Source organism: Mytilus trossulus, chromosome 4, assembly GCF_036588685.1.
Source record: "Mytilus trossulus isolate FHL-02 chromosome 4, PNRI_Mtr1.1.1.hap1, whole genome shotgun sequence".
Lineage (NCBI taxonomy): Eukaryota > Metazoa > Mollusca > Bivalvia > Mytilida > Mytilidae > Mytilus > Mytilus trossulus.
In genome coordinates, this window is record NC_086376.1 from 67,582,214 (window position 1) to 67,726,392 (window position 144,179).

The 144,179-nt window shown below is 31.3% G+C and overlaps 1 protein-coding gene across 12 annotated transcripts; it reads right to left on the reverse strand.

Moving 5' to 3' along the window:
* Window positions 1-2,368: 2,368 nt before the first annotated feature.
* LOC134715810 (leucine-rich repeat-containing protein 49-like) lies at window positions 2,369-89,246 on the reverse strand. 12 transcript variants are annotated; one of them, XM_063578271.1, is made up of 22 exons: window positions 89,023-89,245; window positions 87,356-87,451; window positions 83,822-83,898; window positions 82,934-83,069; window positions 81,935-81,955; window positions 69,012-69,188; window positions 66,060-66,165; window positions 63,700-63,903; window positions 62,958-63,024; window positions 62,501-62,644; window positions 55,478-55,539; window positions 45,386-45,533; window positions 38,266-38,349; window positions 33,705-33,895; window positions 26,280-26,321; window positions 24,764-24,919; window positions 24,283-24,499; window positions 18,094-18,279; window positions 16,611-16,720; window positions 8,386-8,524; window positions 7,666-7,689; window positions 2,369-5,564 (listed from the first exon to the last, which is right to left on the reverse strand). In XM_063578271.1, exons 3-22 carry the CDS (start codon window positions 83,894-83,896, stop codon window positions 5,364-5,366), a joined length of 2,490 nt encoding a protein of 829 aa, XP_063434341.1. In that variant the 5' UTR covers window positions 83,897-83,898; window positions 87,356-87,451; window positions 89,023-89,245; the 3' UTR covers window positions 2,369-5,363. The 12 variants fall into 12 exon arrangements, with proteins under 12 accessions (XP_063434341.1, XP_063434338.1, XP_063434335.1 ...); XM_063578268.1 differs by lacking the exon at window positions 83,822-83,898 and having other exon boundaries at window positions 82,967-83,069; window positions 89,023-89,246; XM_063578265.1 differs by lacking the exon at window positions 83,822-83,898 and having other exon boundaries at window positions 89,023-89,246.
* Between the last annotated feature and the right edge of the window lie 54,933 nt (window positions 89,247-144,179).

The window sequence follows — 144,179 nt, forward strand, 5'->3', positions numbered from 1 at the left end:
AGAAGTCAAGTAGTCGTGTTTAGTCATTATCCTCCCTTATTGTGATGGTTTAATGTTATAGCATATCAGTTATCGCTTGCAGTAAGAACAAAAGAAACTGCGAGCAACTGTATACTAATGAAACCCCCGCCGCAAGTGGATAATCTTAAATACGTGTTTGGTAAACAGGAATATGCTGAGTGATAATTCTGAAAAGGCATCACACGTTAAAGGTGACTTGAAATCAGAAATCCTAATAATGCAGTTCTTGAGAAATGGGACGACAAATATTCATGGGACGAATGGACGGACGGACAGATGGACACACAGTGGAAAAACAGTATACTCACACTTTTTTAAAGCAGGGGTATAGAAAGGGGAATTACTCTATTTTTTTCTGGTGATGGGAGTATTCCCTTTTGTCATGAAGTCTCAGCTTTCGTTGGTTTGTTTTTTTGTAGAGACTTAGACTAAGACAAGTTCTAAAGATGAAAAAAGATATGACCAAAACCAATAAAATTGAGAATGGAAATGGGGAATGCGTCAAAGAGACCATAGAAAAAACAACACTAGAAGGTCACCAACAGGTCATCAATGTAGCAAGAAATTCCCACACCCGGAGGCGTCCTTCAATGTTCATTACTGAGTTACACTAAGCAGTTAAAATCATCATTGAAGATGGCATTGCATTTACCTCAGACATTTAAAAAAACATCAAATTTTGTACACACATGGCAATTTGCTTTTGTGTCCTCCTGTTCGACTTTTATTCATGAAACCTGAAAGCTGTCAAGAGTGACACCCTGTATATTGTTTAATATGCATGTCTTTTTTAGCTCACCTGGCCCAAAGGGCCAAGTGAGCTTTTCTCATCACTTGGCGTCCGTCGTTAGCTTTTACAAAAATCTTCTCCTCTGAAACTACTGGGCCAAATTAAACCAAACATGGCCACAATCATCATTGGGGTATGTAGTTTAAAAAATGTGTCCGGTGACCCAGCCAACTATCCAAGATGGCTGCCATGGCTAAAAATAGAACATAGGGGTAAAATGCAGTTTTTGGCTTATAACTCAAAAACCAAAGCATTTAGAGCAAATCTGACACGGGGTAAGATTGTTTATCAGGTCAAGATCTATCTGCCCTGAAATTTTCAGATGAATCAGACAACCCATTGTTGGGTTGCTGCCCCTGATTTGGTAATTTTAAGGAAACTTTGCTGTTTTTGGTTATTATCTTGAATATTATAATAGATAGAGATAAACTGTAAACAGCAATAATGTTCAGCTAAGTTAGATTTACAAATAAGTCAACATAACCAAAATGGTCAGTTGACCCCTTTAGGAGTTATTGCCCTTTATAGTCGATTTTTAACCATTTCTCGTAAATCTTTGTTATCTATTACAAAAATCTTCTCCTCTGAAACTACTGGGCCGAATTAAACCAAACTTGGCCACAATCATCATTGGGGTATCTAGTTTAAAAAATGTGTCCAATGACCCGGCCAACTATCCAAGATGGCCACCATGGCTAAAAATAGAACATAGGGGTAAAATGCAGTTTTTGGCTTATAACTCAAAAACCAAAGCATTTACAGCAAATCCGACACGGGGTAAGATTGTTTATCAGGTCAAGATCTATCTGCCCTGAAATTTTCAGATGAATCAGACAACCCATTGTTGGGTTGCTGCCCCTGATTTGGTAATTTCAAGGAAATTTTGCTGTTTTTGGTTATTATCTTGAATATTATAATAGATAGAGATAAACTGTACACAGCAATAATGTTCAGCAAAGTAAGATTTACAAATAAGTCAGCATGATTAAAATAGTCAATTGACCCCCTAAGGAGTTATTGTCCTTTATAGTCAACAATTTTCATAAAATTTGTAAATTTTTTCTAACATTTTCCACTGAAACTACTGGGCCAAGTTCATTATAGATAGAGATAATTGTAAGCAGCAAGAATGTACAGTTAAGTAAGATGTACAAACACATTACCATAACCAAAACACAAAGTTGTCATGAATCCATCTGCGTCCTTTGTTTAATATTCACAGAGACCAAGGTGAGCGACACAGGCTCTTTAGAGCCTCTAGTTTTATTTTTTTGTATATCTTCATTTCAATGTATTTCATTTTTGCAAAAATTGAGTCTGTTGTTCCCTCTTTATAATTCTTTTTTAATTCTTTCAATCTACAGTATCTATGCTTATACAATATGGATTTGGGGTTTTGTTCATTGCTGACCGCTGTATAATGACCTATAGGTGTTAACTATTATGTCATTTGGTCTCTAGTAGAGTGTTGTCTCATTGGCAATTATACCACATCTTCCTATGTTTTATTACCTGGATTTTATCATTAAAGGCTGTATATTTATAAACATAAATTGATAACAGAACTTCAATCACCTTTATTTTAAAGTGACATTTTCATATAAATTACATTCTCTTGTCAACGTGTGAATTAGGTGAATAAGAAATAATAAATACCTAGCCTCTTAATAAAACAGTTTGGCAATTAACCGTTTATAACATTAACAAACAAATAATAAATAAAATATTGAGCACAAAATAAGAAATAATACAATTAATTAATGGTTACACTAAACATGCAAACTGCATTTAACTTACGTTTATACATACAACTATCCTCATTTGATTGAAGAAATGCATGGATTACCTCCCTTTGTCTAATTACTTGAATTTTGTTTTCAGTTAAAATTTGAAAAGGATCGCTCAGATCTTAAGGCTGCATTCAAATTCTTGAGCAAGTATTCATAGAACCTTTTTTTACATAAAAGTAAGTTCACCAAATAAAGCATCATAACATATGCTTGCTAATTTGTCCCCTTTATCATTGTTAAAATGATTGAAAATGGAAGAAATTTATGTAAAATTTCATTTCCCTTTTTTCATAAGAAATTAGCAAAACATATGGGAAAGGATGCAAAAAAAGTGAACATGTAAGATATACTATTCTGTCTGACAAAAAATTGTCTTTTAGTTGTCTTAACTTTTCATGAAAACTTTGAATTTATTTTAAAACTAAATGGACTATGTTTTAAAGCAAAAAGCAGATTTAAATGAGGAAAATTTTAAAACAAATAATTGAAAATTGAAAAAATGGCAATTAATATAACAGTGAACATTATAAATTTTGTGAAAACATGAAAGACAAGAGTAAAAATTCCCTTTAAATACAATTTTGAGTATACTAGTAAGCCATAACACTCGAGGTTAAAGGATATACTAATACATACATACTTCCATATCATGTACCCAGTATTCCAATCATACAAAAACAACATACATTACTCTTTTAGAAGGCAAAGTAGACATATATTAATCATACATCTTTCTTCATAGCAATGATACACAAGTTAACTTTGCAATATCTTTTCTCTCTCTCATACTTAAACACACTTAATACACATTTTTTTAATATCTTTCTTCCCCTTACAGCCATTCATACTTGATTTTTATTTAAATAAATGCAACAAACTATATTGTGGATTTCACAAATGTACCTGTATCACATATTTTATCCTTTGCAGTTAAATGCTATTGCAGTTACAAACAACGTCAAGTCAAAGAAAAATGATGGTTTCTACACTAGTAAACATCTTATTCCTAAATACTAAAATCAATCCTTTTCTTTAATGAATGTAGTCTTTTCATGAATATTATAACTATAAATTGACCAATTGATAAAGTGACCCAATATATGGGAACAGCAGTCATAAGGTTAACTTATACAACTCAACACACAAAAATATCTGAAAAGGCTCATAGTTTACAAATGATAGCCTGCTTTACTAACTGTGATTGCATTTTGTATTAGCACTATTTTCTCTTTATACTTTTATAGCGAGATATAAGCCCACACAAGGTAAATGTTATTGCTGTTTGTAAATGTATAAATATTTCAAGCACTAGCATAAATTATGTGTATGAGATTTAACAAGTAAAACAAAATTAAAGACCAGAAAATAAGACAGCAACCCAGTATAAAAGACACCATAGTTATTCTGAATAAGGTTTCAATTTTCAATGTGTTTTTTTTTTTTTTCTGTTACTTCTACTTGGTTACTGTTCTTTAGAAGACACAATGAGAACTGCCATACTTTTTTCACATGTTTAATTGAAATCAGATAGGCAACAACTTAACCTGAACAGAATTTAATGAATTTACAAAAATGTAAGGCCTTTTGGAGATTAACTGAGCTGCTTTTTTCAATTTTGACTCTTCTTGAATAACCACAAGCTCTCCTGCCAAGGCCAGTGAATTTTGAAGGGTAGAAATTTTTCTCAGAAAAAGGCCCTTACATACCATAAAGATAATAATTTTGTTTATGACCAACTGATTTTTCGACATATACCAGTTGGCATATTTTTGTAAAGACTGTAATATGTTACCTAACATACCTTATACATACAACTTGCAACATATATAAATCAAAAGTGCAAGATTTATCCTTAAAAGAAAGTTTAACAAGTTCGTATTTATATCATCACATCTAAAAGGTAATTTCAAATATGAAATCACTGTTAGATTGAAACATATCTACTTAATTTAGCAACATTAAATAAATGACTTCCATTGATAAATAAATATAAATGGCAAGATACAATTACATAAAAAAAATGTGTGCATTGATCTTGAAGAAACATGTTAAATGATAACTCATCAGTATGTTAAGAAGCCCTTGATTATTACTCTGACATCTGATGGTAGGTTTTTAGGACATGTTGGACTTGGTCCCAAGACCCTAAAACAGGCCATCAAACCAATCTCTGACTACTTATCCAGGAAAACTTTAACCATTCGAAAGTTACATTGTTTTTTTTTTAAATGAATTTGACCAATCACAACAGTTTGATACCATGAACATGTTTTTCTTATTACTCTGTCCTTTATGAACATATAATAGAATCTGTGTTAAAAACATATATGTGCTGGCAGACATTTTTGAATAAAAATCTGTTTTTCCTTTTACACAACAAAATTTGATATAAAAGCACCTATGTAAACTGCATCAAAATATCAGAAATTAATTTGTCTCATCAAAAGTGAAATGTTTTTTTGTAACAAATCATTCATAATAAACATTTTTGTCAGTCAGCTCATTTGCACAGTGCATTCATCATCTTTGATCCAGAAGATGCATCTAACTTCTTTTCACATTTCTGAAGTACCCTTGCATATCATGTGATCACAACATATAAATAAACCATCTTTTGACTTCTTGCTGCCATTATACATCACAGTCACAGATGTGAAATATTTCGGTCATTGGACGGCTTTACAGAAGAACTATTGAAAGACTTTCTCATGGCACTTAGCAACGGCCCATTAAAAGGCAATAAAACTATTGTTATACCACTGCTAGCTTTTCTCTAACTCTTCTAAACATTTTTTCATATAACTTTGCATGTCTGACATGTCACTCATAGACGAATAAACCATTTCATGAAAAATCATTGGCCACTGTTTTAATAATTCGTTTTTTTTTCTGTCCGTGAATATCGCTTCTTTTGTAATTTCATTTACATAACTCCTAGCAAAATTTCTTCTTGCATTCTGTTCCTAAAAAAAAAAAGGTTAATTATAAATATCATGAAGATAAGAAATATATCAGTTTTAACGTCTTAACCTAGGAAAAAAATGCATAGATTAGTCACCAGCCAATACTCAAGTCTATATACCCATGAATGTTGACATTGACTAACAAAGATATACTGTAACAGTAAATGTAATGATAAATGAACCAGCAACCCAACAAAAGAAGTTAACAAAGGCAGACATTTAAAGGTTATTGTACCAGTTTTACAGTTAAACAGGCATTAATCCAGATTATACAAAAACTTTTTAATCAACATGTGTCTTTTTATTTTCATGGACTTAGCAAAAACTATTTTAAGGTAATTTTATCCCCAGTTTTCGGTGGGGTTTGTGATGCTCAGTCTTAAGTTTGTTTTCTATGTTGTGTTAAGTGAACTCTTGTTCTTTTTTAATTTTTTTTTAGCCATGCCATGGAATTTTCCTATTTATTTTTCTACTTAATATGAGTTTGAATATCCTTATGTTATCTTTCCCCTCTCTCTAACTGTGTTCTTTGATATGTAACATAATGTTGTCTCAGCCTTTCACCCACAAATCATAGAGAGTATCATACATGTATCTTCAATTTGTGAGAGATTGGGCAATTTTTCAAATCATTAATTTCAATTTAAAATAAAATAAGTGGTAATTATTTATACAAAAAAAAGAGTAAAATACCAAAAGACATCATGTTTGCATGATATGTCATTATAGTGTTGAAAACATATTTCCTCCACAAATTTGGACCTGGCCATGAATAAATGGAATAGGTCATAACTTTTCATTCCAACTTGGCTAGATTAATTGATTGATGGCATCATGCTTGATTATTGCTTCATAGCAATAATTTCATTCATATATATTCAGGAAGATGACTTAAAAGATTGATATGTTTGAAAACAGATTTATATTAAAAAATCTATTCAGTTTATTTATAAAATGAGTAACTTTGAATTGCAATTTAATGTAGTGTTTGAGGTGTCTTCTCCTTATCAAATAACCAACACAAACAAAACAATAAAAAACAAAATTAACACAACAAAATACATTTTAAACAAAACTTGTTAACCAAAACATAACGTACATTACAAAATGCTTCAAATGTAGCTTTTATTATAATAAGATATATTTTACCACCACCTTTACAACACAAAAATACAACAAAAATTGCTTTTATGTATTTCACCGAATGAGCATATCTGAATATATACATTTTTGTTTCATTATTCACTTTCATGCTTAGTTTATTTCAACAACATTTAAAAAAGAGATAGAATTTTGCATTTCTGCACATTTTTTTAATGTTACTGGTTGTAGATATCAAAATTGCTCCTTATGAACTAAAGTAAAACTAAGATACATTTTGCATTAGAGCAATTTTGATTTCAAAAAATAAAAAACAAGTGAAACTGCAAGCTACTGCTCACTGATGATACCCCCGCCGCAAGTGGATAATATAAATAGTGTAAAAATATGCAAGTGTTCGGTAAACAGGAAGTTGTCGAGTGATGAATCTGAAAACGCATCACATGGTATAGCTGACTTAGATAAATCCTGAAACCAGATTTCAGAAATCCTTGTATTGTAGTTCCTGAGAAAAGTGTGACAAAAATTTTCAACTTGGCTATCATGTGTAAAATCATACAAGTGTTCGGAAAACAGGAAGTTGTCAAGTGATCAATCTGAAAACGCATCACACAGTATAGCTGACTTAGATAAACCCTGAAACTAAATTTCAGAAATCCTTGTATTGTAGTTCCTGACAAAAATGCGATGAAAAAATAAATAGTGTAAAAATATGGACAGACAGAGGTAAAACAGTAAACCCCCCTTTTTTAAATCGGGGTTTAAAGCCGGGGTATAAAAACATCTAAAGATTTTCATGAACCAATTGAAATATTTTTGAAGAATTTGAAAAATAAACATGAATGATTTCCATGGCGACCAAGGAAGATGTGAACCAGTATCAGTGTGTCTGTGTCATACAGATTTATATGTTGGTGTCTGGTCCCCTGATTGTTTTCAAAGATTAATGCAGTGTACATGTATTTGTATAAAACTATAACACATTTGCCATTTTACTTACAACTGAGTATATTGTCCATTGACACTAAGAAAACAATACATGAATACAGAAATCCTTCAAAAAGAATATTTGATTTCAACATGTGCACCTTACAACAATATTCATGATATTGGAAGAGTAAATTATTGTTTAAAAATATAAAAGTTTTCTACAAAATACGGTTTATACAAGAATCTTATCAATATTTATTCTCCTTGTGGATGAAGCCAGAATTTTTTGAAAAAGAAAAAAAGGGACATAATTCCAATAAAGCAGTTTTAAATCTGATTTATTTAGAAAGAAAAAAACCAAGTGAATTCCCTTTTTCTGAATCTGAGGCATTCTTGGTAATGATTGGTTAAAGATGTCCCAAGCAAAATAATTTTCATTTAATTTTCATTACCAATAGTCCTTTATATTTTTAAATGTCAAAAACTAAGCAAATATTGTTTAAAATTTTAATAAAAGAATGAATAAAACAATCTTTTGACAAGATTTGAAACATTTTTACAAAGAAAAAGCGAAGCGGAGATGCATACACCAATGATTGCTTAAATGTTTAACTTTCAGACCTCTTGATGCTTGTCTGTTTTTTTGTGTTTCTAGGTTGCTGTCTCTTTGATAAGGTATATCTCCTTTATTTATCAAGTTTTTAATTTAACCACTGTAAGGATTTTGAATTGATTGATGTAAGAGCTTTTATATACCAGCTTATTTTTTAGCAAATATTTGTGAACTAACCTGTTGTTTCGTATTGACGGCTTCTACAGGCTGGTGTGTCAGACCAGCTCTACCCACAAAATCATTCTGTGATTTATCTAACTTTCCTTCTAATAATTTCTTCGATTTATCTTCAGTTATTGACAAAACTTGCTTCCTTCTGTAAAATATAAGATCATTACGGATTACTCTAGCCATTAAAAGTAATAATTCTTCTGAACACTTTTATAATGACAATAAATCTTACATGGGTGTAAACAATCAGCTGTATTATTCATTGTGGAAAGCATTAGTTATATGCAACGGTATTGAAAAACTTGGTTAAGTGACTAAAATTATCACACTGGAAAGTTTATTACACATTTTTTATAAATTGAAAATCAAGATTACAACATTATATATCTAAAAGCAATGACAAGGTAATCTCTGTTATTGATTTGTGATTTATTTTTAATGACATCATTGAACATTTTATATCTTTAAACATTGTAACTATACAGAAACTTCGTTATAGGAGGAATAAATAGACAAAACATAAAAAGAGAGAGAGAGAGAGAATTGTAAACTGGTGAAATTTGATAACACTTAATATGTCATTCTTAAATATAATTTTAACTAATTCGTCCTGATTTATAAGTTTTGAGAAAAATGGACAGTCCAGTGCAGATTCAAATCTCTAATATTCTTATAGCGTATCTAAATCTGTAAAAATGGTCTGGTCTATAAAACAGGATGTGGAACTATTTCATTCATAACATTGGTCACAAAACAAACTCAGAGAGGAACCAGTTTTATACATGATGTGAACCATGACTTTTGCATTTGCCCTTTTTAACCAACTCTTGGCAAGTAATAATGATTCTGATGATATATTCATATAAGACAAGCCCATCAAATTTGTCTACATATTCTTGACAATTCATGTTCACTTCTATATATTTGCAAAAATTGCACATAGTTATCACATCCCAAGCTGCCCTACGTTAAAACAGGTGTTAAATAGATCACACATTTTTACAGTAAATAATATAGTCCTTTGATGTGAAAATGAAAGGGAATATATCTTAAAGTTTTAAGTGAAGTTTGTACTCTAAAGTAACACTATATATCTATATATATATATATAATTGGTACTTTCTAAGTGGCAGTCAACTATATTATGTAATTTGGGACATATATTTATCACCCTGTCATATTCTACTACAAGGTAAAATGTATACTTGTTCAGTTATGGGCAATTATTCAAGTTTTTCATGTTTCCAAGCATACAGAGATATTTCTGATAACAGAATTGAAGGGGTTTGAGCACATGGGATTTTGGGTACAGGTGTGCAGCTGGGATTTGAAAAACACCCCCCATTCATATATTGAATAATTGTGAAATCCCTACCTATACATATATTTCACAGCAAAATCATAACCCATTCATATATTTATCAGCTCAAATAGTACCTAGTATCGGTCAATTACTACCTATTGATATATTTCCTCGGTAAAATTGCACCCCATCGATATATTTGACGGATCAAAAAAGGGACCCATTCCAGCGGCACATATGTATATACCTTTATATAGGAAGAGACCCCCCCGTGGGTTTGAGGGGTCCTGATCCCAAATTCCAGGGCTTAAAAACATAAAATCCAGAGGTCCCTAATTTAAAGAAATTTAAATCCTGACATCACCATATTTGAAAAAAAAATCCAGGATCCCGAAAGGATCAATCTCAAGCTTAAAAACACTGAATCCTGACATCCTGAAAAAGGTCCTGCTCACCCTTAGAAGTAGCTAGTGAGTCTGAAGTTTTTCAAATTTAACAGTTTTTCAGTGTAAATCAATACATTTTCACTTCATCTTTATTCTTTTATTTTTTGTATAATCTTTATTCAAAACATACAAATAAATCACAAAATCAAAGAAGAATGCGTCTGAGTTATAAAGGGACATAACTCTAGAGGTAAGTTACTTACTGTCCAAATTTGAGATCTGTCTGCTAGTTAATTGGTTCTTAACATTGTGAGTGAGTTTTACAAAATTTGGTTAATTTAAAAACTTGTTAGAGTGAGAAAACAAAAAAGGATGGACAGAAAGACAGAAGGGATGAAGGTCATGGGTTCACTTGATGTCCCAATTGCCTACAGCAGGGGAAAGTTTTTTTTAGAGAGATTCCTTAGATGACAAATGCTGATGGATATTAATTCAATACATGGACTATATCACAGTTATCATAAACAAGAATGTGTCCATAGTACATGGATGCCCATCCGCTCTATCATTTTCTATGTTCTGTGGACCATGAAAATGGGATACAAACTCTAATTTGGCATTCAAATTAGAAAGATCATATCATAGGGAACATGTGTACTAACATTTAAGTTGATTGAACTTCACCTTCATCAAAAACTACCTCTACACAAAACTTTATTCTGAAGGGGGACAGACAGACGGACGAAAGGATAGACGAACAGACCAGAAACATAATGTCCATAAATGGGGCATAAAAAATGCAACAGACATTTGAACCGAAAGCACAAATTATAGATTAACATAGTATCTGAAAATCTATCGATATACTAGCAAATTTATAGCATTATTTCCCATCAAAAGAAGGACATAAAAAATATATTAACAAAATTTGGACAGAACTGCAGAAAATTTGGGATCCCTTGGTGTATTTTAGGTGACCTTGGGTGAAGCAAGTACAGTATGGGCGAAACTATCTTTGGGCAACTTAATAGCAATCATATAAAAGAAGCCATGAACAATTCAGCTAACTATTAACCCTTTCCTCCATTGAAATATTTTTTTAGCATACTTGATTTGCATAGAATTTTTTTAATAAAATGCTGAACATAGGCTTTAAAGTATTAAGGCATTGCGAAAAACAACTATTTCATCAAATAAATTTAGGTCAGATATTCCTATGATATTTTTTTTCATAATGGATACAAACTTTATTAAGTCTACTGCAGACACTTTGTAGTCAAAGCCTTTCAACTGAGGTACTACACAGGCGTCAAAAGGCGTCATTATGGAGTAAAGGGGGTGGCGTCAAAAGGCGTCATTATGGAGGAAAGGGTTAATTAGATGTAATGACTGTATGTCAACTGAATACTAACAAAGTACCAAGACTTGACTTTGTTCTTTGCATTTCTAGTTTTCTACTAGGGATTCTTGATTAAAGCACTGCTCATTTTACATGACTTACTCATTATTTTCTGATACCTCTTCGGCTGATTGAACAGATATCAGTTTAAGTGTAACTGATTGTTTTACTTCCTGCTGAATATAAGATTTTTGCATGACAGAGTTCTGAACAGGTTGCTGTGAGGCACTATAAGCTTGTTTTTGTAATGTACTATTCATAGTCTGAGAACTGCTGTTCAGTTTAGTAGTAATAGAATTTTGAAAGTAAGCTGATTTTTGAAGCATGTTTTCCTCAGAGGCAGTCAACTTTTTGTACACATGTTCAGCATAATTTTGCTTTAGCAGTTCTGCTTGTGTATACTGAGCAGCAGCTTTTTGTTCAATATCTGGTTTAATATAATGTGTTGTTGCTAGAACCTCACTTTGGATTTTTTTTGCAGCTGCAATAACCTCATTTCTTAAACGAGGTGACGGGAGCAGGTCATTTTGAATCATTCTTCTTGAGATATAATCATTAGCGGTAAAGCGAGGAGGAGGAGTGAGGTCATTCTGTCTTCTCATAGACAAATCGTTAGTACTATGCCAGTGACTTTTGTGCAACTTGGGTCGTCCTCCATTAGGGTATGCCAAACCCTGTGATGTTCCTGTAGGTGTAACAGAATAACTTCTCTTGAGAGGAGGTTTAGTTTTGATTTCAATTTTACTGGTATTAATGGCTGCAAATGCTTTCGTTAATTCTCCCAGATGATTTCTTGCCATCGACGACTCCCTTGGTGTTAACATGGTTTGTTGTTTTTTCGGAGAGTAACCAAGGTTCATCTTTATAAAATTCTGATCATTCATCAATTTAGTATATTCTAAGTCAAAACACATTATGTCAAGGCCATGTATGCCAAGTTTTAATCAAGTCAGATGAATGAAAATTAATTCCTTTTAAAATATTATGAAAAACAACACAAAAATGTTCAATTTTTCCCAGATACAGCGAAATTCATTTAAATCAATCCAATAAAACTCGTAAAACTTCAAAATATCAAAATGAAATTAAAATGACCTTTTCCTGGTCATTTGAATCGTAACATATTTTTCCATTTTTCGGCCTGATATTATCTTTCTTTCACATCCATTAAAAGAATATTTGGTGACAAAATCCTAACATTATGATATCCATTAAATGATAAAACCTCGTAAAATCCTCAATAAAAATGGTAACTTATAGCTGATTTTAAACAGGCATTGTTTACTTCTTAGATAAAGTGTTGACAAAAAAAAACATATTTTATAAACAGCAATCAAGTTACCGATCTAATTGTGTAAAGTTTTCATGCAAATAATTCCAATTAAGAAGATCATTCTACGTGAAATGATATAATTTGTTCCTATAGAAACCAGGTATATAATTCCTCTTGTCTTATCCAGAATGATTTTTTATCTTTAAGTTCGTGACAAACACACATTTAAAACTTTCCATTTGACAAAGTTTATGGTCAGCTTATATAAAACCCAATACACTATTGAAGTTCCATCTTTATAAGAATGTTTCCATGTAGTCTAAGTCTTAAAAGCACTTTAAAAATCCCAGCGTCAATAAATCACATCCCCGTAACAGATCTAAACAACAAATTATTTCTCAAAGAACAATATAATCAATTAAGTCACACGTTTAAACAATGCCGTGGTTCGTAAATCGGTACAAAATGCTTCGTAATAGCCGATTCAAACTACTAGGAGATGATTAGATCCCCCGCTACAGTTCATAATTGATATCAATAATATCTAGAAAATAATTTGTCTGGTCCATAAAGTCAAAACCAAGCCATGATTACATTGATTAAATAATATTCAAATTGGGCTGTGTTTCAACAAAATATAATTCACTGACAATAAATTTAACTCTATGTTAAAGAAGCAAAGCGTTAGATAAATATGAATATGATTTTTCAGTATTTCACAGTTACAAACTGATTTGTGATCAATTGTTACAGGTCATTTGTCGCTATGTGTTCCCGCCTTTTAAATCCTTTGTCAAATACACATTACATCTTTATAACATTATTTGACATAGGTATTAACATCATTCATATATCTAAATAGATGTATTCATATTGACAAAAAATATTATTGAAGGAATTTGTTACAATTTTTTATAAAATATTTTTATATTATTTCGCAAGAGAGAAAGCTGAACGCTTATCAAAAGTGAAATATTTGCGTCAATAGATCTTGAAGTTTTCAAACACCATGATGAGTGGTTTGATATTGAGGAAAAGCACCTTCAAGTGGGTTTTGTATACATGGGTCTGACAATATATAAAAATCAATGACTTTCTGTGATTTAAACTATAAATTAAAATTCTAAAACTTCTTTATTTGCTAGAAACTAAGTTCATTGCAAAACAAAAATTAAAATATATACCAGTATAATATATATTTACACAAACCTTAGATATACATAAAAAAAATATGCATGAGGAAAAATACACCTTCCCAAGATTTGGATATCAAAAATACATAAGTTTATCTTGGAAATAATTATGATGACTCAGAACTAAACACAAAAGTTAAAATTTTTGTAGAAAAGCATACATTTCTTAAAGTTAATAAAGACATATTTTTTTCTCAATTAATAAATCAGGGTCCATGAAATCATTCATCCTAAGTTGCAAATTCATTGTACTTAATTATAAAGTTGATAATAAACTTGAACTCAATTAATTCAATTTAAATCTAAGTACAAAAATTAATATATAAAAGTGTTTAGCTACGTTAAAGAAGGGAAATTGTATTTATTGAACTAAAATTATTAGTTTTCACTTATATCATAATGATATTATATAAAAAGATGATGTGGTATGATTGCTAATGAGACAACTGTCCACTGGAGACCAAAATGACACAGACATCAACAACTATAGGTCACCATACGTCCTTCAACAATGAATTTCATGTAGTGAAAATTTCTGCTTTCATCAGGCAAATCGTTTTAACAATTTTTCATTGTTGGCAATTTATAATGTTTGTTCAACAGTAACACTTTCAACTGTACTATAAAATAATTTAAAATGCACATGAAATAAATCTGTGTTACAAATTCAATTTCACGTCCTTTTCCATGCAGCACTTACTTTTGAATCAACTAAGGTATAAGTACAAAAAATGTAATAGAAAATCTGTTATCTATAGTTTCAATGGAATTTTATAGCCGGTAACAAGTTTAATAATGGGATAATAGCAAAACTATTTTCAATTTAGAGTACATTTTAAAAGAGTAGCAAAACGGACTTCCAAATTATAATTTTGAAAAATACTGAGTCATTGGTAATACAAATTGTTCAAAGGAATTTCACTGAAATCATTAAACTCGTAAGCATGCAGTATTTTCCATGAACAAAAATGTATAATGGGCCTCACTTCAGAAAAACAAATATCAAATGGTACTAATTATCAATCTAGTTTAAATATCAGAAAATATATAGACTAGCTGTCAGATAACTGCGAGTACTCTCAGATCTGTTCATTGTGTCTTTTTGTGTCAGGATATATAAGTACCCGGCCACGTCCACTTGTATTTTTTGTCTATCTGATGAGTTAAGCCTTTTTCAACTGATTTTTATAGTTTGTTCTTATGTTGTACTGTTATACCACTGTCCCAGGTTAGGGTGAGGGTCGGGATCCCGCTAACATGTTTAACCCCACCACATTATTTATGTATGTGCCTGTCCCAAGTCAGGAGCCTGTAATTAAGTGGTTGTCGTTTGTTTATGTGTTACATATTTGTTTTTCGTTCATTTTTTTACATAAATAAGGTTGTTAGTTTTCTCGTTTGAATTGTTTTACATTGTCTTATCAGGGCCTTTTAAAGCTGACTATGCAATATGGGCTTTGCTCATTGTTGAAGGCTGTACGGTGACCTACAGTTGATAATGTTTGTGTCATTTTGGTCTTTTGTAGATAGTTGTCTCATTGGCAATCATCCCACATCTTCTTTATTTATATATACCAGTAATATTATTATTTATGGCTATTTTGTGCATTTTTCCTTGGTTTTTTTTTGTTAAAATTTTTCATATCATGCTACTTGCTGGAGATGGAAAATTATCGCTTGAAACTAAGGAGGTGGTGTTTATGAAATTGACACCAAATTGACAATGTCCTCATAGGTAAATAGCGATAAACAGATTATCATTGGCCACCGTATCCGCTCAATCGAGAAAATCAATCTCACTGAGATGATCAACGATAATCTATAAATAGTACTAAAATTTAACACCATTTATGTATACCTCTTTTTTTTTTTAGAGTGCTTATACTGTGAACAGATACGGTACAAGCAAAGACAGTCTACTAGGATTTAAACCTTTTTTTTAAACAACCACCCTTCTGAATTTCAACAAGTCCTTAGGAGATAGTTGTATCAATAGGTAAGGAGTCGTTAAACATTTCTTCAATTGCTGTGCAGAGGTAAATATCAAAGAGTTAATCAAAAGTGATAAATATGAGAAGAAATCTAAATGCAAATGTTTAATGTTCAAAAGGTCTTATCTATTTAAAATTGTTAACAGTCAGTAAAAGAAGGTACAGTATGTAAGAAATGCTTGAGATCAGCACCTAAAAGTTATGGAGAAAGTAAAGAACCGAAATATTCTTTTAAGAAACAAAAGTGTTTGTCCTTAAAATAGTAGATACTTCTATTTGTTATTCTCCCGGAGTTTCTAAAAAGAATATGATGATATGTGCCATACCTTTTGTGAATTTATGTCTCAGTATAAAGGGAGATAACTCAAACTAATTTTTCAGACAATTTATAATATCTGCTTAGTCTATGTCATAATGCATTACAAAAAGTACATTAAATTCTTATGTTTGCATTGAGGAAAAAAAGGGGGGGGGGGGGGGGGGGTAATGTTAGTGTGTTTACCAGGTAAACATATGCTATAAGGATTTAAGGCATGGAGTCTTCATAAATGATTTTGCCTACCTTCCCTCTTCTTATAGAGACAAAAATCAGAGCTCACAATAGGCTGATATATTGATGAATATACAGTATCTCTGTGAAGTTGATATCTCTGGTAACTGTAATGTTATTCTAAGCTATTACATACCTTGCCTCTCCTACCAAGGACAGAAGTCTCGACTGAGGAAGTTGTGATGTTGTTATATGTGAAACAGGACCATACAGCTTCTCAGCATTTACTATATCTCCTGCCGTTACCTGTATAAATCAAAAAGGTTGTAAAATGTAGAAACGTACACATGATGGTAAATAATCTTATCAAGAATGAAAGCTTTTTGTAATATGAACTCAGAGAAGTTGCATACACTCTGTCATGTTACCGATATTTAAAGAAAGGTCAAATTCCAATAACTTCAGTAATTAAAGAACACTTGTGAGCATGCTCACCTACCCACATTGCCACTGAGCAAACAAATTCTAAACAAATTCCTAAGTTCAAAGACTTATAAATTCTAAAAATGTAGACTAATTCAAATTCTTGTAGATATGCTATCTACATTTTATGTTCACATTAACTACCAAGTTTCATGAACTTCTGTATTGAAGTTTTAGAGGAGTGGTGTTGGCAAACCATTGCAGTAGCATATGCCAACATTCTAGGCTTAAAGGAGCTTAACACCAATATAAATTTTGATATGCACGTCTACATAGTAATAGTATGTCCTTATTATCTACAAAGTTTCATGAAATTCTGTTGTGTGGTTTCAGAGGAGTTGCGATGACAAGAACAGAACTGATGGACAGAGCGACAGGTCAAAAACATTCTAACCTCCGCAACTGTGTTGTGTGGGGTATAAACAGCATCATGTCAAATTGATTATATTGCAGGGTTAAGAAAATATCCCAAATAATCCTACCAAGTATGAAAGCTTTCTTTCAAAAAGTGTCCAAGTATTGAAGTGTTTTTGACAGATGACTATTATCATATTCCTTGCAGAGCATGTCATGGGGATAAATGACAAATGACAACGTTTACTCTAATGTTTAAGAGTGTATTCAGATCTTATTTGAATACTCCATTAAGCAATGACTACAGAAACATCTTAAAAAGTGAAATCATATAGCCAAAACGGAGGGGTTGAGGTAAAAACATTTTTTTGTTTCTGCTACAGCATTATTGAATAGAAGGTACATATTTGTGGACTTTAACGAATAGGTAAACAAATGTTGTATGATTTATATGCTTAACAAAAGATCTATTATAATTTATAGCGTATAAGATTTATCAATTTTTATTTTACAATAATCTAATTTTGGATGCAACACGTCTTCTGATTGGCTGATGTTATTTTGTTTTCAGCCCATAGACATAATTTAGTTAGATAACCATGACAACATCAACGTTTTTTCATGGTTTTCCACGGTTTAAAATAGAATTTCGAATTAAATTATAAGAAATGACTGAAATATTTTTTCTGTCTATTCGAAATAACATAATAAATGTGGTGCACACTGTTAAATAACCTGCTATGCACCACATTTTTTATGTTATTTCTTCAAAGACAGAAAAATATTACAGTCATTCCTTAATAAAATTTTATCAAAATTTGAAGAAAAGGGAGCTAACTTACCTCCATATCATTGATTTTCTTCAAGGCAAAGTGAGCAAGTCTGAAGACAACATAACTCCTCCACAATGTGAATTTGGTGATAGGATTTCCCTCATTTTCTACTATTAAATTATCAAATCTCCTCACACTAGATAATGCATTTATCTGCTGATAACTTCGAATATTTGTAGCACTGAATGTTAACGTCTGAAAAATAAAAGAAACTATTGTTAAAAGAGGTTTGACTACACAATAGTTGACAAAAATAAAAATTAAATACAAATTGGTCTGTATTAGGTGTTGGAAATTTAAAACTGTAATTAGTGACCTGGTATGATGTCAAAATCTAGCAGTCAGTTGTATACTGGTACATTATACTTCAAATACTCTCCATGAACATGAAATTTTGATTTTTCATGTATTTTTTGCGATTACTTAGTAGTATCAATCTGATGAGACAAGCCCCTTTTCAATCAATTTTTACAGTACATTCAATTGTTGAACCACCATCCAAGGTTTGGGGAGAGAGGGTTGAATACTCAAAATCATGTTTAACTCCCTTACATTCTTTTTGTGCTTGTTCAAAGCCAGGAGCCTTTAATACAATACAGACTACAGGTTTTGTTTATCATTGAAAGTAGTACTGTGACTTTTAAAAGTGGTTAAAGTCTTTGCTAACAAGTGAACGGTTGTCTCTATTTTTGGCTACTCTCAATTGGCATATTTGATACTAAGGAAGGCCAATGAAAAACTATGATAATGCACAGTGATACTGTCTAGAATTTCATTTGGAATTACAAAGATCCACATGAGATAATTACTTTTTTCCAGGAGGATCCTAACTGGAATTACAAAGATCCACATGAGATAATTACTTTTTTCCATGAGGATCTTACATAGAATTACAAAGACCCACATGTGATAAATACTTTCAGTGGCGATTCCAGAACTTTTCATAAGGGGGGGGGGGGGACACTGACTGACCTAAAGGGGGTCCGCTGCAGTCATGCATCAGTGATTCTCTATATAATCAACCAAATTTTACCCACAAAAGGGGTCCCTGGATCCATCTATGATTTGAAAAAAATTATCCAAAACTTCAACTGATTAACTGATCTGTTGTTGGACACCAACCATTTTATCATAATTGTTCATTAATAATCAATTGCAGTTTATAATACTTACATTCCCCTTCTATATCAATCACACATTTCAAATAACTTTGAGATTCAAATAGCCACTAGATTAATTATAGAATTATACTTGAAAATGATTATCCATTTTGAAAAAGTAGAATTCTATGTTTCAACATCCCAATGAATATACAATCCAGAGCACAATTTAGTAAGTATTTTATTCAGTAAATATACACTTCACTGTATGTATGAGAACTCCCTATCAATACACCGATTTTAAATCTTTTATCCGCCGTATTATCTCCAGATTAATTTTACAGATTAACTGTGATGTCTTCCATACGACCCATAATATCTCATTTACATGGAATTATTTACTAAGGCCGAACATTAACTTATTTATTTAAACCCGTCAAAAATATTTTTTTAAATATATATACACTCATTATACCTATAATGAAGCATAAGTATATATTTAAAGAACTTTGTGGACGTAAAAACACTGCTGTGATTTTTTTTTTAAATTGTTGTACGTATTTAAGAAAGAATGCTTATGCTGAACGTCTACAATTTCAGTAATTGAAGGTTTTTGAAGTTAAATAAACGTTTATATAATTATCTTCCTATTCAAATTATAAAAAATAAATTTAGAAAGCTTTGAAATTTATGAATTAAACGAAGGAACATAACCATGAAATACACACTTCTATTAAAATTACAATGTAAAGATTAAACCTGGAATTATAGTTAAATATACATAACATTGAAAATATAACTGTGCATCAAAAGGGTATTGCTATAACTTCATTAGTTTACTTTTAAAATTTACTCAAAATCAGAGACTACTAAATATGAATATTGTTCCTTTATATAATTTGATAAAAATTCTGTATCAGTTAAAAAGGCATAAGGTCTGTTATAATGACAATTAATTTCAATTTTTTAAATAAAGAAAAGAAAAATTAACTGAAAAATTGAACTGGATTTAAAAAAAAGTTTGTCTTACCAAGTACAATCAAATTCAGCTCATAGAAAAATATTCACCTAAATTATATTTCACAAATCAAGAAATTCCATAAACCATAATCTAAATCATAGAAGAATAGGCATCTAAGGTGGACACATCATTTAATCTTGGACTATTAAATCTATAAAAATCAATAAAAATATCCAAATATTTTCTTATTAGTAAACAGATATTTACGAACTTATTTCTATCAAATTTGAATAATCAATGGAAAAGTTCTTAATAAATTTATGGATTAATACAGAAAAATGCAAACACTTATGTAATTCACAATAATATTTTTCAAACTATGAAACTTACAATCGATGTTAAAAATCCTTTTACAAAAGATTTATCTATGTCAATCAATATTGGACAGTCTTGATGATATAATTATCAATCAGTCGTGAGAGAGGTCACAAAATTCCCAAACTTCATTTTACTGTACATGTGTTTCATTTCAATTGTACAGTAAAATCTATATATTTAAATTCTTTATGGCTTAAAATTGTCAAATCCTTCACTTCAATACAAGAAACTACCATTTAGTCCAAACTTTTAAATATTTGTTCTAAGTTTTGTTACTCTATGCATTAAATTTGTTACATAGGTAAACTGTTTGTTTTTGGATTAACAAAATATATTTTATGTCAAACTAGAGATTTCAAATTTGAATTTAAATCTTTGAACTACTTGAGACTATTCAAAATAGAGGCCCTGTTGAATAATCTAAGTAAATCATGCGTTGTGTTTTCTATACGTTTAATCGTTGTGATAGCTAAAATGCATATAATATAACGTCACACAGTATAGCGTTATGGTAACAACGTTACCATAACGTAATGTTAGTACTTCGCGTATTTTCCGACATTCTGGGGGCCGACAAAAGTGAAATATGTAACGACAATTAAACAAATGTAAAATTCACAATACAGATAAATAATTTAAAATTATTGTCCATCTCAAATAAAATAATCTAGTTCCTTAACCTTGACTGAACACAATTACAGTTTATCTTTTAGTCCATTCATGGATGTTCCTTCTAGCACACACGGTAATTTCAGGCTCAGCTGTAAATTTCTTTCATTATAAGTTTCTGTCCTGTATCTATGTGGCTTCTTGACTCCACCAGTTGAGGGTGTGTTCGTTCGGGCGGTCTTGGTAGATAGTCACTTCCTTGGATGTTTTCCTCAAAGGGTCTTCTTTTGGTAACGATCATACCTGAAGGTACATCATCTTGATGGTTATGTTTCTGAGACAACCCTTCTTTGGAATTGCCTTTCTCGTTATCAATAGTTGTGTTCTTGTGTGCGATGACGTTTACAAGAACTGTTGATGGCTGGTTGATGTTTCTATTGATCGGTCCCGATAATAGATATCCGATCTTTGACTGAACAGCGGTGGGTCCGTTTCCTCTAATTACTTTGTCCTCGAGAATGTCCCAATAGTGGTCGGCGCCTATGAGAAAGTCAATTACGAAACGTTCTGTACTTTGCATAGAATGTGCAAGTTTAAGTTCTCTTAAGTGTGGCAAGCTCCTTGTAGTCAGGGAAATATTGTTCTTAATTGGGACGGCAATCTCTGGAACAATGAGTGTATTAATATGCACCTTTTCTCCTGTGTCGGTCTGTAGTTGTATTGTTGCAGTGTCTAAGTTACGAACTTTCTGAGATAAATCTCCGAACGCAGACAGTTGAATGCTTACTTTTTCTGTGGGTTTTATTTCTAATTGATCAGCTAGTTTCTGAGTTATAAAAGAACACTGTGCTCCCTCGTCAAATAAGATGTTACATTCTACTTCTTGGTCGTTATATACAACTGGTGTAATTGCTGTTTTCAGGAGAATGTTGTGATTCTGTTGTGATGAATACATTACTCTAGTCTCGTTTGGTGTTTCAACTTTGTTTACTGATGACTGTTGTGTTGTATGCTCCGGTGTCGTACCTGGAATTACCTCTTTGCCTCTACATATACTAGTATGATGCATTCCGTTACACTTTTTACATCGTTTAGTAGACTTGCATGTGGCCACTCGGTGTGACCCTAAACAGTTAAAGCATAACTGTTTCTGTTTTACGATTTGATTTCTAGCGTTTGCGTCTGTTACTTCAGAGCACTCCGTCGGATAGTGCTCACCTGAACAGAAAATACATGTACGTGTATTTGTCTTCTGATGTGTGTCTGTGAATTTGCTCTTGTATGAATGTGATTGCGTACCCATGAAAAATGCAGTAGCGTACAATCTGTCTGAATCTGTGACTCCTTCTCCAGCTTCGAGTATGTCAATCTCTTTAGTTATAGATTTGCGTAAATTATCTAATATCAAATTATCTCTTCCGTGTTCTCTTGCAATATTCTTTCTTATGTCAATCGGTAACTTGTCCAAAACTACAGGTACCAAAAGCGAACCATACATCTCTGGTGTTTGACCAAGTGACTTTAATCCTCGTACGTATGATTCTAATCTGTCTCCGTAAGATCTCAAACTAAAAGCATCATTTGTCGGTGCGGGTAAATTCATGAGTGCTTTCATGTAAGCATGTATCAGTTTGCTAGGCTGTCCGAACCGATCTCTGAGAAGGTTGACTGCGGTTTCGTAGTTACCATTTGTCAAAGCGAATCCCTCTACTGTTTGCGCCGCGCTTCCCTCCAGCTGGGCTTTCAGATAATTAAACTTTTGGATTGGCGTTAATGTGTCGTTGTCGTGTATCGATGACTCGAAACAATCCCAAAATGTCTGCCACTTGATAATATCTCCATTAAAATAGGGTAAGTCTAACTTTGGAAGCCTATGGTAATTAGATTTTGAAGATCTCGGTTCTGACGGGACTTGAAACATGACATTCTCTGACGGACGGGTATGCACTGCAGGGGCGTGAATTGAATACTGCTGGTTCATAGAATCTATAGCACATGTGTTCATATTAACTCTAGCTTCGGGTGTGAAATTATATGCGTCAGGGTTAAGTATGCTCGTTGAAGGACCAACAGTATCATGCGAAATTATATTTGTTTCAAAGGACTTAATTAATTTCCGAATTTGTCTAATTTTGCAATCAAGTTCGTACATATACTCATCTGAGTCGGTGATTTCCTGCTCCAGATTTTCCTCCGACGTCTGTTCCAAAAGTCTGTTATTCAGGTCAATCAATGTTTTCTGTTTCTGCGTGACAGCATCATCAAGGGCTTTCACTTCGTCAACTTCTGTGTCTGTTTTTGACTTTAACTCGTCGAATTTCACCAGTAGCTTCGTGACGGCTCCTTTGTGTCCAGCACGAACTGACTTCAGCTTTGAATCCATATATATCCAAAGGTCACGGCACCATTAAATGTTGAATAATCTAAGTAAATCATGCGTTGTGTTTTCTATACGTTTAATCGTTGTGATAGCTAAAATGCATATAATATAACGTCACACAGTATAGCGTTATGGTAACAACGTTACCATAACGTAATGTTAGTACTTCGCGTATTTTCCGACATTCTGGGGGCCGACAAAAGTGAAAATTTTATATGAAAATCCTGGTCACGGCACCATTAAATGTTAGTTATTGATTTTCGTAAATTTTGCAATCAAGTTCGTACATATACTCATCTGAGTCGGTGATTTCCTGCTCCAGATTTTCCTCCGACGTCTGTGTTAAGGAGCCTGTGTTACTCATATATGTTATGTATCATAGCTGAATGTATAATAATGACATCATATTTCACATACGAAAACGTTTTTAGGGAATATCATTCAATGATACATGTATCTACTATGCAAATGCTAGATGCTGCCATTTTGATTAAAAAAAAAAAGATAATTGATTTATTTTTTAGTGGTTAATATGTAGTAGAACAATTAATGATGGTGAAAATCTAAAATGGAAACCAATGCACATGTAGGGGAGAGAAGAGCATGTCAATTTTTAAACAATACCTGAGAGGTTAATGTCAATCTTAAATCAACATGGCTGCTTAAGTCTATATAAAATAGCCCCTTTTTTAAGAGTGGGAGTATAATTAAAATGTGCTGTTCATTGGGGGAACATACATATGACAGAGTTACTGCCCCTGGATACTAACCTGAACACCAGGAAACTTTGTTCTCACTTTATACAGCTGTTTAGCAATATCTTCAAAGTCAATGAATTTGAATATAATATGAGTAACTGCCCCTGCTGCCTGAATTCCCCAATTCCTGTCCAAAGCTTCAAGAGATTGGGTACCATACAAGGTCAAAGTGTCACCTTCAAGGTCAGCCAAGTTACTGAGATCAGTTGCTGTTCTATTGTCTCCTTGACTACAAAATAAAAGAGGTAAATTGATGTTATTAAACTGTTTTTTCCCCCCTCACAAATTAAAAAAGAAATATTAGACATCTTCAGAGTTCAGACGATAGAAAACTATCTTCATAGCCTTACAAAATAAACATGTATAAGATATTGAAAATTAAGACTTAATCTTTACAATTTGACATTTTTTTTCATCATTTAATTTTTGTATATCACTTCTTGTTACAACTATGCATCTATATAAAATGATTAAATTAGGTTTATTAACGTACCCAAATATAATAGTTTCTTTAAGGTTTTTAGTCCCATCGACTTTGCGTGAATTACTACTAGTCCTTGGTCGCTCTTTAGGGATATCAGGTAAATCAAAATTGTTACTACTGTGTGAGCTGCTTGGTCTACTGTTGCCTCTACTACTTTGTTTCTCACTGAAATGGACAATTAATTTATATATATATATAAGTATTAAAATATGTAAAATGTATGGTTGGTAAGTTAAACTATTCTGTTTATATACTTTTCTGGCAAAACTCTATATCAAATGGCAACTAAAAACTATTTGTTGATACTTTTGATTAATAAATTTAAAATGGTAGTGTTACTGGAGTTAGTTCCCTTTTACTGTGATTATTTTCTCTTCAAAATATATTTTTTACCTTGAACTGCATAAAAAAATTGTGCGAAAATACATGAAAACAAATCTCTGAAATGTATAAGTACTAAGGAGTGGTCAAGATTAATCAAGTAACCTTTTATGCATTTTCTGAAACACTGTTGGTTTAATTTTTTTATTTTTTAAGTTTGTTTTATATCGACAATTTTATCCTGTACTACAGTTGTCTAACCAAAACTCTACTAAAAAGTGAAAAGTGTGTAAACCCATTTCCACTAAATCACATAAAAATAAAATCTGAAAGGATAAAATTCTAATGAACCTTTAATAATCTACAGGTTCGAAATAATAGGGGCTGACGTATTGACAAAATATTTCATTAATAACATCTGATCTATTAGTTCTATATATTTTTTATTAAGATCATTTATATATTCAGTAACATGCTATAACCTCCATAACAAATGTGATTTGGTTTGCGAAATTAGGCACTCAGCTGAAACATATATTCAGTTTGAAATTATCTTGGCATATTTAGTTGCAAGGAGGTAAATCAGCATAATAATTCTTTGTAAAATATTGAGCAAAAAACAAAATTTATTATTTTCTAGAGGTGATAATTCTATCACAATATCTTACCATAAAATTTATCAGATTTTGAACCCCCTATTTTTAAGATTACACTCTAGAAAATGTTTGGATCAATAACATGAATAATATCAAGCTGCTCCGCCTCATCAAGTCTTTTTAATATACACCATCATAAAATTATAATTTAAATGACCAATTGAAAGAAAATCAGTTAACACATGCATGGTTTCTAAAATATGCATATTTCTATGATACTTTCATTAAAAAATACTGTCACAAGTTTAAAAAGGATCTAAGACCTATAAAAGAACTTGACTGAGCACACAATGACAAAAATAGACCACTGTTGTCTTGCTGTAAAATATAATGGAGGGAAAAGGGGACTAATCATAACTGGCCATAAGCTATAGTCATGCAGTAAGGATCAAAGCAGGGACAAACAGACAGAGGGTAAACTAGAGCATGCAGTGGTTTGGTTTTTTATAAAGTATATTTGAACTATGTGGTTATTTTTTCTAATATTAACATTTCCAATGTAATATACTATATTATTTGTTAGTCGTTTAACATGCTAACAAATTTACCTCAGGTCTTCGTCAGACTGAGATTGTCTCAGTCGGGACTTTCTAGAAAATTATATTAAAGTAAAATGTAAATTCTTAAATTACAAATCAATTTTTCAATATTATACAATTCTACAATATCATTTTATATAAAAAAAATATAAATAATGTGGTGAAAGAAGATTTGCTGTTAAATATAATGTGATGATGATTGCTTATATCAATATTGTTTGGTCTCTGGTGAATAGTTGTCTCATTGGCAATCATACCACAGCTTTTAATTTGATACAGTGGATAATTCTTTCAATGACCTATCCTGTAGTGGTTCTCTTTAATTCATCACTACTTTTGAAGACTATGCACAATTTAGACCTCGATATATTGTAAAGACAAACGACTGTAGTTGATAACTGTATGTTGGGCTCTAGATTTCATTTTTGTCATGCATGGTTTCTTCTTAAAATACATTTTATATAATTTTGTAACAGTAGTTATAGTGAAATGACAGTACATCTACTATGAATATAATATTGTAAAAGTTGATTGATGAAATCTATTGTGTATATAATTTAGTGAAAGAACAAAATATGGTGACTTTTTTGGACAGAAAGTGCTATATATATTGTATAACCAAGACAACTGAAAGTATGTGGCAACTTTGTTGACTTTATCAAATAAATTCCAGTTGAAAATATATTCCTGTTATACAGTCACAAAGGTTTTTCACAAACTTCTGTAAATATCAATATCTCCACTTGTACCTGATGGCAACCAATAACCATAAGTAAAATAACAAATATACCCAACTCCAAAAAATAAATAAATCATAAAGTCCCTCATCAAATGGAAAAATCAAAAGCTCAAACACCTACCCTTCTTTGGAGCACAAAAACAAGAAACAACAAATAAAACAACTAAAACCATCTTTGGCAATTTTTCTTAAAGCTGTTGCAACTGTCTAGTAGCAGTAAAACTTCACAATTTGCAATAACTTACAATTGCAGTTAACCAATAAGATAATAACTTTAATACTGATGACACATGTTTCAGAAAAAAATCTTTATCTGATAGCCAAGCTTCAGAGCAAACTTTTGGAAGCAAAATACCTCAACACCTTAAAATAAAAAAAGCTGACTAAATTCATATGTATAAAAAAAAAAGAAAGCTTTCCACCTCTTTGGCATTTCTCTGGATTTTCCACTGGACACTGAACAAGCAAACAACTGAACAGCGGAGAAAACAAATAATAAAATATACAACAATGCTATTATTAAAAAAATGTTTACATCTATAAAATATATGGCAGAAAATAATGGAGTAAAAAGGATACGGTAAAAAAATTAGGGAAAATATTTATTACTACATTTTTTAATTATACAAAAAGATATTACTAAATGACTGCTTCATACACATACATCCATAATACTTCATTCCCAAAAAATACAAAATGCTCTACACGTGTATATTTGAAATATTCTAATTTGTACAATGTATACCATGTCCAATTTGTAAAAAAAATCTATTCAACTAAAAATCCAAAAACAAAATTATAATTACCTTTCAAGTTCCCCAAAAATTGACGTTAAAGGACCTGGTATTCTTCTACAATGTAATCATAGAATACAAAAAAATCCAAGCAGATACTTTTACAATTTTATTATAGTGGATATATTTTATTTCATTATTCATCAATTATCATTACATTATTATTCATTAAAGAATCTGAGGCATTTTCCAAACAAACAAAATCAGGTATTATATAACTTTTATCCTTCATTTTTTTTTTTTTTTTTTTTAACATTTAATAAGAACTTTTCACTGATTGTAATTTTCTATAAGACAATTCATAATTTAAGCATGTCTTTAGTCAGTCCTGAACATATATTAAGTTTTATTTGTTTCAAACTTATATATTATTTAATTCTCAGAGAAACTCAAGATTTGAATTTTTTTTTATGATACAATAATATCATGCAGTCTGAATATAATTCTATTACATCTATAATAAAATGACTATCTTTCAATTACACACAATGCCCAGTGGCAGATCAAGAAAATTTCATAAGTGTGTGTGGTGGGGGATGGGGGCACTGACTAACTAAAAGGGGGCTTGCTACAGTCAAGCTTCAGTGATTCCCTATAAAATCAATTAAAATTCCAACAAAAGAGGGGCCCTTGTCCCCTGTCCCCCCTAAATCCGCCTTAGACCAACTTTCAAATAAGTTCATATCATAATGTACATTTATACAAGTTTCAATTTAATACTGACATTGGGACGGATGATTGTACATAAGACAGAGTGCACTGACTGGAATAAGTAATGCCTACTACTTTTGTAGACAAGAGTATAAAAAGGGCCTAACCAGATGCAACATTGAATGGCTTATTCTCATTTCGCCTTAGCTGTCAAAATTTATATATAAAATTAATCCCAGTTTGCCTTAGTACAAATTTTCAGGTACACAATAATTTTCTTAGGCGAAATGGGAGCTTCGTAAACAATAAAATTAAGTTATGTTTTGTTTGTATTGCAATTAGTTGATATTTGTTATTTTGATGTCAAATTCTACCATTGAATACTTTTTTTAAAAAGGAACGATATATTTTTTCATTTTTTGTGTCCCACTTTTTATAGTTGCCTTTTTTTTTTTATCCTGAAAGTGTTTTTTTTTTTACTCATGTGTTATATTTTGTAAATAAAGTCTTATTAGAGAAGACAAATTGGATATGAACATTTCATATTTTAATGAATAAATAATGACAAATATCATACAAGTGCAAGGCACTGATATACATATTTGAAAATTATAGCACACTCAAAAGAAAATTTAAGAACATTAGTTCTGAAGAAAATCGTCAAATTATGAAATCTTCGGAGAAACAATACATTTTTTTTATTAGATAAAGCAATTATTGATCATAGAAAGAAAATTGCAAAAAAAAATAAACACACTGAGATCCAATAACTCAAAAGAGTATTGGAAATTACTTAACAGTAGAAAAAGAGGGACCAACCTGACATCCCTATAAAAAATTATTCGATTTTTTCAAAAATCTGAACACCGCCCAAGAAATTGAAGAAAATACAAAAATTCCAACTTTAAACCCGAATTATGTTGATAGACTTAATGAAGATCTAAACAGAAGAATTTATCGTATAATAAATGAATATATCAAGTCTACAGCTAGTTTATTCATTGAATTTTACGAAAAATTATCTACCGTTATATTTCACACTGGTATTATACCTGACAGTTGGCTAGTTGGCTAGTTGGTAACCAACTAGTTACATTAAGCCTGTAACATTGCATAATGTAAAGGACAGTTAAATTATTTTGATTTTTCTAACTGCATGAATTGAAATAAAATGCAACTTCTATTAAATATCAACAAACAATATTTCAAGAGAAGCAACTTTCCAACTACATTTATTTTATTGTAGATTTTTCCTGATTTCACAACTTTTGAAATCACTTAATTTATTAAAAAAAATAATTAAAGAGAAACAAATCCCTAATTTCATGTAGTTTAAATTGCTATAAAAACACAAAGGTTTAATTTGTTTATTTAATATTTTTATCTAAATTCACATTCCGCCTTAGTTCAATTCCCATCTGGCCTTAGTATATTTTATACCTTTTTTACCTGGAATTCACAGCTTAGGCGAAATGGGAACACACCCATTGAATGACTGAATATAGCCATATAATGATAAAAATAAATTGACCAGGAGTATACCTGAAATAAGTGTGGACACAGAAATATGCCACAAAGAGATTTTTACAGAACATGTTATATTTTTAGTAACCATATTTAAGAAAAACCAAAGCAAAAAAAAAAAATTATCCAAAAAGCAATAAAAACTCTACTCTTTGGAAGTACTGATTAACAAAGTATCTTAGAAAACCCAAATATTCAATATAATCCCTTTTCAAAGCCTACAATTTGTTGGCAAAGTTTGTGGGAGCCTGATCAACAAGATAAAAGGTCACAACAATGTAAAATAAGTGTATACATAAACAATAACATTTTCTACTACAATGACTATAGCAATTTAAAACTTTACAACCACTCTTGCAGAAATATGGAATTCCAAAAAATTAATTTGTATCTTTTTCAATAAATAAATAAATGTTTTTAATGTGTTATATTGAAGCCCTGAAACCTATGTAACAGCTATTATAAATTCTATACCAAACCTTTCATACATAAGCAGCATAGGCAAGTAAATGTTTTGACTTTATCATTATATACTTATACAGTAACTTTCTTCATCCCATAAGTATTTTATATTCAAGATAGACCAATGGATCTGACTCATTAGACAAAAACATTTATTGGGTTGACTTTACAGCTCTGAAAAACTTCTGTATCATTTAGGATAGAATAAAGAATCATATATCTTTTGCTAAATAGTAAAGTTTCGATATTAAATTCATCATAACAGCTACAAAATCCCCCCAAAATGCTAGACAGTTTAGAGAAACTTAATACCACTCTGTTTTCATATATTCATGTCATAGTTGTAACCCTACTCTTCATTATACATGTATTACCAGTCTTTAAATGGCAAACAGGCATGTAGATATGTGTACAAATCTGACAGCCCTGGCCATAATATAATAACCTGTAACAGTCTTTTACAAGCAGACGGGTAGATATCCAATATAATCTAGTTTCGTAGATATTTAAACCTGTGTATCCAGTCAGACAGGATTAAATAATTGGATCACTTTGACCCATTTAAAACCTATCCAGTAGACTTAATTTCAAACTGCATCAAACAAATTCAACAAGGGACTAGGAATAGCAGTGAAGCTGGTCTAGAAGCAGAAATTTCACAAATTCTTTAACTGTCATTTAAAAAAATCTAATCAGAACTTCAAAATCAAAGAACTTTCATTTCAATAAATATTTTTCTATAATATAGGTAGCAATGACCTATTTTTATGTACATTAAATGTTACAAGCAGTTCTGCCATCAAAACAATACATAAAAGTACCAGAAGATTACACCAAATATTATTTGGAAAAGTATTTCTTCACCTCAACTATGGTGTTAGCTCAAATGTCTTATAGTTTGCTTGTAACTTTCATTCTGATGGATAATTTTCTATTTAAAACCGTTTCCTTAATACTAATTATTTTTGTAAAGAAAAAAAAAAGAAAATTGTTATTTAAATTCAGTAGTCATATATGTTCAGTACAATATTTCTGCACTACAAACTAACAGGGAGAGGTTTTACTAGACTTGTGTAAGATAGCAGCTACAACTGCATACCAAAAAGGGAGAAGGCTAAACACAAACAAACTAATCAGACATGCAATCACCGTGACCTACTTCTTGTACATATCTGTGAAACTCTCACATTGGACCCAGTGTTTACACCTGACCAATGAAAAATAGATTACTAAAAGAAGTAACATTGAATGCTCTAGTCTATCTATTTCTAAATAATAGATTTTGTGCAAATATTATAAAATAAAGCTTAGATTAGTGCTAGTATATCCTGACTATATGTAATTAATACAAGCACCATGTATAGTAAAATTTCCACTTTAAAATATAACATTTGAATTAGAAGCCTTGAGATATAATTACTAATTGAAATAAATAAAACCGTTTTATGTAATAACATAAGCTAATATTAATTAGAACTATAACCAATCCCCTGTACCTGGCTGAGTCAACACAGGGGGTTGGGAAAACATTGTCTACAGCATATACAGAGGTTACCAAGGCAACCTTTTTGCAAAATTGTGCAGGTCCATGCATTATGGTTCTAAAAGAAAACATCAATTAAAAGCTTGAAAGGGTATTTTTTAAGAAAATAATAACAATCAGAGCTTGACTGCTACATTTAGTTTTGAATAATTATTTGGCAGTGTTTTAAATAGAAATAAAATAGTTTTGGAAATGTGTACCTCTTAAATGTGTATCAAAAATGGGGACTACTTCTTATGATTGAAATTGAAACTAAGGTTTTTTTTTAGAAGTAGTAACAACTATTACTTGTAGGAAGATCTGAACCCATATTGATGACATGTATACAATGTCCTCAAAATGTTATGAAAACCAGTGGGCTTTGTGAACATATTCAAATTAATAAATAATTTGGGAACAAAACACAAAATATTAACCATTTTTGAGGACACTCTTGGTTTAAAATGATCATGGAGTTTGTCAACATAACCCAAATGAACTTCATGACACAAATTATAAATCTTTAAACATTTAAACCTTGATCTCTTTAGTCTTTACAGTGGACAAACATATAATACCATGTTAAAATATTGTTCAGTTTAAACATATTCTTTACATATTAAATTTTGCTTAGTTTCATTATATCAAATGGTCTTGTTTGAAGATTAATGTAGATTTAAGAGTTTGTATAAACAAAGGATTTTATGTCACTTATATTTATAGAGATTTTATGAGTAGGGTTATCATGATAAGAGAAGTACAAGAACGGCCTTAGTAATGAAATTAACAATAAGTTGTTTGTTTGTTTTATACGAGGTGTTGCATTATCAAACTGGATAAAACAATTACAATGTATTACATTCGAGGTAAAGGGAAAATGTAAGTGGGTTTGATTTTTAGATTGGTTGCTTTTGTTAACACCACTTCCATTATACTTGCCTTTATGAGGGCACCAAGTTGTTATTGATGCAGGAAGCTAGAAAGCTTGGAGAGAACAACTGACCTTCAGTTAGTAAACGTGAAATCAAAGTGTCAATCTAATTTGGAGATGAACCCTAAAGCCATAGCAGGGGGTTCAAAACTTAAAAAAACCAGTTGTTGGATTTGTGCCTGACCCAGACAGAAAATTCCCTCTTATAGTATTCAGAACTTGTCTAGACTTTGAACAAGATCGGTGTTGGTTAACGTCCAGTGGCAAATGAGTAGGCTTGACACAACAAACAGATATTTGTTCATTTTTGAAGACCGTGCAGACTACCGGTACTAAGTCTTTTTTGTGAATTTTGGATTATGATCTCTTTGATATGTTTTATTAACTTTAGTTGTTCTTTAATTAGTAATGTTCAAATGATAGATAATAAATGAAAATACATCAATAATTGGGAGAGAAAAAGAAGAATAAACTAAAAATAATTCTTTTTTTTTTTAACAAAACATATATGATTTCTGACCAATAAATATGCAATAATCAAGGATACATCATCAATTCATTTCATATCACTAGTTTAAATTATTGTGGGGATGTCTTTGTTTTCATGGATTGAGTAAAAACTTCATACAGCTTGAAAAGAAAGGTCAGATATTGAACACTTAAATTTGTGGCAAACCTTAACCCACCAAATCAGCAAAAATAAGCACCCCGCAAATAATCATTCAACATAAAAGTATATAAAAAGATATGTGTGGTGCAAATATTATCAAATAAAATACAGCAAGAGTGAGCTTTCGTTCCATGTACCCACCTATTTATAGACTCCACCTCCATATTTTCATCAGCGCCATCTGGTGACACAAGTTCTGCATTAGGTATGCTGCCAACATGATTTGCATACAAGTCTGGTGTCCGTGACAATTTACCAGATTTGTTAATCATATTACCCTGCATAACCTCCCACTGTCGTCTGGCATTGTTGATTGCTAATCTCTTCTTTTCCTAAAATAAAAAGAGTAAAACTTTTCAGTAAAAGAGAAGTTACAGCACACTTGGGAATTAATTCATTTCACACTTTATTTAGTCATCCATTATTGCTATTCAAATGAAAACAAACTAACCCTTATATATATAAACTCATCTGGGTCCTATAAAAGATGTGCAGTAACATATTAGCCAGGTAAATGCAACACTTTCCATAAAAATTGTTATATAAACTTTAATTCAAAATTTGATCTGAATATATATTAGATAAGGATGGATATGGTGTATTGGCTCACTGCAAGTTGAAGATTGATTGATTGACCTTTCTGCACTATTTGCTATTTCACAGTAGCCAGCTATTATTGGTCGCAAAATCTCCATACAGAACCACCAAATTGGCATGAAAACTAGAAATCAAAATCAATAAGGAGTAGAATTGAACACATCAGCCACTTGTGGAGTTTGAACGAAAAGTGTTGACAGACTAGGGGTACACTAGGTAAACTATTTGGACCACTGGCCCACTTATTGACTTCAGCAAGATGACATATACTGATGAAACTTCAAACTATGACCGTCTCAGTCTGGCTAAAATTCTCTTTTTGCTAGTTTTTTCATAAACTTTTACATCTATATTGATTTCAAACAGCTTTAGACAAATTATTCCAAGATGGTAGGTTTATGTAACCTGTCTTGATTTCACCAGATAAATTTCTTCTGAAAGTTACTAGCAGTATATCAATCTATTTCACTTACTAAAATTAAAGTTGACAGCACTTTAATTTATATATACAATTCAGAAAGTCTACCTACATACATGAACCCTTACTGTCTCACTTATTTGGAGGATTTCAAGTAGAACTCTATACAGACAGCTTTGCCATTGTTTTAATTTGTGTGGCAAATTTGTAGGCTTACATTAACAAAATCAAAATTAATTTCTTTTGTATGAATAAAATGAGTGCAGAGTTCATGTAAATTAAACCAACCATGTGACATCTAAATGTCTGACTACAGAAGTTCACCAGCACTCACTGATTGTAACAAAACATATTTTACCACAAAATTTCTAATTTTAAGTTAAAGTATTGTATTTTAAGTGTGAACACCCCATAATACTATTAATGGCCTTAAAGAGGAATAGTAAGTTGCTAAAATACCAATTTAGCTTACCTTTAGTTTATACAGCCAAAAAAAATGACCATTGCTTATCATCATACCAACTAAGTCAATATTTAAATCACATTCTAAATAGCACTTGTGTATTATCTGTTTATTTATTCAAATGAAAACTTATCAACAAAATGAAATATTACATTTCTTTTAAAGTATTTTAAAACAATTGAATTAACACTACAATGACTTAAGTTACATGTACAAGTTGTAATTCAATAGGTATCAAAAACTAAAAAGTCTAAATTTACACAACTTACTGCAATTCTATTTAGTACTAGGACTTCCGACGACATTTTCATTGCAGAAAATTCATAAGATTTTGTCATATCTCCAATTAACAACGCTTGCAACAAATTTCCAATTGAAGACAAAATGCAACTTAAAATCTAAGTCTAAACTTTCACTATCCCATTTCTGATAAAGGATAATTTGAACACGGTTTAAAACATAATATATTCCACACACATTAAACACAATTCAATATCTTTATTGTTTTGTTTATAGCGCTCATCATTACGATGTTTATTTCATGTCAACAGAAGATATGAAACGTCAGACCACATTTTTTCCTTTACTGTTACCGCTAGCTGATATTTTACAGTATAAATTATTCAAACAGTTTCCTTTTGTTATTAATCATACTTACTGTAATTGGAGAAAAAATTCACTCTGCATGAAACTAAATTATGGTTCATTGGACCTTTTATTTTGAATCAGGAGTAATTCATACAGAAATAATATAATGGAACGTTTGAGACTTATATAAAACGGGGGGACATGGATAAAAGTATTCTAATCTCTTACTAAATGCTAGCTCATTAAATGTAAGGATATCATTTGCAATAGTTTGTATTCTATGTAAATATACTCAGGGAACTTAAACTTTTATAGGTTTGTCTTGTATACAATATATGCAAACAAACTGAAGTTTGTTACTTGTATTTAGCAATCTTTTATGTGTTTATTCTTGTTGTCTAAATTTTTATGACAAATTATGATAGTTCAAAAGAGGTAGATGTATATATAATACAAATTAGACAACTTTAACATTTGTGCATTTTCCTATACAGTTCTGATGTCACAATGCTTTTGTTACTTTTTAAATATCTCACTTATGATAAGAGTTGGTCACTATTTACAGCAATACACTAATTGACCTGAGGTCACGGAGCCTTATAACATTTTAAAAAGAAACAATTTTTATGCACCAGATTCACATTTTGACAATATATGTCTCTTCAGTAATGCTCAAACCAAAACATTTGAAACTCCAAAACCTATTTAAAAGATGATGAGCTTTAGGTATAAACAAGAATGTGTCCATAGTACAAAGATGGCTAACAGCCTTAAAACACACACAATCATTTTCTTTGTTCAGTGGACTGTGAAAACTCTAAAATTGGCATTAAAATTAGAAAGATCATATCATAGGAAACATGTGTACTAATTTTCAAGTTGATTGGACTTCAACTTCATCAAAAATCTTGGTAACCTTGACCAAAAAATGTACCCTGACTTGAACATAAACTTTAATCTAAAGTGGGACAGTCAGACAAAAACAGGAATGGACACACAGGCCAAAAAACATAATGCCACTAGGTGGTGGATAAAAAGAACTTGATATTTTACTAAAACACCTTCCATCTAATTTTCTGGTTTTATACAAATTCCAGTCTTATGTATAGTGTCAACAATAATGAAAATTATAAAGGTTTTCTAATCCATGCAGTATTTTCTTTAACTTAGGTCCTAAGATGAGTTTAAGTCATTTTGACTTCTTTTATATGACCCATCCTTCAACTTAATTTCAAATAAAGACTCCATATTCAAATACACAAGACAATTAAAAATCAGGACCATGTTTCCATTCAGACAGGAAACAATTTGTTATTCGCCCATTATAACAAATAGTAGATTAATTATCAATTGATCCCAATAAAATCCATTCACTGTAGACCCAGACATGTATCACAGAATTAGTCAATAACAAAGACTTTTATATGAGGATTTATAATGGTAACAGTTAAAGCAATTGTTATTTAATTTTGTCTAACAAAAATGTTTTCATGTACTGAAGCAGTCTGTTTCTAATGGATTTATGTCTGTTTTTCATAAATCATTTGAATGTGTGAACATGGAAAGGAAAGAAAATCTTACTTCAGAGGGGACATCTCAGAATGTTTGAAATATACACTTTCTCTCATTATACTCAACAATATTCTGTGAGAGTATCTATATTGCTAAAACATATTAAATTTAATTTGGAATTCAAATAGGTTGATTGTTTTAATATTTTTTCCCCATTAAATAGTTCACAAGTGGAACACATATTTCAAAGTATGGATAATCTCCCCTAAACCTAGATCGAAAATTTTGACATCTGAATGGTTTGAACTTGTTTATGCTCATTGTTTATGTAAAGGTTTTTTCATACTGCAATGGACCATGAACTACAATTACTGTGCAAATAATTCATGGGCCATAACTTTGTCAAAAGTATGAACAGAAGCACTTATACTACCACTGTGACCCACAAAATATCAGACATATAATCAAGATAATGTATACATGTAATTTGAATCTTTTTTATCTGTCATAAAAAAAATACTTAACTCTGAGAAAAATTCAAAATTGAAGTCAAAAGGCAAAATAAAGGGCTAAAAAATATCAAACTAATGGATAACAACCGTCATATTCCTGACTTGACACAGACATTTCCGTATGCTGAAGATGGTGGATTATACCATGTTTTATAGCTAGCAAAACATCTCACTTGAATGACAGTGGCATAAAATTTCATTATATTGACAACAATGAGTGAACGAAAGAAACAGACATAACAGGTAAAAATGTAATAAATTTCTTTCAAAAATAAATAATTATATAAACTAATGTGCATGATTTTAACTAGCTTTCAAGAACATAATCAAAATCGAAGACTATGGATGCCTTTATAAACTAACAAAAATGTTCAATATAGGCTTCAATGTACATTACATCCTGTCTACTTTAAACAAACTCATCGTAGGTACATTGTAATTTGACAATGACTGAAAAAACCTGAAAACAACCTTTTAAAAATTTTATGCAAACCATATTTTTTTCCTTTAACCTTGATCAGGAACGCTTGAAGCTTAATATTTGAATACCAATGATGTATAAGAACAGAAAAGTTACAGAACAAATTAGAAAAAATTCATTAACACTGTTACCTTTAAAACCTGTGTTTTGTTTATATCCTTTTTCTTTTCATCATCTTTTCTTGCCATCACTAATGCTATCCTTCTTTCTTCCTCCTGAGACAGAAATAAAATGGTATATAAGAATAAAATATGATCAATATTGTACCAGCAAGGGAATAGCTAATCGCACAACTTTTGGAGATTTTTTAATATTATATTTGCTTTTCATTGAATATGCCTGTATTTGTAGGTCATGAAATAAGAATACATTCTTTCTATAGACCTAACATTACAATTCAATGCAATCTTACTCTTCTAGGGTCAATATTTAAAAATATATTTGTTTTATAGGTGTATGTCTATATTTAAATTGTAGTTTTTCAAACAATATGAAAATTTTCATTTCAGTTTTCACAAGGTTTCTTCCATAAGAAAAATAGAATGAGTTAAAGTTGAATTATTTGAAAAGACAACATTGTTTTTGACTTGTCTTTAACTCTGGTATATGAGAAAACATGCAATTTCTGCATATATTACCACCAAAAGTGCAAATAAAAACATTTGGGAAGGTGTTGTTTTGAGTGTATTGATAAAAAAAAAACTAACAAGTATTTTTCATATTGGCCTACTCAATAGTTTCTGTTTCCTGGTTGACAGGTTTAAGAATGCTTTCTTTATAGGGTATGAAATTGATGCAAAAGGAACAAAGTTACCCTTTTCAAGTAGAATGGATCTTATGGAAACACACTCTAGTATAAAACTATATTTCCCCTGCTTTGTTATCTGGGAGTATAGTCAAATCTACATTGCTTTTAAAATTACACTGAAAACGAAGGATAATCTTTTTCTTTAAAAAAGGAAGGGACATAACTCCGACAAAACAATTTACTTGAATGTTCAACCCCCAAACAATATGAAGCAAATAACTAATGTTATAAACTTTATAACTATGAAAAACACTATAAGTAGTCATTTATTGATCACAACAATTATCTATGAGAAAATTGCATGCAGTTATAATATGTAAAAACTTATTAAAGCAACACCATTATTGAACAAAAACTATTTCAAATATGAATATATGGATTTCAAAATCCATTCATAAAGTTAAATATCTTTCTTCAGAATGACATCAAACATCCTTAGTTTGGAACCTTGTACATCATACAATAACCTTTTTCACAGTGTTTAAATATATCAATATTAAATTATAAGTTTGTATTTCTTCAAGGACTAGTTATTATTCACACTTTCATTTACATAATAGCATCTAGTACAATGTATTTTTGAACTCTTTTTGAATGTTATCAAAAGACATAAAATATTTACATATATATAAAGATACATATGGGTTAACCATCAATTAGACGGCAACCAGAAGATTTAACCAGTTTACCAAAGTAAACATTTTCAGTTACCATTGATAGCCGTTTATTGAAAAGAACTGACTTAATAAGAATCATCTCATTGCATGTCTGCAGCAATACAACTTTAAATGGTCTATTTTTTAAGACTGAATGTGAGCTTTGACTTGTTTTTCACTAGTTATTTTGGAGCCCTTTATAGCTTGTTGTTAGGTGTGAGGCAAGGATCTGTGTTGAAGACGGTTCTTTGATCTATAATGGTTTATTTTTACGAAATTGTGACTTAGAAGGACAGTTGTCTCATTGGCACTCATACCACATCTTCTTATCTCTGATTAAGGAAGAAATACTATGAAGATGTAATAACTACTAGTATTTGTTTTACAACAGAATTTCCAAGACTAAAAACAGATGTAATTTAATTGAGACAGCAACAGATCCCCCATTAATTGAAAGAAGTTGTACATAGATTTCAGAGAGTCAAAGATCTTTTATCAAAACTGGTCTTTTACTATAAATATAGAGGCTAAAAATATGGCGATAAACAATAAACAATCATAAGACAAACAGTATACAAACACATCATAGAAATCAAACCCTACCCAAAAACTGCTACAAACAAAGCTAACCTCTTATAAGGTTCATACCAATAAGCATCACAGTTTCTAGGCAAAACATTTGTCCTGAACAAGCATGAAATATTTGACACTGTTTGTTAAATAAACACAACAATCAATCAATATATGTGACACACAATGACATACCAAAGTAAATGACACAATTACCCTTTGAAAAAATCCTTCAAAATATGTACTTTGTCCTAAATTAACCCATAAAATCTTTATAAAGAGACAACATGCAGTTTACAAATGAGTTTTGGAAGGACCATACATATGAAACTTGACACAAGGGAATTAAACATTTAAACAGCTTATCTCCCTTGAAAAAATTCTCTTGTGTCTGAAGTCCATTTTTAATAACATTACCCATGCAAAGAAAAACATGAAAATTGTAACAAATATCTAAAAGAGTTAGAAATGCTTTCAGTGCCCATCAAATAACACTGATGAATATTTGATTATAAAGCCAATGAAGCATGGTGTCATAAAATGTAAGAATGATATACATGCATGCATGTTAACTACAGATAATCAATAAGCTTTTTACACATTAATCAAATCATCATATTATACTTAATCAAAATGTCAAGCCTTTTATTAATTAAGTATATTTTATAATTCCAAATCGGTTTATTAGACTTAGAATCAGTGCAAAATTCCAGATCCATTGGAGGCTACAGAATATAAATATATTCTTGAATATTAGTTGCAGAACTTCCCTGTTTCTAGTGCTATAAAATTATCCAAACCAAATAAAAATATGCAATTATTTAACTTTTATTTTCCTGGTATTCAACTTTGTGGTCCAATTAAAAAGTAGAATTTTGCAAGAACAAATAATCATGGTTATAAATAAAGTATTATAATTAAGTGGCAACTGTTTTTATTTTAGACCATTGTAATAACCACAAAACTAAGACTTTGGAATACTCTATGAAACCACAAACTTCTTCATTAAATGTTGGGTTTTTTTTTTTTAAAAGAAAGATTATTTCAAACAGGTATCGTTCTTTTCAAATTACATGTAAAAGAATTCCAAATTTTTAATTATACTGTTAGTTTAAAATTTTGTCCATGCAGCACACGCATGCATATATATTACCCTCACAGGAGATACAACTACTGGAAACACAGCTGAACATGTCAACATTAATGGTGTAGCTTTGAAAGATTGTTTGACTACTGATAGGCCCATTGTTGTACCAGAATTTATACGAGTTGGTTGTGAAGGTGTTGAGGGAATAGATTCTGTACTCCCGAGTGTTATTGGTGATCCCAATGAAGACATACCTAAACTTAGGTCCAAAGATGTTGAAGAAGTACTGGTGCTCTCAGCGGTATTATATGACAAAGCTACAGCAGATAAAGATGGAGCAGAAACTGATTTCGACAATCCAGTTTTTTGCTGAATGCCTTGTACAGACATTGTTTGAGAAGTTGCATTCTCAGTTTCATGTATAGTAGCCATGGTTGTTTTACTCTGGATTTGTAATGGTGGTTCTTTGAAGATAGTCAGCTTGTCTGGCTTTTTGGCCTGGTTATCTGCAATTAGTGGTTCCTTAACTAATAAATGTTTGCTTTGGTCCTCCAATTTTCTTACAGATTTTGTCCTGAGTTCTGGCAAGGTTTTTTCATTCATATTCATATCTGCTGTCCTTAAATTTGGCAGTGATTCTGAAGTCTTTAAAAGCTTCAATGGTGTTGCCTTTTGAGACTGCTTGCTGTCTGCTGAGCTCTGTAAATTATTTATTTTGACAGGATGTAGTTCACAACTAGCTAGGTTTTCTTCTTGATTACCGGTAGTGTCATTTCTCTGACCTTTATTTTTGTGAGTGCCTAAGGACTGATGCATGGTACCAAACTCTTTGCTTTTCTTTGTTTCATCAGCTGCAGACTTGTGGATTTTAACAATGTCATTAGATTTAGGATTTTCAACTGCTTCGACTGATTTTGGGATGATCATGGTAACCTGGTCAATTCCATAACTTTTCTGATAGAAATTTCTTGTTATAGAAATGTCATATTTGTCTGTTGACAGAGAAGTTGTTTCTTTCACAAGGACAACATCTTTTTCAGATTTTTCAACTTTTTGGTTTAAGTGTACGTCCTTATCGAAAGATTTCGGCTCACTATCATTCAAAAGATTGGCCATTTCATTGGAAACTTCTTCTTTCGCATCTAACGACGTTTTGAGAATGTTTTCTAATTTGGTATCTCCATTTGTCCCATTAAAATTAAACTCGGGTTTCACAGTTGACCTATTTACTTCCATGTTCCTTGCAGTTGACCTGTCTAATTTCATTTTTTCAAATTCTTCTTCATTACAAGTAACTCTTACAATTTTATTATCAATTACTTTCCAAAATGGCATAAATTTTTCTTGTTTTTCTCTATCATAAGTTTTTTCAATAAGATTTTTCGAATCGCTTATCAGAGAACTGATATTTTGTTCTTGTGCCGTCTTAAATTCAGTTGTCCTTGACAAATCAGAATCAGAATAATATCTGAAAACATTTTTGCCTTGCAGAACATCATTCTCAGACAATTTGTTCTCACTATTTTCAGAATATTCTGAAAGTGGTCTGGAAAGAGTACCTGTGGCCTCTGGACGATCTCCATCTTTTAGTTGTAAAGTTTTATCACTTGTTACAGAATATTCAGAGATAGGTCTTGAAGCGTTATTTATCAAATCTGTTTCTGTCAAAGTTTTAGTGCTTTGGGTAGATTCAGAACATTCAGAATATTCAGAGTTAGGTCTCGTTACTTTTCTTGGCATTTTTTCAACATTTTGAATACTATTCAGAGAATTATTTACAGAGTTTTGATCAACTGAAGTTTCAGACCCATTTCTTGAGTTCTTTTCCAAAAAAGGTCTAGATGCACTGACAGAAGTTTGATGAAAAGAGGGTTCAGATACAAATTTCCTGTCATCGTTACTTTCAACAGGAGACAAAGTAAACATTGGAGAGGTACTCAAGGGGTCCATTAAGCTCAAAGTGTGTCTCTTCATGGATGTTTTAGGGCTGTAATCATTTAATTGCTCCACTGAAGTATAAGACCTGTATAGTGTATAAGGTGTTTGAGGTTTAGTAGCCATGCCAGTTTTATTTGGTAAGAAGTTTTGTCTCTGTGGTGTGGTCTGGATCACTGTGTTTGACACAGAACTAGCTTTAGATGACACTGTGGTGTTGACTGCCCAATTTGTTGCTTTCACTGTCATAAATCTTGGCTTTCCAAGAGGATTCCTTCCTTTGTTGTCACTGTCATCAACTAGACCAATTTTACTCATATCACCTGCCGAAGACGATACATGTGTTCTTTGAAAAGCTGGAGTGAAATGGCTGCTGGAAGATTTTTGTGTTATCAAATTACCAGCAACATTCTTGTTATCAGTACTAGGACCATCTAAGATGTTCTCAGCAGGAATTACGGTGCCAGTACCAGCCAAATTTGATCTGAATCCAGGCAATGACATTAAATGGTACAGTGGGTTATATAGTCCAGGCCTACGACTAGACACAGAGGTACCAGGATCCTACAGACAAAACATGTCAATATGTTCTAAATAAAAATGCAAGGGAAAAAACATGCAAATATTTTATAAATAAAAGTGCAAGGTATAAACATGCCAATATTTTCTAAACAAAAGTGAAAGGTATATACATGCAAATATTTTCTGAAAAAAATAGCCCAAGGACAAAACATGTAATACGGTTTTATTGAACCAGTACCAATCTGAATAAAACATATAAATGTGTGTTTCATCTGACACACCACATATAGCAAGACAAAACATCTTTTAAAATGACAAGAACTCAATAATGCTATATTATCTGTTGTCACTATTTAATGCAATGCTAAGGGGAAATTGCACAATTACTTTCCTTCAGGAAATATAATTTGTATTGCTGTACAAATTTTTCTTTTAGTATCATACAACTATAACCATTAATTTAATTCATTAGTTGATCTGATCTAAATTCTGAAAATCACTAAATTCCAGTCAGTATACTTTAATTTATATATGTTCCGGACCATATGAGGATTTGGACCATACGCGTATGGTCATGACCATATGGGTATATACTCATATGGTCCGACCATACGCGTATGGTCGGACCGTACGTGTATGGTCGGGGTAATTTACAGGTTTACTTCTAGTTGTCACGTCATTAAAAAGACACTACCAAAGGTAATTTTATTATAGATCTATAAAAAATTTAATAATAACAAGATTAACAAAATGAAATAAGCAGTTTCACACAGTAAATTTTTTCACTAGTCATAACTACAGTAAAAAACTTTTTTTTTCATTTTTCGATGTGTTATTACGAGTGAATGGCAAAATGTCGACATGGGAAGATAACCTCCAAATATATCTTATTATTGAACTGTTACACATTCAATCAATTGTTTTACTATAAACTGACGTAAACGTCGACAGGATAAAGAGTCTAATAATGTGCTTACTTTTGAAACTTTATATAATTAGCATTTATTTAGCAGTGCAATATTCAGAATGTTTATACTAATACGTGTTTTTGTTGTTAACAAATGAATGACGTAATCGGCAAGGACCCTAGTTTAATTTTCTAAGTTGTCTGGTGATATGATGCACTTCAGTCTTGTTACGATATTGGAAATCTAGAGCTTTTTAAAAACATCGTAGACACATCGGAATGACCCAGGACCCCAAAAAATCTATGGTACCGTACCGTATGGAAGTAAACGTCATCCTAAACATACAAGCAAGAATACCATTAGCGATGAAAAGTAGCTTTGGCATAATTATTTAATGCTATTTGAATAGTAAATAATACAATTGCATGTAGAAACATTGTTTTTTATAAAGTTTTCTAATGCATATTATTGAAAATCTAATACCGATTTGGTCCAAATACTCATATGGTCCGGCCCGTTAATAACCAAACGAGTATCATACTCATATGGTCCGACCATACGCGTACGGTCGGACCATACGGGTATGGTCGGACCATATGAGTATACGCATATGGTCATGACCATACGCGTATGGTCCAAATACTCATATGGTCCGGAACATATACACAAATATTGACCCATAAAATTATAAATTATCCACACTCTTTGGTGTTAATATTGAACTATATTGACCATAGCCCCTACAAATATTCACTGATTACTTACTGTAACTCGTTTCATGTCCAACTGTTTAAGCTGTTGCATATGTCTGAGTACAATCTGTTTATAGTACTGTTCCTGAGCGATAGGGTTCCCATCGAGAGATATTTCTGACAGACTAGTAGATTCTCCAAGGCAAGCAATGTCTTCAAAACTGAAATAAAGAAAGATGATTTAGGAAATGATATTTTGAGTTTAATTTCGTAACATAAAACCCAAAAGCTGTTTGTATTTCAACTTGTTAAAAATAGACTACAAACTTTTTCCTAAAACTAATTATTCTATCTCAACATGCTAAATGCTATAAACCTAGAGTTTTACAGTCTTTTCAAAGCTATATTTTAAGTCACGTAACCTGAAGTTGTGGGTTTTATTGTCCTAAAAACAATAAACTGTGTCTTGTTTTCAAATCAAGGAAATCCAAAGTAAAATTAATGTTGAACTGACAAAAATCAAACCCAATACATATTGATTGTCCATATCAATGTCGTATGATTGAAGCTTTATAATGATATATATCATTCAGAAACAAGTATATTACATGTTTTTTGTAAGTCAAGGGCTATTACTCTAGTAAACTAAAAACCAAATAGGCAAATACGTTTTTTTCATTTCATATAAATTCATATAACATTTTTCCATTTGGCTAAGCAGTTCTTCATTTGTATGTACATTTTACTATGTAAGGTGGATAGAGTTATCAGTAGTTCACTGGACTGATATGCAAAAGATGATTTACACCTAACCCTCAATTGAGTCAAATTTATCAAAGACAAAAATGCTGAAATTGCTCTAAAATTTTCAGAGTTCAAATAAAGATCATACTAGAACATTTATAAAATATAAAGTAAATATGTATTTTCTTTCTTAAAATTTGACACTTTTGAAATACAAGTACTACTGAAATCTTCTGTCTGTCATTTTGGAGCCAATCTCTTTATTTACCAAAGAAAAAATATCTTTATTGTTATTTATTGAGCTTAGTTTCTGATGTGAAGACTATCACTGATAACACTTGGCACCAGTAAAGATGGACATGATGGATGTCAAATGCTATGAAATTTTTGCTAAAATCTCTTTATTGTATCTTATTCTCAAAATCTGTTCATAGCAATCATCCTCTGAAAAAACTTATGAAAAAAAACTAAAAAGGAATCTTAACATGCAAAGCAAGATTACATTTGTCACATGAATAACAACATAAAATCCTAAGTTTAAGGTTCATATTCCTTTTGGCCTTCTTTAACTGTCTCTAAAATCTCTGACAGAATCAATAGAGAATAATCAACAGAAACTTGAGATTTTGACAACTAAAATATGATGACTGTTTAAAACTTTGAAAACCATACTTTTTCCCGACTTTATATCCTATTTAAATCTTACTCAATACGGTGTATCACGTTTAAATCTATTTCAAAACGTTTTAAATGACTTTATAACTGATATGGATCTGAAGCACCAATTTTAAACTGTTACTTGAATTCTTCTGATATACACTTAATTTATTTCTATATTGAATATGATAGGTTATCAACCTATTCCTAACCATTTTTATACTTTTTACATAGTTGATGTTTATATAATTTGGGTAGTTGGCCTCTGTAAAACTCTTTACGATTGTCTGGTTTGTATATTTGCAATTATTCATGAAAATTTGGCCTTCTAAATCTTTTAGGGTGTATAGATCTAATCAAATGCAAACAATATGAATTCCATTCTAGAAATATGTGCATCTATTAAAAATCCCATGCTGGGTTAACCAAGAAACTAATCGGTATGTGTGGCTTCCCTGACAAGACTGTGTGCCGCATGTGGAGCAGGATCTGCTTACCCTTCCCTAGCACCTGAGATCACCCCTAGTTTTTGGTGGGGTTCGTGTTGTTTATTCTTTAGTTTTCTATGTTGTGTCATGTGTACTACTGTTTTTCTGTTTGTCTTTTTCATTTTTAGCCATGGGGTTGTCAGTTTGTTTTAGATTTATGAGTTTGACTGTCCCTTTGGTATCTTTCATCCCTCTTTTCTGAATAATGTGTTAAATTACAGAGACATTTTTCCTAATAACATTTTGAATAAGGAGCTAGCATGGTGAAAACTCAATTTAAGGTATTGGTTTTGTACAAAGCACAGTAAAAGTTTGAGATCATTATTATGTACACTGTATGTTTAAAAAATTAATAGACACAACATATAGTCATAATATTGATCCTTGTTTGCTTCAAGTTTAAAGTCAAGTGGAGTGACAACATTATGATGGAGGTTCCATAATTATAGAGTTGTCTTTAAATATACACTTTCTGGTATTGTAAAACTGACTATCAGGTTTAAAAGTACAAAACCTATGTACAACACATCTACTTTTAGACCACAAAAGTATACTTAATTCACTTTTAGTCAGTTTTAGACAACCAAAAGAATATTAAATTCACTGAGACAACCAAAAAAGCTCTTAAACTTGCCAATTAGTCTAGGAAAAAAGTACTCATTTACTCAATCAGTCACCTTATATGTTGCCATTAGGTGTCTTTTACATTTTTTGTACATGTATATGCACCAAACAAAACTCATCAATATTCTATTAAAGTAGCATGTGCAAGATTTCTCTGATTTGAAGTTCTTACTTATGCTATATGAAATACCATTCATAAGATGCATTTATGAAAAGGAAATTATTGCATTGAAAAAAGCTATATTTCAACATGTGCTTACAAATGATAAGAAATTTATCAATAATGGATTATAATACTTTCATTATTACAAAATTAAACACCAGAAAAACAAAAAAATACTAATTTCTTTTTCACAATAGAAAACACTTACTTTCTGCCATTACGACAATTTTTGACTTTTTCTCTATAGTTTCTGTAATGCCACATGATAAACTATGTTTCCTCTCAGTTCTTGATGCAATCAATTGTCTTTACAACGTATATAATTCCATTTCAAAAGCAACTATTTGCTCAATATATATCCATGTATACTTGTTGCTTATCGAATTTCCAATCTCAAATTATTTCGGTTTCCATCAAATTTACCAAATTAATAAGAAATCTCAGTTGTACATTTCCATTAAATACAAATCTAAATTGAAATCACATATCAAGAATTCCAATAAAGTTGCAAAATTAAAATAAATGATCCCAGTTTCCATTGTTCTTTACTTGTACATTTTTATCAGCTAGATCTTTTTATGATATTACTGGTACATGAATTTCATAAATACCAAAACAAGAAAACTGTGAAAAACAAGTGTAAATAAACTCCTTCCATATATAGATTTAATAATTTGGGTGAAATAAACAAAGGTATGTTTCACTGATCATATTACATGTATATCTAATCTCCAAGATTACTTTCAAATCTTCTTAAAAAGACAAACTGTCAATTAAGTAAAAAACAAATTCCAGCATGTATATTATCCAAAAGACTTATTTTTTAAATAACCACAAGACAGGTCTATTAAACTGGAAACTGAATGGGTTAACCTACACATTATATTTTAGATATATACAAACATCAACAATAGGTCAATTCTTATTGAAAGTATAAAAAGAGGTATCGTTTGAAGGTTGCATGCATAATATTTACAGTATATATAAAAGACAGCTTTTAATGGGTAGGTAGGACAGCTCTAATATCGATTTAAACCTGTTCTAATATTGATTCCTTTTAGTATGTTTCATGTTTAACTAAACTATCCTCGTCTCTTTCAACAAATTTACTCTCTTGTCTGATTAAATAGTTTATAACAAAGATAATTAGTTTTGTTTGAATACTGAAAATGTTTCTTTCGTTGACACAACAATTTACATTTTAATTTCAGCGAAATTTCTAAAATGGCACCATAATTTCCGTTCGGATATAAAGGAACTTAATTTGTTAAACAAGGTCTTCACCTATAAAAATGTCATTAACTCCATAACTGATTTGTTTAGTACATATCAAAATAACGAAATAAGAAAAAGCAGTTTAATAACAAAAAGATCACTTTCATCATAGAGCATTTTTTTTTTAAATGATGGAACATTAACAAGTCATCATACATGGTCTACAACAACTGGGAATGATCTATGTATATTTTCAAAAGGTTAACATATTAATACAGTGTGCTCCATGAGCAAGCTCAGACCTAGCATATGTGATGGAGGGGAACATTCTAACAAAACCTTATTGAATAGATTTTCATTTTTTAGATATTGGAACTGCAGTTCAATTTAAAACATTTTGATATCCTTGATATCAATTCTCAGAAAAATACAAGAAATTATAGACTTAAGCGCTTATGTCCCTGTTCCTTTTGAACAGACTTATTCTAACCTCTAGTATTAATAGTAAATTGAAACTGAAGTGTGCAAACTCATTGAAGTTCTATCCTTATTTTCTAATTAAAAAATATTAGCAATATTGGCTATTGTTGTTGGTCATATATATCAGATATTATTTCTTAAACTTGACACCCTGTCCAAACTATGAATGCCAGATTTTTAATCCTTTTTAAAAAAAAAATCTTTCTAAAGAAAATTAAAATTTGTAAGGGTTCCGCGGAACCCAGTGTCTCGCCTATTTTTGCTGTAAATCGCAGGCTCAACAACAATGAGGAAAAAAATCAAAATATTCCTCTTGTTACTATTTTATGATTGTAAGAAAATCTAAGTCCATTTAAAAGAAAATTACAGAAAAAACGGAGTAATCTTTTTACAAAATTTACTTCTGGATACAATCTTATGATCATAAATAAGCTTCTGTCCAAGTTTGGTACAAACCCAGGATAGTTTAAGAAAGTTATTAAAATTTTAAAAACTTTAACCACAGAGTGAATGTAATGGTTCTCGGCAGAAAAACTAAGTCCATTTAAAAGTAAAATATGGAAAAAATGGATTTATTTATTTACAAAATTTACTTCTGGATACTATCTTATGACCATAAACAAGCTTCTGTCCAAGTTTGGTACAAACCCAGGATAGTTTAAGAAAGTTATTAAAATTCTAAAAACTTTAACCACAGTGTGAATGTTTTGTTTCCCCGCAGAAAAAACTAAGTCCATTTATAGTAAAATACGGAAAAAATGGAATTTTATTTTTACAAAATTTACTTCTGGATACTATCTTATGATCATAAACAAGCTTCTGTCAAAGTTTGGTAGAAATACAGTATAGTTTAAGAAAGTTATTAAAATTTCAAAAACTTTAACCACAGAGTGAATATTTGTTGACGCCGCCGACGACGCTGACGCCGACGGAATGTAGGATGGCTTAGTCTCGCTTTTTCAACTAAAGTCGAAGGCTCGACAATAAAAAGGATCATTGATGCCTAAGCAGAGTTGATATCTTTATGGATCTGTAGCAAAAGAAACAAATAAATATTTGTGTCAAGTACACAGAAGACCTTACAGTTTAATGACAATTTATTCCAAATGTGGGAAAAAATGCCTACATCTCAGTCTTTTAAGTGAGGCTTTAACTTTAAACCTTTGACCAAAATTTAAAAGAGTTCTTTTTCACTTAAGGTTAGTATAATCCAGGAAAGGTTGGAAAAGATAAGAGTTATATCACACACTCTTACTATAACTGCTATGGACAATGAGTGTTACAATTCTTCACGACACAGTAGCTGACCATTTATAAACACACTTTTACTATAACTGTAGAGGTACTGCTGTTGTGGACTATAAGTGTTACAATTCTTCTCTGTCAAGCTGCTGATCATATAAAAAAGTTCTGTTAAATAGTTTCTGAGTTTGACCTTGCGAGACCCTCATGGGAAGTCAAGGTTGTTAAGCACCCCATAGTAGTACATGTAGTAGTTTCTGATAAAAATGTGTCAGAAATTATTTGCTGGAAGGTCTGACAGAAGCACAAGGTGAATCCAACATAACCCCCTACTTTAAGAGTGGGGTTATAATACAGATGACAAACAAAAATCATGATCAATTAGATTTGAAAAAAAACAAGATTTAATAGTCCCAATCTTAAAAAGCTTTTGCTATTAAGAAAAAAACGTTACCTATTTCTCTTCCAAGTAAGCCGCGGAGTCACATCCTGGTCCAGAGATTGATTGTCTACCTTTTTGGCATTTTTGATTGAAAATGAAATTCCCTTAACACCTAACTTGTCCATTTTCCTATGTCTTTCACACAGACAGTGAAGTAACTGCTGTTTAAATCTCTCAAAATCCATCATCTCTCTACGAGACATTATTAATAGTCCACTCCAAAATTTTAATCCCTCAATAAGTTATTTACTGACCATTCGAGTCAGAGTCAACAAACTTTTAAGACCTTTGTTTTTGCTCATAATATTTAACTTTTAAAAATATGAAGATTTGAAATTTAGTCAAGAATTCATTGCACTTCTAAATTATTCTTTTATTTCTTCAAATCCATGTTAGTATATTACAGTAAATGTTACGTAATAGCTGCAGTGAATCAGAACACATGCTGGTGCATTTACTGCAAATTCTGCGTAAAATTGTATCCAACGGTAAAATGCACCTCTATACCACAATTATCAACTTTTTTTCAACAAATTTTGACCATTTTAAATTGATACAGTATGTCAAATAGCTCATTAAACTTTCAATAGAGAACAAACTATAATACCACTTCACATAGCTATAATATATCTTAGTCAAACATGTCAAATATTATACTGAAACCATATAAATCATATTTGGCAGAATAAAGACACATTCAAATAAACCAAATTACCAAACTGGTGTTTCTGATCAATATTGCCTTGTAACACACACACGCAAGTAAACAAAACAAATTTTTAAAATTCTCACTCCAAATGCATTTACAAGTTAAAAAACTATTCAATTTTTCAATTTTACTTTCTGATTTTCTTTGTTGAAAGTGGGACACACAATAAGATTGTAGAAAGCAAAAGATTGAAAACTTTGTATAGAGATGAATGAGTTAATTAAAAACTTCAGTAATTATCAACAAGACGACTTGCTTTTTATAAACCTAGGTATTCATTACAACTTTCCTATACATGGTAATGAACTAGTGCTCCCCATAAATTTAATTTCTAAACTTATTTCTGTTATAAATAACACATACAAATCATTAAAAGTAACTTGATATCGGATTTTTTTTTTTATTAGAACCTGTTTAATAAAATTAATATATTGCATGATTGCACATATTAAACTGATCAGAAATTTCAACTGAAGCATTTAAATAAACAGGTTATTTTATATGCTATTCCCTTTAAAATGGCTGTCGCTCACCTGGCAATAAGGGAAAGGGTGCCATCCGTTATTGCTAGCAATTACAAATCTAGTTTTATATGCTATTCCCTTAATGTGTAGTCATCATGATACAATATAGTAGAAGCAACAGGGCAGAAATATTATCAACCATATTACATCAACTTAACAAAACAACCCAAATATAAAAAAGAACATATGGTATGATTGTCAATGAGACAACTCTCCACAAGAGATCAAAATGACACAGAAATTACCAAAAAATACCTCAGTCCACTATTTTAATTTTATCCCAATCCTAGCCAATGTTTTATAAAAAAAACTTCAAAGTGCTTGTTGGTTAAGAAATAATTCTTTCATGCCATGCTCTATGCTCATTTTAATATGGGTATAGGCATTATATTTGTTGATATCTTTATACCAAGTGTTAGCCAGGTATATATTGACAAATATAATGCCTACCAATGTTAAAATGAGCATAGAGCATGGCATGATAGAATTATTTCGATTCTAATAGAAAAATTATGAACTTTTGTACTTTAAAGCTGACTTTAAACACATGTTCAAAAGGCATTCATTTTGGATTGATGAAGTCAAAACGCTAAAGAAAATCAACCGTTTCACAATAAACAAATGAACAGATACATGTAAACTTACTTTTAAAATGATTTTTTTTAATTTTCAAGTAACACCAAAACAAATGTCCAATTTGATATCCCCCCCATTGTTCAAAACACAGCTGAGGTTGCAATTTCGATTGTGTTACTTCACTGCTAAGCTGCTGACCAGCTATAAAGTATTTCTGTTAAATAGTTTCTGAGTTTGACCTTGTGGGACCCTCATGGGTGGTCAACATCGTTTAACACCTCTTGGTAGTAGGAGTTTCTGATAAAAATGTGACAGAAATACTTGTTTGAAGAACTGACAGAATATCAAGGTTGATCCAACATAACCTCCTACTTTATGAGAGGAGGTATATTATATATGGCAAACAAAAATCATGATCAACTAGATTTGAAAAAAAAAACAATTACAAAATTAAGAATGGAGATGGGGAATGTGTCAAAGAGACAACATCCCGACCATAGAACAGACAACAGCAGAAGGTCACCAATAGATCTTCAATGCAGCAAGAAATTCCAGCACCTGGAGCTTCAGCTGGCCCCTAAAATGGCCAAATCCAAATCAATAAATCCTAAAAAAAGTACTTTCTATAAAGAAAACATTTACCTATTTCTTTTCCAAGTAAGCCGCGGAGTCACGTCCTGGTCCAGAGATTGATTGTCTACCTTTTTGGCATTTTTGATTGAAAATGAAATTCCCTTAACACGTCAAAAAATTCCCTTAACTACGTCAAAAAAGGACCCAGCAAATTGAAAGAAAAACATCATATCAGAATTTTCATTATTAACCTGATTCCTATTTGTATATACTTCACCCTTTATACATTATTTTAATGTCACTTCTAATGTTTTGTAATGATTAACATTATTATGAAGCTGTAAAAAACCTTTAAAAAACTAATATTAAAAATTTGTAAGGGTTCCGCCAAACCCAGTGTCTTGCCTTCTTTTTGAATCTTAATGTTTTTAGAACTCTAACTACAGACTATATAATAGTAACTGGAACAAAAACTTAGTCCATATATAAGTTACATCTGGAAAAACTGGAAATAATTTTTCACAAAATTTCCCTCTAGATACATTATACTAGCTTTTGATCATAAACAAGCTTCTGTACATGTTTGGTAGAAATCCAGGATAGTTTATGAAAGTTATTCAAATTTCCCAAAATATTCACCAGAGTGAATGTAACTGGCAGAAAAACTCAGTCCATTTCTAAGTAAAATATGGAAATAAAAAAAATAGAATTTTATTTTACAAAATTTACATCTTCTGATTATAAACAAGCTTTTGTCCAAGTTTGATAGAAATCCAGGATAATTATCAAAATTTAAAACTTTTAACCAGAGTGAATGTAATGTTACCTGGCAGAAAATCCAATTCCATTATAAAATAAAATATAGATAAACAAGATTTTATTTTAAAAAAATTTACTTCCTGATACTTTTTTTATGATGATAAACAAGATTAAATCCAAGTTTGGTAGAAATCCAGGATAGTTTAAGAAAGTTATTAAAAATTTTAAAACTTAAATTACAGAGTGAATGTAATGTTACCTGGCAGAACATTTAAGTCCATTTATAAGTGAAATACGGAAAAACAGGAATTATTTTTTTTACTAAATTTATATCTGGATACTATTTTATGATCATAAACAAGGTTCTGTCCAAGTTTGGTAGAAATCAAGGATAGTTTAAGAAAGTTATTAAAAATTTTAAAAAATTTAACCACAAAGTGAATACTTGTGGACACAGCCGCTAAAATATGTGATCGCTACAAAAGTCGGAGGCTCAACAAAAATGAGCATTCTAAATTAAATTAATATGCACTTCAATTTCAGATTTAATAATGTCAAATCTCAACAGTAAACAAGGTGTCACTTAAGATAGTTGGACAATTGAATAAAGGAAAAATGTAAGAAGAATACGGTTTTACTCCAAATTTATTCTGAGTCTGCAGCTTCTGAAGAACATCTTCATAAAAATAAACAAAAGTAAATCAGAAACTGTATACATATAAATTCTTCTTTTGTGTCAGTCACTATTAAATAATTAAATATGCTGCAGAATTATGTGAGGTGAATCCAGCCATGAAATGTAACCTATCTATCAATAATTTTTCCGCAACATTTTCACTGAGGTGAAACTCTGCACATCATGAGCAACTTACTATCAGGCTTGGAGAAATATGCATATTAATGATACATAATCACCACATGCTGCTAAATCAATTTATACCCTTTAATAATACATTCTGTATAACTTACCTCGAAATTTCATTAAAACTAAGAAACAGCCTCTGTAAGCTTGGTAAATTGTCCACATCAACCTGCAAAATCATATATTTGATTAAACATTCAATAATAGAACAAAGAAAGACAACTCTATCATGACTTTTTGACAAAAAAATGTTCTGGATACTAACAATCATGGAATATCATCTTCCCTGGAATTTGAGGGAAGAGGAAAATACAAATTTGAAAAAATGAAAAACTGGACAAAATACAAAATCTTAGAAACTTTGACTGGAATATAGTAAATGATGCAATCAATTTAGAATCTCTCAAAGTAGCAATTTCTTCCAGAAACTGAAACATAAATTTCTTCCAGAAACTGAAACATGAAATTGATACCAACAAAAACTAGAAGAAACCACGCTATTGAAATAAATAAGTGTCTAAACAACACAAATTAATATATGAATGCATCTAAGATTTGGAAATTGGCCTGAAATGTGCATATGTACTAACAAAAGGTCAAAAACAAGGAAAGACAACTAAATAAAGAAAGCCTATTTCACATCTATGATTCAACATTAAATAGGGTAAAAAGATATGAATCAATTATAAATTAATTAGATGATTGTGATTTTTTTTTTGCACAGTTAACAGAATGTGAAGATAGTTAATTTAAAATGAAGTTTAAATTATAAACATAAAATGAAAATAAATTTCCAAGTGAAAGCATGAAAACATAGATAATACCATAAATTGAAATAAAAAAAAAGAAACGTTTAAAGCCATAGTTTAAAAAAAAAGTTTAAATCAAACTTGGTTTATATACAATCCATTTTATTTACAGTATACTTTTAGTTAACAGGTTAACAAAACAATACATGACTATAATCTACTCAAATCACTACATTGTATTAGTTTATGTAAGGCTGTTGATTCTTTCAAACCATCCAATATTCCAACAAATTTTTGAATATAAATCAATAGAAAAAATAGTAAAACTGTCTCATATATAATAAAACCTGTCTAAACTGACCCCTCATAGGTGTTTTGTTTGGATTATACAGGTATTAGGATTAAATAAAAAATATTCAAGAATATTCATTGTTTCAATGTACCAAGTGAAATCCATAATAAATATTAAGCTAAAAAAATTGCTCAGACGTGACAAAATGCAACATATTTTTAAACAAGAAATCAAACGACCAGATTTATGACAAAACTGAATGAAAAACAAATATATGAGAGACAGCAATCAATGACAACCATTGAAGAACAGGCTCCTGACTGGGAACTAAAACACAGAAATTATAAAGGTTAAAACATGTCTTTTGAGCACTCATTCCTTTCCCTTTTTTGGAAAAGTATAAAAATCAAATTTTAGAAAAGTCAGATGGAAACGGATTATCTCAACAGATTGGTACAAAGTTAAATGAGAGTTGATGTATATGTGGTCAATTTATACTTAAAAAACTTAAGGTATATGACCACAGGACATAGATGGAATAATACAGTTGTTATCCATTCGTTTTATGAGTCTTAGCTTTTGATTTTGCCATTTGATTTGTTTAGAATTTTCCTAAAAGTTTGGTATCTTTGTTATTTTACATTTTTCCTGGATTGACTTTCATCAAAAATGGTCAAACCTCGACCTTTGAAAGCCAAAAATGTTGAAGCCTTAGTTTCTAAAAAACAATTCAAAAAATAAATTTAGAAAGATATGTACTAAATCAATGTCATTACTGGTGAACTGACTACTGAGCTGATGATACTCTCTTGTACTTAATTGACGCTTAAATCTATAGTATCAAGACATTTGATTGAGGCATACACATGACAAAATGACCTGATACTTGCTACACATATACTGATACATACTAAAGGTTAAATAAATGATCAATTTCTTGTCTCCTACGACAGGCACAAACATTGGACATTAAAAGCACATTATCATATTATTTATTTTCCTCATCTACCCAGTTTTTCTAAATTTTGGAATTAATTGTTTCATTACATTTGCTCCAATTTTTGTACATAAATAGTTTTAAATTGATGTGGCCTAATCTAACATCCCCTGGGTTTAATTCCTTAGTATCTGCTGGCCCGAGAACACAGTTATTTCGTAGTGCATTTCTTTTAGACAATAAATTCAAATTAAAAAAATCGCACCTGCTCTTTCTTAAAAATAGTTTTACAGTGTAGTGTACTACCAGTGAGACAAATAATATCAAAATTATAGAAACTTCTACCAGCTCTAACTCAAAATATTGGCAATTCTGTGTTAAGGGGGTGTAAAATTCAGTTTGACAGCTTCAGACGTGATAAAATTTGACCTTTCAGAACTGGACCAATTCACTCCTTAACATAAAGTTTCAGCACCCAAATTTTTTTGACATGTAATTACATCCCCCTACTTAATATTTCATGCATTTAATATAAATAAATAAATAGGGAAAGTGTATTAAATAAAACATGCAAGTTATACACTGTTTACACTAGGGACTATATTCGTAGACAACGAAAACCAAAGGACGATAACTGTGTCATTGGACCTAATAGGACAGAAAGACTTGACCAATCTTTATAAAACTTTGCATAACCTAAGCTTGGGCAATAATGAGATGGTTTGCCAAGTTTCATGGCCATATGTCATATATAACAGAAACTGGGGTCATTTTAGTATTGACATTTGGATGTTTATTTTTGACGTATAAATTAAATATCTTCAACTGTCAAGATTTTGGCCTAAAAACTTGAAATTTTGCAAAAATTTACTTTTTAAATGCTCTTGAATATTATATATTAAGTATCAAAAGCATCTGCACACTCATTTTATTTATCAGATGTATTGTATTTATTCCAAAGTCAAATTTATATGCGCCTATGCATGAAAATAGAGATTTTCCAATTCAGGGAAGCCTTATATAAATATGCATTTTTGTTAGCCAATTTGAAGTTTTTGAAGTTTTTTAAGCCTAAATTATTCTTTCATATATATTAAATGTACTTTAAATGTATAGAAAAGTTACAAAAAGTATACCACATGAGTATAAAATGGTCTTGGAACATGCAGTACTGAGAATTATTTAGAGTCAATTTAGGCGGTAGTCCAAATTGACATATAAAAATGCACACAGAAGCTATCAGAAGTGAAAATGTGTTACTTTTTGTTCATTTCTATGCTAAGGTGTTATCATACAAGAAGTCTAAATGCAAAAGGACTCTTGCATTTAAATTTTTTGAAAGACAATATGGTCTGGCGGCCAGTTTTTTCACATTTCGATGGAAAACTTGCATTTAGTTTAACCCTTTCCTCCATTGAATTTTTTTTTTGGCATACTTGATTCGCATAGGATTTTTTTGATAAAATGCTAAACTTATGCTTTAAAGTATTAAGGCATTGCGAAAAACAACTATTTCATCAAATAAATTTAAGTTGGATATTCCTATGATATTCCTTTTCATATTGGATACAAACTTTATTAAGTCAACTGCAGACACTTTGTAGTCAAAGTGTTTCAACTGAGGTACTACACAGGCGTCAAAAGGCGTCATTATGGAGTAAGGGGGGTGGCGTCAAAAGGCGTCATTATGGAGGAAAGGGTTAAGTCTCAAAAGGTATAAATTTGGACCACTTACTATCATACAGGAAAAAAATATGGTAACCTTTAAAGGAGTAAGGTGTACTGAATATAGTAAAAAGCTTTCTTTTCAGATTTAGTGAAATATTTGTGATGGACTAGAGATTTGATGTACAAAGCGCTTCACATTTTACATACATCAGTTAGGCCGTTTAACCAGGGCCATGAATACAAAATATTCTGCACTTTTTTTCTGTGATAGTCTACTTTTCTCTTTATTCAGAGTTCACAAATGGTTAATTAAATTTGATTTAAGCACAGAAACACAAATATCAGGAACAAAAAAGCTGTCAGATAGAAAGTCAGCATGCCTCTTAGGCATAAAATGTAAACTTCTTTAAAATCCTTATTATAGCCGTAGAATGCCAAAATGTCAATTTTTAACAGAATTTCTGTAAACCAAAGATGTAAATCCTTTACTTTTATTGAGTTTGACAAATTGAAACCAGCAAATCATTCAGGAAAGTTCCCAAAGTACAGAATCTAGATTTCAGTAATCCATCTCTTAGGCCCGAGAACACAGTTATTTCGTAGTGCATTTCTTTTAGACAATAAATTCAAATTAAAAAAATCGCACCTGCTCTTTCTTAAAAATAGTTTTACAGTGTAGTGTACTACCAGTGAGACAAATAATATCAAAATTATAGAAACCTCTACCAGCTCTAACTCAAAATATTGGCAATTCTGTGTTAAGGGGGTGTAAAATTCAGTTTGACAGCTTCAGACGTGATAAAATTTGACCTTTCAGAACTGGACCAATTCACTCCTTAACATAAAGTTTCAGCACCCAAATTTTTTTGACATGTAATTACATCCCCCTACTTAATATTTCATGCATTTAATATAAATAAATAAATAGGGAAAGTGTATTAAATAAAACATGCAAGTTATACACTGTTTACACTAGGGACTATATTCGTAGACAACGAAAACCAAAGGACGATAACTGTGTCATTGGACCTGCTATAATATATAATAATAGAGCATATAAAATCTACTCTGTTTCCAAAACTGAGCAATCTATTGTAAAATCTGTTTTACATCATACCATTCTCCACTATATTTTAACATTCTGACATTTTGTTAACACATGTTGCTGCAATAATAACTCAATGTTTGTGAAATTTTTGTGAAATTGTTCATGATTTTGATTTTATGATAATTTGGAAAATATAGCTGCATCATTTAAGTGTGCACTAAGTTCAAGTTTGCTTGGTTGCTAGGTGAACTAGATATTCACTAAGTAAAGAAACAAAATGGTCAAATAGGTTTACCGCCCATAGTTTTGTTACATGGCTCCATTATTTGATTGGCAAAAATTAAAAAAAATACACTCTTTTAAAATGAAGAGTACAATTGAATTATTGACTAGTAAACAAGAAACTTAAACTTATTCATCTATGTACACACTTAAAATGATACAAGTATTTTTTTCTCTCAGACCAAGAATAAATGGAATGTATATTAATAAACTGCTGCACCATAAACACTCCATTCCCCAACAATTCTTAGAAAAAGTTTTGACTTTATTTTTCAGTCTTATGCTTCTTTCCAATAACTAAACATGTGTATTAAACTGATTCAATCTGGAATTCCTTAATACTAAGGTTAATACAAAGATTAAACTTCCTTAACTGTTGAAAGACAATGGGAAAATTGTCAAAAGTGTCTAGATCCTCAAACCATCAGTTCACTTTGGGAAATTTATTAAACTTTGAAATAGTGTAGTATGTTAGATCTTGCTTACTTTTTTAAAATCAAATTCCCATACTCTGAAAACTGAAAAGGCTATGGTGAATATTGTTTAAAAGTCAACAGAAGGAAAAAAATTTGATGATGTTTAAAGTAAACCACTTATGGCAAACTTGAGTTAGAGTGCTTCATGTGAAAAATTGCTTACCCGGTATTTTTCACGCTTCACAGTCCTATAACTCTAGGTTACAAAAAATGAAAATTGTCAAAAATTAACAAACAGACCATGTTTTGAAATATTTTGGTCAATGTAATTTCAGACTGAGAGGTAGACCTTATCCCTAATCCCGGCTGACCCGGCCGCTTGAACTTTTGACGTTTACAACAATCACTAATCCATTGTGGCGTCAGATATTTTGTTTTATGACGTCAAAATTTTTTCGGGAACCTGTGTGATTTCAAGCAATGGCGGACAAATAGCGATAAAGTGTATGCTGTTCCACATGTACAATTAAATTGCTTTAGTCCTTATACATATTAACTGTTTCTCTAATAAAACTACACAACATTTCATATACTATATGTATAAACTGATATAATAAACATTTAATTTACTCAAAACCACAGTAAGATATAGTGACACTGTTAAACAAATGTATTTCTAACATTTTCCTTTGTTACAGCCAAATGACTTGATTGTGTAGGTAGAGGTAATATCTTTGGTAAGCTTGCTTTCTACTTGAACTGTAAAGTTATTATTAGGTTAGGTATACTACCCTCTTTTAAGAGAAGACTAGTCCTATAGATAACCAATATATATGTGTATAAACTACTCTGAAGGTACTATGTAGTATATCTAATCTTATAATGATTTCACAATTCAGCTAACAAGCAATTGATGATAGTATCTTTACCTTCAGACTCAAGTCTGTAAACCTAAACAATTCTTTCACTCAAACTCCCAATAACATTTTGTACATCAAAAAAATGATTTCCATAAGAATATATCCATTCAAAGAAAGATAACTCCTGCTGATTAATAGTTCTTAAAATTCCATATAAGCTTAAATAACTGGACTAAGAGAGCAGACAGATTTTTAGCAGACACAACAATTAATGCACTATATAGAGTTTTAGTTCAATAATATTTACCTTTCTACTCTGTTAAAAAAGTCATTTATGAATCAACTAATTATTGTACAAAAGTGTTACTCTCTAATAGCCTATGGTCAAGTTGATGTAATTGAATGATGACAGTGAATTACTTCCACTTGACCCTGAGATAAATTTGTCATGATGTAGAATGGAATATGAGAATGTTGTAAACTCTTGCAAGTAAATAGAATATAAAGGCGATAATTTGAAACACCATATAAATGTATAAAGTCCATAAAATAGTGTATATACTGTTTTTGCATAACTTCTAAAAAACTGAAGTAAACAACTTTAGTTGTCTGATTTTGATAAAAGGCCATTAAAATTAAACTCAAAGCATAATTTCAACTTGCAATAGGATTTTGTAATTAACAAAAAAATGTTGGTTATTTTTTTAAGTTTAAAGCACAATCTAAATTGAAAATAAACAAAATTAATTAAAATAGAGATACATTGTAAATTTCCTACCCTTGAAGATCAGAAGATTATAAATAACTACATAATTTGAAGTAATGTTGTATATAAACCAAATTTAAGATCCTACATTACATTCTAAGATTATACATACCACAGTTTTGATTTTGTTCCGTCGAAGGTTTAGTTCAGCTAATGAATCCATACCCGATAAGTTATCTACATGCACTATATGATTTCCTGCTAAATTAAGCACTCGTAACTCGGACAGATGATTTAAATTTTCTATATTGGATATCTGAAATAATATAAAAAACATATTTTGGGATAAATTCCTTTATACAGTAAATTGGGCAAATGAAATTCAAACAGAAAGGATTATACATATCAATATGATCATACTCTAAAACCATAGCAATTTCTGAAAAGCCAAGAGCCTCTCATTCATAAAGTAATAGGTTCTTGTTGCTTAAAGTCATATGAAACCTCAATTTAAAAATTTTTTTTGAGTGACTATCCTCTTTTGAATGACTGTCTCATTTCTTAATAAATCTACTAGTCTGGTAGACATATTAAGTGGTGACCTATCAGGTGTACTTGAAAATAATTACCTGATTTCCATGTAAATCTAAAACATCTAACTTGAACAAAGTATCTAAGTTTTCTATCCTCCTTATCCTGAAAAAAAACCCCAAACATGTTAACTAGATTAAAGAAGACACTCACAATACAAACAAAAAATGTTGTGTCTTTTTATATTGTTTTCTCATTTGATATATGTATCAATAAAACTTTTTTCAAAAACAAAAGCATAGCTACTAGGTATATAAAATATAATAACTTTTATAAAAGGAAAACTTTAAATGTAGTACTGCACATGGCGTTCATTATCACTGAACTAGTATATATTTGTTTAGGAGCCAGCTGGAGGACGCCTCCGGGTGCGAGAATTTCTCATTACATTGAAGACCTGTTGGTGGTGACCTTCTTCTGTTGTTTTTTCTATGGTAGGGTTGTTGTCTCTTTGATACATTCCCCATTTCCTTTCTCATTTTTATCTGTCAATTTGTTCATAAAAAACATTTACCAGTAGGAATTTCCAGTCTATGAAATGGTAAAAGGACACCCTTTAAAAACATATACTGTAGTGGTCATTGTTCAAATGATTAGATTTTTTCGTTAGAAAAAAGTGTATCAAAAGACAATTTCAATGGTAGCTGCACAAATCTGGACAAAGTTTTATTGGTCAATAATCAATCAAATTCATTTTTACTTAGTTTAATTTTGTCAATAAATTGATCAACTTTTTTCAAAAGTAAGATTTAGTCCTACTATATATCCTATCATACTAACCTGTTTTTACCTAACATAAGAACCCGTAATGATTTCAGTGCATTCAATCCTGCTATTTCTTCTATTTGATTGTCATACAAATCTAAGAATATCAAACGTTTTAATGAACTCAGATGCTGGATTTTGCATATCATATTGTGTTGATAATTGAGCAGACGCAGCTGTTCTTCTCCCTCCAAAATTGGACATACTGTTAGTTTCCGTCTGAAAATATTTAAATTAGATAATGTAAATATTTTGAAGGCAAAGTTTACATTTAATAATTCATTATTCAATAATCAATAATATAAACACATAGTATATTAAAGTAACATATACTTTCTAAACATAGTAGTAAATATAGGAGTAATTGTCATGCTGTGTTATTTCTCCCGTATTTATTATCCATAAAAATTAATGACTGCCAATTTTTTAAAAATACACAAAAACCTCAAAATATCATACCAAATGCCACTAATCTGAAACAAAAACCATAATTCAAGAAAACAAGAATGTGTCCACAGTACACGGATGCCCCACTTGCACTATCATTTTCTATTCTTAGTGGACCATTAAATTGGAATAAATTCTCTAATTTGGCATTTAAATTAGAATGATGTTATCAAAGGGAACATGTAAACTAAGTTTCAAGTTGATTGGACTTCTACTTTATCAAAAGCTACCTTGACCATAAACTTTAACCTGAAATTTGCACTATCATTTTCTATGTTCAGTGAACCATAAAATTGGGGTCAAAACTCTAATTTGGCATTAAAATTAGAAAGATCATATCACAGGGCACATGAATACTAAGTTTCAAGTTGATTGGACTTCAACTTCATCAAAAACTACCTTGACCAAAAACTTTAACCTGAAGCGGGACGGACGGATGGACGAACAGAGGCATGGACGGACGCACAGACAGACAGACAAACGAACGGAGGCACAGACCAGAAAACATAATGCCCCTCTACTATCGTAGGTAGTGCATTAAAATGTCAGTCCACTATTGGGTCTTCAATGCAGCTAGAAACTAATTTTATGTATCATTGTCATTTTGTTTAGTTTCATTTGTTACCTATTCTGACATCAGACTTGGACTTCTTTTAAACTGAGTTTTACTGTGTGTTTGGTTTTTTTCTACATTGGCTAGAGGTATAGGAAGAGGGTTATGAACTCAAAAACATCTTTAACCCAGCTGTATTTTTGCGCCTGTCCCAAGTCAGGAGTCTCTGGCCTTTGTTAGTCTTGTATGAGTTTAGTATAACATTGTCACTGAACTGGTATATATTTGTTAAGGGGCCAGCTGAAGGACGCCTCGAGGTGTGGGAATTTCTCATTGCATTGAAGACCTGTTGATGACCTTTCGCTGTTGTCTGCTCCATGGTCGGGTTGTTGTCTCTTTGACACATTCCCCATTCCCATTCTCTATTTTATTATGTCAATATATATAAACAATTCACCAAAGTTTCATGGAAACGACTCAAAGTTTTTTTGGAGGGCATTGTCTGAAAAATGGACAATCCCCCCTTTTTAGGGAACATAAAAAAATAAAAATTCAAAAACAAAAAATCTAAAATTATATAAAAATTGAAAGGGAGCTCTCATCAATATTTATAAAGAATTCACCAAAGTTTCATTCAAATTTGTTTAATAGATATATGACATGTGGTAAAAGTGCCAATGAGACAACTCTCCATCCAAGTCACAATTTGTAAAAGTTAACCATTTAAGCCTTTTTGTGTTATTGTCCGACATGTTGACAACAGACAGACTAACTGAAGGACGGACAAGGGTATACCATAATATGCCCCATAAGATGGTGTATAAAAGAATAAAGGCAATGGTCATTAAAGTGTTACTGAACTATATTGTACTGTCTAAGGGATTGTTAGCCAATGGATATCAAGCAACAAACCACTCAATCAATCTAATGTGGCTGTATTTATATGTATCATTGATGCATAATAAATCATAAGGAATCAATATTGGCATTGATTCCCGGTAGATTTGAAAGGCAAATATCATAAAAAAAATTGTAGTCTTTTTTTATACTATTCATGCCTGATTACTATGACTCAACTATCTAAGGAGTGGCATATTGTTTTTGAAGTGAATATATGTGATAAGTAAATCAGTGTAAGATATACAATGACACACAGTTCCCTATATATACTGGTTAAACTTCAGATAGATTAGATCATCCCTTAGATTTTTCTCTAGGGCTGCACTCGAAAAAATTAAGGAGGTGTACAGCAGCTTTATTATTTAATGCATATTGTGCTATATTCTTTACCTAAGCACTTAATAATTATGTTTACTCCAGTTTCCTTATATTATGTAATGTAAAAGTTCATAATATGTCGATTTAAATGAAATACCTGTCTAGATTAAGTCTGTCTGGATTTGAAGATCTCTCTTCAGGTGTTCTATAAACTACAGGTATTCCTGGAGCTGAAGGACTCTCTGCAAATATTACTCTATCACCTGTTAATTTAAAAATTTAAAAATATATAAAAAGGCATAAAAACATGTCAATCTTAATAAATTACTGCAGCAATCCTTAAAGTGTAGTTTTTATGACTGCTTTCAGGTTTTGTGTTATTTTTAATCAAAACAACCCTTTAACCTGAGGTGTCCAGTTTTGGGATTTTATCCTCCTAAAGATTTACCAGGTGTTGGTTCACTGTTGTTTGTAAAATATAAGGAATGTTTCCCCACTTTCTGATGCTGAGAAAAACAATTGTAAATTAACAAATATAAAAAAAAGAAATTTTGTGCATATTCTTGAAAATGAACAAACCTTGCTCCTATTACTATATCAAAGGTTACCTTAAAAAAAAAGTATAAAATTCCTGACAATGGTTTGTCAATGACTGACAGCATTTTCTGATCAACTTTTTAGTGAATCAATACCAGTATTTGAGACCTAAGCATTATAGCCAAAAAGTTCTCTGGACCTATTTCTCATTATTTGAATTCAAACTATGCATGAGTTAACATTGACATCATAAAATCAAGTTTTTCAACACATTTTTTTCTAAAATTCTCCAAGTTTTCCTTACAGAAAACAGTGCCCTTGTTAATAGGCAAGTGCAAATTTCAAACAAATTAAGCATGTCATTGACCCTCCTCCTTATTCCCCACCTACGATAGTAGAGGGGCATTATGTTATCTGGTCTGTACATCCGTTTTTCCATTCGTCCCACTTCAGGTTAAAGTTTTTGGTCAAGGTAGTTTTTGATGAAGTTGATGTCCAATCAACTTGAAACTTAGAACACATGTTCTCTATGATATGATGTTTCTAATTTTAATGCCAAATTAAAGTTTTGACCCCAATTTCACAGTCAATTAAACATAGAAAATGATAGTGCAAGTGGGGCATCCGTGTACTATGGACACATTCTTGTTTTTCTAGTGTTCATTTTGTAATTAGTTCAGTGCTTAAGCACTGACCAATTGCTCTAAGGCTAAGGAACTTCTTTTTAGACATCTGATTACTTATATAGGATAAAGATAGCCAATCAACCTTTTAAAATTATTTGCAGCCCAGATGACTTGTTACAGACATAGAATTCATTGAATCATCCACTGTTATGGCATGCTATGCTTTTTGTCATTAGATTGTATTCTCAGGATCTTACTATATTAAATACTAGTGCACTGACATTGCCCTTGATCAATAGTTATAATATATTGGGTGTTATTCTAACTTTAAAAATGAAATCAATTGTTCAGAAAATAAAACAAATGAAAAGCAAACAAATAGAAAAGTCTATATGAAGTAAACAGCTCCATACGTGTCTTTACTGTCTTAATGTGAAAGTATTCTAAATAGATAAAATCAAATAGTATTCCACAATTTAAATGAACAAGATTAATCTTATCCCTTGACAAAATTCATACAAAGGCAATATCTAAATCATATATCAAAAGATATGAAGTTGAAAAGAGAAATTTGTCAATTGGGTATGAAAAACTGAAATACTTTAAAAAATCTACCATATTATTTGCATTCAATCTGAGGTGTTTCAATTCTTCCTTACATAATGTGCATAAAATGTAAATTTATTTTCATCCTTTTTGTAAGTCTTTGTAAACATTGTAAATTTAGAAATTTAAATCTATTAAAAAGAAGGTCTCAAGTATTCCAGAAGGCATGTTTTCATTTTAACAATGATGAGCCAATCTTTTTTCACAAGAAGAGGGCGGATATTCATTTGAATTAACAGCACAAAAGATGCATGGTGTAAAACAGTAATTCTCATTATTTGGGGTGTATGATGACTAACCAAAACAAAATAGCGTCCTCTAATTTTGACCATATCATTAAGGTCTCAAAGGTTTAGAATAATCAATCTCAAAAATATTGAAAGATCAAAAAGATCTAGAATTTACAGTTTGTTTATCTAAAAATAATGTTGCCCAGAGAATAAGAGAGAGAAAAACTATGCAAAAGTCACATAAAAATTTCAATATACTGAAGAAGGCAGATACAAATCCCCAAACTATGGAATGACAAATCTAAACATCATTTAATTAAATTGGACCATAAATTAAGTAAAAATTTAATTAAACAATCTGATCACATTTCTGAAGTTTCAAATAAATCAAAATGGACTTATCAGGAAACATGCTTTAAAGTTTTAAAATTTTAGTGATTTAAGTCCAATAACTCTTGGAAAATAAATTTTAAGAATCTGTTAAATCTAAAAGAGCTAGCTAGTCTTTATACATAGATTTGACACAAAGAATATTTTGTGAAGATCAGCCCAAACTTCAGTTACCACAAATAAAAGGTAAAATAAAAAGACAGACAACAGTTTACCATAATACATCAGTTGTGCATAGGTTTGAAAGAATCACCCCTGCTTGAAGTAAAGTATGTAAAGTGCACCCTTTCACATTGTACTGACCAGCTGGTGAATTTGGCAATGTGCAATGAAAACAATCAACAAACTGATTTAACCAGTAATAAACTATTCAGTGCAAATTAACTAAAAATATTTATGAAAAGAAATGCAAAGCTTTGTAATAAATTAACTATCCGCAAAAAATTACTCAAGAATATACATTTGTTTTTTTATTATATTTTGGAAATATATATTTTTACCCAAATCAGAAAAGTTTATATTTTGAGCTAATTTTAAATAAGTGATATTTTTGAGTGGTAAATGTTTTTATTGCTATTTTTTTTAAATTTTGCTTTGATCTTAATTTTTGATTTCAAAACCAAAGATAATCTGTAAGTAACTGTCACTGGTTAAAAATTTAGATAAAATTACCTTTAAAATAAGATTTAAACCTGGTTATCTATGCATCAACTAACAAACCTGGTAAAAAGGCAGGTGCTTTTTGTGTATTGGGTGACAAATGTGAACTAGAGCGTGATGTTCTCCCACTGTCCTCCACATCCTGAACTATATCTGGGGGTGCATTTAGATCATGTGCTAAGGCTGCTGCTGGAACTATTTGTTTCTTGTTACTTCTGTAGTGAATAGGAACTTTTTCTGAAATAAAGCAACCATCACCATCAAAATCACACTAGTGCATAAAATGTTACCAGAACCATGAAATCTAAATTTAAAACACTCCCTTAGCATAAAAATATAAGAGAAGTTAAATATTTTTCATTCAAACCAAAATTCTTTACCAGATTATTCAGTACTTTAGAGAAGGAAGATATTTGTGTAATGGTTAACAAATGATAAACAAATGCTATGTGATGAGAATAGATGACTTGATCCTTTGGTCAGGTCAGATAAGAATGCAATAATATGCAAAATATAATTCTAAGGAACTACATTTTAACAAAATACCATAATCTTTCTATGAAACACAAGTAATTGACACCATGCCATTCCATACTTCTGTGGATTAATTTTTTAAGGGTACCAATAGTTCATGGATTTCCTAGATTTAAAATTCTATAGAAAATTCTCTTTTTGTTGAACCCCTTAAAAATGAAGTTTAACTATAACATGAATATTGGTACCCAGCAAAATAAAAAAGGAATCCATGTTATTTTAAAAATAGATTTCAGTGTTATTATTATTACTGCATAGTGCAATAAGTGATAGGTTTCAATTCATACTAAAGTGAAGTGGTCAGTTTAAATGTTAATAATCCTTCAAAGAGACTTTAGATTATATATTCTAATTGTTCAACCTTTTCTGAACTTTTATAGACAAAATAATGCGCCATAATCCTAAAGGATAAGCAAACATTATTTAATCTGCATATAAAATAACTTTTGTTTACAGCACTACAAACACATAAAAACAGAAGAATTTGTTATAAATATTTTTTTTTGTTCCTTGAACAGTCTTCAAATTTTTTCATATCTATTTTTCCAATGTGGACTGATATATTTTTATTATGCATAATTCAGTGCATGATTTCAAAATAAACAGACTTTTGGGAGGGTTTCCTATGCTGTCCCATAGAAAATTACTGCAAACCCTTTACAAGTTATGAAAATGTAGAACAACTATGGAAGTATTACATTGTGGCAAAATTATTTGCTGTCATTTAAGCCTTATGCATGTTGTATTATATAGAAACTTCCCTAGTCAGAAAATATCTAACTAAAGTTTCATTTATAATGAAAGTTTCACTTATAGATGCACCTGAGTCAAAGTAAACATTACCTCCACTCAGACTGGCGGGATGTTTCATCCAGACCACAAAATAGGACATAGGAACCACAGAATCACGTCTCTCCCGACGTAAATTCATTTTAATTAACAAGATAAACTTTTATTTACATTCCATTGCTGTTGGTCTTGAAAAAATCTCCTCATGTTTTGTTTTTAAATCCAATATGTTAACATTGTATATTATGAACAAAAAACTTCAATTCACAATTCAAATTTCATCAATACATCTATAGAATATGGACTCAATAACTGATGTATATTTCACATGTTCTTATACAAGAAGACAAAGCACACTTCCTTGGTCTACTTTGAACGATGCTGAGATGATGACCTAAGATCTTATATAACTTCCGTCATTGTTGCATATATTATGCTGACACCGTTCTATGTAAAATTATTATACCCCACAGTAATAGTATTATTATTTATACAAAGTATCAAATTTACTTCCAAATTTAATCAAATCACTCTTAGGCTTTCATTTGACACAGTTTACAATATGCCAAGTACAAGTTACTAGTATTCCTCTAATTTCAACTGAAACTCTTGAATCAACACTGCAAAATGCAACTTCCAATTTTTTCTCACTTCCATTACTTAAGGTTTGACAACAATAAACTGATCCATATTTCTCATTTCCCCCAAATCTTTACACGATCTATTGATCTATGCAATCAAACCTTTATGAATTCCAATAGATAGCTTTTATCACTTGAATAACATGTACTGTCTCTTTAAATTATTAACCGTACAACAATCTCTCCTTAAAACTTGTAAAAGTTTGATTTTCAATACGTATTTCATAGGAACAATATCGGCACTTAGTATCTGAAATTATTCTGCTACTTGATGGTGCTTATAAAACTTCAAATCAATAATATAATTCACAATTAACACTACGTCCAGAGTTAATATTCATTAACCATTAAATTGAAACGAAATATTTGATACCAAGGTCTTCAAATTTACATATATTATAAGAATTATTCCATATCGATATGAATCAACAAATTAAGTAGCTACTACATTGGTTTCATGCGATCATTGAAGCATAACTTTTCTTTTAAACTGACTGAACCTATTGAGTATTTCTCAATGCAAATTCAATTTTTTTTTAATATAAAAGTTAATCAATGTGTAATTTTGCACTTCCTTTCATTGAAAACTGCATCCACCTGTAACTTCATTTTCAACAAAAAAACTTGTCAGTTCAAATTTGATCAAACTACAATTTTTTTTTATTTGAATGGCTCCTTTAACTGTAACATCAGTACTTTAACTTCGATCAAAATCATGCTGTGATGCAACTTTATCTATTTGAAATATTCCAAGCATCCATTCCTACATCTTAAGCAATTAAGTATCAAAAGAAGGACTTGATACAACGTAATCCTGATCTTCATCCAATTTCAAATGAAATCAATCATAATCCTGATCTTCATTCAATTTCAAATCAAATCAATCAACTTCAAATATGTTGACTTTTTGTATGTTAAAAACTTAATTCCACAAGATAATATTTGTGTTCAATTTGTTTTTAAGTCACTAGAATTTCCATTTGATACATCAATGATTCATTAATCCATAGTATCAACTATGCATGTGTGATTTTATGCAGATCAGGTCACCATAAGTGTGCATTATTACTTAAAAACTTTTTTATAGACTAGCCAAATACAGACACTCTCCAAGTTAATCCGTCGGAACTGCAAGATTAAATATTCATAATTGACTTCAAAAAGAATTTAAATGTTAAAATGCATTATACTTACAATTTAAATTTAAAATTTTGAGTCAAGGATTGAAAAAAATCTTTAAAAGTTAAAAGTTTACTTACCTTAATGGGTTTGTTTAAATTTAATGTTTAAAATTGTGCTACTTTGATAATTTTTCCAAAAATAAATTGTTAATCATAACACATTAATTGTGTTTGAAAGTCCTTCAAACTTCTTTGTCTTATGGGTCACTTAATAAATTTCTATTGCTTCAATTTATCATAACATATTCTTTTAATGTCTTCAAGACTTGTTTTTCATATATGCCCTTTAAGTTATAATTCTTGATTTTTTAAAATCATTTGTTTTATGTCAAATAATAAAGAAACTTCAAAGTGAGACAGATTTGATTGGTTTTCAAGACATCTGACTGACAAATTGAAGTAACTGAGTAGGTCATATTTGAATGTGAATCAGTAGGTATTGGGAAGTAGGTCATATTTGAATGTGAATCAGTAGGTATTGGGAAGTTGGTCATATTTGAATGTGAATCAGTGGGTATTGAGAAGTAGGTCATGTTTGAATGTGAATCAGTGGGTATTGAGAAGTTGGTCATGTTTGAATGTGAATCAGTGGGTATATTGAGAAGTTGGTCATGTTTGAACGTGAATCAGTGGGTATTGAGAAGTTGGTCATGTTTGAATGTGAATCAGTTGGTATTGAGAAGCAGGTCATATTTGAATGTGAATCAGTAGGTATTGAGAAGTAGGTCATATTTAAATGTGAATCAGTGGGTATTGAGAAGTTGGTCATGTTTGAATGTGAATCAGTGGGTATTGAGAAGTTGGTCATATTTGAATGTGAATCAGTGGGTATTGAGAAGTAGGTCATATTTGAATGTGAATCAGTGGGTATTGGGAAGTTGGTCATGTTTGAATGTGAATCAGCAGGTATTGAGAAGTAGGTCATATTTGAATGTGAATCAGCGGGTATAGAGAAGTAGGTCATATTTGAATGTGAATCGGTGGGTATTGAGAAGTTGGTCATATTCTAACGTGAGTCAGTCGGTATTAAGAAGCAAGTCATATTCGAATGTGAATCAGTGGGTATTGAGAAGTAGGTCATATTTGAATGTGAATCAGTGGGTATTGGGAAGTTGGTCATGTTTGAATGTGAATCATTGGGTATTGAGAAGTTGGTCATGTTTGAATGTGAATCAGTGGGTATTGAGAAGTTGGTCATGTTTGAAATTGAATCAGTGGGTCTTGAGAAGTTGGTCATGTTTGAATGTGAATCAGTTGGTATTAAGAAGTAGGTCATATTTGAATGTTAATCAGTGGGTATTGAGAAGTAGGTCATATTTGAATGTAAATCAGTGGGTATTGAGAAGTAGGTCATATTTGAATGTGAATCAGTCAGTGGGTATTGAGCAGTAGGTCATATTTGAATGTGAATCAGTGGTTATTGAGTAGGTCATATTTGAATGTGAATCAGCAGGTATTAAGAAGTAGGTCATATTTGAATGTGAATCAGTGGGTATTGAGAAGTAGGTCATATTTGAATGTTTATCAGTGGGTATTGAGAAGTAGGTCATATTTGAATGTGAATCAGTGGGTATTGAGAAGTAGGTCATATTTGAATGTGAATCAGCAGGTATTGAGAAGTAGGTCATATTTGAATGTGAATCAGTGGGTATAGAAAAATAGGTCATATTTGAATGTGAATCGGTGGGTATTGAGAAGTTGGTCATATTCTAACGTGAGTCAGTCGGTATTAAGAAGCAAGTCATATTCGAATGTGAATCAGTGGGTATTGAGACGTAGGTCATATTTGAATGTGAATCAGTGGGTATTGGGAAGTTGGTCATGTTTGAATGTGAATCATTGGGTATTGAGAAGTTGGTCATGTTTGAACGTGAATCAGTGGGTATTGAGAAGTTGGTCATGTTTGAACGTGAATCAGTGGGTATTAAGAAGTAGGTCATATTTGAATGTGAATCAGTGGGTATTGAGAAGTTGGTCATGTTTGAATGTGAATCAGTGGGTATTAAGAAGTAGGTCATATTTGAATGTTAATCAGTGGGTATTGAGAAGTAGGTCATATTTGAATGTTAATCAGTGGGTATTGAGAAGTAGGTCATATTTGAATGTGAATCAGTGGGTATTGAGAAGTAGGTCATGTTTGAATGTGAATCAGTGGGTATTGAGAAGTTGGTCATGTTTGAATGTGAATCAGTTGGTATTAAGAAGTAGGTCATATTTGAATGTTAATCAGTGGGTATTGAGAAGTAGGTCATATTTGAATGTTAATCAGTGGGTATTGAGAAGTAGGTCATATTTGAATGTGAATCAGTGGGTATTGAGAAGTAGGTCATGTTTGAATGTGAATCAGTGGGTATTGAGAAGTTGGTCATGTTTGAATGTGAATCAGTTGGTATAAATAAGTAGGTCATATTTGAATGTTAATCAGTGGGTATTGAGAAGTAGGTCATATTTGAATGTTAATCAGTGGGTATTGAGAAGTAGGTCATATTTGAATGTGAATCAGTGGGTATTGAGAAGTAGGTCATATTTGAATGTGAATCAGTGGGTATTGAGAAGTAGGTCATATTTTAATGAGAATCAGTGGGTATTGGGAAGTTGGTCATGTTTGAATGTGAATCAGTGGGTATTGAGAAGTTGGTCATGTATAAACGTGAATCAGTGGGTATTGAGAAGTTGGTCATGTTTGAATGTGAATCAGTTGGTATTAAGAAGTAGGTCATATTTGAATGTTAATCAGTGGGTATTGAGAAGTAGGTCATATTTGAATGTTAATCAGTGGGTATTGAGAAGTAGGTCATATTTGAATGTGAATCAGTGGGTATTGAGAAGTTGGTCATGTTTGAATGTGAATCAGTGGGTATTGAGAAGTAGGTCATGTTTGAATGTGAATCAGTGGGTATTGAAAAGTTGGTCATGTTTGAACGTGAATCAGTGGGTATTGAGAAGTTGGTCATGTTTGAATGTGAATCAGTTGGTATTAAGAAGTAGGTCATATTTGAATGTTAATCAGTGGGTATTGAGAAGTAGGTCATATTTGAATGTTAATCAGTGGGTATTGAGAAGTAGGTCATATTTGAATGTGAATCAGTGGGTATTGAGAAGTTGGTCATGTTTGAATGTGAATCAGTGGGTATTGAGAAGTAGGTCATATTTGAATGTTAATCAGTGGGTATTGAGAAGTAGGTCATATTTGAATGTGAATCAGTGGGTATTGAGAAGTTGGTCATGTTTGAATGTGAATCAGTGGGTATTGAGAAGTAGGTCATGTTTGAATGTGAATCAGTGGGTATTGAAAAGTTGGTCATGTTTGAACGTGAATCAGTGGGTATTGAGAAGTTGGTCATGTTTGAATGTGAATCAGTTGGTATTAAGAAGTAGGTCATATTTGAATGTTAATCAGTGGGTATTGAGAAGTAGGTCATATTTGAATGTGAATCAGTTGATATTAAGAAGTAGGTCATATTTGAATGTTAATCAGTGGGTATTGAGAAGTAGGTCATATTTGAATGTTAATCAGTGGGTATTGAGAAGTAGGTCATATTTGAATGTGAATCAGTTGGTATTGAGAAGTAGGTCATATTTGAATGTGAATCAGTGGGTATTGTGAAGTTAGTCATATTCAGATGTGAATCAGTTGGTATTGAGAAGTAGGTCATATTTGAATGTGAATCAGTGGGTATTGAGAAGTTAGTCATATTCAAATGTGAATCAGTGGGTATTGAGAAGTAGGTCATATTTTAATGTGAATCAGTGGGTATTGAGAAGTAGGTCATATTTAGTATATATTGGTGCCTTCAAACATGTTTAACACTGCCACATTTTGTATGTGTCTGTCCTAAGTTAAGAGCCAGTAGGTCAGTGTTAGTCATTGTCATATTTGTTTTTCTAATTTAGTGACATAGTCAGTCTGTTAGTTTTCTCAATAGAATTATTTCATATTTTCATGTCAGGGCCTTTGTAGCCAACTATAAGGACTAAAGTGTATTTTTCTCATTGTTGAAGGCAGTATGGTTGTGTATACTAGTTGCTAATACATTCACTTCATTTGAACTTCTGTGGATACTGGATAATTGCCTAACTGGCAATCATACAACATCTCTTTCTTTTTATAGACTTGGAGAAATTATATTCTGGCCTTCTCCAAATGAAAAGCTGGACTGGTTCTTTTTTTCATCACTCATCCCTCCCTTTTGACCCACCATAATTTTGTGATGGCTTAATTTTACTAGAAATGCTGAAATAAATTTGGTCACAAAATTTATTACTTTCAATCAATGTAACATTACTATGATTGACATTTCGATCAGCATGTGTTGTTTTATCACCAATTCTTAACATAGTTTGTTTTCTCTAAAGATCAAGTATATCTTTTTGAATAAAAGATATTGAATATTCTGTCAAAATTGGTTTAGGATGGTATTATTTACAAAATAAATGCATGTATAGATAAATATTATCTACATGTATAACTTTTTTCAATAAATATTGTAATCTTTTAAATCTTAAGACATGAGCAAATGCTTGACTAGCCAATAATCCTATTATACAGAATTATGTATTGTATATATTTTTTTTACAAAACCAATGTTATATAGTTGGTGAATATACATGTATGATAAAAAGAGATTTGTTCTAATTGTCAATGAGACAACTTACTAATCATAAAAGACCAGAAAAGACAATAATGTAAATATCACAATTGGAAAATTATGTCTTTTTTGTTATAATTTCATATGATTGAGCATACAGTAACAAATCTATAGTTTACTAAGTTTATTATGTTTATAATCATGCAATTAAGTGCATGAGATGAATACATGTATGTCAAATTTGAGTACTAACTTATTACAAATAATACATGTTTCAAAAATGTCATAATACAGCATTCAATTCTTATAATTCTGGATTAGGGATTAAGGTATTTTCTTCACCTATAAAAGATTATCAATGTTTAATTGTCAGTCAAATAACTGAGAAATAGCACTTGTAGACTTATAAACTCTTTCCTTTTGTATATCCTAAATGTATAAGATATGGGTGTCTAATTTTTCTTAATAATTAATTCTTTACCTTAAAAGAGTAACATGTATAACAAATGTAAATTCCTGCTAAAAAAAATAGGCAGGTAGCACGATTTGGACATTTTTTACAGCTATTAAAGAAATCTTGATGATGATAGGACTAGTGCTACTAGGATTGGATATGTCCTGCAAAGACACAGATTTATGATATTATAGAAAATCATGCATGCATCCTCCTTATAGAACACCAGGAGTTATATATCAAAAAGACATTATATTATTAGAATATTGCAAACAATAATAATTTAATTGCATAAATAGCGCGTTCCTGGATTTATTTTCATTAGGTAAGTTAGAAGTGAAATGTTTTACATGATTTTGTTATTGTACCAATGGGCAAGAACAGTAATATTCAATTTAAGAGTTTGTCCCTTTGGATTTGGGCAAGTTAGTTCAGAAAAGAAAAGTTAATTTTTTAGCATCTTAACCAATATATAACTATTAAAAAATGATAATATGGATATTATGGATGGATACCATTCCCTTATCTAAATCTGGGACCTAGTATATTGCATTATAAGAAGATCCAATTTTTATTTCATTTCTACCTTATTTTGTTTAGACCTTTTTTAACTGTTAACCAATTCTACTATACCATACTCCAATAAACTGATAATAATATCAATATTTTCACAACAAACTTTTCTTTTAGATACAATCAAATCAATATATAGCCCATTTAATTTAAATGGGTCATTCAATCTAGAATAAACATTTTAAAAACTTTTAGTCACAGAATCAAGATATTGGTCTAAATGAATTATTTTCATTTACATATAAAAAGAAAGCAGACAAGATAATATGTTTTTAGAACATTTTGTAATTTCGAACACCTGATCGTCAGGATTCAATTATACTCAAAATTTTTGAAAACAAGCAAATTACATTCCACAAAATCATTTAAATAACAAACTTCAAAAAGAAGTCACCGCTTCAGCTTATAGTAATGACTCAAAATCATAAATGCTGAAAATATAATCTACTCGTGATTATAATGTGTTTATGGATCATTATCCCACAAAATTATACTTTGAATTTAATTCTCAACAAATTTAAGTTTAAATAGCACGTCTAAAAAGCTAAAACCATTTACCTGGCATCAGACAATATTTTCTGAATCCATAAACACGCCCTGGGCTACTCTCCTCCATCCTGAAGACCCAACAGTATCACAAATGTGTTACGCCATTATAAAATTGTATGGTCTCTTTGTTTTGTTTATAATACATATTTTAAAAGTTTTAAATATTATCATCCATGGCCTAGTTTAAAACACTTTAATAGTTTACTATTTTTATTATGTCTGAGACTTTTCTATAGAAAATAATCACAGTCTTTTGACTAATAAATTGACGTGAATAACTTAATAGGATTATACTCGTTTTTAGATTTGTTTTTATTATTAGATGTAATATTTCATACAATATTACAAGAGATTTACAATTAAAAGGTATCTTAAAATTGAATAGATCCATTATACATTTTAAAGGTTTGGAAATATAGTTTCTAAATAATACACTTGACAGTTGACACATAGGTTTTCTTCTGACTAATTAACAAAGGATAATATTTTCTGAAAGGTAGGGGTGGAATTTTGTATAAAACTAAATTAAAATTTTTAATAATTATTTTGGTTTTTTTTAAAAAACATGCCAATTTTAGATGAACATGACAAATCTAATTTCCTAATCTCAACCCCCTTAATTCAGAACCAACAGATAAAACACATTGTTTATTATTGGACTAAAATAAAGACTCACAACTAACTATTTAAGGCAGGAACAAAAATATAGTTTTACACTAGTAATTTTGGGGCCCTTTTTAGCTTGTTGTTCGGTGTGAGCCAAGGCTCCGTGTTGAAGGCCATACATTGACCTATAATGGTTAACATTTTTTTTTTTAAATTGTTATTTGGATGGAGAGTTGTCTCATTGGCACTCACACCACATCTTCCTATATCTATGTGTTTCCACTAACCATATCTACCCTAATTTTTAGGGCATACCTTAAGACATTTAATGCCATTTTTGAACAAACAGTGTTAAAGTCAGACAGATTCCTTAATAGTAAACAGCTAAAAAAAAGTTTGTAAAATAAAATGATATTGCCTACCTACCTACCCTATTTTTTCCCCGCATGTTTGCAGAAACTACTGTTCAACATCTGCAACTTTTGAGAGATTATTTGGCATCCTCACTGGTCACTGTTAGTAATTGGACAATAGATCAATATTCAAAGATAATAAATCCAATAAGAAGCACCAGTGGACTGACAGTATTGATGTAAATTGCCAGCAGGAAAATTTCAACATTTTGAACATTTCTGCCCCAGTAAGATTTTCTCTGTTTATAATTTCAGGTATAATACATAACTTGCATTTTACCCCTGTTAGTCAGGGTCATCTTACAAATTTTTAAAACAATCTTCCCCAATGATGAATGCAGGGAAGTTTGGTTGAATTTGGCCCAGGAGTTTCAGAGGAGAAGATTTTTATACAAGTAAATGACAACAATGACTCACACCAAGTTTAAGAAAAGCTTGTGATCCCTTTTGGGCCAGTTGAGACAAAAATGAAAGTTTTTTGGAAAAGATTTATAATACAATACCAAATTACTATGCAAAATATTCAGTTGGTTAAATTATCAATGAGATAGAAGTCAGCTTTTGAAGTGGCCAGTTGTTCTGAATTTACAAGAAATATTTGCCACTGGACAAAAAGCATACAAAAATCAGTAAATGAAAGTTTGAAGTTAAATACATGTATGTACAATAGCAAGTTTAATCCAGTTTTGATCAGATTAAAAGATGTCAAAGTGATGGGTGTCCTACAAACAATCTGAATAGGAAACTTTCATATAAAATTTCTTTACTACATGTACCAGCAAATACACAATCAATTAAACTGTGACTGAATTTTATGAAGTTGAAAATATTTATCAAAATTGATAGAATTCAATTTTTTCAAGAGATTCAACCACCGTTTTTAATTCTAAACATGAAGCATATATTTTGCCCTTTTAAATGCTTCTTTGAGTTTAAATTTTTCAAATTTTAAAGTACTAAAATGTTAAATACAAAAAATATAATATAAAATCTTCAGTTTCCTATAACACATTCAGCAGTGCAGAATTTAAGCAGTTCCAAAAATACTTTAAAAACACCCTGTAAGATATATGTAACATTGATATTATGCTTCAAACATCAGCATCCTCATATGAAGACAATATTTTAAAAATGTGATTAATCTATCCCTTTTCTTTAAGAAATACCAAACATAAACTTATCTTAATTCAAACCTAGAAGGGTAATCTAACCTATAGAAATTAACCATTACTTGAAAAATCCATCTACCTCCATTTTTAAGATCATTTCTTTTTCAATGATCTTAACTATCATACTGTTAATTCTGAAGTTATTGTGATGTATCTATTAAAGCAAAAAAGTGAGAGTATCATAATATCAGTAGTGATTTTCCTTTAAATAATTTTGTGATCAAATTATTTCGATCTTGTGCATTTTAACTAGTAATCAGTGTTTCACAATAATAAATGAATTCTGTACTTTCAGAATTAACAGTTTATCAGAAAGTTCTCACAGTAGATATGTAAAAGTAATGACCAAAGGCCTTAAATTAACATATGAAACCAAAATATGTCAAATGTAATCATTTTAATACACATATATCATAATTCATTTTTTCCCCATTTATGTTTATAAAAACTCAATCTCATCAAAATTAGTTGTCTGATATGTTATGGGGTAAAAGTATAACCAATGCATAAAAAATTAAGACTTTAAAGGCACAAAAAATGGTGAACACTGCAAGATAAGAAAGTTTGAAAAATATGCAAGTATACCAAGTGTAGATAGCAACATGCTGTTACAGAAAGTTAATACATGTAAAATAAATCTACTTTATTAATTGTATTAGAGGATTTACATGTCAAGGGAGATAAACCCAAGTTTATTGTCATGCAAACTTTTTCATCCTTCAGAAAATTTGTGTGATGTCAATGGAGATAACCCAAGTTTATTGTCATGTCCAGGGAGATAACCTAAGTTCAATGTCATGCAAACTTTGCATCCTTCAGAAAATTTGTGCGATGTCAATGGAGATAACCCAAGTTTATTGTCATATCCAGGGAGATAACCCAAGTTTATTGTCATGTCCAGGGAGATAACCAAAGTTCAATGTCATGCACACTTTTCATCCTTCAGAAAATTTGTGTGATGTCAATGGAGATAACCCAAGTCTATAGTCATGTGACACTTGATCACCATTCAGAAAATTTGTGCATTGTCAAGGAAGATAACCCAAGTTCATTGTCATGCAAAACTTGATCAATAACTGACAAATAAGGGCAATGACAAGGGAGATACCCCAAGTTCCTTGTCATGTTACACTTGATCAATAACCAGCAAATTTGCTCAATAGCAAGGAAATAACCCAAGTTTATTGTCATGCGAAACCTGATCAGTAACCAAAAAATTAGTGCAATGGCATGGGAGATATCCCAAGTTTAGTCATGCTAAACTTTACCATCCAGAAAATTAGTACAATGTCACAGGAAATAACCCATATTTGTTACCATGCTACACTTCATCTAGAAAATTAGTGCAATGTAAAGGGAGATAACTCAATTTTATAGTTAGAGAATTCATGCCATCTCAAGGGAGATAACCCAAGTTTATTGTCATGCTACACATCACCATCTAGAAAATTAGTGCAAACTACAACAAAAGAAATCAAATCTTACCAGTGGATTTTTGATCTGAACCTGTAGTTTAAATAAATATCATTATAGCCCTCCTCAATGATATTAGTTTCATTTTCAGTTTAAAACCTGGATATTAGGGACATGAGAAATTACATCCATAAAAAGTTATTCACAGTTATTTTAAACATTTGAGTCTTGTTTGATTCAAGTCCAGGACTCTTTTTTGAAAAATTTCCTCATTTGAAAACCTTGCTCTGAATTTCCACAAAAATTTTGTCTTTTTGTATTTTCTAATGGTTCTTATTTTGTAGTCCTGGGCTATATATCTAGTAATGTGTCGTTTTAGAGATAAGAATGCACAATTCAATTTTACCTTAAAACCTATCTTCATTAGCAGGTGTACACTGAGCTTTAAGAGGTCACTAAACAAAATATTAAAATCAAAAACAATCAAAAACAATGAACCCTCAACTGATGTCAAGGTCAAACTATATAATAACAGATCCCTAAATATCTGTTCATTTCATACCCAATATTTTCAAACTTTTGTAGATGACAAACACATTCCTCAAAACAAAACAACATTATAGGGATATTTGTCTTATATACAAATGTAAAGTCAGTAATGACAGCATTAACCCAATGATGAACTGAACATTTTCACACTGAAATACTATAGAGGTCAAGGTCATAAAATATCCCAGACAGACATGAAGCCCCATAAAAATACAACCCCTTAACCAAATATTGTTTACTCAGTGATCTTATAATTTATATAAAATCCTGGTGAATATGTATTCTATATATTACAATAATTTGCCTCTGCATAATATGATATGGTTTATACTGACTGAGGAATGCTAATGACTTATACCTAAATGAGAAGTGCAGTAAAATGAAATGTGTCTTCCACCACAAATAAACATAAAATTCTAGAAAATGTTTCATTAATAAACTGTTCTACTACATATGGAACAATCAATACTAGTAACTACTTGTTTCTTCTTTTTATCAATTCTGCTGATCATTTCTTTTTACCTGCAAATTGATTCAACGCAAAATCCGGTGTACCTTGGTGAGTGTAGCGCTTCATGTTTACATCACTGGGTAGAATCTGAGTTGGACGAAATATCACTTGGTCTTGAGGCTGAACAGTGCTCTTATCAAACTGTTGCTAAAAAATAAAGTTTAAAGGTCAAATGTAAAAGAATAGCATGTAATACAAACTTATATTCTAAGTTTCCATTTTTTTTATTTGATATGCATATATTTTATACTGTCTGAAAATTTAAAAAAAATTTTTTTTAGTTCTTCTTAAGGAGTCACTTGTATTTTTAGGTACATGTAACTTATCATTTCATTTTCTTGTATTTCAATGAATTTTCAGTTTATGACATGTTTTTTCCTCTTAAATATCTTTATTTTAAGCATTTCTTATACAGAATTGCAGATAAAAAGTCGGTAGCCTGTCAGAAATATAAAAATGTCAATAAAAGATAATCAAATTACTGCTATTTCCCTAAAACAGCTGAACAAAGTATTGATATGACTGCATTGGCCATGCATAAATGAATGTATATTTTAAACATTGTGCTGCTATAAATTGAGTCAACAGTGATATAGGGGAAGTAACTCAGATAAAAACTATGAATCCACTACCAATTAATTATAACTTCTAATGTAAAAACATGTAAAAAATTATAATAGATATTTCACTGCAAGGGAACAAAAAGGTATATTTAGTCAATTGGTATAAATTATTTTAAAGTTAATGACCTGAATTAATACAAGATTAAAAAATTTAGTATCTATATATAAAAAGAAAGGAAAAAAAGGTAGGAAATGGCTCTGGAAAAATCCACTATAAAATTTAAATGTGTAAATGGATATTTGATGGGGAGACAGGATCAACCAGGAGCTTTATACCTCAGTCCTCACGTCTTTCTGATTAACAGAAATTCGGTTTATTTTCACCCTCATATTTGAATAATTACTCTCCATTCCTAAAACATATACATTTGTACATGTATATACATATATAAAGGGAGATAGGAAAAAAACTTATAATTGAATTTCATGTTGCTGTTAGTAGTACACTTTATAACATAACAACTGCATATTCAAATTTTATCTTCAAAAAGATTTAAACTAGTCTTTTACAGTACCTACGGATCTACATATATGCATTCTTTTTATTTCTTTTAATTTGAAATGATTGCAAAAAGCAATCATTATCAAATTAAAAGTAAATCATATAAGTTTCATCAAGTGCCTTTACAGTGAAATGTTAAAATTCCATTCAGCTACCAAACCTTGTGATTTAAAGAATAAAATAAATGTAAATAGTTTAAAATGAGTAAAAGGACATTTGAGATAAACAATAATAAGACAAACTAAACAAGATGAACAAACTAGATTTAGAATAGACAATTTTATATAAATAACACTGTTAGTTTTCTTGTTTGAATTGTTTTACAATGTTTAAAAAGACTAGGAGAGGTCACATTCAGGCTTTCTCCAATAATCAAGCTTGTCATTTCAGGGCCTTTTATAGCTGACTTTGTGATATGTATGGACTTTGCTCATTGTTAAAGGCTGTATGGTGACCTAAAGTTGTTTATTTCTGTGTCATTTTGGTCTCTTGTGGAGAGTTGGCAATCATACCACATCTTCTTTTTAAAATTTACACTTCAGGTCTTCAACATACATGTATATGAAAAATTTAAATTCTGAATATATATTGATCAAAATTGAGCAGATGAAAGAATATCTGACACAAAATTCTCACTAAAGTAATCAAACTGAATATTTCGTATATCATTTCAATTGTAATGAGATATGGTTTATCTTAAACAATAGTTAGGACTTCACACATCACGGGAATAAACCATTCTATAAAAATATGATTTTGTGACACAACAAACATTACAAGATGGGTTTGGTTAATACAGCAAACAGTTTTGTATATAGGTAAAAATAAATGTACAACATCTAGTATACTAAAGCTCATATGTTTTTTTAGTGTGTTAGCATGTCAAACTAAATGATTATTTTAAAAGTTGATATTGAAAAAAATTCTGAAGTACACTTGATTGAAACAGAGGAACATTTCTGTGAGTCTGTTCTTACCTTAGTTTTCATTGTCTTATTTTACAATTCAATTCACAAACAGATTCACCTCTAACAAAATGTCTTTAAACTTCAAAGTTACAGCATAATTTTGTCCAATTTTTCATTTGTAATGAATTTCTTACATGAACTAATAATCTTAATTGTTTTTAGCTGAATAATTAAATCAAACTTTGCAGCTGTAAGAAAAAAATCTAATTTAAAACTCCCATTGTATATTTGTTCTTCTCATGTTAACTTTAAATACTTTATGTCATTCAAACAAACCTACATGTATTTTATTACCATCGACCAAAGTATTACAAAGTTCTATGTTGGAAGCTCAAAATGACAATGCATAAATAAAATATTAATAAACTAACTTTATGTTTTACTTGTATGATTTGATAGTTTATCAGACCCAAAAAATAAAAGAGTTTGAATCAATATTAAAAATACATTAATAATTTAAATGGAAATCCTCTTTAGTTTACTTTACTCATATAGAATGATTTATTATAAAGCATTCATTTAATCTATTTTGAATACAACCATTTCTATACTTACTTCATGTATAAAGTCATTTAAGTTTTTGAGATTTTAAAATCACCTTTATTTCGCATCTGTTTGTTTACTTTGCATTACTACATTTATATAAATATATTTAATTTTAAATAAAACAGAAATATCAGCAAATAGCAATAGGATTCATACTTGAATTAACTACATTTATATAAATATATGCAGTGATATTGTTTGCCTTAAATTAGTGGAGAATAAAGGCTTTTTCCCCTGGAGAAGAATCCCAATTTGAAAAAAAATGGCTTAAAATTATTCCCAAAAAGACAATTTTCTTCCCAAAGAGTGCTGTCTTAGAAGAAATTGTGCATGAATATAAACTGTAAAACACTCATTTAAAAATTGTTCACGCCTAAAATGACTATATTTGCAGATTTAAGGGTCTATTTATGTATCATCACTGACAAATTGAGGTTTTATTTTAAAGCAGGGTTTGACTCTTGAAAATGGCTCTGTAAATTGAAGTTTCAGTCAAATTCATGGTTAATTTTAAATTTCCCAATTTGATGAAAATGACGCATATTTTCCCAATAAAAAAGGGTAGAGGTAGTTTTGAAAAAAGCCAACAATATCACTGATATTTACTTTTAAATAAAACAGAAATATCAGCAAATAGCAATAGGATTCATACTTGGATTAAGCATAACTGTCATTGGATCACACTTGATAATCAGGATAGGTCTTTTTAGTTACTACTAGCTTTTTTTGAAGCAGTACTAGTAACTATTGTTTAACATGTGTGTTGGATTCCTAAATGATATATATCAAATTAAACTGGTGTTGGTGAAAGTTCCAGCATTTATCAGGATAAAATTTTGAAAATTTCATCTTTATCTGATAGAAGTTGGGCATAAACTTTTAACACCTCCATCTGAATCATCTGTAATTTATTGTTCAGGAGAAAAATATTAGTCAAGTGTTGTTGTTTACTACAATCTCAAAATCCAAAGGGCCATAACTCAAAACAACAAGCTTTTTATAATTAGTCAACCTAATTCTGTATTCAAACGTGTCATTTTTTAGAATAAAACTAAATATTATTTTAAGTTGATAAATTCAAATAAAACAGGAAGATTATACATTTCTAAATCATAGATAGATTAAATTAACAATTTACACCTCCTCCATCTTATGGAGAGGCTTAACATTTTTCTTAAAAGTTATATTTGGTAACAATTGAGATGTAAATATCAAAAACTGCAGTTTGGAAAGAAGCTTTGTTTTAACTTTGGGTATTTTCATGGTATAACAGCTAAAGGAATATTGTAATGTTAAAGAAATATTGAAATTTTGTATTGTCATTATACTTTTCTTAGATTATCTGCATATTTATTAATATTTAACATATGGTATCAATTTGGTTTGAACCCAAATTTGTAGGTGAGTTTTAAAAACAATAATGATCAATAGTGACATTTCTGTGTTATTCATGTAAATAATATTACTTGGGTGATTATCTCAATGCAGATATAACCCTCAGTCACAATAATAAATCTCATATTTTTCTTAAATCTTCAAAAATCACAATAATAAATGCATGCAAATATTTGAATTTACAGTTCTACTTTTTAAACTTATTACATGTACTATCCAGTGTTGACATCAAACTTACATGTACCTGTCTCTATATAGAGATCAAAGATAAACAAGATCTGCTGCATACACATACAAACTAGTACATCATCATCATCATCATCATATACAATGTACATACAGTGTTTAAGACAGTTAAGTCCTTCAAAAAAATCTTTTTTATTACAATATATAACTTACTGTGTGTCTTGAGAAAAGGGAACTTTGTAAGTTACCACTACTAACTGTAGGAACTATTTGTAAGGAGGCTAAAGAGTTAGTTGTATGTATGTTAGTCTGCAATAAAATAAAACTTTTTGTTAATCATTAAAACACTTCAAACAGCAACAAAACTAACAAAAAAGTGTGCGAGTATTTTTTAAAAGAATATACATGTATGCATTGTAGTCTCAATCAAACCTTAACATGTATATCCTCTGTCTTAACCATGTTCATGATGTTAATGGCTTTTTTGTTTTCATGTTTTAGAAATGTGATACAATGTTATTTGTCTTGAGCCAATGACCAACATGATTGATAAAAACACAAGTTGACAGCAGATGTGAGCAGGTCTTTACATTTGAGTAAATTTTAAACTGTTCACAATCTACATGTACATAAAGTATGATAAGATGAATGCATTAAGCTTAAAACAACACTTTTTCTTATACCAAAACATCTTTTCTTAGAAATGTTTTATTCTTTCTTTAAACAAGAGTCCAGCTTGCCATTGAAGGACCACTATTTGCATAATATAGGCTTTAAGAATTGTTAAGTTTAATGAAAAATTACCAATACTCATGAAAAATCTTATAATGTTCTACATTTGTTCTTGTATCTTATACCTCATATAACTAATAATTGTAATTTGCTTCATGTGTCTTATTTATATACATACTGTATTCATTGCTTTAATTTGGCAAAGAAGATATATGCTTTAAACATTGTTAAATAAACTAGACTTAACATTTGAAAGCCTGATTATAAACATTTTAAGAAAAGAAAAAAATCTTCATTGGCACTATCAGAAAATCAAATCAAAATCTTATAGCTATAGATTAAGGAACATTTACTTATCATTGATACAAAAAATGTACTACATGTATGCATAGGTTTCCCCTGACATCATGGACATAAAATGAGTAGGAGGTTGTTTCTTTTGGCTGCCATGACAGAGCAAATGGGTTGTTTTCCTTAATTGAAATATGTTGCAGAATTAACTTTCATCATAACAAATGGACAAAAATGGCTGTATTTACTCTTCTTCTTCTTCTAAGTAAGGAACCAAATTCAAAGTGAATGTGTATGCAATGGTCCTGCAAAAACTTTGCGGAGTGCTGGAATTTATTACTCCTCAAAAACTACTCAGGAGTACTGACAATAACCAGTATGACCAATTAGGTTGGAACAATATTCTAAGCCAATAATTTCAGGACTGGCATTCACTAGCTATATAAAATTTTAATGCATTTAGCCTTCAGAAATATAAAATATTTTGGGTATTTTGATGGGCATTTAACAAGTGCATATGTCATGATATTCCTAGATAGCACTATAAGCACAATGTTTGATAATAAGTCTGCTCATATGCTGTTGTTAATGAGATGAAAGGACTTAATGGTTAATTGAAAATACCAGAATTGAGGGTACATTCAATCCATTCAGGATTCAATCGCAACAAAACTATAGCACCTTTCAAAGAATTTCTATAATGATGCCACAATTGGAGAGCTAAGAAAATCACCAAACTTTTAAAGGGTGGTGTTATTTCAAATTAAAGTCCACAGTTGACACTTGTTGTAAAATGTGTGTTATTACATATTTTATTGCTTGTGAAGTTGTGTGAAATTATGTTTCGACTGTCGTACCTCTCTTGTTAGAGTCAATCGACTTCTAGGTTTGTTGTACATTACTGTCAACAAATAAAATGAGAGTCGGTAGTGTGGTCACTTTCTCAAATAAGCCATCATACATTTTGACTTTACACTGGATTGAAAAAGTTTATAATGAGTTAAGTTTAAATGTTTGTGTCCTTAGCCACCAATTTAATGCCGCCATCTTGAATCATAGGAAGCCATCAACGTACGCATGCGTAAAAGGGAACAGGTACTTGTTTTAATTTCTCCTAATGAAAGAGCACCGCACAAAAGGGTCTCAATATTAGAGCAAGGATTTGTATAGTCCAAGGATTAGTATAGTATAACCTGGTATAACTATACAAATCCTTGACAAGAAGAATAATTTAGCGACAAGAAATTTAAATTTCTATAAAAAAAATAAAGTCCACTTATTTATAGGAAGGATTTGTATATGGTCTTTATAGCAAATAATAAAATTGAGAATGACAATGGGAAATAGTGTCAAAGAGACAACAATTTTACCCGACCATATTACACATCAAGTTTTGAAACATAGATCTAGTGCTACATGAATTTGTGATTATATGTATTACAGCAAATCATTATATTACATTTTTGCCTGTCATATTATGATATCAATTCTTTACTTGTGTTTTAAAATTATTTTCTCTCTCTCATTTTTTAACACTCTCTTTGTCTAATATATATGTTCCGGACCATATGAGTATCTGGACCATACGCGTATGGTCATGACCATATTGGTATATACTCATATGGTCCGACCATACGCGTACGGTTCGACCATACGCGTATGTTTGGTGCGACCCTTCTGGTTGTTACGTCACTAAAATGTAATTTTATTATATATTAAAACAACTTATTAAAAAAAAAAACAGTTTCACACAGTTAATAATACTGATTACTATTTGTAAGTACAATTATAAGAAGATGTCAAAATCAAATGAACATATTGTTAAAGGAATTTTATGGTTTAAAGTAGGTTACATCACCGGCAAGGATCATGATATTTATTTAAAGATCATGATATTTTTTAAGACATTTTTGATAAGTAAAATATTAAAAGTGTATGTTTCTTTATTTTTTTCTATTCTTTATTTCTATATTTTGTATTCTAATCTTAATTATAAGACCGGTAAAATAGCATTTAAGAGCTATGAAATAGCCACTGCTATTATTTGATTTGATCTTTAATATTCATTTTACGATATAGGAGATCTAGAGTTGGACATTTCCGATCTAAAACAAGCAATCGCAGAAAAGCTACATGTATGGTACCGTGTGAAGGTCATCCGAAATATACAAAAGTATACACGAATAAAATTAGCGATGAAAACTAAGATCAACTGACTGTGGCATCAATCAATATTTAATGTTTATGTAGCTTTTGAAATGTAAAACTAATACTTTTTTTTTTTGTAAACACATTTGTTTTTAAGATAAAGTTTATTGTTTTATTTCTATTGTATTTTTGAAAAAATTACCTATATGGTCCAAATACTCATAAGGTCCGGCCCGCATATGGTTAATAACCAAACGAGTATAATACTCATATGGTCCGACCATACGCGTACGGTCGAACCATACGCGTATGGTCGGACCATATGAGTATACGCATATGGTCATGACCATACGCGTATGGTCCAAATACTCATATGGTCCGGAACATGTACAAAGTTAAAGGTGTTATATTGGGCGCATTGCATTTGCGCCAATTTTTGAAAATTACAATCTTAAATTTGCGCCACACGGTTATATTTCATTTGCGCCAAAAAATAAAAACTTTACACTGAGGTAATTCAGGTAAGCAATAACGGAAGCGTTAAATATGCATTGCTCTCAAAGGTTTGTCTCGACAGTATTTCTCTGAATAATGGGTTGAGTTCAATGCCACACTTATTTCTGAAGCTGCGAGTCACGGTTTATAAATATATATATAAGTGTTCACATGTTTGAGGTGTCTATTAAGATTGACATTTTCATGCAATTTAAACATAAAACAGAAGAATTAAGTGTGTAGTATTTGATGATCACACTTTTAGTTTATTATCAGATCATACGTTCTGAAAAATGGAGACCAAGTCGTTTATTGGTACCCCAAATAAATAAAACCTGGCAAAGCCAGTATAACAACTGAAATGGACAGCAGTTCATGATAAAACGGACTATTTTTTTTTTTGTATCAATATGGTATGCACTTGAGAGGAGGAATTTTACAGACACGAATACATCAGAGTCTTCGCTTACAAGTTTGGTGCCAGGGTAGACGTATAACTTTACAATACTAGTAGTGTATCTTGCTTAGAATAACTCCAGTGTAAACTGTTTTCTTTCATGTTTCATATTAGGTGTTATGATCACGCTTATCTTTAACAGAACTGTGTTTCATAAGGGTTTTAACATTACTTGTGTGGTTTAATGTCGACTGATATCTGAAGAATATATTCAATTTTGCAAACAAAAACTTTTATTATCAAAAGTCTTTTTTTAAATATATGTTTTATACTTTTTACCTGTATTTACCCGTTATATTGGCACAATTGAAAGGTTTTTTATTTTGGCGCAAATGAAATATTGTTTGTGGCGTAAATGAAAGATTTTTTTGGCGCAAATGAAATGCCAATTGGCGCAAAAGCAAAGCACCGGTTATAATGTAGAAGCAATTAAAAATAAGTGACACGCGTATCGCTTTTCTTAATTATTTGATTTCAGTTATTCAAAACATAGTCTATTGTTCCTGGGAACAATATATATGTATAATATATATGTTCCTGATTGTTCATAAGGACAAATGAATTAGACACATACATTTTTTTTAACTTAGTAACGTCACTTCAGTTTGATGTTTCATATACGATGACACGTCCGTTTTATATACGTAAGAGCAATATATTTGCTCATGGTGAGAATATTGAAATTCTGATTTGTACTGGATATTAATAAGACGTGCTTATCTGAATTCCAATCTATAATAACAGAAGTCCATTACTAGACTAGTAGTCTCCTATGGACAGTTGGGTCATTAGCAATCATACCACATCGCCTTTTATATAGTAATGGACTTCAGATACCAGTTAATTAAAAACAAGTCAGAACTCTGTTCTGAACCCAGAAAAAAAATCAAATAAAAAAAGTCGAAATCTTTTTTTTTCCATCCTGGATTTGCCATATATATTTTTTTCCAAAGAGCAACACCATGGATTACTTGCTATTTTCTGCATTGTTCTATGTGCTTTTCGTATGACATTCATGCAATCATGCATGGTATTATGTACATGTCCATCCTGCCTTTCAGCACCAGACCAGACCGGAATCTTCAATCAATTCTATTTTATTTACACAAAGTCATGTTCATTTATGTTTGGTAACTACCGATGATTGCAAATTGTTTCTAAAGTTAATAATTCTATTACATAGAAAAAGAAAAATGAAGTTATCCAATTACAATCCTCTTCATGTCTCGTGTGCATTTTCTCAAGCGGTGCTAAAGGATTTTGACTTTTGAAAATCAAAAGAACTGTCTATGGATTTTTATATTATTTCAACTTTTTCGTACCTCGATGGATGACGAATTTTGATATGTTGTGAGAAGATGTGATATGATTGCCAATTAAACAGCGTTTCAAAAAGGGACGGCAAACGACGTAGAACTAAAGTTAGTACGTATAGACCACCACACACACATTCTTTATCTATTGGTTTATATAGTGATTACTCAGCTATTTTAAAATTAAATTTGATCGGCTGATCTTTCCTACTTAGCTTTTAATTTGCATGTTCATTTTTTTTTTAATGTTTTTTTCTTCTGTCTTTGCCTAATTATTTTTTCTTCATTACATCCTTGTTTTAGAAATTTCTTTGTGTGTGTATGTATATGTAGGCTTGAAATTCATAATCCCTTTATCCTTTGTTAGTTCAGTATAACTTGTATTAATGTAAACAAATCTGCAACAATGCAGCGAATATAACATGTATAATGCATCAAGATGTCTGTATAAAAAACCCTCGTATCGCATCTATTTAATCCGCATTATTGCTTTATTAATTACTGACTTATATACTTAAGATTACACAAGGAAAATAATTATTATACTTATTCATTTCCCTTATCAATGTAGCAAAAGATTTCTCCTGTTTTGATTCTTATTATTCATTGCAGATATAATCTGCTTATAACCTTAAGTGTATTCTTCCGCGTTACATATTAAAAACGTAAAATTTATCGTAAGCCTAAAATATTGGTTTACTTTTCTACATTGGCTAGAGGTATAGGGGGAGGGTTGAGATCTCATAAACATGTTTAACTCCGCCGCATTTTTGCGCCTGTCCCAAGTCAGGAGCCTCTGGTCTTTGTTAGTCTTGTATTATTTTAATTTTAGTTTCTCGTGTACAATTTGGAAATTAGTATGGCGTTCATTATCACTGAACTTGTATATATAGCTGAAGGATGCCTCGATCCGGGTGCGGGAATTTTTCGTTACATTGACGAACTGTTGGTGACCTTCTGCTGTTGTTTTTTCTATGTTCGGGTTGTTGTCTCTTTGATACATTCCCCATTTCCATTCTCAATTTTATTTAACAATTCAACTAAATATTTTTATCATAAGATTAATTTTACACTTCAGATTTTTTGTGAAAAGGGCTACTACAGATATTTTTAAATAAACTTCCAACACTGTTTTCCCATTTTTCAGAATAATTTAAAGGGCTAATTTTTGGTTGAATGTTTTTCACACTGCGGAAAAAAACACCTTCGCCTAAAATTGACAATATTTTTATAGCTTCATACGTTTGTACGCCGAGAACAACATTATGGCGTGCTTCTTAAAACATTTAACACATTTGTATAAGCATAAGCAGAAAGGTAGTTTAGTTTAAAGTAGCATCATTTGCTGTAAATAACTTGAATATGAAATTATTTGTGTAAATGATGTTCTGGAATCGTTTTTGATGACCCTTGTATGTGAGGTATGTAAGCTTTGACATAATGGGGTTATCCTCTTGAGAAAAAAAAATATTTATCTATTTAATACATATTCAATTCCAGTTGATTGTAACAACTTTTTGATTTTGGCCCTTTGAAGAAATAAATTTAGAGGAAATAGCAAAGACATCTTAAAAGATCATAAGACGATACCTCTACTTTTGAATTGTCAATTTAGTAACATAGTGAAAATTCTCAATCATTTTTTTTTTATTAAACTTATTTTTTATGGTGATGTTGTTTAAATAGTCGGGCAAATTCAGATACGATTAATATAAGCTCATTTATTTCTTTGAATAAATTCATTTTTAAAGGATACTAATCTAATTAAACGTAATTTTGTTCATCAAATTTCTGTGTTGGTTAACGTAGAAGCTTCTTAATGAGTGAATAAGTTTACTGGATATACATGAATTGAGAACCCTGATTTTTCAAAGACGTTTGCGATAAGATCATTCCGTATATCGCAAATATATATTGAATTAAAAATTTGAGTAGCTTACAATTTGGAGAGTTTTCAATTTCCAATAAAAGAGGGACGAAAGATACCAGCGAAAGATACCAGAGGGGTAGTCAAACTCATAAATCGAAAATAAACTGACAACGCCATGGCTAAAAATGAAAAAGAAAGACAATCAATAGTACACATGACACAACATATAAAACTCAGGTGCTCCGGAAGGGTAGGTAGATCAGTTCTGCTCCAGATTGCACCAACCGTGTTGCTAATGTTATAACAAATCCGGTGAATAGTTTAATTCGGTAGGTCACATTCATGAAAGGGTAGGGGATTTTAGTTACGATGTAAGGAACATATCGATATCATCTGTGAAAAGGTTATTCCATAACGGCCAACCAACTCGTGATGGCGTCCGTAAAATTTACGTAGGGCTATTTATTTCACCATTTAGACTATTTTCACAGTGACATAAACACGAGTAGAAGATTGGTATCGGAGTTTGTGGATATAATTTGGCTTAAGTTCAAAAATAATCATATTACTTATTTCATGACATTTTGTTTCTACAGAAATATATATTTATTAACAAGTAAGATAACAAACAAACAAAAAACTCCGAGAATTTTTTTAAACGGAAAGTCCCTAAGAAAATGACACACACCAAACGAATGAATAACAACTGCCATATTTCTGTCTTGGTACAGACATTGTTGTTAGGTCAAAAATAGTGGATTAAACCTGGTTTTATAGTTAGCGAAACCTATCACTTGTATGACAGTCGTATTCTGGAACACCTAAGATCACCCCAGTTGTTGGTGGGGTTAGTGTTGCTTAGACTTTAGTTTTCTTGGTTGTGTCTTGTACTATTATATGTCTGTGTGTCTTTGTCTTTTTTTTGCCATGGCGTTGTAATTTGATTTTCGATCTATGAGTTTGAATGTCCCTCTGGTATCTTTTGCCCCTCTTTTGTAACGTCTATAATTTCTGAAGTTAACGTAAAATTTCATCTGAAGATCACTACTTACGTGTCTGCAGAGGTTATTATGCAGATTTTGTTATGTCTGACACGCCAAACTTCTTCTAAAGAGCACTTCTTACGTCTGACACGCCAAACTTCTTCTAAAGAGCACTTCTTACGTCTGACACGCCAAACTTCTTCTAAAGAGCACTTCTTACGTCTGACACGCCAAACTTCTTCTAAAGAGCACTTCTTGCGTGTCTGCAGAGATTATTATTCGTAGATTTTGTTACGTCTGACACGCTTAATTTGTCATGAAACCAATTGTATGTTGAAATTTTGAAAATAGTTATGTCGGTATTATGAACCATTCATAAAAATGATAACCAGTTTTGTAGACTTCCAACAAGGGTAATACCTTTTCTACCAGAGTTGCTCATCATAGTGTTGTGTATGATTTTGTTGCATTGATGCATTAATTAAGCCAACCTTTGTAGTGTCTATGCGTGTATATGACACCTTTACTCTTAGGATGTGCATTGCTTACTTCGTTAATCTTAGAAAACGTGACTTTGTTTAGTTGTAATTGGTTTGAGCTATCTTTCAGTAACTATGAGTCCACTTAAATCGCTGCTCTGTTTCATTTATTTTGTTTTTAACTTATTATGTTAGTTGTTTTGTCCATCGTACAAATCTTTTGAGCTAAGCCAATCGCAACATATTTTTACAGTGTGTTCTAATGTTGTGCTGTTATACCCTGTCCGAGGTTAGAGGAGGGTTGAGAGCTCCCAAACAGCCTTTACTCCAACCATATTATCTATGTGCCTGTCCCAAGTTAGGAGCCTGTACTTCAAGGATTGTCGTTCATGGGTGTCATATTTGTTTTTTTCTCTATTTGTTTTGTTATAAATTGAGCCGTTCGTTTTTTTGTTTTGACTTGTTTCACATTTTTCACGTGATGGCCTTTTATTGCTACCTTTAATGTACGGATTTTTTTTCATGAATGATTTTATACAATATTGCCCACTATAATGAACTCTCATTTTTTATATTTTACTGCACCATTGTCCGATTTTTCTATTGAATACGATGCATCTCCTTTTCCCGGTAATAGACATAGATACATTTTTTTAGTATTGTCCTTCTTTATTATATATCACCTCAGACATGTTTTCCTGAATGCAGGTATTGATTTCTGCTAAGTACTTTTTATAACTTTAAAAATTCGCATTCTATTTTTTCTCTCTAATTATAATATTTTTTAAGAAATCTTAATTTCGATCTCCATTACTAAATTTACACAAAGAACAAGAAAACTCAGTATATGAAAAGAATTATACTTTTTAATGACATTATGATGTGTAACAGAAATGCAAGTACAAGCTTAACAATAATAATCTATTACGCAGCTACTGGAAGTGTACTAATGATTGTTCCCTTCTAATTAAAATATTTTTTAGAAATATCAACCTCCCACCTTTTTAAATTAATCTCGATCAGAAAAGCTACAAAAAATACCAGAAAAATCAGTAAATGAAAAGCAGTTTACACTTTAATAGAATAGCAATATCTAACAGAACTAAACAATAATTAACTTCCAATAAATGTTCGCAACTATTGAAAGCAAGCTTAACATAACCTACACCATTTTTTTATTCATTATATATGTCTCATAACTAGTGCATCTTTAAGGTTTGAACAGTTAATAATAGATATTTATTTATCATATACTTAGAGCAAATAACATATACATTTTACAGCATGATAAAAGCATTAATTACACATGAATTCCATATTTTCCGAAATGATGCTTAGAGACCGATATGAAAAATTTATGAACTCTTCGGCTGATATTGAACATTGGGCTTCTGATAAATCTGATTAGATAAATGCCATGTAATAATCTGATAGTATACAAATATATCCTCTCTGTAAAAGTTTGATTACAGTATTTACAACGTAAAATGGGGATACGGTAGATGTAAGCAGAGTATGGGAACCAAAAATGTTTTAATGTGTGCTGGTTAGCAACAACACTGGTGTCCGAATGAATAATTCACACCGGTCTATTCGGTAAAGGGTTTGTGATGTCGACAAGGAATCTTCCTTTATAAGACAAATGTCTATCCATAAAATAATCACGATATCATTATAACATATACACACAAAGAAAAGATATGAAAATCCTTGACATTGAAAGGAAAGTACAATGCAAGTATTAAACAGATAACTGAGTTTTATTCATGCTACTGTTAAAAAAAAGTACAATCACAAAAGAGGGGTTCATGTCACAAGCACCTGTGATAAAACGCACTAAAGTATCTACGAATATAATAACATTAAGTTCGACAAATATATCACTCAGTTAATTTGGTAAGTTACTTTCCTCATTGGTATTTTGCCTGTTTTTGTTCCTTGTTTTCACTTGACCAAAATTGATTGCACATGCAGTGAATTTTTCTTTCAATTGATTTCGAAACTGTTTAGACATCGCAATATAAACCCATATATTTATCATGTATGAAATGTTCAGATTGATGTTACAAAACCATACACCCATTGATGTCTTGATCCATGCTGGCTGTTTGGGAAGGAAACTGTAGTAATACATCAACGCTGTCATGGGAAGCTCACCCAGTACAAATATAAACATAACCAGAACCAGCATAATGGTTGTTCCGGCTTTGATTTGTCGGTTAGACGGCTGACTTGCCAACATTTGTCTTCTATGGATAGTCAACAAGCAGATAATCATGCATATAGTTATTAAAACTGCTGGTGTAAGATGCAAAGTAAAAAAATCGTATAGTTGAGTACATCTTCCACATATCTTTGAACCAAATTATGTTATCAAAGCTACAATACAAAGCTGATACGTTGTTGGTCGATAGCTTAATAATACCCTGAACGTCTCGGAATAAAATCAAAGGTATACAGAAAGTCATCATTGCTGCAAAGGAAACAACAACAAATAATGTTGTCGTCTTAATCCCACATAACCGTGGGCCTTTGAATGGGAACGCACAAACAACAGCTCTCTGAATAGCAAGGAAAGTTGTCGAAAGGATGGATAAGGAATGAAAGAGTATGGCTATTATAAGTGTTAGTGTGTCTATGTAGCATCCAGCAGTGGGCCAATTTCCGACGATGTTTGATGAAATACTTTTTACAAGCCCTGACATCATAGCAAGTGTGTCATATATAGCTATAATGGAAAGGAGGACGGATATTGGTGTTCTGATGTTTCGAGTTAGCCAAATAGTAACAACAAATGTGTTGGTAATGAGAATAATCCCGAACAGTCCTGCTTTGACAACAATACTTTCTAGATTTTGAACATCTAATTTGAAATACATGCTACCAGCTTTCTGTAAGTTGGCTGAAAGAAATTAAAAAGGATGGGTATAGATTTAAAAATACATACAAGAATCGAAATTTTGCAAGTTGTTTTATTATAGACAATGATAATATATTTGTAATTAAGGGCATTTTGAAATAGGTTTTTGATGAATAAATACACAACACAATCATCTGAAATACTAGAACACTATGGTAAAAAAAATCAAAAAGTTAAATGGTTTCTCTGAATTTGTTTTTAATATTTTTCTCCTTGTTTAAACGAGAGAAAAAAGTTGCTATTGGTCTTTAATGTAAATATGTATTTGATTACAACAGGCATTGTATTGCAATTTGCAGTATAGCGTTTACTATAATACAAAAAAGAGTTCAAGATGATTTTTATTCAAAAACGAAATATTTGCACAGAATTATGCCCTTATATACCTTTACACATTTTTAAACATTAGACCAAAATTAGCAACTTTTTAATTACCTCAAAATAAATTGTTACATTATTTGACAGTGTTCGTTTACCATATAAATAAATATATAAAAAAGAAGATGTGGTATGATTGCCAATGACACAGGAAAATACGCGGCAAAATAACAAAAATAAGATTTATTATCTGTTTACTTATAATTCTTTGTATCTTTTTTTCTTATGTTTTGAAAGATTTGTAGAACTTAAAAGGACTAGTCTCAATTGAATTGTTTCATATCAAGTCAAAGACTTTTCTAACCGGCTATACGGTAAAGGTTTTCTATATATATATATATATATTTGTTAGTATGTTATAGGAAGTTACAATTTACCGGATATCTACAAAAGGCAATACATAAAGGAAACAGCAGTATACCGGTGTTGAAAAGTCATAAATTGGTTGACAGAAAACAAATCCGGGTTACAAACTAAAACCGAAGGAAACACACCAACTGTAAGAGAAAAACATAGGAAAAACGGGATGATTGAAATGCAACAAAAAACCAACACCAACATACATAGACATTTGCCATATTCCAGGTTTTGTACAGGACATTTTAGGCCCAAAAAAAAGGTGGATTGAACCTTGTTTTATGGCTAGCCAAACCTTGTGCTTATATGACAATTTTAAGATGCTAAAATGACAACACTACGTGACAGAAATACAGCACAAACCTACGCAAAAACATTCATCACAGAGAAACGCACAACAAAATAATATAATAAAATTAACGGTACCAATTTTCTTGCACCAGATGCGCATTTCGCCAATACATGTCTCTTCAGTGATGCTCGTAGCCAAACTATATGAAATCCAAAGCTTTTATAAAAGATGAAGAGCTATAATCCAAAAGGTCCAAAAAGTATAGCCAAATCCGTGGAAGGAATTAGAGCTTTGCATTAGGGAGATACATTCCTTAAAAATATAATGATTTCTAATTTTTTGTAACAGCAAATTTTAATAACACAAAAAACCCGTATTTTCATGCCAGTACCGACGCACTGGCTACTGGGCTGGTGATACCTTCGGGGACCAGTGTATAATTGTCGACATAACAAGCACCAACAACGAACATCTTTCATCAATGACATACACCACATGATATCACAAACAGTGACGCACTTAATCACGTAACGAACATGCAATTTCGAGCTTTATACAATTATTTTCATAGTTCCAGTTCAAACAGTTGTACTGAAAATTATGGTATTGAAAGATAATTTTATTATTATTTGGACTACAAACGATCAGGCATCATTCATAATCCGACCGAAACCATAACAGAAACATAAAAAATAAATAATAAATACATATTTACATAAAGGAGAGGCGAAAGATGCCAAAGGGACAGTCAAACTTAAAAATAAAAAATAAACTGACATTGCTAAAAAATGAATGACAAACAGACAAACATTAGCACACAAGACACAACATAAAAAAAATAAAGACTTAGCAACACGAACCCTACGAAAAACTGGGGTTGATTTCTGGTGCTCCGGAAGGGTAAGCAGATCCTGCTCCAAATGTGGAACCCGCCGTGTCTCTTATATTTATCAATGTAAATTATATAAAAAAGACATCGAGACACGTCGTATATCAATGCAAATTCATACTCAGTTAATTCGGAAAGGGTAATTGGCTGACAAACGCCATAGATAATCAGGAACACATATATTAACTATTAGATATACTGTTCCCAGAGATAATATACCACAATATAAGACGTGGTAAAAAAAGTTATCAGTTTGTTTCGACACAAACACATTGTATAGATCAACATATTGGTGATGATATCCATAAAAATTACGGAGTCTAATTTTTAATCTGTCCTCCTCATAAATTTGTTGGTGCAGTTTTTTGCGTATCGAGCACGCTCCTGTATATGACAACAGTATAATGTGGACATGCACAAGCAGTTGAGATATGTAAAAACTATACGACGGATCAGATGTATAAAGGCAACAGTAGTATACCGCTGTTCAAAACTCATAAATCCATGGACAAAAAACAAAATCGGGGTAACAAACTAAAACCGAAGGAAACGCATTAAATATAAGAGGAGAACAACGACACAATACCGAAACGCAACACACACAGAAACGCAACACACACAAAAACGGACCAAGCATCAGACAAAATCACACGAGAATAACACATATAACATCAAAACCAAATACATGAATTTGAGATAGACGAGTACCGTGCCACGTCTTATCTTAATATCTCAAAAATAAGAGAAAACAAACGACACAACATTAAAATGCAACACACACAGAAACGAACAATGATATAATTAGTTATCAAAAGTACCAGGATTATAATTTTATACGCCAGACGCAACAATAACAATGGCCAACTTCCTGACTTGGTACAGGACATTTTTAAAGGGGAATAAAAATGGTGGATTGAACCTGGTTTTGTGGCATTCCAAACCTCGCACTTTAACGACAAAGTTAAGTATAACATTGAAATGACAACATAATATTACAGGACTACAATACAAATAAATAGAAGAACATATTAGACAAAGAAACACATGATTAATAGGGTGTCTTCTGGCTATTCCTACATTTTGTATTTTACCATTCTGGCTATTCCTACATGGGGGATTAGTGGAAGAACAATACATGTTGTTATTGCAAGATATGTTGTTGTAGTCATTAGTCTCTAATAACAAATGAATAAGGTACCAGGTAAATTACCGGTGGAAATTAAATAAAAATAATTATTTAGTTGAAAAATATGTATCAAGTATTATAATTGAAATGGTTTCTTATATAGAATTTCTTGAAAATAAAATCATCTTATGAAAAGGTTGTAAAAGCAACCAGTATTCTGGAATATTCTGTTTTAAAGTAAAATTATAAAGACATTTAAAAGTCTAGAAAATACTGTTTAAAAGAAAAAGTAGTTAAAGCATTTAATATTACTCAACAGTTTCAACTTTTAAAAGCTTCAAAGATTTAATTGATTTCATTATTTGATAAATAATGATTTTTAAACAACAACAGAAGGTCCACAACAAATCTTTTAGAAGGTTGGCATTGTAAACTAATGAATTTAATCAATGCAACACACCCAAACATCTTCAGCATGATCATGTTGTTGAGAGCCTTCCGTTTAGAAGGAGGATTGGCGCCTTCAAACGAGTTTCACACCGTAATATCCTGAATTGGCTTGTCTCAATTCAGTGATAGCCGTTTGTTGCTGTGTAACGTTTTGTTTTTTGTTCATTATTTTGTACATAAACTAGGTGATTAATTTTCTCATTAGATTTATTTTACATTTGTCATTTCGTGGACCTGTTATGATGGTTATATGGTATGGGCTTTGTTTATTGTCGAAGGCCATTTGGTGATCTACAGTTGTTATTTTTTTGTCTCATTTTAGTCTCTTGGGGAGAGCAGTCGTATATGGAATCATGCCACATTTTCTTATTTTTGTATTCAAACATTGAAAACAAGGTTACAGAATGAAAAAAAACTTGCGCTAATCTCATAAGTAGATGCTGCTTCTCATCTTCTTTAACATTGATTCAGACTTTGTATTCTCTTGTGTGTTTTATTAAGTGAAATTTATCACTGAAGAAGTGCTCTGCTTTCATGTCAATCTGATTTACTTTTGGTGCTTTATTTCAATGAATATGTAGTGTAACTAAAAAAATTTAATGCTTTGTTTAAAAAAAAAATACTATAATTTTGATATATTTATAATACATGTATTGTAATTGATATCATTTATGATTTACTTGTATATATTTATTTTGTTTACCTAAATAATTTTAAATACTTCTGAATTACATTTGAGCCTATCAATTCATTTTGTATTTTTAATATTTTTTACCCAAAATTTGCCTTTTAATTATCTAATAATGTATTGTAATACATATTATTCTTTTTCTTTATTTTCCACAAGATTTACCTGGATTTACCTTGGTTCATTAGTTACGTGTTGTTACAACATAATCCCACATAATCCCCTTGTTTACATAAAAATTCTGGGAACTCCTACATAAAATTTTACTATTTTACCTATACAATTCAAAATGTAGGAATAGCCAGAATGAACCGATTAATAGATGACAAAAAGAATCAGGTTTAAAATTCAATACGTCAAAAACGCGCCTCGTCAACACAAGACTCACCAGTGACGCCCAGAAATAAAAGATCGAAAGTGAAAAAAAGTACAAAGTTGTATAGCACTGAAGATCAAAAGTTGAAAAAGGTTGTGCCAAATACGGCGTAGTTTTTATGCTTGGGATAAGAACTACCTTATTATTTAGAACAATTAATGCTATTGTAAACAGTAAATTTCATCAAATGAATATGAAAGAGATATACATAATGAAACTGAAGTATTAACTAATTACTGAAAACTTAAACCGAATACATAATGCTAAGACCAACACAGAATAGACACACCCGAATCAGTTCAGGCCTAAACGCAGTAAATCATAAATTTTAAAATGACGCCACATACGATGGCGAAAAGGCACAAATATTACGCCACATTTGAATTTATGAAATTTAGAAACAGCATGACGTCAAATATGAAAAACTGTAATTCAAAAGTAAGATAGAATAAGGATTGATTTAAGATTATATCAGAACTATATACTGATACTACATTTAAACAATGCATATTAATAGCAATTAACCATAATATATATATATATATATATATGTCCAGTTTGTTATGAATCCAACTTCAAACGTAAATTATAGTACAAAATTAAATATAACAAGTAATCCTGTGTTAGGATGCTAACACAAAAGTCACCAAAACGGACCCCACATCATTGTTCTGCGGTATCATTGATGCCAAATAATGTGTGTGTAAAGTTTAATTCAATATGAAGAATTACATTTTTTTGGACATTTTTGCTGTTTCCATGGCAACGGCGGCCATTTTGAAAATTTCAAACTCAAAATTAAAGTCTACACAAGTTAGGCAACATTTGTTATAAGTTTCATTAAATTTGAAGCATTTTGATTTTTTTAATATTTTTGCTGTTTCCATGGTAACGGCGGCCATTTTGTAAATTCCAAACTCAAAAGTCAATTCTACACAAGTTAGTCAACATTAGTTATAAGTTTCATTAAATTTGAAGCATTTTGAAGTTTTTCATATTTTTGCTGTTTCCATGGTAACGGCGGCCATTTTGAATATTCCAAAGAGAAAGTGCTGCTGCAAATTGTTCTCTCCATAATTATATACCATCATATACCATTAAATGTGTCTAGAATAAATTAAACTTTGATGTTCTGGAATGTTCCATGAAAATTCACCCCCCTAAAATTATGCCAGGAGACCCCCTACTGAAATAAAAAAAGTTCCATGTTGAAGCAGACATGTGTCTCTTAATATTCATAGAAGTAATCATTATTCCATCTACTCTACATACAGTAGGAAATTTAAGAAATGTAAAAAAAAATTGACCCCACCCATCTTTGAGCCCCCCTAATTATGCCAAGATGACACCCTGGTATCACCGACATTGGGTTCTGCAACCCCCATGATGCAGACCCATACCCAGAAAAAATATAAAGTTTCCATCCTCTACTGCTTCCCAGAAAATGGTACGACAGTTTAAGGGGTCAGAAAGAGAAGAATAAGAATAATAATAATAAGAAACGATACAAAAACAATAAGTCCCCAAAACTCCGTTTTGGTGACTTAATTAATAAAGGCGGTGATTAATTTTTTCTCTCCGTAACTCCTAAATATAATTAAAAAAAAAGACGTTAACACATTTGACATTTACTGCTGAAAAATGGGAAATTGATCATTGGGAAGTTGAAATTATCCCGTTTGTCATAGATTTAAGTCTGAAGTCGACAGTCTGTGACAGTCTTGTGGGAAAGATCAAGATATGCGCAGATAAGGAAACACAATTAAAGTTTACAGTTTTGCGAAACGTTGCTAGTATGTCGCCTTTCATGCTCTAATCTTTAGACTTTAATATATATATATATATTTACATATTCTTTCCCTTTTTTCAATTAATACCATGACATTTGTTTTTCTTTTTGGAAAATTTAAATAAAGAAAAGAGTGGTGTACCGCTGTTCAAAATCACAGATCGTTTCAGTGAAAACAAATCCGGGTTACAAAACGAGAAAACAATTACTTATCATGAGAAAAAAAATGTAATAATTTACTTTGAATTTGATCTTAAAATAATTCAAACTTACCAAAGGAAATTCCTATTGAAATGTCTTATGTTATTTGCATGTGATGGCTCATGGTTCCCGTTATATAATATGCGTTTATATTCAGGAAACAAACTATTGGTTAAGGAAATAAAACCTATTAATATTGCTTCAATGCTTTCTTTCACTGAAATGTATATTTTATTCAGAAAATCTCATTCGATGTTTTTGTGCGCTTAATTATATTCTTAAAAAGGAATGGAAAACTTTCATATTTTTCTTTTTTCTATAATCAACAGAACCATTAAAATTGCAACAAACGAGTAAAGTGTTGATAGTCATTTTTTAAATCGACATTTAACAGGGATATGCTACAATACAAACCAATCATACTGTAGGTATAATACTGTTGCCTATTTTACCATTGAAATGTCACGGAATCATAGATAAATTTGCTTTTGATGCTCCCTTTCAACAAGTTGACCATGAACGGTTGAAGGTTTTGTGTTTAATTTTGAAATTTGAGGCTTTTTGTGTTCTTAAATGGTTTATATCGATGGTTATTCAATTTTTTTATCAAGTTTCCCGGATGAAGATTATTCTGAGTACAGGTGCTTAGAACAAGAAAATCGGTCTAAGACATACAAATGTGTTGGTCTTTCACGGTTCTCTAACATTTGAAAAATGTAATTCACGTGTATTCATCACGGGTCAGAGGAGCTTAGTATATTTTGTAGCAACTAACATTGTTGTGATTGGGGAAAGAACAGTACGACCTATATATGAAATGTTATATAAATATCAGAATACTTCTTATAGCATAGTCAAAAAGATTATTTTATCCAATATCATATGTTCATTTAAAGCTGGTATTGTTTTCCAAATTATTAAATGATTAAAAATACAATATCTCAAATTTTGAGTATAATAAAATAAATCTATTTGGGTTATACAACTATATATAAATGAGACATCAATATAACGTAACAGCTATACATTTATTAAACACAGATTATCAAGCATCTGCTTTAACACAGACTACCAGGCATTTGTCACCAACACCGAATTCCCAAAACAACAGAAACATTGACATAATATGTATTGCGAGGTCAACTTCTGTACTTCTGTCCGAACCTTCTCCCTTTTCAATCTCGATCAGGGAACCAAACAGACAGAACATAGAAAGTAAGTAAGAAGACGAAAAACACCTATCATGAAATAACTGTAATATAGCCAGTTGGTATCAAAAAGTCCGTTTTTATGTATGTTGGCATACAATTTGGAATGGGTATGGGGAATATGTCAAAGAAACAACAACCCGACCAAAGAGCGAAAACATCAGAAAGGGTCTTCAACGCAGCGAAAAAATCATTCACGCGGCAGTGGACACTAAATACAATTGTGTACTAGTTCGGTGAAAATGGACGTCCTACTTAACTCCAAAACATATAAATTAACTATTTTAAAACACATACAAGACTAACAAAGGCCAGAAGCGGCGGGGATAAACGTGTTTTGTTAGATTTGAATCGCACCTATACCTCTAGCCAATATTGAATGAAGAAACACATAACAGTACTCACAGTAAAACTAAGTTTAAAAGAAGTCTGACATTAGAAAAGGTAACTACTAGGAAGCAAAATTACAATGACATATACATTAACAAAGGGCTACTAGCAGTTAATGACATGGAGTCTCCAGATCTCAATTAAATTGTTTAAAGATAATGTCTTCACTCCATGAACATCGAGTACAATCCTTCCCGTTAGGGGTTTAGTATTATACTATCATAAAATGTATGCGAATACTATAACCCGTATCATGCCAACAACTGGTTTTAGAATACATGTGTTTATGTTTGATGCAAAGACCCTATAAGTGAATCAATATTAAAAACCAAAATATGAATTCTTTAATGACCTGACAACAGTATCGTAACTATATCCTTCATGAATAAGTCTGGTTAAAGGTTTAGTTAACTTTTGAAGTGAATGCTGACACTTGTGTGCTTTGTAAAGAATATTACCATACACTATTGGATGTAAAATACCTGAACGTATTGATTTATATTTACAAACGATGTCCTTGTACCGATGATAAAATTAAGTAGTTTGTGATATCGAAACCCAGCTGGTGTAATATTATTTTAGTAATACAGTGATTTCTTTCGTTGAAATCAAATGACGTTTGTTTTTGCTGCAGTTCAGTGTTTCTGTTTTCCTCTAAAAATTTATGTGTACATACGGTTATAGCTGTAACCCGGATTTGTCTTCTCTTCATCGATTTGTGATTTATGAACAGCGATATACTACTATGCCTTGATTTATGCGACGAAAATTTAAAAATAAAACCTGTCAACTATTCGTTAGAAAAATGATAGATTTGCTATGAACGGTTTATTGTCATACTTGATTATTCTTATAGCTGTGTGATACATAACTATAGTCGGTACTAAGAAATAGAACATATTACAAAAAATAGACGAATATGTACGTAAACGATGCATCTTTAAACGACTCTTTCAATCGATGAGACAAAAAACTATATCAGAAAATTGTTAACCATTGAAATATCAAATCAGTACAATGCTTTTATAGGGTTTTTTCAGCTAGTGCTCTGAATCACAACAGTCGTAATGAAAGTAGAAATGGGTGAAAATCTTAAACTTGTAAACATTAAATCTTTATGGAAATGACGTATTTACCTATATGTGACCTACCAAAGCATGTCTATGTAGCTATAGACATGATACATTGTACAATGACTGATATGATAGTTGTTTAAATAATGTCTTAGTCCATTGGTTTCTGAATAATAGTCTCATATGTAATCCTACTTAATCTCCATATTACAATATAATCCTTATAATGGTAAAGCTTTAGAATAATGTATTACTATTACACGTCCAGATATACCACATCCAATTCTGGTGGTAATATTCTATTACAAAACACAAAAATGTCTACATTCACATAAAAAAAAAAAACTTATCAAAAAGGAACATTAACAATAAAAAGAGAGATTAAAATTAAAATTTGACATTGTATTATAATCTCGCTAATAAAACACATTTCTTTGACATTTGTTATAAAAGGTATGAAAAATGAAAATTTTATCATACTTCATATACAGGTCTTATATCTTATTAAAAAAAAGAAGATGTGGTATAATTGCATGCCAATGAGAAAACTCTCCACAAGTGACCAATTGCAAATGAAACGTTAATAAACCGCACAGTCACATATAAAAGGCCAAGATATGACAATGTAAAACAATTCAAACGAGAAAACTAATGGTCTAATTAATGTACAAAAAAAAATGAAAAAAAAACAAATATGTAACACATAAACAAACGACAACCACCGAATTATAGACTCCTGACTTGGGATAGGCAGATACATGTATATATCAGTGTACTTTCCTAAAAATAGTACTTTTAGTTGCTGAAAAATACCAAGCCCATCGGGCACGTGTTTGATCACCAGCCCAGTAGTCAGCACTTCGGTGTTGACATGAATATCAATTATGTGGTCATTTTTATAAATTTCCTGAATATAAAACTTTCCGAAAAACTAAGGATTTTCTAATCCCAGGAATAGATTACCTTAGCCGTATTTGGCACAATGTTTTGGAATTTTGGATCCCCAATGCTTTTCAACTTCGTACTTGTTTGGCTTTATAAATATTTTGATATGAGCGTCACTGATGAGTCTTATGTAGACGAAACGCGCGTCTGGCGTACTAAATTATAATCCTGGTACCTTTGATAACTAATTTGATAAACGCAGAGAAGATTTTTAAAAGTTATATATTTGTTAAAGCTGTAAAATATTTAATACATTTTTCCTTGCTCTAAGCACCTTGCTTTTGGAATCACCTTCATCTGACAAACTTGATGACAAAAATTTGAAAAACAAAAAATATATGACGTTTAAAAACACATTCATAAATTCTTTATTGCACTCTTTGCTGTTTTAACAAATTACTTAATGCACAACTTTCCATCAAATATCCCTGTTACATACAATTACTACTGATATCCAGGGAGAATATAGAGTAAAACGTATCTTATTTTATACATAGCCATTTAATACATTTCTATTTTCTATAATTACTTCATAGTTAATCATAATATCATATAAGATCTTATCGAAGTACTTAAAGATGTTACAGACACTGTGTCGTGAAATTTACGGAGAAAAATCCGTTATCGATTCTTTTAATAGAATTTTGAAACATGTGAAAATATGAATGAGATACAGCGTGGTTACTGTTAATTTTTGTTAATTCATACCTTTGGATTTATACAATTCTTTGAAAGTGTTTGTAGTTACTCTATTTATTTCACTTGAATATGCGGTTTGCTCATAATAAACCAGTCCATATGTAGATTTGTGTTTTAGGATAAACTCTTCAATGAAGTGTCCAGTCATTCTTTTGTAAATCCATTTGATGGCACTGATAGGTGATTAAAAATCAGTAATACTTATAACAGCATTCATCCTTATCACACGCATCTTCAAATAGACTGTCCTTATGCAAATTAAAACTTAAGCTCCGCCCGATCAGTTGAAATAACATTGGTAATAATACTAAAGAATGGTAAGTAACGATACACCAACTTGTGTTTAAATAATTGATCAAGGTTATTCCAAAATTAAAAAGGTGACAGTACCCTTCCTTCTGGATGAGTTTTTGTATTAGTAGCACATACCCATTAACACGACTCAACAAATGCAATAAATGAGTTCTGGATAGGAAAAAAGAATAAAAATAAACAAAGTTAAACATTCAACACTTTACTCGTGTTGCTACATTTTTAAATGTCCAAAACTATAGAAAAGATTATTTTGTTAAAAAGTTTTCCATTCCTTTATAAAAACTAAAAATTGAAAAAGATTTGCTAATTATAACCGGCTTTTGAGTTACAGAAAGCGTGGACGGATTATTCGTGGGCTTTAATCCTCAACAATAGTGTTGTTTCCTGACTATAGAACCATGTAACTAGTATATAACGGAACCTATGAGCCATCACAGCAGGATAATACTTTACCATTCCAGAGGAAACCCAAGACATTGTACACTTTCATTGGTAAGGTTTTTTATAGAGCTTTTGCAAAGTTAATTACTTCATTTTTGGTTTGTGCCATTATTAATAATTGTTTCCTCGTTTTGAAAATTTTAATTTATAATGTAAATCTTACCGATTTCCGTTTCGATTACAATAAATTATCGACTGTAATCGATACTTCAAAAATTCGTGTTATCAATTCTCAAAATTCACCAAGTTATTAATCAATAATCGATGGTTTTTGTCAATAATTCTCTTAACATTTGTCTATGTTGTAGTTGTAAATTGTAATTACCGTGTGTCCTCCTATAGCATGTATCGTTCACATGTGGTCATTATATAATTGTAAAACGTTATTTCAAAATTCTAAATACGGAAGTTTATAAAGTAAACTCTAAAAAAAGTAGATGATTTTTTTTTTATAAAGAATATAAATATTTGGTGAAATTTTAGCATAGTCGCGTAATATGTATGCAAAACGCATTTACATGTAATATCAGTTTGGTTCTATCATTTACAAAAAGGTTATTAAAAATCATATAAAATATTTAGCTCAGTGTATATTTATTTATGTAGTATACTAACTTTAACTCTTAAGTTATTAAAAAGTTGAGTTTTTTTTTCGAATTGAATGATAAAATTTGAAAAAGTCAAGTATTCTCTTCATAATTCTATTTAAAAAAGATTTGAATATAGATAGAGATCATCTTGGACTTTCAATTTAACGTATATTAAAGTAAATGGTACTCCACATATCAATAGCTTGGTTGGTGTAGTCAAATATGTATTCACTTTAGAGAACCACAGAGAAAGGCCTATGAAGCATATTATTACTAACTGACCAAAATCTCGTACAAAAATTGTCATAGACCGTTTGAAGGCGACAATTATTTGATGAAATTCAGTTACAAGAAGAAGAATTATTAATTATAGTGCAACCTGAATATACAAATAAATACATGTTTTAAAATACAAAATAATCAGCCAGCCAAATAGTCTTATGATGCACATTCTGATGATAATAGTCTTTTTTGAATAATGAAAATTATTTTTTAATTAAACAAAATTTAAGTTTGTTTCTAACATGCCAGAAAGAAAAGTTTAACGCATTTACGACTTGAACAGATGTTATAAATAGGTTTGGTAATTTATATATACACTATGTAGATTGATTTTTCAGAATTGAACAGTCAATGATAAATTTTGCCACTGTTTTACTCTTACTATTGAGCAATTCTTTTAGTTTATCAATTGATGAAAGGTCTGGGAAGTCATTGTGATGTAAAGTTTGTAGCTCTTGAAGAAGTTCATGACGGACATTGCTATATAATTTACAGTTAATCATGAAGTGGAGCTCGTGTTCTACTTCGTCACTGTCACACATTTTGCACATTCTTTGTTCAACGGGAATATTTCTGATACGCCCCTTTTTAAGTTCTAGGGGAAACATCATTTGTAATTCTGATATTTAATTATTCAATTCTGAATATTTTTTAAACTACAACTCACTATAAATAGAAATATTCCCCGTTTTAACGATAAATTTATTTTAATTTAGGGGTGTTTCTTTGGGGTATTTATGCATCGTTTACCTTATTGTTAAAATCGCTAAATAACATTTGCATTATCATGGTCTAGAATAAAACAACTTCCATATTGTTTGTGATGGTTTGTAAGTTCGAATTTATAGCCGAACTTTATTTTATTTCTTTCAGCCAACGTACATAAGACTAGTAGCATGTATTACGAATTAGATGTTCATAATCTGGAAAGCATCGCTGCCACGACAGGATTGTTCGGGATAATTCTAATCACAAACATATTTGTTGTCACTATTTGGCTTTCCCGAAACATCAGAACACCAATATCCGTTCTACTCTCCAATATAGCTATTTATGACACACTTGCTATGATGTCAGGGCTTGTACAAATGAGTTCGTCTTACATTTTCGGAAATTGGCCCCATGTTGCTGGTTGCTATATAGATGTTATATCATTTGTAATAGCCTTACTCTGTCATGCTTTATCCATTGTTTCGACAACTTTCCTTGCTATTCAGAGAGCTGTTGTTTGTGCATTCCCATTTACAGGCCCACGGTTATGTGGGACTAAGGCGACAGTCATTTTTGTTAGTGTTTCAATAGCAGCAATGCTGACTTTCTGTATACCTTTGGTTTTAATCCGAGACGTTCAGGGCATTGTTAAGCTGTCAACCAACAACGAATCAGCGTTGTACTGTAGCTCTGAAAACATAGTTTGGTTCAAAGATTATTTTAAGATGTTTTTTATTGTACGATTGGTTACTTTAGGTCTCATACCAGCATGTTTAATAACTATATCAATGGCTATCTGCTTGTTGACTATTAACAGAAAACAGATTGTGTCAAGTCAATCGTCTAACCGACAAATCAAAGCCAGAACAACCGTTATGCTGGTTCTGGTTATGCTTATATTTGTACTGGGTGAGCTACCTTCGAAAGTGTTGTTGTTTTACAACGGTTTCCTGCCAAAACAGCCAACATGGATCAAGACATCAATGGGTGTATGGTTTTGTAACATCACTCTAAACGTTTCATACATGATGAATATTTGGGTTTATATTGTGATGTCTAAAACGTTTCGAGATCAATTGAAAGATAAATTCACAGTATGTGCAACCAAAGCTGATCAAGGGGAAACAGGCAACGCAAACACGCAAATTATCGATGAGGGAAGTTACTAACCACATGAGTAATATATTTTTCGACCGTAATATCATTTCTATTTATATGTTATGTGATATATATTTCCGAACTCATTCAAGAGCATACTAAGCCTTTGTAAAACGGTGTAAAACCAGTGTCTTAGCAGAAAGTTGACGAACAAGGGATATGTTAAAGAACGTCTCGTCTTTTATCTTAAAAAAATCGTCAGAAGGTACCAAGACATTGTTGATAGGTATTCCGTATCAATTTCACAAATAATACACGATGATCTTGAAGTAAAGTTCTGGGTACTGACGTTGTTTGTCATCTTCATAACGTGTTAAATTGTTCTTGTATTTGTCTTTAAACTATTACTCTTTCTGTTTAAAAGTCTGTTTTGGTGGTATCTATTTGACGTGGCTCTAAATTTCTACATCCCGTCATTGTGTTATTGTGCTGTGTTAATGTGTGTATTCTTGTCTTTCATTTTTGCTAATATGCTATTATGTGTTTCTTTTTTTTTTTACAAATGACTTGGCTCTGTACTCATACATCACGTCATTGTGTTATTGTGCCATGGTAAATTTTGTTTCTTTACATATTTTTATGTTGTTCTTTTATAGCGAATAAGATAATAACACAAAGATGACTTCTGTATCCCTATTTTTGACACTTTTACCTATAATGTTTTTTTTCACACAACTTGTCAATACAAAAGAATTTTGCGACTGTCATGCAAGTAAGAGGTTTAGCTGAGGTTAATCCACTATTTTCTACATTTGAATATGCTTGTATCAAGTCAGGAACATGGCAGTTGCTGTCCATTTGTTTTATGTGTTTGAGTTTATGATTTTGCCATTTGATTAGGAACTTTCCGTTTTGAATTTTACTCGGATCTCAATATTTTAGTGATTTTACTTTTTACATATCATACGAACGGATAAAAACTGTCCTATATGCTAACTTGGTACAGACTTTTTCTAAGAAGTTTAACATTTCGACCTTCAAATTCATCAAATATGAAACATAAGAAACTCAAGCATACTTGAGTGAAAATATTTCGACCTTCAAATTCAACAAATATGAAACATAAGAAACTCAAGTATACTTGTGTGAATACGTTTCGGCCATTAAATTCAACAAATATGAAACATTAGAAACTCAAGCATGCTTGTGTGAATACTTGTTCTTTTGTTCACTATTAACAAAATATGCCGTTTGGTATCCCAAAATATTGGATTCTAGACGATTTCACATGGTGAATGGTGATATACAGGGTTGAAAAATCAAAATTATATGCAGATTAGCCGGCAATGTAACGCTTTTTGTTCGGAATTTTATGAAGTATAGGTATACAGTACAACAACATAAGTCCTGCGATGTGCTGTTCAGTGTAATGCTCATTGAAACCATGAACGACTTTTGATTTGCCAAAATCTTATCCTTGATATGACTTTATATGTTAGAATACCTGAATGCTCATTAGTTCTTCAGTCTTTGCAGGTTGCATTTCTGTAAATGCAGACAAAGCGATTTCCCATATGAACACCCTTTGCGGTCTAAACTGTGACACTTTTTCTATGAATTTTCGTGAAAAATCATATCCTAGAATAAAAGTTGATATGCACCACTTTGTTATTCAAAGGTCAAAATTTAGGGCTGTGCGGCATGATTTCAACATTTATATGCCCTGAACTTATTAGAGTTTAAACTTGTACTAGAATATTGTAATACCCTCTCTTTTCCTTATTCCTACTTGAGAATTATTTTTTAACAACAATAGTATCAAAAAGTGAAATTATATTCATGTACAAGATTTTTTATTTTTCTTTATGTAACTTCACTGATCGAGATTATAATCAAGATTTCTAAACAATTATTGTAATAAGTGGGGAATTAAAAAAAAAGAATATCATAAGAAATAAGCAGAAATCAAAAACTACCTTCTGGAAAACATGTCAAAACACTGAAGTGATTTATTATGCATTAATAGATGTGGTATGATTGCCAATGAATACCCCATCACTATCGATTCAACTAGTCTGACAATATAGCTGTCAGATCGAAGGTGTTAAATATTTAAATGTCAACTTGAAAGTTCTCCTGAATCCACAAAAAACTGGTAGCCATGAAAATATAAATGAATCCACAGTATTACAAACACAGATCAAGTTGGAATATTGGTGGCGTCACTTCTACTATCTTAGAGTTTTGCCCCTTTACAATTGAAAAGAAATGCTGGATTGTTCGTTCCTGTTCTCTCACTTAGATGCTCCCTTTTAACAAGTTGACCTTGAACGGTTTAAGGTTTTGTGTTTAATTTATTCTGTTATTCTCATAATAGGTACTTAGAATAAGAAAATCGGTTTAATACTTTTTGAAACTGCAAGTGTGTTGGTTTGGTTTTTTACGGTTCTCTATCATTTGAAAAATCTAATTCACATGTATTTAGCACGGGTCAGATGGGCTTAGCATATTTTGTGGCAAATAACATTGTTGTTATTGGCAATAATACACCAGAGGTGGTATGCAAATTATTGGAAGAAGAAGAAGATGAAGAAAGAACAGTACGACCTATATATGAAGTATTATATAAATATCAGATTACTTCTTACAGCAGCGTCAAAAAGTTTGTTTTATCCAATATCATATCATTTCATTAAAAGCTGGCATATTTTTTTCCAAATGAATAAATGATTAACAATATCTCAAATATAGAGTATTATACCTTTTCAACATCTCTCGCCACCTACAGTTGAGAACGACCTCGACAGGTAAAATGTGAAGGGTCGTCTCAAAAATAAAAAAATAAAATGCTTAATTGTGGTTTAAATTTAATTAAACAATGTATTATGTCTGTTGACAAAGGCGGCACATGTTTTCAAAGTGTCTGAAAAATGTACAAAACTTTGTTCCGCAAATTGGATATAGAGAAACACATTTTGACCCGGTGAAAAAAATATAAATACAACAATGACAGTGTATCAACTTTTTGTAAGAAACCGAAAGGTCATTTTCAGGAACAGGAGAAGTAAAATATGACGAGGAGACAAGGTATGTTGTTTTCGGGACATCAGCCGTTTATCTCCAAGACCCTGCTTAGCACTGACCATATTTATTTTGCAATGTCAACGAGCTCTATAGTGTTAACTAACAACTTGAAATATAATTCCATACGCATGTTTTTTTTTTAAAAGAATATGTACTGCTTAGATGTTGTAACATTAAAAGGAGAAGTCAATTATATTTTTTTTTTCTTCAAACTTCATCGTGAAAACATCAACTCTAATAAATAAAATATCTTGAAGCGGAGAAGCCCGCCGTTGATATAAAAAAAAAATAAAAAAATAGATGTGATATTTTCCTTAGACCTTCAAAATATATATGTGATTATCCATCCAGAAATTAAATATGTACATCAACTAAGGTGAAGAATTTAGACCGGTTGAAAAAAAAACTACCAATTTGGTCATGCTCGCAAGTGTGATACGCACATATGGACAGTCCAGTATTTACTTCTTTTTTTCATAAATTTGGGAAAATTTTATCAAAGCTTTTACACCAACAAATTAATCGTTATTAAGTTGCGGCAAATATTTGGTAAAAGACTCACATAATCATAAAATTGAAGAGAAGCGAACAGGATGCAGAATAGTTCCTGTATTTGTTTAAATCAATTCAACATGAAATGTCGTGTAAATACATACAAAATAAGAAAACTATATGACAGATACATATATTTATTCATCTATTTGGTTGATATTTATTCTGAAGCTATATAGTCAAGACAGTATATAACATCGGCGCACACCAATCCAATATGTTACGTATTGATAATCATGAAGGTTTTTGTCTTTGAGACGACCCATCCATTTTACCTGTAAACTATAGGTGTCATTAGTCGGTGTCGAGAGATGTTGAAAAGGTCTATTATAAAATAAACCTATTTGAGTTCAACAACTATATATAAATGAGACGGTTATATAACGAAAAAGCTATAAATTGATTAAACACAGAGTATCAAGGATCTGCTTCAATTTTTGTGCTGACATGAATTGTCATTGATATGGTTATATTACAAATTTACTGTTGACAAATTTTTGAATTTTTTGAAATACTAAGGCTTTTCTACATCAGGCAGAGATTACCTTAGCTGTATTTGGTAAAACTTTTAGGAATTTTGGTTTTCAATGCTCTTCAACTTCGTAATTTATTTGGCTTTTTAACTTTTTTGGATTCGAGTGTCACTGATGAGTCTTATGTAGACGAAACGCGCGTCTGGCGTATTTACTAAATTTAGTCCTGGTATCTATGATGAGTTTATCTTCAACACAGACAACCAGGCATCTGCCAACAACACCAAATTCTCAAAACAGCAGAAACATATACATAATATGTATTGCGAGGTCAACTTCTGTACATACCCCAACCTTCTCCCTTTGCAATCTCGATCAGTGAACTTACCAAACAGACAGAACATAGAAAGTAAGTAAGTAGACGAAAAACACTTAACTATCATACAATAACTGTAATATAGGCAGTTGTTATCAAAAAGTCCGTTTTTATGCATATTGGCATACAATTGGGAATGGACATGGGTAATATGTTAAAGAGACAACCCGACCAAATAGAAGACAACATCCGAAGGCCACCAAAAGGCCAACGCAGCGAAAATATCACGCACGCTGCAGTGGACACTAAATACAATTGTGTACTACGAGTTCGATGAAAATGGGCGTCCTACTTAACTCCAAAATATATGAACTAATATTAAAACAAATACAATACAAACAAAGGACAGAAGCGGCAGGGGTTAACATGTTTTGTGAGATTTCAATTGCCCCTATACCTCTAGTCAATATAGAGTAAAGAAACACAAATACTCACAGTAAAACTCAGTTTAAAGGAAGTCCGATATCAGAAAAGGAAACATAAGAAACAACTAGGAAGCAAAATTACAATGATTTATACATTAACAAAGGACTACTAGCAGTTAATGACATGGCGTCTCCAGATCTCAATTAAATTGTTGAAAGATTATGTCTTCACTGTATGACAATCAAGTACAATACTTCCCGTTAGGGGTTTAGTATTATACTATCATAAAATGTAAGAAAAGAATATAACCCGTATCATGCCAACAACTGGTTTTAGAATAAATGTGTTTATGATCGAAGCAAAGACTCTATCAGTGAATCAATATTAAAGGCAAAATATGAATTCTTTAATGACCTGACAACAGTATCGTAATTACATCCTACCTAAATAAGTCTGTTTAGTTAGCTTTTGAAGTGAATGCCAACATTTTTGTGCCTGAAATACCTGAACGTATAAGATGTCTGCATGGGTTTTTTAAGTAATGCAGTTAATTTTTTCGTTGAAATCAAATGACGTTTGTTTTTTGTTGCAGTTCAGTGTTTCTGTTCTTCCGTTGTTTATCTCTAAAAATTTATGTGTACATACGATAATAGTTGTAACCCAGATTTGTTTTCTCTTCGTCGATTTGTCATTTTTATGAACAGCGATATACTGCTATGCCTTGATTTATGCGTCGAAAATTAAAAAAAATAAAACCTTTCAACCATTTGTTAGAAAAATGATAGATTTGCTATGAACGGTTTATTGTCACACTTGATTAACCTGATCTCTGTATGATACACAATTAAAGTCGGTACTAAGACATAGAACATATTACAAAAATTATATGAATATGTATTGGAACGATGCATCTTTAAACGACTCTTTCAATCGATGAGACAAAAAACTATATCATAAAGTTGTTAACCATTGAAATATCAAATAAGTACAATGCTTTTATAGTTTTTTTTCAGCTAGTGCTCTGAATCACAAAAGTCGTAATGAAAGTAGAAATGGGTGAAAATCTGAAACTTCTAAACATTAAAACTTTATGGAAATGACGTATTTACCTATATGTGACCTACCAAAGCAGGTCTATGTAGCTATAGACATGATACAGTGTACAATGACTGATATGATAGTTGTTTAAATAATGTCTTAGTCCATTGGTCTCTGAATGATAGTATTCTCATATGTAATCCTACTAAATCTCATATTACAATATAATCCTTGTTTACATTAATAGTAAAGCTTTAGAATGATGGATTACTATTACACGTCTAGATATTTCACATCCAATCCGTTATGGTAATATTCTATACAAAACACATAAATGTCTACATTCACATAAAACAATAAAAATACTTATAAAAAGTGAACATAAACAAAAAAAAAGAGAGATAAGATTTATAATATGACATTGTCTTCTAATCTCGCTAATACCACACACTTCTTGGAAATTTGTTATAATAGGTATGAAAAATGAAAATTTTATCATACTTCATATACAGGTCTTATATCTTATAAAAAAGAAGATGTGGTAAAATTGCCAATGAGAAAACTCTTCATAAGTGACCAAATGACACGTAAATTAACAGCTATAGATCACCATGCGGCCTTCAACAATGGACAAAGCCTATACCGCACAGTCACATATAAATGACCAAGATATGACAATGTAAAACAATTCAACGAGAAAACTAATGGTCTAATTAATGTACAAAAAAAACGAAAGAGAAAAATTATGTAACACATAAACAAACGACAACCACCGAATTACAGACTCCTGACTTGGGATAGGCAGATACATGTATATATCTGTGTACTTTCCTAAAAATAGTACTTTTAGTTGCTGAAAAATACCAAGCCCATTGGGCACGTGTTTGATAAACGCAGAGTAAATTTTTAAAAGTTATAGTTTTGTTAAAGCTGTAAAATATTTAATACCTATTTCCTTGCTCTAAGCACCTTGCTTTTGGAATCACCTTCATCCGACAAACTTGATTACAAAAATTTATAAAACAAAACATATATGACCTTTAAAAACACATAAAAAAAGTGTAATAATAAAGAAAACCTTAAACCTTTTAAGGTAAACTTGCTAAAAGGAAGATACACCAACTATTTTTTTTTTAACATTCATAAATTCTTTATTGCACTCTCTGCTGTTTTAACAAATTACTTAATGACAACATTCCATCAAGTATATATGTTCCATACAATTACTACTGATATCAAGGGAAAATATAGAGTAAAACTTATCTTATTTTATACATAGCCATTTAATACATTTCTATTTTCTATAATTACTTCATAAATAAACATAATATCATATAAGATCTTATCGAAGTACTTAAAGATGTTACAGACACTGTGTCGTGAAATTTACGGAGAAAATCCGTTATCGATTCTTTTAATAGAATTTTGAAACATGTGAAAATATTAATGAGATACAGCGTGGTTACTGTTAACTTTTGTTAATTCATACCTTTGGATTTATACAATTCTTTGAAAGTGTTTGTTGTTACTCGATTTATTTCACTTGCATAGGCGGTTCGCTCATAATAAACCAGTCAATCTGTAGATTTGTGTTTTAGGAAAAACTCATCAATGTGTCCAGTCATTCTTTTGTAAATCCATTTGATGGCACTGATAGGTGATTAAAAATCAGTATTAATTATAACGACAATCATCCTTATCACACGCATCTTCAAATAGACTGTCCTTGTGCAATTAAAACATAAGCTCCGCCCGATCAGTTGAAATAACATTGGTTATAATACTAAACAATGGTAAGTAATGATACACCAACTTGTGTTTAAATAATTGATCAAGGATATTCCAAGATTAAAAAGGTGACAGTACCCTTCCTCCTGGATGAGTTTTTGTATTAGGAGCACATACTCATTAACATGACTCAACAAATGCAATAAATGAGTTCTGGATAGGAAAAAGGATAATAAATAAACAAAAAAAAAACATTCAACACTTTACTCGTGTTGCTACAATTTTAAATGTCCAAAACTATAGAAAAGATTATTTTTCCATTTTTTTATAGAAACTAAAAATTGAAAAAAGATTTGCTAATTATGACCGGCTTTTGAGTTACAGAAAGCGTGGACGGATTATTCGTGGGCTGTAATCCTCAACCAATAGTGTTGTTTCCTGACTATAGAACCATGTGACTAGTATATAACGGAACCTATGAGCCATCGCAGCAGGATAATACATTACTATTCCAGAGGAAACCCAAGACATTGTACACTTTCATTGGTAAGGCTTTTTTTATAGAGCTATTGCAAAGTTAATTACTACATTTTTGGTTTGTGCCATTATTAATAATTGTTTCCTCGTTTTGAAAACTTTAATTTATAATTTAACTCTTACCGATTTCCGTTTCGATAACAATAAATTATCGACTGTAATTGATACTTCAAACATTTGTGTTTTCGATTCTCAAAATCCACCAAGTTATTAATCAATAATCGATTGTTTTTGTCAGTAATTCTCTTAACATTTGTCTATGTTGTAGTCTTAAATTGTAATTACCGTGTGTCCTGTTATAGCATGTATCGTTCACATGTGGTCATTTTATAATTGTAAAACGTTATTTCAAAATTCGAAATACAGAAATTTATGGTGTAAATTTTAAAAAAGGTAGATTTTTTTTTATAAAGAATTTAAATTTTTTGTGAAAACTTAAGCATAGTCGCATAATATGTATGCAAAACACATTTTACAAGTTGTATGATTTTGGTTCTATTAATTACAAAAAAGTTATTAAACATCATGTAAAATATTTAGCTCAATGTATATTCATTTATGTAGTATACTAACTCTAACTCTTAAAGTCATATGAAACGAGTGAGTGGTAAAAATAATGTTTATCCAATTCTTGAACCAATGCATGTATATATCATAAACTTAATTCTCTGTGTACGATTTTATCATTCTTTTCGCAAATATATCATATAATCGTCAATTTTTTTTCTCTCTGTTTGTTATGATTTAACAAATATGGCTGCTCATTAAATGCCGTGTTTTTAAGCCGAGTTTTACCGATTGTCCCCTTACATACAGTAAACAAATCACAAAAAGCATGGGTATTGAACACGTGTTTAACATGTATAATCAGATATATTTATTTCAATCACAGATCAATGTTTACGAGGAGGGTTAAGCTCGGGTCACTATAGTCCAGTGGATATCAGAATAATTGATCACTTTATGGTAAAAGCATGAAACTTGGCAAAGTGAAAGATTAAAAGGTATAGACAAAATTCAGATATGGAGCCACGAAAAAAAATCCAATATGGCCGCCATAAGAATAACATCATTCACTTGATGAAGTCTTTCAATTCTAATGAGTTCCAAAGATGTCAGAAACTTTAGGAAATACAATTCAGATATGTCATTTATTATGTTGCTAAACCTTATGGTACAGAAATCATAGAAAATGGCGTCCAAATTCAAAATGGCGCGTCAAAATGTCTAAGTATTCGAATGTATACACCAATATTGTGTGATAGAAAGTTATCAAAGCAGTAAAACTGATCATTTGATATCGACAAAGGTTACAATGTATCACTTTTACCTGGGTACAAAGATAATATTTTCAAAATGGCGGCAATATTCAAAATGTCGACAATATTCAAAATGGCGCCGTTTAACATGTAAAAAAATGACGTTTGTTTTTGAATATGGTATAAAATGATTAAAACATAATGGATCCAAATAAATTAGCTGTACCTGGTGATGTAAACTGTGCATTTACTAAAACACTAGTCCATCCACTATCTTCAATCCAACTACCAAGTGCTTTAAACACAGCCATTTCTATGTGCAGGCCACCGAACATCATAACAAAGTGATCCTCATCATATCTATGAGGCCAGTTCCATTGTATTAGTTTTGCTACGGTGAAAAGGGGTTGGTAAAAAGTAATAACTGGAGTTTAACCAGGATTTAGCTTTCTAACAGCGCTACGAATAATGTTCAATGAGTGTCGCATCATTGCAACATATTTTGCTTGCTCATGAAACAGAGGTAAAAGGGCAGACACTGCTGGTAATTTATTCCCATCTGGCAGGACTGCAGCATGATAGGCGGACCATAAAATATTTGTACCAACTGTAGCCCTAACACTTGAATTTTCTGCAACATGGTTCAGCCATTTGAATTCCCCTTCTAATGCAGCTGGGAACGAGAACATATCCATTGAAAGTTCTCCTTCAACTAATGGAATGTCTGGTTCGTTGAATCTTAGTACAGCTGGTGGAAGGTTTGAATAACTCTCTGGTAAATGGGAAACTCTCTTTGACTGACATTTCAACATAGTTGCAGATTGGTCCAATGCTTGAACAACGCCTTGAGCATCCGCTGAAATATGTTGGAATAAAGATATACCTGTACCATGGAATGAATCTTTTGACGATATACTGCTTGGATTGTGATCAATGTTGTCTTCAGCAGATGAAGTGAATACATTTTGCAATAGATTGGTAGGGCAAACAATACATTCTTGAACATAACGACGACAAGCATCATTGGCCATTGAAGTAGAAATTTCTAACACTCGATCGTAGGAGACAGACTGTCCAAGTTTGAAGAAAGTATCTACTAGATCACGTTCTGACCAGTTGATCTTGACTCCCAAATAAGCACAAACTGGAGGTTCCTGATCTTTCATGTGACGGTTCGATTATTTCTTTGTACAACTATACATTAGAAGCTGAGCTATTGTTAATGTTGACTGAGAATAGGAACGGTCCTGAATGTTGGGTCCAAACTGAATCATACTGATTATAAAGAAAGCAATGACTGGGGTACAGAAGCTTCCTGACATCCCTTTGGGAAGGTTCCTTTTGATTCTGAATTTGATGCGAAAATAACTTTACGAACAAACGTAGCTGCTTATGATATGTTGACAAACTAATTATCAAAGTCTTCTGAGCAGACTCTCTTCAGTGCAGGACCAATGTCATCTTTGAAAGCAAGAATGCTTTCACGGCCTTGTTTGTAAGCATGTAAGTAAGGGGAAATTAGATACGATTCTGTCTTTTAGTCGTGAACTATTAACTCTAGATGAAATATCTGCACCCAGACATGTTATTCTTTCCGTATACAGCTTACATAGATCAGACAATTTGTAAACACTTATGGTCTCATCGCATGACCTTGTCTCATTTATATAAGAGACAAGTTCTGAAAATGCTATGCCATGGATTTGCCTTTCTTTCTTAGATTCGACATTATCATTTTTCATTTCAATTCGAGAAGCACGATTACTTTGCCTCCTGTGCAATTAGATCACCAGCACTTAATTTTGCAAGCAACAATGTGTCGTTTAACTTCACTGCACATTCTCTCACACGTGTATCTTGTCCAAATGTTGAGGGCTCGTGAAGGGCTTCTTGGCCATTTTCATTACAGAAAAATCACACAGACGGGTTACTGATAGACTGAACGGAAAAGCTATGTCTAGTTTCTTTCTAAGATGTGGTGGCTTCATCTATACTCTCACGTGATGTTCGTTTTTCTGCTATATTTAACTTTGTCCTGTTCAGTTTTAAGTTGCGAGATTTATGCCAACATGCCTTGTGGTCAATGAAAGACTGTGCTATTCCAGATCCCTCATCTAAGTTTTCAACGCACACATTAATGCCTTCAGGCATTAATCGCAATGCATGAATTTTTTTAATATTGTCAGCTAAAGATTGATAACCAGTCCCAACATTGAGACGTTTAGACTCAAATGGGCATATCAGTTTTTCATCTATAATTTCTTGGCATAGGATGCAATTTGCCCAATTAATATTATTTGATTAAGTTGGTTTGTCATATTCTACACTTGATACCCTGAATGTCTTTTCAGTAGCGATGTTGTAAGAACTATGATCGCAAATTTGTTTATATATTCCTTGTGGATAACTTCTGTATGCCAGACACTTGTTTCGTCTACAAATGACGCATCAGTGACGCTTGAATCACAAAAGTCAAAAAGACAAACAAAATGTATGTAATTCAAGATGATGACCTGAAATCTGGAAATTTTCGCAAAACTCAACTATTTGTTGATTGTTAATGGCTTTCTAGATATACACGATATAATGTTTGAAAATAAGACTTCTGGTGGCCATTTTGAATTTGTCGGCCATTATCGAATTGTTTTCAATATTCAGCAATATACAAAGTTTTGTGATTTTATTTTCACATGTTCAATTTAACCATTTTTTTTTTATTCTGCCTAATGACTGTTGGCCGCCATTTTGAGTTTGTTGGCCAATTTGTGATTATTTTTTATTGTTCAATATTCGTTAAAGATTAATCAACATCATTACTAGCAATATGCATTGTGGTGTGCTTTTATTTTCAATTGATAAATTATACCTTATTTTTGGTACTGTGGGCGGCCATTTTGAATTGGCGGCCATTATAGAATTTTATTTTTTTATTTTTCCTTATTCAGAAAGTATTAAGTACCATGATAACCAACAATATGTGAAGTTTTGTGCTTTTATTTCCAAATGTTTAATTATACTATATTTTTGGACTCTGCTTCGTGACTGTTGGCGGCCATTTTGAAACTGGCGGCCATTGTGGACTTTTTTTTTATGGCTCCATATCCAAAAATGTTTATAAGCATCATAACTAACACTGTGCAAAGTTTCATGCTTTTACCATAAAGTGATCAATTTTCCCAAAAAATGGACTTAGCTGCTAGACTACTATGCATACGGAAAATATGTCGGCGAATTGCTTCCTGTAAGCAAGCAATTAAGAATAAGTGAACTTCTTCTAAATGTGGAGAAATTTTCCTCAGAAAAAAGTATATGTACATAAGTTGTATTATGAAAAATTTCGAAAATGTCAAGTATTCTCTTCATAATTCTATTTAAAAATAATTTGAATTTAAATAGAGATCATCTTGGACTTTCAATTTAACGTGTCTTAAAGTAAATGGTACTGCACATATCAATAGAATGGTTGGTGAAGTCGAATATGTCTTCACTTTAGAGAACAATAGAGAAAGGCCTATAAAGCATATTTTTACTTACCGACCAAAATTTCGTACAAAAATTGTCATAGACCGTTTGAAGGCGACAATTATTTGATGAAATTCAGCTACAAGAAGAAGAATTATTTGTTATAGTGCAACCTGAATATACAAATAAATACTAGTACATGTTTTAAAATATAAAATAATCAGCCAGCCAAATAAGCTAATGATGCACTTTCTGATGATAATAGTCTTTTTTGAATCATGAAAATGTTTTTTAATTAAATCAAAATTTAAGTATGTTTCTAACATGTCAGAAAGAAAAAATTGACGCATTAACAACTTGAATAGATGTTATAAAATAGTTTTGGTAATTTATTTTACACTATGTAGATTGATTTTTCAGAATTGAACAGTCAGTGATAAATTTTGCTACTGTTTTACTCTTATTACTATTGAGTAGTTCTTTTAGTGTATCAATTGATGAAAGGTCCTGGGAGTGATGTAAAGTTTGTAACTCTTGAAGAAGTGCATTACGGACATTGCTATATAATTTACAGTTAATCATAAAGTGTAGCTCGTCTTCTACTTCGCCACTGTCACACATTTTGCATATTCTTTATTCAACGGGAATATTTCTGATACGCCCCTTTTAAGGTTGTAGGGGAAACATCATTTGCAGTTCTGATATTTAATTATTCAATTCTGAAGATTTTTGAAACTACAACTCACTATAAATAGTAATATTCACTGTTTTAACTATACATTTATTTTATTTTAGGGGTGTTTCTTGGGGGTAATTATGCATCGTTCACCTTAAAAATTATTGTTAAATTAGCTAAATAACATTTGCATTATCATGGTCTAGAGTAAAACAACTTGAATATTGTGTGTGATGGTTTGTAAGTTCGAATTTATAGCCGAAATTTTTTTTTTTTTTTTTCAGCCAACGTACATCAAGCTTGTAGCATGTATTACAAATTAGATGTTCAGAATCTAGAAAGCATCGCTGCTACGACAGGATTGTTCGGGATAATTCTAATCACAAACATATTTGTTGTCACTATTTGGCTATCCCGAAACATCAGAACACCAATATCAGTTTTACTCTCCAATATAGCTATTTATGACACACTTGCTATGATGTCAGGGCTTGTACAAATGAGTTCGTCTTACATTTTCGGAAATTGGCCCCATGTTGCTGCTTGCTATATAGATGTAATATCATTTGTAATAGCCTTACTCTGTCATGCTTTATCCATTATTTCGACAACTTTCATTGCTATTCAGAGAGCTGTTGTTTGTGCATTCCCATTTACAGGCCCACGGTTATGTGGCACTAAGGCGACAGTTATTTTCGTTGGTGTTTCCGTTGCAGCAATGCTGACTTTCTGTATACCTTTGGTTTCAATCCGAAACGTTCAGGGTATTGTTAAGCTGTCGACCAACAACGAATCAGCGTTGTACTGTAGCTTTGAAAACATCATTTGGTTCAAAGATTATTTGAAGATGTTTTTTATTGTACGATTGGTTACTTTAGGTCTCATACCAGCATGTTTAATAACTATATCAATGGCTATCTGCTTGTTGACTATTAACAGAAGACAGATGGTGTCAAGTCAATCGTCTAACCGACAAATCAAAGCCAGAACAACCGTTATGCTGGTTCTGGTTATGCTTATATTTGTACTGGGTGAGCTACCTTCGAATGTGTTGTTGTTTTACATCAGTTTCCTGCCAAAACAGCCAACATGGATCAAGACATCAATGGGTGTATGGTTTTGTAACATCACTTTAAACGTTTCATACATGATGAATATTTGGGTTTATATTGCGATGTCTAAACAGTTTCGAGATCAATTGAAAGATAAATTCACAGTATGTGCAACCAAAGCTGATCAAGGGAAAACAAGCAACGCAAGCACGCAAATCACCGATGAGGAACGTTACTAACCAGATGAGTAATATATTTTTCGACGGTAATATCATTTCTATTGATATGTTATGTGATATAATTATAATATAGCCAACTCATTCAAGAGCATACTCAGACTTTCTAAAACGGTGTAAAACCAGTGTCTGAGTAGAAAGTTGACGAACAATGTATATGTTAAAGAACGTCTCGTCTTTTTCATCTTGAAGTATAGTTCTGGGTACTGATGTTGTTTGTCATCTTCATAACGTGTTAAAGTGTTCTTGTATTTGTCTTTAAACTATTACTTTTACTGTTTAAAAGTCTGTTTTGGTGGTATCTATTTGACGTGACTCTAAATTTCTACATCCCGTCATTGTGTTTTTGTGCTGTGATAATGTGTGTATTCTTGTCTTACATTTTTGCTCATATGATATTTTGTGGGTTTTTTTTTACAAATGACTTGGTTCTGTACTCATGCATCACGTCACTGTGTTATTGTGTCATGGTAAATTTTTTTCTTTACGTATTTTTATGTTGTTCTTTTATAGTGAATAAGATAATAACACAAAGATGACTGCTGTATCCCTATTTTTGAATTTTTACCTATAATGTTGGGTTTTTTTTACACATCGTTGTCAATATAAAAGAATTTTGCGACTGTCATGCAAGTAAGAGGTTAAGCTGAGGTTAATCCACCATTTTCTACATTTGAATATGCCTGTATCAAGTCAGGAATATGACAGTTGCTGTCCATTTGTTTTATGTGTTTGAGCTTTATAATTTTGCATTTTGATTAGAAACTTTCCGTTTTGAATTTTACTCGGATCTCAATATTTTAGTGATTTTACTTTTTACATATCAAACGAACGGACAAAAACTGTCCTATATGCTAACTTGGTACAGACATTCTAAGTAGTTTAACATTTCGACCTTCAAATTCAACAAATATGAAACATAAGAAACTCAAGCATACTTGTGTGAATACGTTTCGACCTTCAAATTCAACAAATATGAAACATTAGAAACTCAAGCATGCTTGTGTGAATACTTGTTCTTTTGTATAACATGTTTTACTTTTGTTCACTATTAACAAAATATGCCGTTTGGTATCCAAAAATATTGGATTTAAGACGATTTTTTAGTTTCACATGAGGAATGGTGATATACAGGGTTGAAAAATCAAAAGTATATGCAGACTAGCCGGCAATATAACGTTTTTTGTTCGGAATTTTGTGAAGCTTAGGTATACAATACAAGCAAAATAAGTCATGCGATGTGCTGTTCAGTGTAATGCTCATTGAAGCCATGAAGGACATATGATTTGCCAAAATCTTATCCTTGATATGACTTTGTATGTTGTATTACCTGAATGCTCATTAGTTCCTCATTCTTTGCAGGTTGCATTTCTGTAAATACAGACAATGCGATTTCCCATATGAACACCCTTTGCGGTCTAAACTGTGACACTTTTTCTATGAAGTTTCGTGAAAAATCATATCCTATAATAAAAGTTGATATGCACTACTTTGTTATTCAAAGGTCAAAACTTAGAGCTGTGCGGCATAATTTCAACATTTATATGCCCTGAACTTGTTAGAGTTTAAACTTGTACTAGAATATTATAATACCCTCTCTTTTCCTTATTCCTACTTGAGAATTAATTTTTCACAACAATAGTATGTTTTTAAGCCATGAAGAACATATGATTTGCCAAAATCTCATGCTTGATATGACTTTGTATAATGGATAACCTGAATGCTCATTCAGTTCCTAATTATTTGCAGGTTGCATTTCTGTAAATACAGACAGTCCCAAGTTATGTCTCTATGAGATGAAACATAGATATCATATTTGGGAACCAGTATGTCAACAAATCAAATTATCTATGAATTTCACATATATCTCCATCATGGATAAGAGGCGCGGTTTGAGAAACAGCTGTATTTACAAAGTGCCGCGTTTACCAGCCACTCGTATTAATACGATATACATACAAAGACAATATTTAGTATTTGAATTGTAATTTATAAAGTTCTTCTTTGCCTAATATAGTTTCCTCTACTGTGTGTGACCGTTCTCTAAAGTGCAACCACTGATATTAAAGGATATGACGACACGAGTTCATATTACTTTGTACTAGGTTGTATACATTGAGCTTGCTTTCAGCATTTCTTGACAGTTTATAGCTGTTAGCCTGTACTTGAGTTTCTGATATATATATATATATATTTATTACCATGTTTTAAGGTGCAAACAGCTTATTATGTACTGATTTCATTAGTTCTTCACGCAACTTCCCTGACCAAGATTAAAAGGTAGGAGGTTGAGATTTCTAAATAAAACTATAATTAGATAGAAGAATGATATTTTTTAAAATTATTATCAAGAAACTTTCAGTAGCTGCGTACATTCTTTATACGAAATAGTTTATTATTAATTAGCTTGTAATTGCATTTCTTTTACACATTACCATGTTATAAGAAAGTAAAATCCTTTTCGTGTACAAGAGTTTTATTTTTCTTTATGTAACTTCACTGATCGAGATTAAAATTAAGATTTATAAACAATTATTGTAATAAGTGGGGAATTAAAAAAAAAAGAAGATTATCATAAGAAATAAGCAGAAATCAAAAACTACCTTCTGGAAAACATGTCAAAATACTGAAGTGATTTATTATGCATTAATAGAAGTGGTATGATTGCCGATGAGTCAACTATTCGCACGAATTTAAATAATTTGATATTATCATGTCTAAGTCACCATATGGTCCTCACCACTGAAAAAGTGCGTAAAGTATAGTCAGTTTTAAAAGGCCCTGACAAGAACAAATACGAAACAAGAAACAGCCTAATTTACAACATTATAAACAAAAGAAATATTCATTTGACCAAATAGGTCAAACTTTCGAAATTTCCATCCAAGCAAATACCCTATCACTATCGATTCGACTAGTCTGACAATATAACTGTCCGATCGAAGGTGTTAAATATTTAATTGTCAACTTGAAAGTTCTCCTAAATCCACAAAAAAACTGGTAGCCACGAAAATATAAATGAATCCACAGTATTACAAACACAGATCAAGTTGGAAAATTGGTGGCGTCACTTCTACTGTTGTAGAGTTTTGCCCCTTTACAATTGACAAAAAATGCTGGATTGTTCGTTTCTGTTCCCTCACTTAGATGCTCCCTGTTAACAAGTTGACCTTGAACGGTTTAATGTTTTGTGTTTATTTATTCTGTTATTCTAATTGCAGGTGCTTAGAATAAGAAAATCGGTCTCATACTTTTTGAAACTACAAGTGTGTTGGTTTGTTTTTTTACGGTTCTCTATCATTTGAAAAATCTAATTCACGTGTATTCAGCACGGGTCAGATGGGCTTAGCATAGTTTGTGGCAAATAACATTGTTGTTATTGGCGATAATACACGATTCATACACAAGAGGTGGTCCTCGCCAGGATTCGAACCCATGCTACTGATATATCGTTACACCTTATCGCCTGCATTGTAACCGGCGCGCTAGACCACACGACCACCTGAGCTTCATATATGTATGCCTTTTTGTGTTTCTTTGTAACAAATGACGTGGCTTAGTACTTATCTGTCCCGTCATTGAGTTTTTGTGCCACGGTAAATGTTAGTATTTAAATTTGTTTATTTGTATAGTGACTAAGATAATAACACAATGATGACTGCTGTAAGCCGTTTTGACATTTTAACCTATTATGTTTGATTGTTTTGTTCACACATCGTTGTCAACATAATACAAATTATTGCAAATGTCATACAATTGAGAGGTTGGGGTAGCTATTAAACCAGGGGTAATCCGGGCCACCATTTGCTACATAAGAAAGGGCCTGTACCAAGTCAGGAATATGACAGTTGTTGTCCATTCGTTTGATGTGTTTGAGCTTTTGATTTTGCCATTTGATTAGGGACTTTCCGTTTTTAATTTTTCTAGGAGTTCAGTATTTTTGTGATTTTACTTTTTACACATCTAACGAATGGATAACAACTGTTTTATTCCTGACTTGGTACAGGCATTTTCTATGAGAATAATAAGAAACTCCAGAATACTGATCACTTGTATTTTGTATAGCATTGTTTAGCTTTTTGTTCACTTTTAACAAAATCCGAAAGTGATATATGTTGAAAAGCAGTGTGGATTGACGTTTAAACGATTTTTCAATTTCACAGTGGGAACGGAGGTATACAGGGTTGAAAAGTCAAAAGTTTTGATAGAGGTAATTGCATGCAGATGAGCCGGCAATACATCGTTGTTTGCAAGTAATTTTGTGAGGCTTAGGTATCCAATATAAACAAACAAAATCCTCCGATTTGCTGTTCAATGTAATGTTCATTGAAGCTATGAAGGACTTATGATTTGCCAAAAACTCATCTTTGTCAAATGATATGTCTTTGTATGTGGGATTACCTAAGTGCTCATTAACTCCTACTTCTTTTACATGTTGCATTTCTGTAAATACAGACAATGCAATTTCTCGTAGGAACGTCCATTGTGGTTAAAACTGTGACACTTTTACTATGAAGTTTCGTGAAAAATCATATCCTAAAATTGTATTCAAAGGTAAAAACTTAAGGCTGTGCGACATATTTTCAACATGCATATGCCCCGAACTTGTTAGAGTTTAAACTCGAAATTTTGTACTACCCTCTCTTTTCCTTGTTCCTAGTCCAGAATTAATTTTCCACCGCAATATAATGTTTTTATAATTGTAACAGTACCAAGTTATATCTCTATGAGATGAAACATAGAGATCATAGCTGGTAACCAGTATGTCAACAAATCAAATAATATATGAATATTATATATCTCCCCAGAAGGGGCGTGGTTTGAGAAACAGCTGTATTTAAAAAGTGCTACCTGTACAAGACACTCGTAGTAGTATGATATACATCTAAAGACAATATTTAATATTTGAATTATTATCATTTAAAGAGTTCTTCTTTGCTTAATATAGTTTCCTCTTCTGTGTATGACCGTTCTCTGAAGTGCTGCCACTGACATTAAAGGGTTTGAAGACACGATTTCATATTACATAATTTGTAGTAGGTTGCATACATAAAGCTTGCTTTCAGTAGTTGCATACATTTCTTGGAAGTGTATACCTGTTTAGTTTGTACTTTCATTTCTGATATATATTACCATGTTCTTAATGTGAAAATGGCTTATCATGTACTGATTAATCATTTCAATAGGTCTTTACGCAATTTTTCTGATCAAGATTAAAAAGGTAGGAGGTTGAAATATCTAAAAAACTATAATTAAATAATAAAATTATAAAAAGATATTTTTAAAAGTTACAAGTGACTTTTCAATAGTAGTACTTATGTATCTTTAAGATCATTATGATACTCAAATGACAGCTTATTATGTCAGGAATGCATGTGAATCTTTGCAAATACTTGATATCAAGTGTATACAGTTTATTTAAATTTCGTTTCGTAAACAAATTTTATTTATTATATGACTCGTGAAAACATGAAAGAAAGTGCATGGTTTGCATATTCTCAGGTTTACAGAGAGATTCATAAAGTATTATTTTAAAGAGACGACTTCTTGTACTCCCTTTTCCCGTCATACTTTAGTATGTAAATTCTCACGCCCATCATTGAGAAATTATGTTCTGCTCTATTTATGAATCAGTTTATTTCATAACATAACAAGTGTGGACACAGATGAGTGTGGATAGTATGTATGGATGTTTGACAGTGTCTTATGACAAAATGAGTTCTATGTTTTTTCTATATGGTGTTATTAACTATGTTGCACGATGACAACCAATCTGAGCATTATGAGTGTTATTTATTAAATTTTGTATGCCCCCACCTACAATAGTAGATGGGCATTATGTTTTCTGGTCTGTGGGTACGTTCGTTCGTTTGTCCCGCTTTTAATAGGTTAAAGTTTTTGGTCAAGGTAGTTTTTGATGAAGCTGAAGTCCAATCAACTCGAAACTTAGTACACATGTTCATTATGATATGATCTTTCTAATTTTAAAGCCAAATTAGACTTTTGACCCCAATTTCATGGTCCATTGAACATAGAAAATGAAAGTGGGAGTTTCAGGTTAAAGTTTTTGGTCAAAGTATTTTTTGATGAAGCTGAAGTCCAATCAACTTGAAACTTAGTACACTTGTTGCATATGATATGATCTTTCTAATTTCAAAACTCATAACTGCTCCAAAAGTAATCTGAGAGAATTTCAAGCATTTTAAGCCAATATTATCAACATCTACTAATAAGTCTTAATATGTCTACATATCTAAAAAGTCATAGTATTCAAAAGGTAATGCAAAATTATTCCTTTCCATTATTTTTGTTATATGGATACACATTTGAGTGATACATGTACCAATACAATATTTGTTGTGGTATGAAAGTGCAGTAATTAGCATTTACTGTAACTATGTTAATTCACACAAATTGAAAAATAAACAAATGAATGGACCAGATGCTCCGCAGAGCCCAGCTTTATACGACTGCAGAGGTCGAAGCCTGAACAGTTGGGGCTAGTATTGACACAACATTCAAGCTGGAAACAGCTCTTAGTTTGGATTGTGATTAAATAGATGACACAGCTTAGGTTTCTGACACAGAATGAATGTGGTCTAATGAACTTAAAATATTTGTTTTGCTTTTGGGTTAGGAGCAATTCACTATGCTGTTGAATATTAATCCTTTCAAACAAAAATATCTGAAGAAATTTTCTTTTTAATTTCTGAAATGAGAAACATTTAGAGGAGACAAACTTCAGTTAAGAGATCAGAAACTAAAAAAATGTATAATTTTTCCATTTGTAAAAGGGCATACCCTAGAAAGTGCGTTCAATCACTGAATGGTTATTAATGACTGCTTTAATTTATCAGTTGGTAATAAAGTGAATATTGCATTTTATATTGTATTATTGATTTAAGTTGTCTGAACAAAGAAAGATAACTCCAATTTTCAAAGAAGATTTCATAAAGCATTGGTATTAGGTAATTTAACAACCATTCTGGACAAACTCCAATTAAGGGTCTTGAATTTACAAAAATGTTTGTTTTTGGTCCGTAATTATAAGACTGTTTGTCCCATAACCCACACAATATATCCGAACCTTCTACTTATGGTATTAAACATTGTGGTACAATTTCAGAACAATTGAAATACTTATACACAACTTTTTAAACCGACACTAGATTAAGGCTTGTTTTGGGCACCTTTGTACCCCTTATTCCTAAACCTTAGGGACCATAACCCCCAAAATCAATCCCAAGCTTCCTTTTGTGGTTATAAACGTTGTGTTATAATTTTGTTGATTTCTATTTACTTATAATAAAGTTATTATCCAGAAACCATCCATCTTTCGGACAGGATACCAATTTACGACCCCAAATTTTTTGTGGTTGTATAAAAATGTTGAACATGTGCAATGAAGTAGAGTTTTTGAAATCGATTAGACTGGATAGGCCTTATAATTTTTTTCCCTCCTAATTGAAGGACCATTTACACTCAGGGCCGAGTCATCAGCAGGCAATACAGATGTATTAAAACAACCTAGCATCATATTGCTAGTAGTGGGAGTAGCATTGTCCGGTAAATTTGTTCCCACTTTTTTTTTTATAAAATGTATGGTTCAAATCAAAATAGAATGCTTTTATCTCCTGAATACTTACATTGTACATAGAGATGATACTACTTTGACAAATCCTTGTCCATTAGACTTGTCTGTCAAATCTTAATTTCACAAAGAATGAATTGCATAACAATGAACTGAGCTCAAAGCAAAGTACTTTAATAATACACTTAGACAAAGAGCTAAATCCAGTGATATACTTTGTACTACAGGTCCTTCATGACCATCCATCCACCCAAACCATATCTCAATAACATTCCATACTACATGATTGGATTCAGAAGTCCTGAAAAAGACATGACTTTTTTTATCTTGTTTTAAGTATATATGCACAGGTTAAACCTTTATTGTGGATATAATCATTCAGTATCTAGCAACTATCAATTTGCTTCATGCACATATTGATATAGGTTGATTGCTCCTCTGTTAGAAATTAGAACACACCTCCATCTAATTTTAGTCAACTGACGAAGAAAAATTCAAAACTATATAAAATGTTATCTAAGACTTGTCAGTGTCTATTTCCTTTGCCACTGAATAAGATTCCATATTTACAACCAATAAAAATCAAATATCCCTCTAATAGACTTGGCATTGAAATCGTTTTCTAAAATGGTAGTTATGTGGAACCTAGAACTAAAAAAATTGAAACAATATATCTTAAATATTTCAAATGCATGTACATTTAATAATTCTCCAAAATTCACTTTATTTTTCCTTTTTTGGTTTTCTGTTGGAGACTGTATATTGACCTCTATGTAGCCTTTTCAACTTATAAAAGGGGGGATACATTTCCATAGAATTAAACTTTTCTGAAAGAATTGATTCCATTTATTTTCAATAAACAATAAATATTGAAGTCTATAACAGGCATCTAGGAACAGGCTCACCATTATTTCTAAACATGTATTAATATATACCAAAATGTGGACAAACCTACATTAAAAATTCTACTTCAACGACTTTAATTAGTGGAGTAGATCAAATTAAAAAGTCAAAATGGTTAAAAACTCCAATGGCAGTCTTTCCTGCTAAAATCTTGATGTGTAGAATGTGATATACCATTTTTGGGTCTATATACTGTCCTTTAAATTTAGGTCATTTTGACACGGCAAAATATGAAAAAAAAATGTAAACTATGGTCTGGAAAGCACACAGTTTGTGATATTTTAAGGTATCTTTACTAAGAAAACCTGCAAATCTCAGTGGCAGATCCAGAACGTCTCAAAAAGGTGTGGGGGTTCTGATGGACCAGAGGGTTGCCCACTCCCATCAAGCTTCAATGATTTCTTACATATATGTCATCAGCTAAATTTCCCCCACCCCCTTGGTCTGTCTATGCATCTGTTTATCGTTCTGCGAAATAGTACTAATACTGTTTTTTCCCCTCCCTTACTTGGCCCTAGACAGTTGCTTACCTTTGTAAACATTTTATAATTATAGTCAGGTATATATTGATTGAGAGTAACTTACATAGTAGTTAATGGGACTCTATTTCACACGGTTCTGTGAAATATAATACGGCAAATATATACCCGTACATACTATCCGCATAACACAGAAATCTGATAGATTTTCACTCCTCTGGGAAAAATCAACCTGTGAAATGAAATACCATGCCTGGAAAAAAATTACCGGGACAAATTATCCTCAGGATAAAATATCACAGAGGAAGAAATAAACCGTTACATTACATGAGAAGCCGGTTTGGTTACAAATAATTATGTCACATGAAGGCGCACTGACGTCACAATTTGCATTAATTTTGCAATACACTACAGTTCACTCATACAGAACCCATTATCATGCAAACATGCAACGTGAATGTGATTGGTTATCAAATAATACAGAATTTATGCACGTACAGTTAATATAGAAGAAATTAGTTCATTAAATGTGAGTTCGTGATCTTGTGGTTAAGACCGATGGCTACAGTGCTGAAAGTCCTGAGTTAGATTCTCACTTGGGGTGCTAAAAATATCAGTACATCAGAAGGGTAATTATCACCCTCTCACACACATCTTTGTTAATGTTCCGGGATTGTTGAAAACTTGCATATTCATCAATATTTGATTTTGTGGTTTTAACAATCCAGACAGACAAATAGCAATAAGGTGTTTAGGAAAACATGACCTAAAACCTCCTTCATATATGACAAAAATACATGGGAACTCATATTGAATGGTCAAATGTGTTCAATATGAAAATTGAAATTAAGATGGTAAAATCAAATATTAGCCGTTACTGTAAATGGACTTAAAGTATGACTTTTCAGCAAATTTAAAGGGAAATGACACGGAAGGGGCCAAATAGTGTTCAAGGGGAGCAAATGCTGTTTAAATTAGTATGCAGGTTTTTAATATAGAGGGAAGTTGAGTCATCTTTTTGGGTGAAGTTAAATACTGACTAGTGTGTGGGTCTCATTGAGTCTAAGCGTGACCAATATTGACAATTTTTCGTAAGCGTGAAACGTGAAAGTCAAATTATTGTGTCATGAAAACGGGAAATGAGGTCTGTCGTGAAAACGGGAAATGGGGTTCTGCAGGACCCCGGAAATGACAAAAAAATGAAAATTGCTCATGTACATAGTGTAAGCGGGATATGGGAATCTGACAAAACAGTAAGTGGGATCTGGGATCGGACCCCCCCCCCCCCCCCCCCCCCCCCCCAATGAGACCCCCTTATGTAGATTTACCATCTAATTCTATATAAAAAAAAAAACACAACTAAGAACTACGTTTAATTCACTTTGACTACTGATATGCAAACCTAGAAAAATATCATAAAATAGTGATTGAAAGATTCATAACACTTTGAAAGGATAATTCAGACACGTGTTACGCGGGGAGCATGTTTTAAATTTGTTTACAAATAATAATGTCACGTGAAGGCGCACTGACCTCAAGTTGCATCGCCCTTACAATTCACTAATACATGACCATTTTCATGCAAACATGCAAACATGCAACGTGAATGTGATTGGTTATCATATAATACAGAAATAATGCATGCATAGTTTAAGAAGAAATTAGTTCAATGGATCGATGCGATTTTCACTTTTGACACGAATAGGTCGGGTTGACATTACTGTCATCGGAGATAATATTGAGATAAATGGGATAAAACGGACCGTCAAAAAGGTCTAGAGAAGCACATGTCGCACATCAGTAGAACCTTAACATTAATAAGTAATACTTACCAAAATTTCTCTAATTAAAGAACTATATAACTGAAATTTCACAAAGATAACGGTAAACATTTTGTTGATGGTGATGATGCTATTATCGATCCGTTGAATTCAGGGTCAACGGAATTTTTTGCGTTGCGTTTTTAAAAATCATTGAGGCCATCTATTTTTATTGCGGGTTCCACATATTTAAATCGGAATTAAAGAAAAAATGGAATGTTGTTAGCAGAATCAAAACAGAAATGATGAACAATGCAACATTTTCAGCAAAATATAAATAGGATGGAGGATCTGTGTATTCACATTATTTGTAAAACTCTCCTTATTCATGTGAAGCGTGTGCTTTACATCGAGGCTTGCTATGCGGAATGTTGTTAGTACATATAAAATAGAAAATGATGAATACTTTTAGCTAAAGATAATTTGGATGGGGGTTCTGTGTATTCGCATTATTTGCACAACTCTCCTTACTGATGCCATATTTTGGAATTTCCGTGACCTAAATGGTTCGCGAAAATTAATATTTTTATATATAGTATACTAGTAGTAATTATCAGAAAACTTTCTAGAGCTGCGTACAAACAAAATATGTTTAGTATTGTTAAGCTTGTGTTTGCATTTCTTTTACACATTACAATGTTATTAAAAAATGAAATTCTTTTCATGTACTGCTTTTTCTTGTTCTTCACCGATCGAGATTTAAATTAAAGATTTCTAAAATATTATTTTGATTAGTGAGGAACAATAGAATGCGATTTAAAAGAGGGACCAAAGATACCAAAGGGACAGTCAAACTCGTAAATCTAAAACCAACTGACAACGCCATGGCTAAAAATGAAAAAGACAAACAGAAAAACAATAGTACACATGACACAACATAGAAAACTAAAGAATAAACAACACGAACCCCACCAAAAACTAGGGGTGATATCAGGTGCTCCGGAAGGGTAAGCAGATCCTGCTCCACATGCGGCACCCGTCGTGTTGCTTATGTGATTACAAATCCGGTAAAAAGTCTAATTCGGTAGGTCAAATTCATGAAAGGGAAGGGGATTGTAGTTACGACGTAAGGAACATATCCGATATCATTTGTGAAACGGTTAAAATAGCTCTCTAAAATATAAGTCACAATATGGTCCTCAACATTGAAAATTAGTCTGTACGGTAAAAGGCCCCGACATGAACACATTTGAAAGAAGTCAAAACAGAAAAACAAAAGAATTCTCGAAAAACAAATATCATAGACAAGAACGACAACCGATGAACTACAGACTCTTACTCGGGACAAGTTCATACCCACTCGTAGTGTCACATCACAGCATAAGAACACACTGTATAAATCCGCTGAAATTGACCTAACTTATCACATTGGTACATCGCACAAAAACAGCTAACCTAAAGCTGTGTGCATCTAGCAACTTGACCAGTTGACGACTTGCATATATATATTTCATTGCACATTTATTTTCAAGTTCGACTGAATTTTATTTGATTCATCATTGGCTTTGTAATAATGTCAGATTTGATAGAAATACCTGTAAAGTATTATGTAACAAATGGTTTTGTTCAAAACAGAATATTAAAATTCAAATGCAAAAGAAAGTGATGATCAATTAAAGTTTGTAAGCTTTAATTAGTTGAAAAATAAGCTATAAAATATTACAAAAATGTATAAGTACAATAAATTTGTTAAATTTGATACCCGTGTAAAGGGCATATATATACCATTCGGCCAAAAATAAAGAAATCAAAATTAAGTTGAATATTTTATATGTAATAAAATTGTGTGTGTGTTAATGACAGTGCTAGTGGGATGATTATCACCAGCACAAAAGTCTGAACTTCTGTGTTTGCGCCATAGTGGAGGGACATAAAATGTTACCCTAGTCCGTCCGTCCTGAACGTCTAAAAAAATAGGTTCCGTTCTCCAAACTTTAGTTTGCCTCAACCAAATACTACAAAACTTATACACTTTAGCAAAAAGAAGATGTGGCATTAGTGCCAATGAGTACTCTTCACAAGAGACCAAATGTCATAGAAATTAACAAATGTAGGTCACCCAACAAATTCCCTACTGCATAGTCAGCTAAAAAAAGGCATCGAAATGACAATTAAAAAAAAATCAAACGAGAAAACTAGTCTAATTAATGTACAAAAAATTCACGAACAACAAATATGTAACACAAACAAACGACAATCACTGAATTACAGGCCCCTGACTTGGGACAGGCACATACATATAAAAAAAGGCGGGATTAAACTTGTTAGTGGAATCGCCACCCTCCCCCTAATGTGGCATGAGTGCCAATGAGAACTCTCCACAAGTGACCAGATGACAGCAATTAACAGCTATAGATCACCATTGAGCAGGTCCAAACGGCATAGTCATCTATAAAAGGCACCGAAATTACTATGTAAAACACTTCAAACGAGATTTAAATTAGTAATCATGTCCCTTTAAAAACATAGAAAATGATGAATTTTTCGTTTCCGTTCTCTTAAATAAGTTTGACTCAATCAAATGTTATAAACCTTATCTGCAATGCTTATTACCTCATAACACAGCTCTATCAAGTTCTATATTGGTTGGCGTCACTGTTCATGAGATGTAAGAAGATGTGGTACGAGTACCAATGCTACAAATGTCAACTCGGGGCCTTAAGATAGGAAAAATGCTTAATCTGTTGCTTCCGTTCTTTAAATTCAGTTTGCCTCACCAAATATTTTGAAACTTATACGAAATGCTTATGGTCATAAGACGGTCAAAATTATGTGAATCCTGCATCTATATGTGGAAGTTTACTCATGTTTTTTTCACAAGCAGGGACATCTGTGGCAAATATACATATTCTTCGTTTATTTCAGTGAACAGCTTATTTACGTCCATTTAATTCTACTTATACTAGAATTAAATTTCCTTTTTTTCAGGATATTGGTGCAGTTTGGTAACAGACAGTGATGTTTCGAGTACATGTGATCAGCATAACAAAGTGTTTCACTAGATTGAGCTCTCTGTCTAAGTGTACTTTCAAGGTGCTTTGCACTGAGTTCATATGCGTATTCCTTATGTGTGCATGTTTAAGATGTAAAAGCAGATTAACCATACCACCATGTCCATAAAATAAAATATAAAATGATTGAAACATTTTGCATTATCTATCACAACTGGTAGCACATTATGCTACTGAAGCATTAAACATTCTCTCTAATTTTTCACGGCCGAAGTTAAAGGATTTAGTTTTCATTTGAACCAAACATTCTTCAAAATTGAGAATGGAAATGTGGAATGTGTAAAAGAGACGGTAACATGGCAAAAGAGCAGAAAGTAGTCGAAGGCCACCAATATAGGTGTTCAACAAAGCGAGAAAATCCCTCGCTCTGACACACCCAATATTCATACGTCAAGAGTCAAAAAGTTATAGTCTGGTCAAGAGTTCCTTGTCATAAGAACACAAAGCAGATTTTGAGGAAAGGGTCATCGTGGTACACAATACTAACAAATATATCTATATATCTAACATAGCCATATAAGAAGATGTGGTATATGAGTCGATTCTCTTTTTTATTCAAACAAAATATACAAGTTGTACATTGAGGGCAAAGGTCAAGCTCACATGAAGTTTCTCGTGCCACTAGACTCGCATCGTATGACAATTCCTCTACATGCCACATGATTAGAAGCAAGGTGAATTGAAAATTATATGTTACGGTCAAGGTTATATACCAAGGAAAACATTGTATATACATCATGATGGCACACCCAACGTGCATATGTCAAGAGTCAAAAAGTCATAGTCTGATCAAGAGTTCCATGTTAAAAATACACACAGCAGTCCTACACGAGAGTTCGTCATGGTTCACGTAACAATGGCTTGCACTACACATGCCAAATACAGAAAACCTAAGTCAGAGACGGAAACACAAGACATATAACTAAACTCAGTTGACCGGTACTGGTACTGCAGGTCACTAAAATTGTCCTTAACATAGAACATATACTTTTGCAACACTGAGACTTTATGTCGAGTCTATTCATACGCAAAAAATATAATCGTGTCTAAATTGAAAACAAATTTCAATCATGATTGCGTTGAATATAAACCGCAATTTTTATACGACTTTATGTGTGCATGCAAAACAAATTTCTTGGTAGAGGGGTCTAAATACAGTACAAACAACATTTTCCAAAAGGCCAAAAAAGTGAAAAAGTATATTTTAACAAATATGCATTTGACTAGTAGATTGAACAAGGCATGTTCTTAAACCCTGACTTCCATTTGCAATTGCCAACTGAGACTACTATAACACTAAACTGTTATAGTAGTCTCAGTTGCCAAATAAACAGCTCGATCACTAGATGTATTAAAATGGATTTAATCAAACAGAAAACAGAAAACAATAAACTTGCAGAGAAGATGGTATACATATACGCACATCTGGCGTATTAAATTATAAGCCTGGTACCTTTGATAACTATATATATATATAACCTTAACTTCTTACCCTCAAATATATAGGCTGTCTATGCAGTATGGGCTTTGCTAATTGTTAAAGGCCGTACAGTGACCTATAGTTCTTAATTTCTGTGTCATGTTGGTCTCTTGTGGAGAGTTGTCTCATTGCCTCATTGATCATACATCTTTTTTATATTAACAAAACAAATGTTTGAATTGCTTTACATTTGTCATTTCATGGCCTTTTATAGCTGACTATTCAGTATGGGTTTAGCTCATTGTTGGGGCTGTACTGTGACCTATGGTTGTTTATTTTAGTGTCATGTGGTCTCTTGTGGAGAGTATAGCCTAAATGGCAATCATACCACATCTTATTTTTACAAATAACTCAGACAGCTTGAATGACATAGGATCTTTAATTTAAGTCTTATTTCCACAAAAAACATTTAACCTTTAACTCCTTAAAGAAAAACACAACACAAACTTCTGTTTCTTGACTAGCTCGAGTACAGCATATTCTGAGCTGCCATTTAATAAGACAAATTATCAATATAAACATACATTATACAAAATGACTTCAATAACTTGTACCAGTACTAGAGAAATAATCTCATGTCAACCTTTTTCATTTGAATAAGTATATGTATACCCTATATGCTCATATCTATTATAAGGCATAAATGAATACAATATATATAGTGTTGCCCATAGCCCAGCAAGCATAGTGGACATCGGAATTTATTAAATAATTACATACATGTGTCTTAATATATATATATATATTTATAAGTACATCTGAATCAGTGACAACCCTACAACAGATGTATCCATCGGATCGCCATCAATGATGGTGATACATGGCTGTGTACATAATGTATATACAACTCGTCTAAACATCACTGACCCAACAATGTTAGATCTGTAAATTTGCTTTTGCAAATATTTGGTTCTTCCCTCGCCGGGAT

Bases quoted from the DNA above. Each gene is read 5' to 3' on its own strand.
- LOC134715810 (XM_063578265.1), bottom strand. From the start codon at position 89,064: ATGTACAACAAACCTAGAAGTCGATTGACTCTAACAAGAGAG. The intron at 83,070-87,355 runs GTAAGTTATATA...TTTATTTTTTAG, and splicing joins CCCTTTTCTCAAGACACACA to CAACAGTTTGATAAGAGCAC. The intron at 26,322-33,704 runs GTGGGTACATGG...ATAATTTTCTAG, and splicing joins GAGGTGGAGTCTATAAATAG to AAAGTCCCGACTGAGACAAT.